Below are 140,775 nucleotides of genomic sequence, written 5' to 3' on the forward strand. Positions count from 1 at the left end.
AGGGAAGCGGTAGTTCATGTAAATCTAATTAGCATATTTTAAAAATATTATTTAATAAGACCCATGTATCATGGCATTTTATTTTAAATGCTATCATAAAGATGGTGCGGACTAAAAGATAGAACGTTAAATAGAAAAGCATAATTATAATTAAGTTAAGTATTACAAAATATATCTATATACTTATTAAAAAACAACAATTAGGGCTACCTCCTATGGATAGCTCGTAGGCCAAGAAAGTATGCCTGGTTGCTAGCTAGTCTTCAGGTGGCCTCTAGAATTTAGGGCTACCTCAAAGGCAGTGCTTAGAGGTTTTCCACCACTTTAATTCGAATGACGGGGAGTTTAGGTCATGTGTATCTTCGCTAATCAGTCCCTCGGGCCAGTCATACCTTTTTAAGAGGGTCTTACTGATGGGCACTTTAATGGAAAATAAATGATTACCCACTAAGCGAAGCTGAGCATAGTGCGCCAGTGATAAAAACATAATAAACACCACAGCGCTTACCGTTTTATATTTTATTTTTGCAATTATCAGCAGTAGAGTGATTTTTAATCTTAGGTTTAAAGAAGAAAAACTTAGAAGTTCAAGACGGATATTATTAGTATTACCTGGGTTAAACCTGTGGTTAAAAGGGATTTACATTAGTACTGCAATATTTAATACATTAGTTGAGCGTTTAGTTAAACATTATGTAGTCTTCAAGCTCTTATTTTCAGCTAATGATTTCTAGACGCGAACTTAAAAAGAAATATCCATTAAGATTTGTTTAAATATTTTAAATGGAAGGTTTTTTTTCATTAAAACGCCAGCTGCGATAGCTGAAACGGTATTTTAAATATCATATCAAGTGATTCCTTGTCAGAGGGTTTGCGTATTATAATTATGTCAGTTTATTCTGGCAACAATATTTATAAATACTCCAAACAGCTGTAGGCTCGGTGTAGGGAATGCACATAGCAATAAAGGAAGTTAAACCTCCTTTATTATACCATTGTATGTGCAGTAATTTCCTAAAACTAATCTCTGGAAATGGCAAATGTCATAAATGAGCTTTTTTAATTGGTCGGTTTAATATATTTAAATTAACGAAAAACTTTAGTTTTACATTGTTTACTTCTTCGTTTACAATCTCGATATTAATGTAATGAAATCTGACGTATTGAATTGGATTACATAAGTAACTAATTGTGTTTTCTTACTATTCTCAGATCTTAGGGCTTTGTTCCCTTACAAGTTGTATATATACACCGCTTTGTAGTTAACTGAGGACATAACGGAAAATGTTCTTCGCCACACCACTACCAGCACCCTGAGGTTTTCTAGGACAAGTATTTGAGTGTATGAAATAATGGTTTAATTGGTAATAAAAGTTATTTTCTGTTTTACAAAGTTAATTTCTCTTAGCCCTGCTTAATGTAAAGAAATTTAAAAATTATTCTAAGCGGTTCAAGGAACGCAAACGTAAATTATCTTTTCAATGGATCTAACCTTGATTAAATGAAATTGCATAATATATATGTATTACATCAATTTATACTAGATATAATTTTAAATGTAGATACATAAAGATTGTTATATTAAGGGTGGGGAGCCGAGGCTGACTGGCAGTAATACAAGGCCCAGTGTTTATAGGAGGCTTTCAGTCTAGTACTTAAAGCCGCCTCTCCTGGTGGTGTTTTATAGAGATTTTCCACTACTCCGAGTAGAACGGCGAGTGACCGGGCTCAGAATGCCCCAACTACCCCTTAGTCCGTACATAAATATACACCCTCCGCAACTTGCGCTCGAACCAAACAGTTTGCTCTTGACTTATTGAACGTCCCGCAATAGTCAATAATAAGATGGCTAAATGCCACCGGTGGCTGCTTTTATTTGCATCTTGTTAGAAATGCCGTTGGAGTTAATAGCTTTGCTCCGCCTAAGTGCAGGGTAAATATCAGCTTTTTCGTCAATTGGGTTCAATTTTATAAGCATCGCCAAGAGTAGATGGGTATTGCCTTTGTCCCCAAAAACAGCAACCGAAGTTGGAGGCACGCACTGAGCAGCTAAACGGTTGCAAGCGCCGCCATACCTTCATCGCTTTTTGCCACAAACACGCCCCATTATCATGGCGGAGATGCAATAGTTTTATATTCGTTTGACAGTGTGGACTTTGCATTCATTTATCTAGCATATCAGTTAATATACGTAGAGATAGCAAGTCCCCGCAGGTGCAATTCTATTTTTCCTGCTCTTTGTTTTAAGTAGAACGTCTTGCGGTATAACGGGGAAGCCTAATTACTGTATCATATAAATATCTAATAAATTTTTAAATATTGAAATCTACCTTGGTATATGCTTTCTGCAGCCACCCTCAGTGACAAAAACCATCCTTCGTCGACTGCTGCAAACACGCCCCGCAGTTTGGCCTCTCCGAGGCTAGCAAAAAGAAGACAACTCTTTTCTAATGCGTCTGCGAAGACGGTTTAGCCTCATCACTCCATTAAATTTTATAAACTTTATAAACTGTATAAATTAAAATTGTGCAAAAATAAAACAACTGCGTTAACTGATAAGTTATGTGCTGTTTGGAGATCAATTCGTTGTTAAGAAACTTGCTCAGACAATATAGAGACCTTTGAATTTACTTCTCATATAAAGCAAGAGCAAGGTAGGTGCACGCGGATATGTATAGAACTGTTCGTCTACCAACATCATCTGCCTTCCCATTGTTTCTCTCCTTAACAGTGTTCCTTTAAAGAGAAGTAAAAAATTGCTAATGTAACTTTATGGATCTGCTACGGCTTTTGATAGTTTTTTTTTATGGTTTTATTATTGGAAAATAAGCCTTAGTTTTCTTAGCGACAAGACGCACAATTTTTTAAAACACTTTAACCCTATGAAAAAAATTTTACTTTTACTTATGAAATCTACTTTTAACAGAATATTTTCAATATATCTCGTAGAAAAACCAAAATACATTTAATTTAAACACATCTTCATACTAAATATTTTTGGCACGGCTACACAACATTTACAAAAGACTGTTTTGGCTTAGGGCCAATCCCTTTTACCATAAAAATTGTTACACCCAATTGATATTAATTCTGAAAAACAGTATTATCTTCGTACTTTCTTTTCTCAGGTAAAGTAGATAGCTTATATAGACTCATTGTGAACTAGTGTACTGCTAGGTAATTGTTGAGGCTGAACAAAAAAGGTAAAAATCAGGTTATTTTTTCCCATAAAAATGCAAAATGCTGCACAGCAAGTACGGCATTCATGCGTTTACCAACTAATGTGTATGTGGTGGGTGGCTTAGGTGAGTAAGGGTGGAGGCGTAGGAGGTAAGAAGAATTCGACTCAGTTTTAGTTTAACAGAGTTACAATTACTATACTTTAACCCACAATCGACACACTTTCTTCAAAAGCTTTAAATGAGTTTTGTACAGTACCACAAGTTCGTTAGGGAAGATGATATTGCCATTCTCTTCATGGTTTATATTTAGTCTTTGGTTTTTTTGGGGAGTCAATAATGCCCGTTTTTCTTTTTTTTTTAGGGCATGAAGAGGATGTATCCAATTAAAGTTTCCACAGACGGAGTAACTCACGCTAGTAAGGGGAATTTTTATCATAATAATATAATAGGGAAACCATATGGAACGCGGGTTGGTCTTTACTTTTTTTGTAAATTTCTAATAATAACTTTTGTTCAGAACTACTTAAAAAACTTTTTTGACTGCTTGATATTTCATAGAATCTAGGTCATAGTTCCTTTTATTTATTTTACCGTTAACCTTGGTTAAAGTATTGTAGTTGTTTTTTTTAGTATTAGTGTTTATCCTTCCTTTAAGCCTAACTAAACTGGTTAAGCAGGTTATATATAAGATTAATTCTTATAAGATAAAAGGTAAAGTTAGAAGGGCTGTAATAAACTTGAAAGTAAGAATGTTTATATTTTATTTACCGCTTTTCAGTTTTTTTATAAAGCTTCATAACCATAATACCATTTATGTGTGCTAGTAGGATAAACTGTACGTACCAAAAAAATTATTTTTTTAAAGTATATAAATATTTTAATTCTATAGATCGAGACAGGAAAGGGATCAAGTGCGATTGTTCTTTATCCCACGCCCGAGCTGTGGACCTTATGGTTACTTTATACATTTTTCTTACTACGATACCTTATTTGGGATTTCGTGTGCTTTTCGTAGTCTTCCTCACCGAACGCAAATTATATACACGACTGACACAAGCATGATATGTATGTACTTGGATCTACAACCAGGTAGAGCTTCATTTATATTTATTCTAAAGTTTTTAGTTTAAAGCATTCTGAGAATTTTTTCATGGCGTCTTGCTATATAATCTACAAAGGAAATGTTGTGATAGAAGCGGGGACCGGCAGCGGTTCCATTTCTCACGCCTTTGCGAGAGTTATAATGCCCCATGGTTATTATATGAAACCAGATCTGCCTTATTGCTCGTTTTTACAGTATTTCTTTCTTGTAAGGGCACTTGTACACTTTCGATTTCCATCAACCACGTGTTGACTTGGCCCGTGAAGAGTTTTTTGCTCACGGACTTGCCGAACTTGTGTCCTGTCAGCATAGGGACGTGGTAATATGTCGCGGCTATTCTCGCCTTCTCCCGCAGATTTTACTCTTATAACCTACGAGGTTGCAGAGGGTTTCGGCCAAGATTTGCTAGAGAAGGCCGATGCCGTTTTTCTGGACCTCCCGACCCCCTGGTTGGCCATCGAGCACGTGATAGGGGTGTTTAGGAAATCTGGTCGGGTGAACAGTATTATTACTGGAGCACATGACTAATTAATTAATTAGTGGTCTTTCTTAAGGAGGCCGTTTCTGCGGATTTTCGCCTTGTGTGGAGCAAGTCCAGAAGACTTGTGAGGCTTTGAAGAAGTTTGGATTTACCGGTACTGCGCCTTATAATTCGCCTTACGAAATTATTAAAAAAAATTTAAGATTTGTACACTTGTGAAACTCTCGAGCGAAAGTTTCGAGTTGCCCAGCATGAAATCCGAGTGTTTGAGTTTGACTCATGCGAGAATGAAAATATGGAAGAGATGTCTTTTTCATTAAGTCATTTTTATCAGCATTTTAATATTATCAGAATACGTATTATTTTTATTTTAGTTGATAACTCTGAAAAGCAGTTCTTTTTTAATAGAAAAACTAAACCTAAAAGGTTTATGATTTTCTAAATTTGACTGCTTTTTATTTTGAATTATCATTTATGAATCTTTAGAAACACTAGAACTGTGCCAGTTATTACTGCGCGGCCCTTAGAAGAAATGAAAGGCAAACTACCATGCCTAATAATAGTGCGCTTTTTAGCTTGCTAAAGTTATTTTAGGCCACACGGGATTTCTAACTTTTGCTCAGTTTTGGCCCGAAAAATTACCCTCATCTTAAACTTCAATTCTTTTGTATTTCGGGTGTAAAGGTATTTTTGACTTTTTTGGTGTAGTATAAAGAGCTAAAATCTCCGCGAATTTCTGTACGGCTTTGTAATGTACTTTAGCAGACTTGCGAGCTGCCTTCATTTAATAAAGATCTGGAGTTTTCTTGGCTCATGATGGTTTTTATATTATAAAGCTTAAGAATTTACTTATATTAAAGGTAGGTCTATCTTTAATAGCCATTATAAAAACTAAAACACGAGGGACTTGTATTGCTGCATACTTTTGCTTAAAAGACCATAAATGGCATAAATTAATGATTACTGCAGTGCCGGCTGATGTATATGTAAATAAATACTTTTCCCTTTTCGTGCTCCCTTGTTTATACCTGTTTGTACGTCTAAGGTTAAAATTAAAACTATTTAAAACAAAAGAAACTAAATCAATATAAGAAAACTGTACCTAAAAGGTTTCTTCGAAACACTTGGAAGTATAAACTTGTCATAAGGCAGCGGTAAAGAGCACTGGCGCATAAACTCAAGTTTTTGGGTTCACTATTGGAGATTTAAGAGTTGATTAGGATATATTATAAAAAAAGAAATATGTAAACGTATGAAAGCAATATAATTTGACACTTGAATATTCACACGGCTAATTTTAAAGTCCTTTACGTTAACTTAGGTTGTAATTACTTAATTATTAAGCTGTTTATAGAAAAAAGAGCAGGACTAATATATTAAAAAAGCAAGAAGCGATAAGTAAATATAATTTGTACTTCCGTTTACTTGAAGCTCCGCTCTAAGGAAACGTATATACCGGTTGCTACTTACAAGGCAACATGTTATCGCTTTTTTAATTAAAAACCCCAGCCGATGCTTTAAGTTCTTCGTGATTGTCCGTTATAGACTACATGCTGCCCAGCTTATTAAAGATGAAAAATTTCATGGATTCATAATTGTTCTAGAATATGACTTGATCCTATTCCTCAATAGCCCTCTATATCTCTTGGCTTTTGAACTATGTGAGAGGGAACCCTAGCCATATAGGTAAAGGTTCCATTCTGTCATTTTTTTATTAACACTAAAATATTACAACCTCTTAATGTAAGAATAGTAAATAAGCATTATATTATTGTAAAAAAAGAGTTGTTGATCTTATATGCTAAGCAGCCTCTTGCCAAGTTGTGAGTGGACCAGAAAGTACGGTTGCTTAATCTTAATGACAGTCTGTTCAGAAATACAAACATGTATTAAACTTAAATATATATTAAGTTGCAAGTTTCGTCTCACAGGTTTATCTAATCCTTTTATTGAAAGTTTAGTTACTCTAAAAAGTTTATTTCTCGAACATGGCACCAGTTCCCTAGAACTTATCGAGAAGAGCATTAGGACCCAGAGAGTATGGGCTATGCACGTGTATATTAAGTCCCTGTTTATAATAATTTCAATGAGTTAGACTTAATTTACATTTATTTGACAAAAGGCCCCTATACTTTGGGTAATTAAGCATGGGGGTTATATATGTCATGGGGTGTATCGTTAGTCTCGAAAGTTAAACCGAATGAAACCTAACGTACAACAGTTTTAACTCCGGCCCTTTAAAAAATTTAAAACATGTGGATTAGGATTTTCAATCCATAGATACTTTAACCATTCCAGCTGGAACGTAGATGGCCTCCAAATATTTTAGTAAAAAGTTGCTTCATGAAGGAAATAAACAGTAAATTATTTCTCTAGCTAAACTTTTATATACGCAACCGCGGTTATCAGGGAGCAGAATCATTTATTGAAGTGTCGTGTTTTCTTTCCATAGACTAACTGCTCCTCATTTTAAAAGAACATACTATTAAAATTAATATAAACATGCAGCAAATTTTTAATAAAATGTAAAAGTTACTTAAACATGTTATGTAAAAGCCAAGCCATTGTTCATAGACAAGTTAATAATATGTGTACTCTTATGAAGCGCGAATATACCTTGAAACAAGGACTCGAGCGAGGAGTGTAGTGCGAATAAATTAGAGAATTTTGGTTTTAATCTTTTCTTTTACATTTTATTTAGGCTCTATAATTTAATCGTATGTATTAAGCAAATTGGGGATCTAGGACTGGGTCCAAGTATTTTATATTCTACCTCCGAAGTTTAATGGTTTTCTTAAGCGCTTTTATTACTTGTCCCTCTTAAAATTTTATAATAGTTGACAAAGGCGAGTGTCTACTTTCTCTCCCTGATCTGTAATGCATGGCTTTTCGTGTAAATTTCCAAAAAAAGCTGTTTGTTAAATATGATATATACTAAATTGGTTCTAGTTTCTACGATTCTAAACAACCGATGCCCCTTTGTTGGCGTCTAGCGCGGTCCAGTTTGAGAAGTTTAACTAACTAAAAAAAGGAGACTAATATCTATAAATTGGTAAGAAATTTAATTTTGTAAAAGCCTAGTATTGCATAAATGATTAATATCTAAGAAGGGCTACAGGTCGAAAAGGATATTATGATTTTACTCTAGTTGTCTTTTTCTTATATACAAAATATTTAAGGTTAAACGGTATAAATAACTTAAAATTCTTAAAATAATAGTTACTTACAAAGTAATTTTACCAAGTTAATAGCGCTGGTATATAAATAATAAGATCCTGCTTTTTAAAAATTAACCAAAAATAAGTAAAATCATCTTTTGGTGTTATTCTACATTTTGCCCGTCTGGTCAATTCTCTAAGTCATAGCTCCCTTAGTCTCAAAATCTGTTTTTCTGTTATTCTACAACTTGTTTCTGAGATAACCCTACAATCCTACTGACTTTTAGTTGGCTTACTCCACGGTCTGGTTTTATTCTATTCTCTACTATTTGACTAGGAATGTTTTTTGTCTAAACATTTTATTAACACGACTATCGCTGTTAAGCGATTCTTAGCTCATAGAATATTATAGCTAACTAGTAAAAACATTTGCTGGCTCAATGCTAAATAATAAGGAATATTCTCTGTTAAGCTAAGCCATTTTTTTTAGCAACTAATGCTACCAGGATAAGTCCGCTAAATAAAAAGTTGTTTCGCCCAAATCAATTTTTTCTCATTTTTACAGCCGAACTATGTATTATGTCTAATTAGCTATTCTTTTTTTGGTGGATGGAGCTTTTGCCTTAATTTAAAATAATAGTGAATAGCACTAATTTAAGTTAAAGTACGTTCCAAAATGCAAATAATCTTTATTATATTAGTTTATAACCATAGAAGCTCTATTCACTTGCTATCGTGTGAGATCCGTCAGCAAGTCAGGGTTTATTTTCACGTAGAGAGATATTGTGTTCCTAATTACTTTAATTAATTACATAAAAAGAAATTAAACATAGCACTAACCATAAGTGCAGAGGTAACGCATTACGGCTGGTGTAAGAGAGCTCAGTTAGTATCTTTATAAAAAATATAAAATTAAATCAAAGTGGTGGACAAAAGAATGAGCCACCATTAAAGGTTAATTACAAACGTACTATAAGCACACTTGTAGAGTCCCTTAAAAAACCGTCGAAACAGTTATACTTAACTTATGTATTTTACTATTACTTTCTGCTGAAGAAGGGCACTAATTGTTACTTACGAAATTAAGCTCGACGATATTTTTATTGTATTGGAACTTTTCGAAGTCGAAACGTAAGAAAACAAAGAAGTCTCAGAAGACGAAAAGACTAAAGTCTGCCTCTAATCGTTTATCAAAGGTGTCCTAAAAAAAATACGCTCAGCATAGAAGAAAAGCAATGAGACGTGGAACTACAAGCTCAGGACTTGCGAAATTTATAAGTAAAGCAGCAAAAAAAAGATTTTATTACATAAATAATATGAGAAGTCATCTTATAAAAGAAAATAATATAAACGAAGATTTATTTAGCAACTGGCATTATTCTAATTCAAGCTTAAGTCAGTCTGTAAGTAAAGTTTGATATGAAACCCCTTTTTTACCTATTAAGTAGCTCACAAACTTAAAATCCATCAATTTTCTCAATCACATATTTTATGTTAATTTTTCCTCTTATTTAACAACTTTTTTCAAGTGTAATACCCGCTTTCGTTATATAAGAAAAAAAATGCAAAACTTGTTATTTTCTCCAGCTATAGGTAAAAGCTTAACTATAACCAAACAAAAGGAAAAAGTTAGAAATCCCGCACAGAAGTACTTAAAAGTAAGATCAAAAGGGAAAGCATGTACAGTGAAAAGTTTAAAATCAAAACCGCAAAAGTTTTACATTTTGTTAGGGGGAGAATATAAAATTAATATAATTAATATTTTCTCAAACCCGTGCTACATAATAAAAAGCTTAACAATTGTTAAAATCCAGTATTTGTAAACAAGTTTAAAGCAGGGAGAATGTATAGTCGACTTTAGAAGTTGAGTTTATAACAAAATCTCGTACGCATGCATAATTATGTTTTAAACTTATATAAGTTGCAAGTAATGTCAAAGTAAAAGTAAGAAGAAAATAAAAACCTCCGGATGCGGTGCATTTGGATTAAAATGGGTAACGTCACAAGAATTCTCTAAGCCGACTTTAGGAGTAGGGGTCGATATGGCAAAAACTATTTTAGCAAAATAGAGTTAAAAAAGAAGACATGACTAAACCTTAAGCTAAGCTAAGTTAGAAAAAAAGCTAAGAACTTAATAAAACTTGAAAAATAGAGAAACTCGGAGCACAATGCTGACTTTCCACTTCAAACTGCCGCTGCAAGCAGAGAAGTTCTTCTTCGAGATTAATTATTTCATTAGATAATTCCTTAAAATAAACACAATGTAAAAGTTCATAAATTATTAAAGCAAGCAACAAATATAGTAAATTATATATATTACTAAATACTTTTATTCTTTCTTTACAGTCTCTAAGCTCACTCATTTTTCAAAGGAGTACCTTTACAATTTCCGGGAATTGCTGAAAACGCAACCCTCTCCTTCTTGACAGTTCATTTATTTATAAATGACAAAACCTCGCGCTCGATCGGGTTAAATTTTTGAATACTCGAGCTCTAAATCAGTAATAATCGCAGACGTATTACAATTATGGCTTTCAGTCAAAATTGCACGGAAATATTTATTTGTACTGCTAATTTATTAGCACCAGATTACTACATGCGTGATTAATAATCAGTTTTTTCCCTCATTACTTGAGGATGTAGAAACACCGCAACTTCTCTAACGGTTCTTTGCGTCATTAACGGGGGGAAGGGGTGCATTTTATTAGTAAAGCTGGATACAATAAAGACGTAATAGCAAAGCAATAACAATATCACAAGTAATGAAATAGTTAACTTTAATACCTTTTTTTTTTTTAAAAAAAATAAATCAAAAAATTAGTTAAATAAAACACACGAAAGACAGGAATTCTTGATTCCTTGTTAAAGTTTGGGCAACTGTCTTGGTTTTTTTAAGGAGTTTCCGGTGATTTTTTAAAAAATTGTTTTTCCTTTAATTCGGGGTGGGGAAGTGGGGAGGGGGAAGGGTTTGTCTTACCTTAAACTACTAATAAAACCCTTTTGTTGCTAAAAGTAAAGAAAGTCAAACTAAAGCTTAAATTCTAATTATTTTTATAACATTAAAAAGTCATAAGGCAAGGAAGCTGTAGATGCCAAATCTTGGAGTTTATATATTAAGCAAAAAATCGTGCCTAATGCAAATGGGACTGTTTAACACAATTCTTTTTTCTTTCTGCTGGTGACTAATGTATTATTTAATCTGAGGTTATGAAAACGTAACGTAAATAACTTAAAATTTACCATTTGGTATTCCTAATTTTTCCTTGTCCCTTAAGTTATCAATAATTAATTAATTAATAATTTTTATTTAAGTTTACTTCAAAGTTCTTTTTGCTTACAAGGGATCAATTTGTTTTCATTACTTTTATAATAAAAAAGAAGCTTTTTTAATAAAAGATATTTTAATAAAAAAAACTCGTTAGACTGTACAATTGGTGGAGAATAAGAAAAAGGTGGATTTGTTCGAATTTAATAGAATGGTTGGAAGCGTTGAGTCAACAAGTCTGTTTGTGCCTAAACTAATGGAATAGAGAAAGCAACGAACTTAACGCTCTTAGATTTGATTTGTTCAGGTATATCCATCGGCTCTCATGAAAACGCGGTGTCGAATTTAAAAATTGGAAGCACAGAGGCGGCTATATATAGTACTAGTAGATAGCACTCTTTACCAAAATAGAAAACACGACATTTTAAAATAATAAGTTTATTAATAATAAATGCGCAATTGCCAATCTCTTCTGCATATAAAGACCGGCTTTTAAGAAACTGGCAGGAACTGGTCTGTTTTATATATACTGTGGAGCTCAGCCACGTCCGTTCTGCTTACAAATTCCCATCCGTCCTCCTTCACGTGGTAGACTGCCAGGAAAAAAACAAGTCAACTACTGCGACCGGCAAAGGGGCGCTACTACGAGGGGAACCTGAAACGAAGCCGCCCGACATGGCGTCCCTGTGAGCCGCGTGGTAGATAGCTCTGCGCCCGAGCTCTCTGGCGGCCTCGTCATGCAGCTCGTTGTCGTACTCAGCTACCGTGGAAGAGCGTAAGCGCGACAAGGACAAAAGCAGAGAAGCAAATACCGTCGAGCACTCCGTAGGCATAAGTGGAGCCAGAACCAACACTGAACAACTTTCCTTTTAGCCGAGTCCCGTCGTTGTCCACATAGTAAAGGCCGGGACCCTGAGAAATGGGGGTAAAAAAAAAATTATTTAGTAACAACTGAACTAATTACGGCATAAAATTAAAATAAGTGTATGCCGAGTCTGGGTCACTTGAAAAAGAAATTGCTAAATGACTTATACAAAAAAGGAGACCCTCTTGTCCCAGCCAGCGAGCATCGTTCCCATGGAAAGACCCATTCCTTTATAGCTGTAAACCATATTGGCAAGAACTTTAGAGGCGGCTGCCACCGAAATTCTATCTTTATTCCGCAATTCGTGTAGTCTAAAAACAAAAGAGTATTATTTTGCTAAGCTTACTTTTTAATTAAAAGTATTATACAGATAACATTTAGTCCTCCAGGCAGCAAAGAAAAGATACTACAGAGGGCCTTGTGCCAGGCATTTTACATTGTAATTACTTTTTTTTTTAAGTATATACGCAAGTTATTGTAACTGGCTCAAAAGTGCGAAAAACTTGATAAAATAGTTTGAAGCTTGTTCAATATAAAAGTAAGAAGCTTAAAAGATAACTTTACTAATAATACTTAAACCTATACATCATAGCTTGTATTTATCTAGAAAATATGAGGAAATTACCATAAGTTTTCATAAAATAGATGCAAATTTTTCAGGCTTCTACCAATTTAAGAGGGAAAAAAGTGATAAATTAAAACTTTGATAATAACTTCTTCAAGATAAACTATAAATGCCAACAAGAAAACGTAATTTTTTTAAATACTATTGTATAATAGGCTTTATATAGTTCTATTTTTATAAGTAAATAGTTAAAAAGGCATAAAATTCCTTTACTCTAGTCGAGAACTATTGTTAATACTTGTGTAAATAGGCATTGTATTTGTGAAAAATAATATACTTGTACATCAATTTTTTTTAAACTCTTTTCTATACTTTTAATATAAAAGTTTACATATTTAAAACAAAGAATATTTTTCAAGCTTAAGAATATTAAAATTTACACGTTTAATTATTAATATGGAATTATCAGGAATGATATTGCTAGTGTTGAATAAAGGCTTAAAAAGAAGTGAAAACCTGCACTGCAGAGCCAACTGCCGCTCCCAGAATGAACAATCTGCTGCTCCTCCAGCCATTGTACCAAGGAGATAAGGATTTATCTCAATAACTTTCTTGACAGTTTGAGAAGCTGATAAATAAACAAAAAGGTAATATACATTAACCAATTTTTAACTTAAAAAAAAATTATCTAAAGAAGTATAACCGATGTAAGAGCCAGCAGTTGCACGAGAATCAACTGCTACTATTACACCACCCTGATAAATAAAACCGAGAGTGGTCGTGCCGTGGTTAAATTTTATTTTTAAATTTTCATGACAAGAGTTGTTCCACTTCTTGACAAAACTCGTAGCTTCCTTTACAGGAGCTACCTCAAAATTATGTCGAGCGAGGTTGTTATTTGCTGTAGGTAAAAGGTCGGAAAAAAGTGAGTCTACAGGGTCCGCATTTAGTATAGAGTCAAGTGTACGAGTCTTTTCAGAAAAGAGCATTATGGTATAGCTGTGAATAAATAGCGAGCAAGCAAAAATAAAGTGGTTGCTAGTATAGAAATGGTAGATACGGTAGGAAATTTAAGAAGACTTCGGCAGTGAGGAAATAAGGAGAGTCGATGATAGGGTGGATAGGGGGGGTGGGAAGGAGGGGGGTACCTTCTAGAAAGTTATCAAGAGGATCAAAAGATTTCAGCAGCTTCCGACTAAGGCTAGACTTATTGTTGGCTATCTCGAATGCCCCGCGAATGCAACCTTCCCTCACAACTACCGATGAAGCACTTCTTGAGCTAAACTCGGTAAATCACTCGAAGGACCGTGTAGATAATTTAAGATGGGAAAAATATAATAAAGTGAGTGACGTTGATCCCCAACTCCTTAACGGCCTTTAGCATCTTTTATTATGCTACCTAAAACATCTTTCAAGGTATAGTTGATCTCAGGCGTCAGTACTGTTTAACTAAATTTCGAACAGTTTTCCCAGGAGTTAGCCGAACATTTATGAGCCTCGCGTCAAACCAGTTTAATAATTTCTAAAAGACCTTTATTTCAACAAATTATATTTATTAAACTTGTTATAAGGAAATAAATTTCTATTTGTCGTTGTTAGTAGTTATTCTCCTATCAATTAAGCTATACACTACACAATAATATATATTATTATAGATAATTATATACAAGCATAGAAACTGTGTAGATCAAGTTATTATCAACGCCGCCTTGTTTAAAAAAATGTTAAGCAAACTTAAATACTTTTTGGATTTTAAAGGTCTTCGTTTCATAAACAGATTGGTATTCTCCGTATGATTTAACTGTTTTTTCAAATAGAATTTAAGTAATAACTCTAAAGAACACCAAAATCGTTTCGGTTTATCTTAAAAAAAACAGAGGATTATATAGGAACGATGGCAACTAGAATACTCTCAACGATAAATTACTAAAAAAAAATGCAGTCTGTTTGTAGTCTAAAGGTAGCAATATTTTATAAATTTATAATGGAAATAAACGCCGGGCAGCCGCTCCGCATTTAAATACTTACAATAAGGGTTTCATTTCTCTTCTTCTTACTCTTGCTTCTGCTCTAAGTGCAAAACACCGAACAGAAGCATATTAAATTTACCCTGAATATAAAAAAGGAAAAATAAAAATAAACTTACTTCCGACTTTGATTAAAATCAAATATATGCAGTCGCCGTAATTCATTCAGAAAAGTTGTGTGAACAAATAATTTATTACACGTGAAGATCCGCCCAGGACAGAGCAATTCTGAAGACAGCATTACACCGAAGCTGTTAACTCTTTGTACAAAAATATTCTTTTCAAAACTTGTGTATGCGTTTGTAAGTGTTAGATAATTATAAATTAAAGAGTCTTTGAAAAAATAAAGAATTCTTTCTATTTGTAAATTTTATAGTTATTTATGTTAAAGCGATGTCTAACATACTTCTAGAGGATATTTTCAATGTTAAAGAAATAAATCCGGATGGCGATTACTTTGAAATAGGTGTTTATATAATTTGTAGGCAGTAAACGAATATTTATTTTTTTATCTATTAAAAATTAATAAAGATAATTTATCAGCTATAAAAAGGTTATTTAAGCCTTTTCCCCTCTATTACCCTCTTACTACGTTTTAAAGTATTTCAATTGTAAAGTTTATATTTGTAAAGTTTCCAGGATAGTTGCGACTTCTGAAAGTTATGAAATGGAAATGTATTTAGATATAAATACTCAGCTATACCCTGTTGAAGAAAATAGCAAATTTACTATTGTTTTGGCTTCTTCCTTGTTTAATGAAGTTGATAGGGATCCCGAAGAATATATAAGGCAAGATTTTTCTGCTCCTGGTTCGCTAGCGGATAAATTTGAATATGTTATGTTTGGAAGAATCTTTAAATGCGAGGTACTTAAGTTATTACTTTTTAAAAAAATTTTGTATTACTCTTTTTATCTGTTAGACTTAATTATACTATTAATATCTTAATTTGTCGCTTCACATTTTTCTTAATTTTTTTTTTTATATCTTTTTGTTTCCTTTTTAACTTTTGCTCTACTTCAACAGTCAAAAGAACTTCTTTACTTAGATTTACTTAATGATTTTTAATATATACAAAAGAATTTTGTGGGTATCTACTTTTATTAATTGCTGGTTTTCTTTCAGGAGGAGGAAAGGGACAAACTTACTCTTTACGTTTCTTTTGGTGGACTTCTGATGCGTTTAAAAGGAGAAGCTCGAAACTTAGAGGTTTTTTTTATTTATCCTTTGTTTTTTTTTATTTACTTACCAAACTTTTTAGGGGATTGAAATAGATAATAGAATTTACTTATTAATGAGACGTTCGGGTGTTTTGGACCTTTAAGCGTTTAGTTGTTTTTTTTTTTCGTTGATTGAATAATAATTAAGGACACTTTTTTACTGATGAATTGTTTTTGTACATCACTATAAAATTTTACTTCCTTGAATTTAGGTCTTTTTTTAACAAGCTGGTTTATATTTATTTTTAGAATTACTATAAAAAAGTGACTATTTCACTTAACGTTGTAGTTGCTCTCGTTTTTACTGATCAAAAAGTATTTTTTTTATTACAAAAAAGTCTTTGCGTATTTTGCTTTTACGTATAACTTGGAAACCTTTTGGCTTGAATTCTAATAATAATCACAAGTAAAAATATTCTAGTTTAATATTTTATTATTGGAAATAAAATGATAGTTAAAGTTATTGTTTATTTGCTAATATTTGTGTTTCATAGCTTCTAAGAGAATTACCAGAAGTTCTAGCGTCTTATTTCTTAAAAAAAAAAATTTTTTAGATATGGACAGTAAACCGTTCACTAAGCGAGTTATGATAAGAGGGATATTTACTATCAACTTTTATTTAACTGCGAAGTATTTTGGTTAAACTACAGTACTTCTCCGCTTTGCTATTATCGCAGGAGAGCGGTATGCGCAGTATTAGGAGAGTTAGTGGCACGCTGTTACATTTTATATGGATTCACAAGTTTCTTAGAATAGAAAATTATATGTAATAAAAAGTTAATTTATACTTTAGGATAAGATATTACTTTTACGCAGACGTTAGCTTTTGAATTTTGTGTACTGAGATAGCTTGCTCGAGTTACACTTAAACAGATTTTATATAGACCAGGGTGGTATATAGCATATTTATTAAAGGAAACTCTTTTTTAACACTTGACAAAAAATTTACGAGTAGGCTTACGAAAGTTTTTTTAACCAGAAAAAATAAACTATAATTTAAGCTTCATGTTAATAAAACTTATTAATTTTTGTAAACTCTCTTACTAAATTTTTATTAAAAGTATATCTATATATACTTTAGAAAATAGATAAGAAAATTTCTTTAAATCCCTTAGTAAAGCTAAATTATTTGCCCAAGGGCTGTAGTATGACAACGATGCATTGCGAGGCCCCGCAGTTCTTAATATACGGGCGAAGTTCTTAAATAGTTTGCTTTAAACGAGAAAAAATAGAGAACTTATTGTGTGCGGCCGGTTTCATCGAGCCTCTGCATTTTACCGAAAAAAAGAAAATTGCATATGCATATTCGTTGTGTACAGATGTAAGACGTGAATCCACTTGGAAGTAAGTAATGGCTCACCATTTTTTACTATTTTCGAAATACTCAATTGGAGGAGTAGGCGAAAAGTCTCCCCTGACGGGCACGCCTCGCTCCGACAGGAGAACAAAGTATAGTATGGAAAAAGTTGCAACCGTTAAGGTGGTTTACCAAATGTTATATACCCGTAGACTATAAACAAATTCACTAGTAACGAACCTACCTACGGTGCGAAAGTATCTTCAATATTGCTTTCTTATTTAAACAACCGTATATTAGGCATAGCATTGTCGTACATAAATGTTTTCATGTCCTACATTTATAAAAAAGTGGAGGTTAAAGTATGGTTTTTTGCACTATATAGTAGCATCGTTAAGAGTTTCTTAACTTCAGTTAGTGTGAAATTTTACCACGACCTCACCATAATACAAAAAAATTTTACGACAGTGTTTAAGTGAATTGCTCCAAAAATTTTACTTACGGCATAATTTAGTTCGATTAAGTAATTTAGTTTTTAATGTATTTTCATCATCCTACAGAATTAACAAATGATTTGTTCTTACAAATAGCATATTAATCAGAACAAGCAATTTCATTTAGTATCCTTCTTAATCAAAAGCAGTACTGTGTGTACTTGCCATTAAAGGTCTGCGTTTAATGGTTTGCTAAGTACAATACTGTGTTTGTGTTAAAAAAAAATAATTATTGTCTTGCTTTGGGAGCACAATTTCCCCAGTTGCTCGCAAGCATATTGTAAAGTCGTATCCTCCCTAAAATTTCTATAGTAAAGAAATTGTTTGATTACTATTTAAATTAATAGTATATCTAATGTAAACGGAGTGGTTAATAAAAAGTTAGATCTTTTTGTAAGTTGCAATTATAGGTTATAAAAAATAAGAAAAAAAAATATATAAATAGGCTAATGCCTGACTGTGGTTTCGGTTAACTGTGGTGGGGGACCTACCGAATTATTTTTACTCTTCAATTAGCATTTAAATAGTTGCATGTCGTTTAATAAAAATTTAAAAGAGAAACTAAACGTTTTTTCGTTATTAGTTCAAGTGTAAGCTGCTTTTGACGTGATGATGTATACCGCATCAGTACTCCAATAAAGAATTGTACTAAATAAATGATAATGATAGATTACCAAAAGTTATACGGGTTATTTACTATAAATTGTGGTTTCAGATCTATTTAACTAGACGGATTAAAAAATTATGGCGCAGACCCCGGCCTTTATCGTCTTCTATTTGATTATAATTTATTCGTTAAAAAATTTAACCCTAACTTAATCAAACTACTAATATAAATTTTTTAAGTAATATATCTTCAATAAAGTTAATAAAGAACTAGGTACCTTTTTATTTTGCGCGAATACAGCTTTTTAATCTTAGTGAACTACAGTTCAAAGGTATTAATATCTTATCTATGCAACGGCTCGTAATTTACTTTTAAACGCAAACAAGAGCTGGGCATTTCTCGAGTTAATGCAAAGTCTTTCAAATAGTACATAATTATATCGGGAGATAGCAATGTAATAAACTTTAACTGACAACTCTTAACATAATACTTTGATATCATTATGGGCTTAGGTTTTTTAACTAACGGTTTATATAACTAAGCTAAAAAAGGAAAAATGTTTATTATATACACCAACAAGAGAAATTCGTTTACGTTAAAAAATTATATTTTTAGGAGATTACCATATGGGAAAACTGACTGTAACATATTAGTACTGTGAACTTAGCTAGAACTTTATTAAATATGTAAGAAGAAAATCAAGTTTGCACCTTTGCATGGCCTACGGCAGCATACACTTAATACTGTTTAATATCAGCTTTTATAGACACTATTAACTTCAACAAGCCTAGCAATCTATAACTATAATATAGGAAGTTATATTATCTAAAAATACAAAAAACTCCAAATTTATAAAATCTTTAAATGATTTATAAAAACATATTAACAACTTTGCTTCGTAATAAAGAGAGATATGCACTTTTAGGTGTATTGTAATTCATTGTTGACTTCCCTCTGTATACTGCAACTTCTTAAAGCGACTTAAAGCGTATAATTCTCTTCGCCGTCGGTTTTTTTCAATCCTTTTACTGGGCGTCATAAATTTTAAACCACAAGCATTACAGAGCATTACTGTCCCCCTTCGTCCCCTGCGCCATTGAGGCGTACTGGTCGTTCCACAATCATAACACCGACGTGAAGTCTTAGTAACCGTATTTTTTTTGGTTTTTAAAGTTGCTCGCAGATTATTTGGGCCAAAATATTCACCTTTTATAGTTTCACTTTTCCTTAGTAATAGGTCTCTGTTTGATTCGCAGTCATTGTTCCTTGTAATATGCGTAGCCGTTAATAGTTGAGGTTCTTTTTTCAAACCGCTTTGTTGAAAAGAAATTGAATTCAGAGGAGTAAAACTATAGTCTCCACATTTTTGTTGATAAAATTCATTAGTTCGGAAGCAATTACATCGTAAGGCTAAATTGTCAGCGCAGTCTGAATGCTCATTTTCTAATTTGAATACTTTGCTATCGTAATTATTAGTTTTAATTGGATAGCATGTAGCATAAGTGAAGGAATTCAGTATTTCAGGTCCTTCATTAACCTCATTACCTGATATGTAAGTGGAGCATTTATTAATATGACAGTAACAAGTTGAGTTGCATATGGCCCTTTGGGGACATTCTGAAACAGTTTTTCTTAAAGTATAATTATTTTTTTCCATATCATAAATATTGTTTTTAATTTGTACTGTCTGGTACTGTCTTGGTAACGGTAACATTAGTTCAGGTAGAGGTAAAGATATAGAACGCTTGGCTGTATTCCTATCTGAACAAAGTTCTACAGAATTCACTTTCAACCCATGTCCTGCTCCGCAATATAAACGCGACTTACTGCTAGCAGGGTTTGACGTTAAGTTATAAGAATTGTAAATACTTGTAGAACAACAAGTTGTCGAAGTGTGCAGGTTATTTTTCTTTTCATATTCTACACTACTACTGAAAACTTTTACCACATTACTCAATAATTCACATGCTTCAATATGACCCCTTTTGAGCGCCAATTCCAAAGCGGTTCTTCCATCTCGGGTTTGTATGTCAGCCTTAGCATTAGTTTTAAGTAACAACATAATAATATTGCAATTTCCTAGGGCGGCCGCCCAGTGGAGGGGTGTCCAACCATCTTCATCTGGGCGATTGATTGGTAATCCTTCGTTCTTACTCTGACAAAGTGGACTGCTTTTTGAATTCTTCACCCCTAAATACTTAAGTAACAATTGTTTGACTAACTCCACGTCGTTGGACTTTATGGCATCCAGTAACATTTTATGTGAATTTTTACCTCCCTAAGCAGTTGTCATAGATAAGTTTAAATAGCTACTCAGAATTTTTTTTAGGAGTTACATTTTCTTTCTCGGGCTGTTCACAACTAAGTAAGCAAGTAAAAGATCGATTTAAGTCATTCGTAGTCTCATATTCATAGGACTTTTCTTTCGGATTAGGGCTAAAACAAGAAAAAGGTGGTCTCATATCTTAAATATAAAGCAAAGGCTTTATTAATTTACAAGATATAAGTAATTTAAAAAAATTATGGCTAGAGAATGCTTACCCCTTTAGTATACCTCTTATAAGAATGACTAAAGAGCTTACACTTAAAAGCTTACACGTTGAAATGTAATAACCTGTGGTACCTTTTTTTCGGGAGGAAGAGTCAGTAGAGAACACGTTTTTAACGCAAGTCGTCATAAGTTTATAAACCCGATAAATTGTGGTGGCTAAAGTAATTGCCTTTAACTCTTTAATAGGAAGTATGCTTACCGGCAGCATTTTTTCAAGATTCATTTAAGATTTCTCAGGAATGAATGGAGGTCTTCATAAGTGATAGTATATTGTCCAGGTATCAGGCTTATATAGTATTTGAAATTATATATAATAGCACAATTAAAACAAATAATTCTTTGTGATAATAAGCGTGCTAAACAGTATTCTATCTAAAAATAAGTTTATTAAACTTTATTTTAGTTATTTTAACGCTTACTACCAACTATATAAGTTGAGCTGGGGCGAGAGATAAGAAAATGAATAATTACATAGTGATTTTAAAAATAACCCAATTAACATTTTGAATAGTTATTAACCTTTTTTCACCATCTTCTTCAAACATTTTACTTGCCAAAAAACAAAAGGCAGTTGTTTTACAAAGTGGTTAGTAGTTACTACGGTAAAGTTTATAATATACCAGTAAATTTGAGCATAATTATTGTAAATCAAAAACTTTCACTTCAAAACTTATTTAATTTCTATTAAAAATTTATTTTTTGAAGAAACTAGTTAGCTTTTGTTAGCTCCAGTAAATATTTTAAAATTTTACTGTATTAAATAATAAATATGCTTTTAGCTATAACGCTAGTAGAAAATGCCTTAAGAGAAAACAACCAATCTAAAAATAAAATTAAAACGAAAATAGCAAAATTCACCAATTAAATTATGCTTCTAATCATGGCCTTCACTTTTTTTTGCATTAAAAACGTAAAACACTAAAGGTATCACAGCCCTAAACGGGTGATAGTTGCTCAACTATTAACTTCTAATTGTATTTAAACTTCTTAAATAGAGGTAATTTTAAATATTTCATTTTGTGAAAAACAAGTTGTTTACTGCTATAGCTATATGAATTAATGCGTTGCTTTTTGATTACCTAGTTCTTAGAAATAAATATCTTTATCTTATCTAAACTCGATTTGAATAGTTTATGATAAGCATTTGTCTTTTAAAAATTTTTAGGACTTTTTTTCCTGGCCAAAAAAGTGCACATTTTTTCTGGTTTATATTTTATTATATAAAAGTAACTTGAGTAAACTGTAAAAGTCATTTCTATTTTACACGTAACGCTTGATTATTATCACTCCAAGTCAAATTTTTTGCACATGACATTTTCTCGCTAATAGGCCTTTAAAAACGCTTTTGTTCATAAACTATCGCCCTCTAATTTTTGTTGTAGGGTAAGCAGTGTTTAACATAATAACACATGTAAGTTAATATTTTTTTAACCAACTTTATAGTTAAAAAACCGTTTAAAGTCTAATAGACAGTGTTAATAAAAGTTAAGCTTAAACATATAGTAGCTGTGCAGCGTAACAATTTAGAGGTTTCTTCCTAAAGGTTTTACGCCTCTCTAAGTACATTGAAATTAAAAATATATTATTCGTTCCCTAAAAGGTTTTTTTTTTACACATCTCCAATTTAAATACTACATTAAAATTTATAATATTTAATTCATAACTATTAAGAACGGTAATGATAGACACCTACCAAGTTTTTTCATGTAGAGAACTAAATGAGAGAATGAAAAAGGCATTGCTTTAAAAGTAGTCAGGATAGGATAACTTTTATAATGCTAACTCAAGGAAAGTTCTCAATGGTTATTTTAAACATATAACTTGGAAAATATTGGTGTTAAGTTTTTCGATAATAAGGCAAACCACCTGTTCTTTTTTTACCACATGGCTTTATTATTTGTACTTACTGTTCCTGTCATTGGTGACCTCTTACTCCTAGCATAACTGCATTGCCTAATCTTATGACTAAGCAAGCCTTCAAGGTGATGTAACTTTAACTTGATATTACGCTTGTAATTATAGTGTTTTATAAACAATATCTATACTTTTTTATAGCTGTAAAAGTACATTCTTCGTTATTTGATAAATAATAGATGTTTTCGAGTAAAAGTACAAGCAGTATTTCTTATATTAGCACTCGTGAAAGGCAACAAATGATTATATGTATAATAATCACTACACACCTTAAGCTACCTTAAAAAAAGTTACAGTTAAGTTTTTTAGACATTTATTTAAAACCTAATTATTTATTTGCTGTTTATAGGTCATTATTACAATTAGACATTAAATAACAAGAATATTCCGTTGAAAGTAAAAACAATACAACTAGGTTTTTTTTTCAATTATTTTTATAGTAATTTAACTATATTATAATAAAATTATATTTTCTTTGACTGTCATCGTAAAACTAATAACTTACGCTTGAACCATCAGCTCTTCCAGTTTAGCGGCCAGCACTTAATGCAACTCCCGTTTTTGTTTTAGTTTTCCTTTCACGTACAATATCTTTCCGGTGACTTAGTAAACTACTTTGACAAAATTACGGCTTCATATAGTTACAGTTACATCTTATAACAAAGTTTTACTAGTAAAATTCGGAGACCAAAGGTGCTTCACCTATCTTTATCGTCTTCGTTTCCGAAAGCTTTTATTGCATATACTCATCTAAGTCTAATCATCCAAGAGAAATTCTCTGTAATTTAAACCAATTATATAGGTTTTAATACACCATTATAAACTCTAGATTAGGGCCCAAGAGCGAGGGAGTTCGGCCTTGGTCTATCCTGAAACTTTACTACTTATATAACGAAAATAGAGGTAAAAAAAATAATACAAAATTGGGCTGTGAACAGAATATAGTCGCAGATAAGATAAAAAAATTAAATAGGATTTCCCCTATTTACCTTTTTTTTAATATTAAATCTATTTACCCAATTTTTTTTTAAAAAAGGACCTAGTACACAATTAATCATTATTTTATCAGGTTAGTGAGTTACTGATAACTGCTAGGTAGATTTATATTCCTTTTGTTTTTGAACTAATTTTTTGTGCTATACTTACTATTAGTGGACTAAATCTTTTAGGCAGAATGGAATTGTGTGACTGAGTCAAGCTGTATTTTTTAATGCATTCATTGGTTGACTGTAATTACTCAGGGCGTTAATTAACAGATAGCAGATCAGCTTCGTGAAGTAATATAGTAAAAACAGAACAGTTTAAAAATATACTGTCTAACGCTAATGAGCTTAAGTTATGCTTAAAAAATATTTACTTGTCTGAAAGACAACTGAGCACATATAATAAAAATGAATATATTGTTACAATATAATATTATGTTGACAAACTAAGTGCCAACAAACTATACTGAATGAAAGGGGGCTCAATTAAATCTATAATTATAATAAGAGGCTAGGTGGAAAAACATGAAGAAAATAATAAAATACTAAAATCTCATTATTAAGAAACAATTAAAACCTGAGCTCTGCCAGGATGCCATGATGAAAATGTAGACCGCCCGGGTCTCAACATAGACTGGGAGGACTACCAGCATGGTTAAGTTTAATAGTATATTCCATCTTAGTTTTATTAATTATAAAGTTCTCAGCTCGAAACTTAAATTTTCGTCGATTGAAAAGAGTTAATAATATTTGCCATTTCATATTTAATCTTATACAGTCATCTACAAGGTGTTCTTACCACAGTCATGTAAAAGCTCATTCTAGTTTACTGCCTCGATGGTTGCCATTAAGAAACACCCATAAGAGATAAGAATACTTTACTAAGTTGATTTGTTTTTAATATCATTATGTTTTTGTGAAGGTACTTCCCTCCTACAGGGCACCGAACACGAGGATCTAGGTAATTAAGCGAGTTGCTGTTTTGTTTGTTTTTACAATTTCTGGCTTTATTCATCATTGGACTATATAATTATAAGAACTAACGTGAAATACATTGTTCGTCTTCATCAAGAGCCTTGATTTTTGTCTTTTAATTTTTTTTAGAGGGTTGACAAGGTTAATAGAACGATTATGCATTATATAGTCTGAACTTTAATGGAGAGGGTTAGCTGAAAGTTTATAAGGGTCTTGATGACTGAAACAATCTAGCCATGGCTAAGAGTAGGAATCTCCGTCAAAAACGAATGCGAACCTCTAAAGTAGGTATGATGAATTGTTTTAGTATATCTCTAACAATTGACGGATAGAATCTATAGTATAATAAGGGGATCTGCAGTTAATAAATTGGCATTATCATAGGTAATTTTGGTTAGAGCAGGCGATTTTTACGGGGAGTAAATTACCATCTCTTCGATGTATTAGGTAATCCGCGTGAGGGTGTTTTAACTAGCTATGGTACATCGCATATATAAAGTGCAAAGAGCAAAGGTTATGGAGGAGATTTTTTTTAATATCGCTGCTGTTAATAGCTTTGGGAACAAATGTGCATCGTTCACACGTGTTTAATTGATGTGGTCCTAAGAGTAAGTTTTAAGCGCTTAGAAAAGAATAGAAGAATGGCACCGACGTGGATATTTGTAAAGCAAGTTTTGTGTTAAACTTGGTCAAACACTTTTACGACATCAGGAAAGATGGCGCCTGTGGCCTCTTTGAAATCTAATGCACAGGTCACCCTTTATGTCAAACGAAGCTGTTATATCGTTGAACGTCTAGCCGAAATTCAAACGAACTCTCCGAGTGGAAATAGCTTTCACTACTAGCCCTTTAAAGGAGTGCAGTATGGAGGTTTCATTTATTTTGCTAACTGCCGGGTCTGGTAGACCAATATTTTCTGGGGCGTAGAGACTAAATAGTGGTCTCTTTAGGAGCGTTACAACAGTATCCCTCTTCCTAAGCGGCGGAGAGGAATCCAGGGTCACCGTCGAGATGATTCGCAGCACCGTCGGTCTTTTTTTCAGCATCACTTTAATTAATGTTGTCAGGGCGGGCGTCGTCACCACCCCTCGAAACGTGGCACAAGGAATTTCTGTAGTGGGTTGCGACTCAGAGGTTACTAGGATAAGAGTCTTCAGTTCATTAAGCAGACGATTAAGGAGGTATTCAACTTTACCTCTCGTGGTGCTAATGTGGTACTTCGTGATCATAGCGCCTTCGTATTCTGCAACAGCATTGTTAAGGCGGCTGTCGTCGATGACGCCAGTTATGACAGGAAGGTCACAACGAGGTACTCGACAGATCGGGCCCAGACCCCAGAAACTTTTTTTTTAATCTCCTAGCTTTAAGCAGAACTAGCATATGGCCTGATAAAGTGCGTAAAGAACCTCTGCTGCCGTTGGAGGAAAATTTTTTTTTAATAATAACGTCGATATCCATCTAATATGCACATACCACACTTACTATATCGTACTTAACTAATAGCTAGCGTCTGAACTCCTTTTGTAATAACAATAGCCAGTTTTAAATAAAAAATAGATTAAACTATAGCATTTTTTGGGCGCTAACATAATGCAATATATATGTAAAAAACTTTATTACGCAATCTGTTTGAAAAAAATACCTTTTTCAAAATTTATTTTCTTAAAAAGTTCTTAGTTAACATCAATATTCTCTGTCGAAATGTGATCTTTTAAGTTGCTTTTACGAAAGCTTTATGCAGAATAGTTTTTAATGACAACTTTGTGTTAAACTTAACACATATTAACTTTATTAATAAAATATGACTTCTTAGAGGTTTTTAAAAGTTGTATAAATTTGCAAAGTATCTCGCTAAAATCATTTTCCACGGCCTAAGTTTCCCTACATGTCAGTTATTTAACAAAGAAACCTCAAAGCACGTGATTATAGTTGTTTAAATTGAATAATAGTAAACAGCCATTTACTCGCAACTTAAGTAGACTTTTATTTAATTTATGATAAATTATACTATTTTTTTTATTTATTAAAGTTATGATGTCTTATTGTGGTACTTGTAAAAATATTACAGTACTTGGAGCAGGTTTTTCTTTATTTTTCTGTTAAGGTTAATCTACATCCACAAACATTTAGGCGCTTTTGGGACCGCAATGGCTGTAGTGGCTGCTAGAAATAATCATAAAGTTATTTTACTTTGCCGTTATCAAGATCAGGTTAATTTATTACGATAAATGTTTTTGTTATATTAAATATTACTTTGGATTATTACTTTCGTGCGAAAAAAGGCGGATTATATTAATAACCATAACGTCAATCCTATAGTTTTTCAGGAATACACACTTTCACCTTTAATAAAGGCTACGTCCTCTGTAAACGAGGTTTTATATGTAGTACAATTTTTATATTTTTAATTTTAATAATAAAGTTTTATTAATTTTTTTAAAAAAAGTTATTATGTCTTCAGTACAAATGTTTTAAATACTTACGCTATGTAGACAAAAGTTTATCCTTTTTTTTTACTTTATAAGAAATATTAATTATGAAAAAGATGGTTAATTTCTGACTTATATATTTCTTTATATATTTATTAGCAGTGTACTATAATGTTTAGTTTTTTTTTGTACTAACTTAATAGATCATGTTTACTATTATTAATTGATGTTTTATACAAAACATAATATACTTTATCATATTATCATGTTAAGTTTAAGTTATGTATAACTAAATAAACACTTTAATTAAGTTAATCTTGAATATTTATAATTTTTTAATTCTTTAATTTATTATAAAGCTTTGCTTCGTTTATTTAATTTCTAAAGTTTTATTACTAGAAATATTATGAAAATTTATATATTACTTTTTTAAAAAGTATTTAAGTAACTTTTAACTGGTTGGATCAATTATTTATCGTTGAAAAAAGTTTATTTTACCCCGAAAGATTAGTTTAATTCTAAGTAATTAACAATTTAAGTTGATTAATTTTTTTAAAGGCTCTAGCCCATCCTGATCTTGTGATTCACGCTATACCCGTACAGCAATCTTTTTCTTTTTTAAAAGAAATTTCTAATCTACTTCCAAAAAGTGCGCCTGGTAAGATTTTGCTGAAAGTAAATTTAAGTTAACTCTTCTACTTATTAAACTTATTATAATATATTTATTAATTATTTTTTGTATATAAATTTACTTTAATTTTTTAATTCAGTTGCTTTTATATTATATATTTTATATTGTCTAATTTAATTTTTTTCATTCCAATTTTTAATTTGTTTTGAGTAAGTAAAATAATAATAGATCTTTTGCAGTACAATTTTTTTAAACTAATCTATAATTAATAGTTTAATTTAAAACTTTTGCTAATTTTAATATATCTATAACTTATATTTTTATTATTACTTAGTTCTTTTTTATTTAATACTTGGACAAGTTTGTATTATTAGAATATTATGTTGATAAATAAAAGTTAATTTTTATAATTTTTAATTATTATTTTTATCATCTAAATTTTTGAATTTATTTCAATTCAATTTCACTTATTAGTTAACTCTAATTATATACCACTTTTTTCACTTTTTTTAATTATGAATTTACTTTTTTATTATAAACCATCTTATTTTTTAGATAAATCTTTTACTTATTATATAATTTATATATTTTGCTTTACTTAATATGTATTTTTTAAACTTTGAATTTATTAGTTTCATTATTTTATTAACTGAATAAAGATTTTTTTAATTTATTTTAGTAATTAATTTATAATTAATATCTATAAGTTTTGTTAATTAATATATTTATTTTTTTGGTTTATTATTATTATTATAATTTGAAATTATTTTGAACTAATTTTTATTTTTTATATATAAAAAAATAAATATTATTTTTCTTTTAGTATTTTTATAATTTTTTGTTTTTGGTTTTTTTGTTGCTATTTATAGTGTACAATTTTTTTAGTGTTATCGACTAGTAAAGGGATTCATGTTGAAACTGAATTGTTGATGTGCGGGGTAACTTATATATAAACTTTAAATTTTGTTTATAAACTTTTTTGCTATTAAATTTTATTATTTATTTTTTTCAAGTTGAAGATAAATAATATGAATTTGTTTTTTTTTTTTATACTTTGTGTAAATATTTTATTTATTAATATATATTTTAAATATATTTTAAACTTTAAATAGTTTTTACACCGAAATCTGTTGATCGTTTTTAATTCCTTTTTGTTAAGCTTTATATTATTAACTTTAAATAATTTTGATAGCTAATTTAGAATATCATTTTTTTAATTATTTTTTTTTTAAAAACTTCCTATTAAACTTTTTATAATTTATACAATTTTAATTCTGATTATATTGTAAACTTTTTATATTATAAACTTGTCATAATTTTTTATTAATTCTTATTATTTTTTATAACTTACACTTTTTACTATTATTATGTTTAATTGTAATTATTATTGTGTAACTTTTTTTAATCAATTGACCGTTTTTTTATTTTTTATAAAATTTTTGATTATAATTATATTTATAACTGATTCTCATTAACTTTTTATATAAACCATAAACTTTAAATATATATTTTTTAAGATTTTGGACGAGGTACTGGATGAAAACCATCCGACTGCTTTTCTTTCAGGGCCGTCTTTTGCTAAAGAAGTGATTGCGGGATCCCCAACAACAGTAGTGATTGGTTCAAAGTAACTGATTTACTTATTTAATTTTTTTGATATATTATATAATAATAATGTCAATTAATTTTATGATTTCGGTTATTATCTTGATATTTTATTACGATTTTGGTTATAAATTTTTTTTAAGCTTCTGTTTTTTTAATTTTAGTAGTAAATTATATAAAGATTCTTTTTATTAAAGTTATATTATGTTATTATTTTTTGGATTTTTGTTTTAAAAATTTAAAAGTTTATTATTATTATAGTTTGAAATTTGATTTATATATTTTTTGACTCTGATTTAAATATATTAGAGCTTTTAATTTTATTATATATTTTTTATTTTTTTTTCTTTTGATTTTTGGTTATAATCCTTTTTTTTTTTTTTTATTAATATTAAAACTTGAATATATTATTAATATTTTTTTTAGTTATAAATTATATTAAACTTTTGATTATTATTTTATAAATATTTTAATATGTAATTATTATTTATTAATTTTTATAGCTTTTGTTTATGTCATTAAATTTTTAACTTTAAATTATAGACAATCTCAGACGGCTGTATTTATAAGTGAACTTTTATCCAATCAATATTTTCGAGCTTATGTCACTGACGACGTGATTGGGTGAATTTTTTATAATAAATTTATTAAATCCTTTTTTATTGCGCTTACTGTGCTTTGGGTTATATCCATGTCCTCACTATATTTCTAGCAAAATCTTTTAGTTGTAAATTTTTGGTCAATATTTGCTTAGTCATTTGTTTTGGTGGGGTAGCGAATATATAAAGTTATAATTGCTAATGGAACTTTATTTTATTGCTATTTTTATGATTAGTCTTGAGATTGGTGGCGCCTTAAAGAATCCGCTCGCTATTGGTGCAGGGATTATTGAAGGTTTTTGATTGGATTCTGAGTTGTTTAGTAAAAACAGTTTTTATAATAACAATGACAACAACTACACTATAAGAATAATAATATTATGATAATGATAATAATAATGATTATGAAGGGCTTGGTCACGGCGCTAATTCGCTTGTTGCTTTTATTATCAGAGGATGCTTTGAAATGAAAAAGTTGGGGGTCGTGTAGTATTACTATTATTATTATTATTATTATTATAATTGTTACTTTAAGAGGCAATCCTGATACACTTTCAGGCCTATCTGGGATTGGTGATTTAATTCTTACGACTTTTGGTGGCCTGTCGAGGCGATTATTATTATTATTATTATTATTATTATTATTATTATTATTATTATTATTATTATTATTATTATTATTATTATTATTATTATTATTATATACTAAACTCTTGATTTTCTTACGTTTGTTAGGAATAAAGCGGTGGGACTTCGGCTAGGGAAAGGCGAAAAACTCCAGGATATTCTTGATAGGTTTCGATAATTAAAGAGATAATAGTAATATTAATAATTATTATAGTAGTAATAACAACAACAATAATAATAATAGGAATAAATTTACTATTATATATATAGGGCATGATTTCCTTCCACTTTTTGTTTTTTGGTGACTACGTTTACTTGTATTTTTTTAAAATAATGATTTTTTGTATGAAACTTTCCATCGCTTTTACCACGTGCGCTTTAAATTTATTGTTGCTGTTTTCATTATTTAAATTGCAATTGACATTTCTTGTCTCCCCTTCCCCAAAGGTTGGGTGCGAGTATTATAATATACAAAGAAAATTTTAATAAAATGTGTGCAAAGTTTTTGCTTTGACTATTCACTATTTGAGGAATTCATTATATTTCATTCGGTTTACATGTGATAAAGTTTGGCTCAAGTGGCTGAAGGGGTCCCAACAGCCGCGGTGGTGGTCAAGCTAGCTGACAAATACGGAGTAATCAATATTTTTTAAGTTTATAAATATTGAAGAGTTTACTAATAATATATATAAAAGCAGTAATAATTAAAAATAATAATAAACACTGTAAAATAAAATTATTACCAATAATAAAGTTAATGAATATAGGATTTACTAATAATATATAGAGTTATAGTAAAATAATACTAATGATAATTGTAATAGAACAACCTGTAATAATTTATAATGTTAGTAATAATTGAACATAACAACGATAATAGTAATAATAATATACCGTCTGTTTTATAAAATTTTTCTTAATAACGTTTTAGTGAAAAGGTTTAATTTTAATGAATGTACAGCTTGAGCTTCCGATATTCCGGACAGTCCATGCTTTTCTTAAGGGAGAAGTGACTGCTGAGGAAAGTTTGGTGAATATTATGAATAAACCGCCTAAAGGAGAGTTTGATTGAAGAAACCACAAAATACTTTTTTCGTCGTAATTGGTTGTTTAACATCATTTTTGATTGGTCAACTTTACAAGTCTCTAACGGATATGGCACTAAACTTTATATTAATTGTTGGACTTGAAAATATTTTTTGATCCTTTATATTTTGGATATTTATTACCAATAATAAGCTAAACTTTTTGTTTATTATCATTAAATAAGAATAATAAAATAAACTAAATAATCATATTTTATTTTATTTTTAGAGAAGTAGAGACAGCAAAGCTTCAGAGGCATCGGCTACTTTTTTAACGTTGCTTTCTGTATATGGCCGGATATACCCAATCAGCTCTTAAATAGTTATACAAAAAATAAAGTTTTTAGTAAATATGGTTGATAAAAGTTTAAATGTTATATAACAATATTTAGTTAACTTTTTGTAAATGTGCGTTTTATTTAAAAGCTCAATGGATTACATTGTAATAAAACTCTGGTGGAACGAATTTTAGTGGTTAAAAAAAACTTATAGGAGCGAGAAATCGGACTACAGACTCGTAACCGTTTAAATTGTTTATAAAAGAGCACGTGTCATGGTTTATGGATATTTTTCCCCCGGTGAACGCCTGTGTGGCTTCCAATAATTGGCGTTGGTGGCAAGGCTTATTACCTCACTCATGATTGGAGGAAATTTTATTAAAATCATTAACAGATTATTTCATTATTCGTTGGTTGCATATATAATGAAAATAGTGACCGGCATAATATTTATAATATTACTGGCCTGTGCTTATATCAATAAAACAAGTTTTTGTTTAATCCAACAAAAATCTTTTTGTGCGTTAAATGGGGTTTAAAAAAATAAGAAAGGGCGAATAGCAGGAAGTTATTATATGTTACACTTAAAAAATTATACATAATTATAATATTTGAGTCCTTTCGAAGGGCGTACGTTTTGGTAAAGTTTTTTTACTCTGCAATGAATAGGTTTGCTTCCTATCAAATGCGGTGGAAGTGCAGTAAAAAAAAATTCAACTAAACAGGACTGGATGCAATTTTGGGGTAGGCACGTGCATATTGAAATGTATGGATCTCATTGGACATTAATTATAAATCAACAAAAAAAACCTTGAAAAAAAAATTATTTTAAAAACATTAAAAAACGATCCAGTGGAAGATGTATTACGATCGGGCACTTTAAAAGGGCGAGACTACGTATAACTGCCAATCAAGTATGGCAGTTATACGTAGTCTCGCGAAGCTTATTTTTGTTAAAATGATAGGAATGAGTGATGAATATCTTTAAAAATAATAAGATATCCATAAAAAAATTACAAAAATATTTTTAAAAATTATAATAAATTTGTTTCTCGTCGGCTTTATAAGTATTATAAGATTTCAGCAGAACACTTCATTTCATTTGTGAATAATTATTTTGTTGAAATTATTTATTAATCAAACTTTATTTTTATTATGTTCATATATATTTATAATTTGCGAAAGTTTATTTTATCTTAATTTAATTATTACTTTTTCTTATTTTATATGGAAAGTTGGTTTACTTGGTGTTACTAATTTTTTATTTATTATTTATTAAACTTTATCAAAATTATTATAAATACTTCATTTTAAATTATAAATTGAAAAAGCTTATTTTTCTTTTGTGTACTTAAATATACTTTTTTATATATTTTGAAAATTTTTATTTATATATTTTTTTAATACAATATTTATTATTTGCTTCTTTAATATTTATATTATAAATATATGTTTATGCACCACAAATTAAAAATATTTCGGTATTTATAAAAATTTTAGTAAAACTTATTTCTTTTATAAAAGTTATAACTTTTTATTATTAATTTCTAACTTTATAGAATCGCATTAAAATTGTTATAATAAAAAAAAAGATTCTATAAAGCGGTTATAGTAGAGCTTCCTTAGTACTAAAGTTTATTAAAACATTTATTATAATAATTATTTACTTTTCTAACTTTGTTAATAGATATTATTATTTTGAATAAAAGTTTATATGCCGGTCACTTTTTTTATAAAATATAAAAAAAAATTAATTTATTTATTGAAACGTTAATAATAATTATTTTTTTTTACTGTTTAATAAAAATAAAAGTTTACTAATAAATATTTATTATATTGAATAAAAGTTTATATGCCGGTCACATTTTTAATATAAAAAGCAGTTAAAAATAAAAAATCAACATAAAAAAGAATAGAAAATACTGGTGTAATGAATTTAAGTAATAATTAAGAATTTTTTTATCAGATTTCTAAAACATTCTCATAAGTTTGTGTAAAGTATAAATTTTTTATAACAAAAGTATAGATATATAGTAAACTTATACAAAATTTTTATATAAATAATTATTTACACTATTTTCTTAAAGTTTATATTAGTTTTCTTTTTTTTTATATATTTTCAAGAATTATTTATATTAAAATAAAAACAATTTCATATAATGATATTAATAATAATTAAAAAAAGTTTTATAGCATTTTTAAATCATACACAAAATTTTAAAAAATTATAAATTTTATAAAAAAAGTATATACAAATATAAAACTTCTGCAACTTTTTTTTTTATATCAATTTACTTATTAAATTTTTTTTTAGTTTTAATAAGTTTTTCTTTTTTGTTTACTTCAAGTATTATTTATATATAAATTTATAATAAAAATTTAAGATTATTATATAATAAATATAAATTTAATTTGTTTTTTTAAAAATTTATATAAAAATTCTTTTCTTCTATAACTTTAAAAATAAAATAACAAAATTTTATTTATTAAAAAATATTCAGACAATATTCATATAAAAAAGTAATGAAAGATTTTTTAGTAATTATTTACAAAAAGCAACGAGCAAATGGTGTAAATTTATTGGCTCTTTAAAAATAACTAAAGCTTTTTTATAAATTAATATTTTAATTTAAAAATTATCTTCATAAATTTTTGAAACTTTTTAAATAATTAAAAAAAAAAATAGTTTTCAAAAAATATAATGGGCGTCTACCAGCAGCGTCTAAAGTTTTTATGACACTTTTATTATGAAATACAAGAATTCCTAAGGCTATGCAACTTCGATAAAACGATTCGCTGGAAAGATTTTCTACTTTCACTAGTTCTAGAGTTGAAAAAAAATTAAAATATAAAAAAAATATAAAAGAAAACTAATTGTACTGCTATTAAAAATGTGTTGCATTATTATATTTTATTATTGAAATTACTTAACATTGTAAAATTTTTAACCATAATGATGATAATAAATAACAATAATAATGAAAAATTTAAAATAACTAAAAAACTAGCCTAGCAAAATTTGAAAGCACATTGGCGGAAGTTGCGGAGAAGTAGTGTTCCATTCTTTCATTAATATGGTATAGTTTAGCAAAACGGTGCCTTAAAAAAGATCATCAAGAGTTTTCTCGCAAGAAATATAATGAAAGTCATATAAGAAGTTTATAACATTAATATTTTGATAGGAAAAAATTTTGTAAAAATACGCAAATTATCTGCTTTTCGTAATAAATAAATCGTTAAGCTGTAAATAGATATTTTTGGCAAAAAAAATAATGAACATGTGTCTCCATATTTTTTTTAAAGATACTCTATATTTTTTTAAAACCAATAAGAGCAGGCGTTGAAGTAAAACTGAGGTATAAATATAAAACAAATTTTGTAGAGATTAGAAATAGTCTCACGTGGTGGATAACCTCATGCATACGAGCGACTCATTAAAAAAACGCTCTTACTTGACGACCAATGAATAATAAAACATTTAATAAAATATGATTCAAGAAAAAAAAAGTAAGAATCGTTTGCGATATTCATAAACATATACGTGTCATTAGAGTTATTGTAAACGAAATATATAAAATAATGGCCCTTTTTATTGAAAAGACTTCTATTTAGAAAAAAATGCATTAAATTTTGAGAAAAAAAATTAAGCTGTTTCTCTACTGGCACGCGAAAGTAAAGGGGAAAAAAATAATGAATACTTAAGGAAAGCAAAGTGGCGTCATCCTTTGAATGAATGAGCGAAAGGAGCTGCAAAAACTTTAATGAGTTTTCAGCGCAAATCTTTCGCAGTTCTTCATGCTTGAAGCAGTTTGCAAGAAAGCTAGTAAATGCATTATTTTTAATGATGAAGGAAATAATAATAAAAATCCTACCGAAGAGCTAAAACCAGACAGCGTTCGTCCGACTCGGAAAGTACCGGTAAACTACTATTAATAAAATATTTATAATAAAAAAGATCCCCGATCATAATTATTACTGTAAATGTAGTGAACTTAATTATAATTAATTATAATTCCGTTGTGATGCTAAAATTTTGAAATTATAGCAAGTCTAACCCAACACACAAAAATTCAGGAATTTAAACGGAAAATAATTTGATTTTTAACTTAATCAAGAGAAAAAAAAGGCAATATTTAAAACGCACTCCCCTCACAGAGCACGTGCCATGCGATATATTGGAATAATAAGAAATACTCAATGATATGCGGAAGCAAGTCTGTTGTTGCGAGGGTTCTACTGCCCTCAGCTGACAACGCCGTGCAGCGAAGCAAGTCAATAACTGGAAAACGATATTTGCAAGGCCACTTCATTAGCGTGGATAGCACGTCTAACATAAAAAATTGAGAAATAATAATAAAATTTAGGTGAGAAGTTGATAATGTATCATGATAATGATTATAATAAAAAATAATTATAAATATAAAATAAAGTTAATACTATGAATAACATTAAAAAATAATAATTATAATTATAACAAGATAAATTGGCGGGAAAAAGGAAAATGTAGTCTATAAAACCATATTGAACCACTTGACGACTGGTAAGGTCCTCGCAGCAAGTGTCTAAACTTGCCAATTGATGCTTCGAAAGTTTTAACATGTCGCTTACAAGAGTATTAAATTCAGCAATTTTTTTAATGATAGCGGGAAGCTGAGCTTTTTGAAAGTAAAGATAATCTTTCAAAAAAAATAGTGAATGAAATGGGGTTTCCTCATGAAACGAGACGCCTGATTGGTCTTTATAAAGTAAATTATAAGAAATAAGTTTTCATGTTATTATTGTGATTAATAATAATAACAACCGCCGTATAACTTTTAATGAAAATATTTTTTAGACGTAACTTTTTAATGAATTGGAATAACCGCTGTTTTTTTTAATAAAGTTCACAATTTGCTCAGTGTAAGCTAAACTCAAGTTGTGCTCAGCAACAAACTTTTTTGCCGAATCCCATGGATCGTCTACAGAAAAAAAAATAATGAAAATAAATCACAAATTTTTGGAAAAGACAACTACCTGACAAATTATACGGCAGTTTACACAGCGGCATGCCTTTCCCAACATCAATGTCAAATACAAAGTCGTATTCTCTGCCTTGAAAACTTTGTTTAGGGACCCCGACAACTTCCCCAACATATTGCCACGTCTTTGTACAAGAAAAAAATATAAAAATTGGGCAGTAACATATATAAAAAGTTCTATTTTTATGTACTTCATTGAATCCTTTACTATATAATTTGGAGGAAAAAACGCCCCAACATTTAAAGTTAATTATTAGTATATACAAAATTTTTTTTCCCTAGATTATTTAATTACAACTAACTAACGTTCTCATTAAAAATAATGATTCGTTACAAAATAATTACAATGAAAGTTGGCTAGGAAGTATTAAAAAAAATGAGTTTTAAAATAACTATTATATTATGAAGTAATAAACTTTTCTACAACCTCATCAACAAATTTTCTAACGCGTGTGAAAACTTTTTATGAAAATTTAATAAACTATAATAACTAATTACTAATTATATATAATGTTACACCATATAACGGTCTTCTATTGGTCAATGCAAAATTAGAGTAAAAAGAGGCCCCGCCAAAAAAACCGCCATAATTTTAAAAAATTTATCAAACTTTCTTTTATTAGTCTTTTAAAGTGGAGCAGCAGACATGCAAAGATTTTATAAGTCTTAAAATACTTTATAAAAGTAAAAATAGTGCAAAACTTCCGCCAATCATAGTCAAGGGTATACTAATATTTTTGATCAAATTATTGGTTCACAGATTTATAAAGCCTTATTGGTCGACTTATATAATCAAACATTTCATTAAAATCGCCAGAAGTATATTTTTAATGAAACTGAAATTATAACATTTTTATTAACAATTTAATTATGCATAACCATTAACCGATCAATTAAAAATTTTATATACGATAATTGCAGGCATTCATTAAATTTTATGAGACTTTTTAATAGACAGTAAAGCTACTTTAACACTGTTTGCAGTTGTAAATTTAATAAATCTTACAATTTCGTAGCCGATTTAAGTTTGAGAGTGTACCATTGGTACAAATTATAAAACAGCTAATAAAATAAGTTATACAACTCTGACCAATAATATTATTTAGAACTCGTGCTAAACCCAATGAAATACTTAATATAAAACTATTTTTCATTATAAATTGATAAACAATTCCAAAAAAGCACCGAATGAGAAGAAAACCACGTGTACAATTCAATCTTTCCGGTTGGTCGGCGAATCAATTTTTGTTGTCCATCGCAAATGCCATTGGTGTTTAGTTCTTCAGGAGCTGAAAGATGCTCTTTTTTTAAGGAAGAGTCAATAAGCCTTTCGTCAACAGTCAATTTTGAAACCTTAAAATTATTACTTTAGAAATTATGAAATACTTAATATACGAATAAAAGAAATTTTATTTACATTTTCATATAAATAAAAGAAAATATAAATATAAATAAAAAGAAGCTTAATATGAAAATAATACGTTTAATATTACTAACTGAAAAAAAAATAACGTTTAATACAAAACATAGAAAAATAAATATAAATATATAATATACAAATAAAAGAAAATAAGAATATAAAAATGACATTTAGTAATCTTTAAATAAAAATAAAGAAACATAACAATACGAATAAAAAAAACCTAAAAAATAATAAATTAAATATTATTTATAAAAAAATTAAAATGGAAAAATTATTATTATCAATATAAAACCTCCTCTTCAAATTTTTCTAAGAGTTCTGGAGATGCATAACGCGAAGGAACTGCACTAAAAATGCGGACAATTCCATCACTACAACCAACCACAATGTCTCCTGTTCTCAATGCTGTAAAATTTCTTATATAAATATATAAAAATACTAAGAAACTAAAGTTTAATAGTAGCAAACTCTAAAGCAAATATAATAATGAAAGTATAAACTAAATTATGTTAAAAACGTTATAAGAAATTTTTTTTTAAAGTTCATGTGTATTCGTAGCTTGGCGATTATAATAAAGTTCATTTATTGGTGCCCTATACTTGCACACGTGCCCATAATATAAATCGTAATTGCCTTGGCATCCCTTTGGTTAATTTAAGGTATTCGAAGCAATAATATGAAAGGAGCGTACAATTTGGCTCTGCCTCAATTTGTAACACAAAAGAACAGAAAACATTTATTCACTAAAAAACAAACACTACTTATTTTCATTAAAAAATTATTTTGTATATTTAATTTAATGTTCATTATAATTTTTGTTCTTTAAATGAATTATTATTACTATGACGTAAACTTACTGATGCTGAGCTTCATTTTCTTCGAAGTTTATACACACAACACTCCACATGGACTCTACAGGAACAGTAATAGTTTGCACGCACTCAAAATTCCGAAAATTTCAAAGTTTTATCCTCTCCGCACGTGACAAAACCGCTGCCGGCGTCTGTAAAGTTAAAGAAAGATTTAAACTAATCGCATTAAATAAAGATATGAAATGACTCGCATTACGCAATTAAAAAAAAACTTTGATAAAGTACACCAGTCAGAAGCAAATAATCTAATCAATTGTTAACGCTAAAATTTTGAGAATTATAATATTAATAAGTATAGTGATATAACAATAATTATAAATTAAATAATAATAAAGAATTCTAGTGATACTAATGAGTCTGGATATTTTTTATTTTAAGAGTTAATCACTAAAAAAAATTGAATTGTTATGAATATTTTTTACAATCTAATGCTAAAAATAATTTAATGCAACAACTTCGCCAATCATAAGAAGAATAACTCAAAAAAAAAGAGCCTGATATTTTTATTAATAGTTGTAATCATCAATAAAAGCTCGAATATAAAATAATAACTTAAAACTACACAATAATAATAATGATTATTATAAAAAAATTTGTATAACTTTAATAAAGCTAAGTTTTTCATTTATAATGAATACAAATATAATAATGAATAATAATAATAATAAAGTTTTCTTACTTAAACGGCAAATACTGTATATATAATTATTATGGCCTCTCAGAACTTTCAAGCACTCATAAGTCTGAGTAGACCAGATCATTATAGAGGCATCATTGCTGCAGGAAGCTACGTGTCTTGTAGAAGTCGCCGGTAAAAACACGAGGCCGCGGACCTAAAAGTTGTAATGATAATTTAGTACAGAAAATAATTAATATAAAAAATAACTTTTTTTACGTATAAAGTAAATGTAAAAGCTCTAGTAACAAATTATTTTACGTAAAATACTTTAAAATAATAAGAAAAAATAAAACGGTGTCTAAACTTTTGATAATTTAAAAAATTTTGTAAAAAATATGAACTCTTTAGTGCCTTAAAAAATTGTTAATAACAAATAAAACAACAGTAGAAAGAACATAAAAAAAACTTTTTAAATTATATAATTTTAAAAAGAAAAACTTATAAGTATAATAACCATAGAAAAATTTTGTAACTGGTATATATAAAAAAGGACGTAAAGTTACCGCATCGGTGTGCCCCTCCAAAGTTGCTACTAACTTCTGCGAATTACGTGTCAAAGCCCAAACTTTTATAGTTTTATCTGCAGAACCGCTCCAAAGGCAGGTAGAATCTGGAAAAAGATATACAGTGACAAAGTTTTTTTATATATTACTATATTTGTTTTAATTTTACTAAACTTTTTTTCTGTTAAAATTGCACGTTTATGTGAAACAATAAAAAATATTAAACTTCATTTAAACATATTTTTTTATATATTTGCTTAATAATTAATGTTTTACAACTATTAACTTTAATAAATATTCCCTACGAATTTATTATTTACTATTTTTCTTCGCTAAAATAAACCTCTATAAATTATATAGAGTGGCATAAAAGAAACTACAATTATTGCTTCTAATTAACAAATTGGAAGGTTATAAGTGTATTTTTAAATTATAGGGTTTCAAATATATAATAAGTAGCCAGATTAAAAGTAATTAGTATAATGATATTTCCTTGTACTGAATTGTTCATTTTATGCGTTACGTGCAACCAATTTATGTTTGTGCAACAAGAAAATAATCGGATGCAAAGAAACATTTACCTACAAAACAACAACACCACACTGCTGCAGTATGCGAGGACAGAGTGGCCCTGCACAAACCGTTTTCCCAGACTTTTATAGTGGTATCCCAACTGGCCGTTGCAATGAAAAGTTTCTTTGCTATCAGTCAATAAAAAATTATAAATCAGTTAATTATCCAATTAAATTAGATATAATTTTTTTAAAAATAAAGACTAATTCAAAAAGAAATAGTTTGCGTTATAGGCAGTCCGATGTAATATATTTTTATGTTTTTTTTTACTAATACCATAATTCCCACAAGCAATGCAGCAAATAGCGTCAGTATGACCGCAGAGCGTATAGAGGGGCTCCACTTTGCCAAGCTCGAATACATATACTACTTTATCATTACTTCCTGCTCGAAAAAGATTAAAAGTAATAGTTAAATAATTTAAAGTAAATGAAAATTTTTATTTTTAATTAATAAACAAAAAACTATTTAATTCTTACGTTAATACCACTTTATTATTAATAAAAAGGTTCTAATTGTCATATAATCAATAATAAATACACTTTATCCGGTATTTTTTTAAATTTTTAAGCAAAGTTTATTAAATAAAAGTTTTACCCAGATGTATAATTATTGCCCACATTTGAAACAATAAGTTAAAAATTGATAACTAACACATTTAATTTTAAAAATATTTGAAATATAGGAACTAATTTATAATAATAATAATAATAATAAAGAGGGTGCTAAAAGAGAATTTATAATAAAATTTTAATTGTATAATAATAAACAGTTGTTGACTACTAAGTACCTGAGATAATTAGCCCTTTCTGGTAAGTATCATTAGGAGGACAGAAATAACAAGTAGAAACGTAGTGTTGATGAGCATTGTAAGTCATAAAACGTTTGTAATAAGGAAATTCCCTTGAGCCTTCCCTTAAAGTGTCAATAGTAAAAATATTTTTAAGTTAAATTCTAAGTGGTGCTTAAAAAAATAGTTGGTGATTTAAGGTATACATAACGTTAATCTCTTTGCTTGAAGCAAGTCTTACAAAACTAAGTTTGTTTATAATCAAGAGAGTTTTTAGAACCATTGAACGAGAGTTGAGTCTCTCGAAGCAGTAAAGATGGTTCCTTGAGGCGTGCAAGCTACAGCCCGTACTGGTTTTTCATGAGCAACCCAAAATGAACTCAACTTGTAAGTCATTGAAAAACGTCAGCTGTGCGGCTATCAGCACACTTCACTTTTGTCGTAAGTTCCGAGGCTTTAGAATAGAGCGATGATTGGTTATTGTTTGAAGTTTTTGTATGTTTGTATATAAAAATAACTACAAGAGCTTAATTAGATTTTTTGTTTTATACCTCACAAGGAGCGGCGGCCATTAGGTAAGAAGAAATATAAAGGTTTTCTCGCGTTAAGTCATCTTTAAACCAATTTACTTAATATTTCTCTTCCGCTGGACAATAGTAATATGTTTTTTTAAATGAAACATTAGTTCTTAAAAGTAAGCAAAAAAAATATATAGGTTATTTTAAAGTAAATTCCAGTACCTTTACATCATACAACAACAATCTTGTGTTTTCTTGTTTATCTCATTTGTATATATAAAAATTACAGTTAGAGTAGTAGGCAAAGTGAGCTAACCCCCATCCCGGCGGGGTTCATCGTGGTCGCAAGCTAGCCTCGTGCTCGTGGTCAAGTTATAGTTGTGCTTTTCAGTGGTTATTAAAATAGGTAACCAGAAGATTCGAGAATATTGAAGGTATATAGAACCTGCATGACTAAAGGGGTACAATGAAGTGACCCGTTTTGAGTTTATAAAAGCTCGTGTAATGCAGGTAAGTTTTTCTAGGAGTGTTTAAGTAAAACGGGCAAGCAAATTAAACAAGTTATTTGTTAACTTCGTTATTCTTTTACTAACGCCTTAGTCTTTGCAACGCAAAGGGGCTTTTAAAAAATATCCTAAGGCTTTAAAAATTAAAAAATTAAGAATTTTTTATTAATTAAGGTACATCCGAAATGATGATAAAAACAAATTTAACTTAAATAAACAATCATTCTCGTTATTTTCTTCCTCTTAGTTTCCTAGCTGGCATGTGTCTTCTACTTTTTAATTACACTGGGTCAAATACAGAAATGTAAGCTGCAATTTTATTTTTTGAAGTTATTGAGTGTTCTATTTTCCTTTACTAGGAAAACTAAGAAGCTAACAAAACCGAAGCGAACATAAAAAACGAGTAGGGTTTGCTAATTTTAATAGTGTTGCTCACCTGATATATACAAATGAGCACGACAACACCTACTATACACTCTAACTCCCACATATGTACAAGCATACACACAAAATGCTTGTTGAATCTTCGCAGAATTAATCGAGGGTTTTTGTTACAAAATATCTGACATTTTAGTATCTTTTGTGAGTGTACACTTTGACAACAACCGCTGTACTCTTTCGGAAGAATAATACCGCTCTTCTAGTTATTAAGAACCCCTCTAATCCTGTAAATTTCCTTTAAAAAGCTCAGAGTTTAGGCTAGAAATCAGTCGACCCAATGCTTGCCAGTGTTAATAGACCTGTCATGCCTAGAGGGATTTTCCACCACGCCTAGAAAGAGGGTACTAAAACCTTATTAATTCTTGGTGTTTTTTTTTTTATTTACTTATACTTGTTATAGAAGTTTTTACAGTTTTATTACGTAATAAACACAATGGAAGCTTTTAGGAGACAATTTAATTTTTCCAGATTTAATTAGTTCATAACATTAAGAGCGCAACTCCAATATTTGATTATCAAGGTAATAATTGTTTTCTAAGGGCTTTTAAAAATCGATATAATTAAGGAACATAAGTTTAGCATTTTAACAAAAGGAAATAAAGCATCAAATTTCCCAATATAAAAAATTGGAAATAAAAACGTTACCTAATGTGGCACTTCCAAATACATGGCAAGCACATAACTCTCATGTGCTTATTACTAACTATAGTAAAATATGAAATTGTAAAACATAAAATTGCATACAATTAATATTTTTTGGGTTGTGGGAAGTACCATAAACTATCTTTTTAAATTGGTAAACTTTCATTAATAACTTTTTTTAAATTTAAAATATAAATTTGAACTGGTTTTTACTTATATGCTTTTTATGTAAATAATTAAGTATAGCTGAATGCAGTTTGGATTCTTTTCATAGTTTGGAATGGACATCAAAAACGAGCTCCTATGAAAAGCTTAAAAAAAAGGAGAAAAGGCATATTATATATAACAGTTCTTTGTATACATCCAAAATGTTTATAATGTATAATATTTTATTTCAATACTAATAAACCAGTTGAAAGTTTATAACAAAGGCTGATAGCTATAAATACTTTTTTAACAAATTCATCTTTGTTTTTGCAGTGTTCACTTACTAAATCGTATCTGTCTTTTCCATTTCATGTATGTAGTCGTAAAGTTAACTTAACCTGCTGCAGTTACGTCTAGTATGAATGTTATTATGAGTATATCAACTTATTTTCAGATCATCTTGACGCGACTTATCACCTTAACAGAGATTTTAATTAAAAGAAGAAAGCTTTTTACGCATTAAATTTTCATTGGAAGAGGAGTATTTTAATGTTTAAAGATGGGCTAATCTGATAAATTATTATACCTATTGTGTTAAAAAAAATTTCAAGGTCTGCGCTCGAACTTAAAGTAAAAAAACTTTTTAAAGCTGTCTAAAAAAGAATAATCATAATATATAAACTTTAACTTCAGTTTATTATGAGATTACTTTACCGCAACCAGCTACAAAGAAAAAAGGTCACAGCTGCAAAAGAAACCTTCCAAAGTTGGTGAGTGGTGTAATATATATATAAACCCGCTCACTGCACAAGTTGAGTTACAAACCTCGTGGCGTGGGGCGCTCGGTGAAAGGCCCCTTTTTGGCTTTTTTTATTATTATACGAGAGAACTTTTTTTTAAATTACTCCATTGTACTTACGTTGTATATCGATGGCCATGGCAACGACATTATCACAAATTCTGGAAGCAACTATTTCTCCAGGTTGAAAAAAAAAATCTTAGATTAAAAAAATTTAATTTAACACAACTTTAGATCAAAATATTAGCGGGAAAGCATTACAATATCTTCAGGATGCCTTAAAAAGCGACTTGGTTTTCTCTTTTATATTTTCTCTTTATTTCTATTTTATTTTATTTTTCTTTTTTTTTATAGCCTGGTTTTCTCAATGTCTTAACCATTGAAATTGCTAATGAAAGTAATACACCGACGGTAAGAATGGCCGCGAGTTTATTTGTTAAAAATCAATTGGCAATGCGAGACGAAGCCTCCCGTAAGGAATTACACAACCGCTGGCTTCAAGTTAATGCTCAAAGTAGAAAACAGATTAAGAACAATGTTATTAAAATATCTGAAAAAACTTTTTTAATTAAATATTAACAAAAATTGTTTTAGCTTCTTAAAACTTTAGCCACTCCACACACCATCGTTGGACGTTCTGTAGCTCAAGCCGTATCTTCTATTGCTCAAGCTGAGCTTCCTAATAATCAGTGGCCTGAACTTATCCAATTATTATTATACAATGCTACTCATAGCAATAATAACTTCTACTTGCAGCAAGCTACTATTGAAGCTTTGGGTTTTATTTGTGAAGAGATAGTAATTTTTTACTAATTTTTTCTTGGTAAATCTTTTTTTTTAAGAGTTGTTTTTCAGGATCCCAATGTTTTAAAAATTTATGCTAATCAAATTCTTACTGCTCTGGTTAACGGAGTAGTGCAAAATAATGCTCCTTCTGGTTAACTTTTTATAATTTTTAGAAATTCAATTTTTTATTATTTATAATAATAATGCTGGATAATTTTTATATTAAACATAGATTAATTTGTTTTATAAATAATATTTAATATTTAATACTCTTAAAAATCTTAATTTTATATATATTCAGATGTTCGCATTGCAGCTATTAAAGCGCTTACAAATTCATTGACTTTTATTGAACAGAATTTTATGAATGAGGTTTTTTTTATTTTAATATTATTTTTCTTTATTTAAAATATTTTTTAATAATATTTATTTCTAATTTATATTTTACTTTTAATTTACTGAATGTAAATTATACAATTTGTTATTAAATTTTTAGTAAAATAAATTTTACTTTTGTCTTCATTGCCTTCATCTAATTTTTGTAAAACTTTTTGTATGAAATAGTAATGGCCTACTTCTATAATTCATATTTATTAAAAATTTATCGGACGTATAATTAATTTTTAAGTGGGAATTTATGAATAGTATAATTTAGTTATTTTAAAATTTATATCACTTTTGAATTTTTGTTATAATTTAATTTTTTGTTAATTTTAAATTTGAGGATATAATTTTTTGTGAATTAATTTAAATTGTTTCCAATTGTTTAAATTAAAGGTTTGAATTTGGATTAAATTCGAAACTTGTTTTTTATTTAAGTGCATAAAGTCAGTTTACTGAGGAGAATTTATATAGTGATTCTTTCTAAAATTTTAAAATTTTTTAGTATTTGTACGAATTTATTTATACTTTTAACTTATAAATTTTGATGATTTTTTTTAAGTTATTTAAAACGTATAATTTTTTTTAAATTAATAAGTTTGATCTTTTGAAATTTTTTTTATAGCGTTGTTAATAAATTATATATTGAATTGAAATTTAGTTTTTTTTTTACTTATTTTTACTTAAAACCAATTTTATTTTTTATTATAAATTTATAAACGAATCAAAGGTTTTATTATTTTTAATCTTTTTCGCATTTTTAAATTTTTGATTACATATGAACTTAATTATACTTCTTACTTATAATCTCTGTTGCTTTTTTTATTTTGTTAATATTTGTATAAATTTGAGTAAAATATCAATTATAATTTTTTAATTATTTTTGAAATTTATTCTTAGTTGTTATAAATTTATTTGAAAGAATGAAATTTAGTTTATTGTTTTTCCTCAAAACCCCTTTACTTTAGTTAAAAGTTTTTACTCTATTTAAATTTTTGATTTTTTGTACGAATTTATATTTCATTTTTTAATTTTTTACTTACAAATTTAAAATTTTTCAAATTTAACTAAATCTATATACTTTTTTAAAAAACCAATAATTCCGTTTTTGAAATTTTTTTATGTTATAAATTTATATAAAAGAATGAAATTTAATTTTTTATTGTGTTCGGTTAAAACCATTTTTTACTTTTTATTACAAATCTTTTGAATAAAAATATTTTTAATTCTGTTTTTGAGAATTTTAATACAGCATTGTAAAATAATTATAAAAAAAATTAAAAAAATTTCCTATAAACGGATAGAAGGCTTTATTAAATTGATGATTTCGATTATTTTCTGCTAAAATTTTTTAATCGGTATTTATTTTCTTACCTTTTTTTTTTAAATTTAATTATTTGTAGGAATTTTTTTATATTACTTTTATAAATTCTACTAGATTTTAATTTTTATAATTGTTTAAAAGATTTGTGTTCTAAAACTTTTTAATTATTTTTCAATAATATTATATAATAAATGAATCATGAATATTTTTTGTTTGGCGGTGTTGTGTTTTTTTATTATTGAGTTTTTCTATTTTTTTTTTTAATTTTAAAAACTGCGAAAGTCATATTTTATAACCTTCTTAAAATATTTTTATTATATTAATATACTATTATATATATTTTTTAAAAATAAATAAAGTAAATATAAATTTTATAATTAATAGTAACAAACTTAAAAATACTTATATTATAATATTTTCTATTACTATTTTATTTATACTTATTACAATTAATAAAGTAAATATAAATATATGTACAATAACAACAATAAATTTTAATAGTAAAATAAAAAAGTAATTTAAGAAATTAAAATTATAATTTTTATTTATGATTTCTATTTTTTGTGTTACTTTTAAATAAAGTTTATATGAAAATTTTTAAATGTAAATAATAAGCATAATAAATAAAATATTTAAATTTAAGAATTTAAAAAATTATAATTACGTCTTTATAAAGAAATTTTATTTTTTTAATAGTAATATAAATAAAAAAATTAGTTAATATATAAATTTAATAATATAAAAATTATATTACTTTTATTTATTGATAATAACAATTCTAGAAATTTTATTATTTTTTTTATTAAATAAATTAAGTAACTATAAATAAATTTATAATAATAATAATAAATACTAAATATAATAACATTGAAAAAAAATAAGTTTAAAAATTTTTATTTTTTTAGTAAAATATTTTTATTTATAATAAGGAAATATACTTTTAGAATAATAATTATTTTTTTTAATTTTTTCAAAGTATTTTATAATTATTTTTGTATTTAACGTTAAATAATTAAAATTTATAAGTATATTTAAATAATAATAATAAACATCATAAATAATGAAAATATAATATCTTTTTATATTTATGGTAAAAGATTACTTTTATAATCTCCAGTAAATAAAGGAACTATAAATATTATTAAAGTAATAACGAAATAGTGGTAACAATATTAACTTTTATTTTTTAAGACATTTTTTTCTATATAAAGAAAGTAAATATCAAATATATTAATAATAATCCTCTATATGATAAATTAATAAAAAAATATATTAAAAGTTATATTTTTATTTATTTATTTTTTTATAATAAATAGATTTATTTATTACTATTTATTATTATTATAATATAATAATGCAAAGTTAATGGATTGTACTTAATAAATATTTAACTTTTAATAATAAATAATATTTATAGAATTATTGGTTTTCTTAAATAATAGAAATAAATAAAACTTTTTTTTAAAACTTCTTGTTAGGAATAACTCCTTTTTGTTTAAGTATAATACATATAATTATTTTTAGTATTGTTATGCTTTAATGTACATTTTTTATTTTAAGTTATTTATTAATAGTTTTTGTTTTATTATTAATTTCATTATAAATGGGAAATCACATGTATTTTTTCTTAGTTTTTTACTGTTCTTAGTATAAATATGATATTTTTTATGTATTTTATTTTTATTTTTATTATTCCTTTATTTTATTACATGCATATTAATAGTTTCGATAATAGTATATATTGTTAGATTATTATTTTTAATATTATTAAGGTTTTATATATATTATTTATCTTTTTTTTATTATTTTATTCTTACTTTGTGTTCTATTATTATATTTAATATTATTATGACCTCATATATATTTTTATATTTATTGTTATTTTTTTTTCAGGCTGAAATTTTTATTTATAATTCTCTCTTATTTTATTTATTATCTTCTATATTATAAATATATCATTAATAATATAACATAATAATCATTAGTAATAAATATTAAAAATTTAGTTACGTTAAGTTTATTTATTTGGAAAATATACCTTTATTTATTTATATATTTTTGCTTTATTAATTTTTATTGAACTTTATTTTATTTTTTAGTGAACATTATTTTTCATTTATTTTTTTCTATAATATCTCTTTTTGTTATTGTTTATTATTATTAATAATAATGAATAGTAAAGCATAACATTTACTTGAAATATTTTTTTTAAAACTCAATAAATATTTTATTATAAACCAGTTGTTTTATTAGACTCCACTTTACGATTTGATTGGTTATCTCTTTTCATAATTTTATATCATCATCAGAAGTAGTAATAAAGAGCCTATTACCTTAACCTAAATTTTAACTTTCTATTTTATTGGTTACGATGTTTTATAAGCATTCGGTACAGCTGTTTTTACTAATATTACCTTTTTCATTATTATGGACAACCCAATAATTTTTTCCCCCAGACTGAGCGGGATTATATAATGCAAACTGTTTGCGAGGCCACGCAAGTTAAAGATGATGATAATTTAGTGGAAGCGGCTCTTCAGTGCATTGTTGCCATCATCGACTTGTACTATCCTTATATGGAGAAGTATATAAAAAGTTTATTCGTTGTACGTTTCTATATTTATTTAATTAAAAAAAAATTTTTTTATTTTTGTGGGGTAAAAAATTTCATTAATTTTTTTTGGACTTTAGCCCCTTTTTAATTGGCTAAATTTATTTATGGAAGGTTACATTAAATTTTATGAATGCCAGTAACGAACGAATAGCGCTTCAGGCGATTGAATTTTGGTGTACTATATGCGATCAGGAGTACGACCTTCGCTTAGAGGCTGAAGAAGCCCGCCAAGACGGCACATCTCCTCAACATGTCAGTAAATTTTATGCGCTTGGCGCTCTCCCATATTTGCTTGGCGTGCTTCTTGTTCTTCTAACTTATCAAGTAAGTTTTTTTTTGTTATTTATTTGGTACTTTTTTACTAATTTTTTAATACGTAATTTATAATTTTTATTTGTGGACCTTTTTATTGCTCTATTTTCATTTTTTAAATTAAATTTTTCAATTCAATATATTTTGTGAACTTATCGTAATTCTTAATTTTTTATAACTTTTTTTGCTCGTTTTTTTATTTATATTTTTTTATACTAAATTTTTAATTCAATACATTTAGTGAACTTTTTTAATTCTTAATTTTTTTAACTTTGTTTTGTTTTTTATTTTCTTTTTTATACTATAATTTAGATTCAATATATTTTGTGAATTTTTTTTTTGCTTAATTTTTTTACAATTTTTTTTTGTTTTTTTTATTTATATCTTTTTACTTTTTATACTAAATTTCTAGCGAACTTTAATTTTCTTATTTATTTCTACTAATTTCTAATTCAATATATTTAGTGAACTTTTTAATACTCACTATACTTATAACTTTTTTGCTTGGTTTTCTATTTATTATACCCAATTTTTAGTGAACTTTCCTATAATATTTTTATACTTTATTTTTTAATTCAATTAATTTTGTGAATTTTATTTCTTATCAAATAAATTTAATTTTTTTATTTCATTTTATAATTTTTCTTCAAACTTTTATTTTATTATTATTATTATTATACTTTTCATTAATTTTTTTTATTATATACTTTTTTGTGAATCTTTTTTAGTCTTTATTGTTTTTATATATTTTATATATATTTTTTCATTTTCATTATTTATTACTAATTATATATACTAAATCTCTACACAAAATTTTTAGTGAGGTTCTTCACTTATAATATTTCTATATCTATTTTTGTCTATTATTTATATTTCTTAAATTTATAACCTCATTAATTTTAATGAGCAAAGTTTTATTTTATATTTTTTTTATTAATAATATTATATTTTTGTTTTTATAACTTTTATATAAATTTTTTCCTCTATTATTATACTTTTTCAATATTTTTAAACGAGAAAATGATATAATAAATTTTTTATTTTATAAAAATGCAGGTTTTAATATTTTTATTTGTTAGGAAAGTTATCAATTAGTAATAAAATATAAAAAGTATTATGTATAATAAACTTTTTAAAGTTTTTTTTGTTTTTGTTTTTAAGTAAGTCTTTTTGTTTATAAGAATATTGAAAAGTTTATAAAAATAAACAAAATAAATGTTTTTGTATGGAATAATAAACTTTTATAAAGTAATATTATGTTTGTGCGTTTTTACATATGAAAATACTGTATAAAAAAGTGTTGCTTATTATTATTTCTCTAATAAATAATCTATGAAGAATTAATAAATATTGTTTTAAATTAAATTTATCATTATTATTATTGAAAGTTTTTATAGTGAAGCAACACTTTTTTTATATATATATATATATATTTAAATATTATACAACTACAAGAATTATATTTAAATTTTCTCTATAATATTATAAAAGTTTTTAAATTTTTCGTAAAACTTTTTGTATATATTTTTTATATATAATAAAAGTAAATAAGAATATTAATCTTTTTATAATTTTTAGAAAATATTTTCTATGTTTAGGTGAAGAATGTTATTTAATTTCTTTATAATTAATGAAAGTTTTTTAGAAAAGGAAAAAGTTTTTTAAGGGTTTTTTTAAAGATGTGAAGGATAATAGAACCAAATAAATAAAAATATTGCCAAATTTTTATTTTAAATCCAATAAAACTTGTGAATCTTTATTTTTTTATACCCAATAAGTAACAATTTTAAGTTTAATGAATACGATTAAACTATAAACTTTTATAAAAAAATAAAATATTAAACCGGATAAGTAATATTAAAGTTTTAGCAAATAATAAGATTTAGAAAAATACAATAAAACTTAAAAACTTTTATATTATTCTTTTGAAAAAACGGAATAAATTATTTTATTGTTAATGTATAATAATAAATAATAAAAATTAATAGAAACAGTAAAACGTAAATCTTTATTATTATTAATGAAAGAAGCAAAAATAAGAGGAATATAATTTTATTTGCTTTTTTTAATAGTAATAAAAGTTTAAGAATATAGTAAAATTAAAAACTTTTTATATTACATTTGAAGTAAAAAAAGGAGTAAATAATATTATGGTTAAAGTTTCATAATAATAAAAGTTTAAAGAATACAGGACCTTAAAACTTTGGTTTTTTTAAAAAATTAAAATGTTATTAAAGTTTTTTTTATTAATAAAAAAATTTTTAATGTTATTTTTTTTATAACATTTAAAAACTTTTATATATTATTTTATTATTTAAAATTGAATTATCGAAAAGTTATAAACGGTGAAGTTTTTTAATAGAAGTTATACTTTTATATAAATGTAGTATAATTTACAATAATAAATAGTAAAAGTTTTTTTTTAGTAGTAAAACTTTTTTTGTATATGTTTAACTTTATATATATATTTATTAACTTTATTATTACTTATATATATTTCTTACCTTTTTATATTATTCATTATTAATAATTAAAAGAACGAAGATCCTAACGAGTACACTCGGGCAAAAGGGGCCGTCTGTTGCCTTTGTTTATTGGCTAAAACGGTGGAAGACGCCATTTTGGAGCCCGTTTTCCCGTTTATTAAAGAGCATATCAACAGTGATAATTGGCGGTACCGCGAGGCAGCCATCGTGGCGTTCGGCTCGATTCTTACTGGCCCCAGCCTTCAAAAGTTGCTCGGTGCTTTACTATTATTTATTATCATTATAATTAATTAAATGGATAGAATTTATAGTAAAAATAAAAATAACGAAATACAATAATATAAATTAATAAAATATAAAGAAAATGAAGAAGAGAAACTATAATTTAGTATAAATTTGGTATAATTTTAAACCAGAAGAGTAAAGTTTACTTGAAAAAAAATTATTTTTATTGTCATTATTTGAAAAAATGTATAGAAACTACAAGAAAAGGATAATAATAAATATAAAAATATAAAATAATGAATATAATAAAAAAGAATCAGGTTTATAAGAAAGAGAAATAATTCTAATTCTTTATAAAATCTGAAAAGGAATTACAGGAAAATATAATAACAAAAATTATATGAAATTAGGAAACTTTTAATAAATATTATATATTAATTATAATAAGAAGAATATTATTATTTATATTTTTATTAGTTATTATTATCATTATTTTCACTGGACCAGGCATATGCGAACAAGGTTTGCCTCTGCTTATGCAACACTTGCAAGATAAGCACGCGATGGTTAAAGATTCAGCCGCGTGGGCGGTCGGGCGAGTTTGCGAAGTGGCCGCTGGTTGGTGGACTTTCTTCTTCTTATTCTCTATTTTATTATTATTATGCAGATGTTGTGCTCAAGTCCGACTATCTTCATTTTTATATGGACAATTTTTTCAAGTCGTTGGAGCAGGAGCCCAACGTGGCTGCTCATATTTGTTGGGGCTTAAAGTCATTGGTCGCCCGTGCTTATGAAAATGCCCAATCGGATAAAGATTCTGCCGTCAAAACATATGCATTGAGTTCTTATTATAGAGTATTTATTATCATGTATTATTATTATTGTTATTATATTTACTTTTTTATAGGTATTTGTAGAAAAACTTTTAAGTATCACTGCAAGTCATGACCCTTCAGTAAAAAACTTGCGGTGCTCGGCTTACGACGCGCTGATGGCATTTTGCTCCAAAACTCCCGCTGATTGCTACGAAGTGCTGCGAATTACTACGCAAGAAATTATTAATCGGTCTTTTTAAGCCTTAATAGATTCGTTATTTTTATGGCCTTTCTTATTTTTTTTCATCAATAGGCTGAATTCTTCTCTCAATTGGCAACGAGAAGCGCACGATGTTCAGACCAAACTGCACGTGTCGCAGACCCAATCTTTGATCTGTGCAACTCTCTCGGATATCATATTGGCCCTCCACCACAGGGACGCTCTTCTACTCTCGACGAGCACTGTGGACCTCGTGGGCCTGCTTTTAACCGTGTATGACGTTTCCCGCGCCACCAACCAATCAGATGTTCAGGAAGACGCATTGCAAGCCATCACTTCCCTTATCCAGAGTATATATCTGTTATTATTACTGTTTACATAATTTTTATTGTCTTTATTCATTATTATTTAGATCTGGAAGACGATTTCGCTCCGTTTCTACCAAAACTGATTCCTTATATTTTCCAGGCTTTGGAAAACCACTCAGAAGATCCGGCCGTCTGCACCCAGTTTTGTTCCATCATAAGCGACCTTTCCAGCGTTGCTTCCGCCGCTTTTGCCCAGTTTTACCAGCCTATCATGAAGGCTCTGTTAACTATAACCGAGCAGAGTCCTCATTCTACGCTTGTCCCCGCTTTGCTGACTTGTTTTGCAGGCAGTTTCATTATTCATTATTCATTATTCATTATTCATTAGTGTTATTATTATTCTATAGATATTGCCACTGTGGCAGGAGTAGACTTTCATGCTTATGCTCCGTCCGTGTTGGGTTTTGTAGTTAGAGCAATGCATTATAAGAAAGAAATTGTAAAACATATTATAAGAATAATAGCCAATAAAAATGAAAAAAGATTTATTACTATTTTAGAGCAGCCTTGAAGAAATGGAATACACCAATAACCTTCGTGAGTCCTGCTTGGAAGCAATTGGTGCAATAATCCTAGCGCTTCGCGGAGAAAGCACAGCCGCCTGTCACGCGGCCACACGTGTTCTTGGGCCTTTTGTGGAGGCGATCGTGGCATACGTACATTCCGTGTCGCTTGACCGCTTTGGCAAAGATGTTCTTGAGCGCCACGCTGTGAGCATTATCGGGTATATTTTTAGTGGAATTAAGCAATCACTTTTGGTTATAAAAAATTTGGAGAAAAAATTTTTATAGAAAAAAAAGTTATTCAATTAGAAAACTTCATTTTGTATCGAATTTGTGATGCAAAGTTTTTATAATTAAGCGATTTGTTGAACTTATTTGGTTCTATTTTTATACTAAAAGTTGCCGTTTAAGTAAATTAGACCCTTTAGTTATTATGGCGAGTTTAGCGATTTGTGCACTTTTTTATATATTTATATGTTTGCTGCTTCTTTATTTTAATAGTAATTATTATTTTTTTGCATCTATTTTGTACGTATTTATAATTTTTATTATTTTCTCTATTATTTTTTTCTAACATTTTTTTTATTTAACTGTTTCGGCACTTTATCAAATATAAAAAATATTATTTAAATTATATAACTAATGATTAAAAGGTTTATTTTTTTTTAAAAATGTAAATAAAAAATTATTAATTAAAGAAATTTTATAACAAATACTTTCGTTTTATATGAACTTGTTTTTTTACATTTTCTTTTATTAATTATATAATTACTTTTAATTTTTAAATCTTGTTTGAACTTTTTATTTATATAATATTAATACTTCATAACTTTTCTAGTTATTATTACTTATTTACTTTTAGATTCATGTAAAACTTGTTTTCTTATTGTTTTTTTTCACAAACAAAATAATTTTTAGTACATTTCAATAATCTAAATTTTTATTTATATTTTTTTTCTTTCTCCACTTTTTTGTGTCATAATATAAACTTTTTTTTTGCTTTTTTTTAAATATTTAAACCTTTTATAATAATACCTCAGCACTTTGTTACTTATATTTTATTTACTTATAGTTAAACTAAACTTTTTTTTAATGCTTTACCTTTTTTATTATTTTTTATTTGCTTTGTTATTATAAACTTTTTTATCATTTTTTTTTAATATATATATTTTTTACATTAGAGATTTGTGTACCATATTTAAAGGCGATATGAAGCCCGTTCTTGAGCCTAATCGGCTTTGGATTCAGTCATTAATCCAGAAATGCCAGCGTTCTGAAAATGCGCAAACCAAAAAAGCGTCTTCGTTGGCGGCAAAGTCTATTCACAAATGGATTTCTATATAAGTTGGACTAAAATAATTCTGGTTTGGTTAAATTATTTTTATAAAGTTTTTTAATTGATTTTTTAATACATTTTTACTTCTAATGCGATTTTTATTATACTATTTTTACTATATTGTAGATTTATTTTTTTTCTTTAAAAATTTTAATTCGGGTGGAATTTTTTTTTAAAATTATTTCTTATAATCCTTTTTTTACCTTAAAGATAATCTCAACTTTTTTTATAATCTGATTTCAATTTTTTTTTTATTTCAATAAAAATTCTGTACTGGTAAGCCTTATTTTATATACTATCTTGATGATATGAGAATTATTTTAAAATTTTATTTCGAGCTGATTAGAATTATTTCTAAGATTTTTATTACAATCTGATTTTAATTTGTTTTGCTTTTTATAAGTGTCAATACTAGTCAGCTTTAATATTTATAAATTTTGTTATTTTTCTAAAACATATCTCAAACTGGTTAGTTTAAAGTTTTTAAATTTCTTTTTTATAATCTGATTCAATTTTTTCTACCTTTTACTGAACTGGTTAGAATTATTTTTAATTTTCTTTATAACCTGTTTAATTTTTATAAAAATTTGAGTACTAGTGAGCTTTAATTTTTTTTTTTGATACAATGCAACTTATTTTAAAGAAAAAAAAATTTAAGAATGGTTCCTATTATTTTAAAATTTCTTATTTTATAATCTGATTTAATTTCTAATTTATTTTATAATAAAGAATCCAGTACTCGTTAGAACTAATTCTTTATCATAATGCGTTTAGAGTGTTTATTGAGTGCTATTTAGAATTATTTTTAATTTTTTCCCCTAATATTTTATTAAATAAATTTTTTTATTGGGTTGAAATCATTTATTATAATTCTATTTAATTTATTTTCAGTTTTATTTAAAATTACTTTATAAAATTTCCTTATTAGAATTTGATATATTCTGATTTTTTTAAAAATAATTATAATTTGAATTCAATTTTTGTTCAGTGTTTATTAGGATTGTTATTAAGATTTTTTTTTCAACTCTATTTACTTTTTTTATTTGAAAATTTCAAACACTGGTTAGACTATTTTTTTAATATCTTTAATTATATTTCGACTTATTTTTTTCGGTTTTATTTAGTATTACATAAAATTATTATAATTTGATTTAACTTTTTTCAGTGCTATTTTGAATTATTTTTAATTATATATAAAATCTAATATTTAGTTTATTAAAAAAAATTATAAACTTGTCGGGCTTATTTTTAAATTTCTATTGTAATTCGATTTAATTTTGTAATCAGTGTAGAATTTTTTTTATGATATGTATGTTATATTCTGATTTTATTTTGGTTAAAATTATTATAAAAAATTATTATAATTATTTTTTTTTTTCACTTTTACCAAAATTTAGTACACGTTAATATAAATTTTTAAATTTTTTTTATAGGCCAGTTTACTTTTTTAATAGTTAGTTCCGGTTAGAATTTATATTTAATTTTTTTTATAAAGTGATTTAATTTTTTATATAATTTCATTTTTATATTCTTTAATTATGCAATTTTGTACCGACCGGTTCAAATTTTTATTTATTACAACCTGATTTTTTTTTTTTTTTTACAAAATTCAGTACTAGTTAGAATCTATTATAATTTTTTTATGTTACTCTGATTTACTTTTTTTTAATAATCCATTAAATTTTTTATTCAAAAAATCCAATTTTAATTAAATTTAACTTTTAACTTACAAATTAAAAAGTGGTTTGAATTTTTTTTAAATTTATATTAATCTATTTTGTATTTAACTATAAAAGAATTTTAAGACTGGTTGAAATTAAGTTTTTATAAGTTTCTTTAAAGTTATATTTATTTTTTTTTTACATTTGAAAATTTAAAAGCTTATTCAAATTATTTTTTAAATTATCAATTATAATCGGATTTTCTCTATTTAATTAGAAAACTAAAAACTGGTTTGTAATTAATTTTCAAATTATTTTTTCTGATTAGAAAATTTTAAAACTGGTTTAAATTTTTTTTTTAGTATTTATTATTATTTTATTTTTTCTAATAAAACATTTTTAAAGGTTGGAAGTTTTTGTGAGATGCGTGAATTCCTTTTCAAGAAGTTTGCTATCGCTCCTCTAACACTTTTTGAGTAGTTCCGTGAATAAATTGAGATCTTAATATTAATTGCTAATTTTAAATATTGAAATAAAGAATTTATGTTTTATTGTAATTTTTCTTAATTCCATTTATTTTTTTTTTCTCAATTATTAATTTTTAAGGAAAAGTTATAACTTTTTACTTACTATTTATAAAGTTGTTTTGCAGATTTTATAGTTTCCTACTATTTTTAAAACTTACCTTTCTGGTTAGAATAAAAGTTTTATTTTTTGTAATTAATAATAGTAAAGAATTAAATTTTATGCTTTTTATTAAAATCCAGTTGAAAGGAACATGTTATTATATAAACTTTTTATTACTATTTTGAAGGAGTTAATTAGTTTTTATAATTTAAATTAATCTTCAACCTTGTTTTTATGATTTTAATAGATTTATTTTTTATTTGCTATAAATAAAAAATTAATAGTTTTTAATTTAATAATTAACTTATTTTAAGAATTGCTTATAATTAATTTTTAATAGTTTATTGTGACTGTCTTTATTTTTATCATTTTTATTTATTTATTTTATAAAGAATATATATTTTATTTTGATATTTTGTTAAAATTTTTTTAAAAATAAATTTTTATAATCTATTTTTTATGTTTGTCTTAACCCAATATTTATTAAAAGAGAAAATAGTGATTCCTTTAGTATTTATAATAAGGTTTTCTATGTTTATAAGTTTAATTCTTTTTATTCTATTTTTTTATAAGCAACTTAAATATCACTAAAAATGTACGTAGGAAATCTATACCATCTTTAATCACAAAGCTCTTCTTTTTTAGTTTCGTAATATTTTGTGTAACAGCCCTCAAGTGGAGTTTGGGATTCAATATTTTTTTAATTTTTTTTATAAAACTGAAGTACTCTTTAGTGGCCTTTTATTCGCGGAGATCAATTATGTTCTTTAGATGTAAAATTCTTTATTTAAACAGTTGGATAAAAAGTATAAATAAATTTTATTTGTTTTTATTTTTTTCATAAATGTTTATGAATAAAAAGTAAATTGTTTAAAAAAACATAACCACCAATCTTCTTTTAGTTTATTTTAATAATTGGTCACACTAGTATATTTTAAGGCAGCGCATAACTTTTAAGTAAATTCTTTTATAAGCGTGATCTATTTAAGGGGAATCTATTTTTTTCAAGTAAAGTTGAAAATTCGTAATCCCCTGAGGTATAAGTTATTTTCTTATATAGATAAACAAATAATGAGTCTAGTAGTAAAAAGAATGTCTTAAAGAGGTATAAAGATGAACATTCAACGAAGACTCAAAAAACGAAGGACGGGGTAATAACGTTGTTCATGGGGATATCATGTTTTGAAGTTGGAATTGTTTTAGGACACCACTGCACTGAAAAGCAGAGTCCAATCTTTTTATACGATAGTAACTGAAAATTCTTAGGAAAATTAACACAAGAAACTGATTTCTCTCTCTGGCATAAAAATTCGTGTAACGAACAGTAGTAATTATGAAAATTTTTAATTTGGTTTAGTTGAAAAAAGTATTTGTCGTAACAACCTTTTCCTCTTCCAAGTCTCTTACCTTTTTCTCCAAAGCCCAGTCCGGGTACTAAAAATAAATCAATTTCATTGTAAAGTCTATAGAAGCCAAGAGGACACTTTTCATTAAGGCATCCCTGCCCCTTCAGTGCACTAAGTTCCATGTAATTAAATTCCTCGTTAAAACCTATCCCGATGCGCGATGCTTGTGTGAAAGTTGCGTTTTTACATTGAAGCAAATAGTTTTCCCAAAGTTTTTTGCTACAAACTATTTGAAAAGCAAAATTGGAAAAGTGAATTTGATCAGATGGAAGCTGTTTAAACTTCCATTGATTCTCACGTAAGTCTGCCAGTGTTTTAGTACACTTTAGCCTTACCATATTCATTTCATTCTTTATAAGATGCGGAATAAAAAATACTTTATTATTTTGAACTGCGTCGCAGATAATTAGGTCGGTAGCCACTTCGGTAGCCATATTTATATATACACCCACAGAACGGCTTTTCTGGTAGACCGAATGGTCGAACAATCTTTTAGAGATTTCTAAGGTTTCTTTTTTTTATCCTTTTCAAGAGCAGATAAACTGGCTAACTTCTGTTTTAAAGTGTGCCTAAACAAATTTTTTAAGTTTTCAATGCTTGTGACCATCCTTATGTTCCGCTATTAAAAAATAGCATAGGATAAGAAAAACTATCTCAATAAATCCTGCTGCAATAAAATTTGGTAAAAAGTTCAAGAAAGGTAAAAGTTTAGCTTGATTTTTTTGTATTACTTTTTATAGGCGTTTTTGGACGTTTCTATTAACACAGTCATAATCAAGGCGCTTCTCATATAAAAAGAAACGCTCTGCACTGCCAGACTCTGTCGACTTTCAAAGGCATGGAAATTCCTCATGCCCTCAGGTTATATATTCAAGTTACTGAAGTCTAAACTGTCGAGTGCCGAAGTTTTTTCTTAGTTGTTTAATAAACTGAGTCCCTCTCTGTTGGAAGCTTATTTATGAAGAACAAATGCTTATTTATTAGCTATAAATGAGGAGCTTTGTAAATAGCTAAAGGCTGTTAATTTGAAGTTACAGGATTACAAAAAAAGTCTCTTATTAAAAACGAGTTTAAACGATAGGATTTGATGGAAAATAATTGTATTCAATTAACTTAGCAAATCCTTCTTTGCTCTCCAAATATTAAACAAGCCTTAAAAAAAGAAGTTTTAGAGGAGAGTGAAGGAAATGCTTTTTTGAAAGAAGGCCCTAAAAAAATATTAACTCTAATAACAACTCTAATAATAGTAAAAAATAGTAAAAATAATAAATATATAGAAAAAAAATGGAAGTAGTAGTAGTTATAATCGTAGTTATGTTCATTTCGCAAATTGTATTAAAGACTGTAACAACATTAATTAGTTATTAGTAACACACCACTTTAAATCCTTGAATTAGAGAAGGGCAATACTTCTCCTTTACTCGAACTTCTCCAGCAGCTCCGATCCACCTGCGGCTGCATCTTCTCTTAGGCGAATTAGCAAGGTACCGTCTGTAGTTCTCTGCAAAAAACAGAAGTGTAACCATTTTGTAAAACTTCTGCTAGCCAATTGCTCCCACACACCTCAAAGAATTAAATTATTTTTAGCCACAGCAGACGAGTATCGAACCATCGCTAGGCTATGTGTGATAGAGTACTACCATCTTTTACCTCCCAACTACTAGAGGGCAAGTCTAAAGTTTGTTCTTCGGGTATCCATTGCGGACCTCCACGTTCAAATCCTCGAGGCAGAGTTGCGCACTCCAGGCATGTCGCCCACGTGACAAGGATGCATACGGACGATATTGTCGATAAGAAACGCACGAAGCGACCTTTATTAATGGTGTCATGCATTTACTGATGTGTGATAGACAAAGAGATTGGTATTAAAGATGGGTTATCACCATTTAGGTAGGGTAAAAAAGCTTCGGAAGAGTAATCGAGTCACACAGTGGCTCTACTGTCAGGTCTTTGGGCACAGGGCAAGTTTTTGCTCTGCAGCTCCCCATTGCGTTAAATGTGGCAAGGGCCACTCAACCGCGCGATGCACAAAGCATGAGAAAGTCCCACCAGTTGTGCTATTTGCGGTGGAGCGCACACTGCCAACTATCGCGACTCCGAATATTAACCGCGAAGACCTACGCGATCCACATAAACAGCTCTATCAACTCTTCAAAAACAGACCATTTCTAAAGTAACTACTATAATTTTTTATGTCGCTCGTTTGACCGCATAGACAACTCTTCAGAAAACTCTTTAACCACAGCAACCAACCCTACGACAACTGCTTTCAATATTGACAAAATCTGTAAACGAAATTAGAGACGGTTTACGGGTTTATACTTCGTTGGTAATGGTTTTTAGACCCCAAGTGCTTCGTCATATCCGTCTTCCTTCTGGAACGCAGATGCCTTCTACATAGGAAACAAGTGTTGCAGGAATTGATGAAACGCGAAAGAATTGATGCCTTATTAGTGAGGCTCATCTTTTTACACCCAGTATTATATTTAATATCTGCAACTTTTCCACGTACCTCCAGTACAGCCTTCATCAGACGAAACATTCAGCACGCTGTGATATCCTTGACTGCCCTGCCAAGCATTGAGCCCGTTGGACGTGTTGATTTGTCATACTTTAATGGTAATTCTTCATTCTCAAGAACATCGTCGGGGCCATCTGCCAGTTATTCTTCAAGCTGTACAACTGAAAGGAATTACCGACTACCACGTTTTGTCGATAACACCGTTTTCGCTTCAACTGCGATAAAACCGTACCACGTTGGAGAACGCTACAGAGAACAGCTTAAGCTTTTTAAAAAAAACTGCTGCGTACATTTAATAATCCTTGCTTTCTGTTTTATTTTTAAAATAATACTATCTAAATAAGAAAGCTATAGAGAATTTTTTAGACTAAATATTAAAAAAGAACTGCTTGGTACGGTTGTTTAATAAGTGGTGTAAAGCGTAATTTTTTTAATCTTTGCTTCTTTAGTATTTCTTGGGCTAATACTTTCGTATATAGAGGAAAGCTACAGGATTGTTTAAACAAAAATTAAAAAAAAACCCTGAATACAATATTTGTAAAGCTTATTTTTTTTTTATATCTTTGCTAATTATAATTTTTTAGTATTCATTTTACGGAGTTTATTAAAATAACAGTTTTAATTGCATATCGCCGTTTATAAGTCATTTGGCTCAGCCTTAGTAAGTATCAAAAAAGATGGGTTAAACATAGCATAACTAACATAATAATTAAACTGTAAAATAGCTATAAGTTAATAATTGGCAAAGTAAATGTTATTATAGTTAAGGTGCCTTAATCTTTACCTTCAAAGATTTTAAAGCAACCTAAACTTTTAAAACACAATATTTCAGATATTCAATGCTTTTCTATTATAATTTTTAAGGTTTATATAATGAAAGCAAGATACAAAGAACAGTATTTTATTCTTATAAAGTTAGCGCTTTGCAGATTTTTTTTTTAAATAGACGGCAGAATGAAGCTAATAAAATTTTATGTACCCTTTTATCAAGACAATGACTTAAATTATTCTCCGTTATATTTTTATAAAATATCAAAACTGTTAAGTTGAGGATTGTTTAATCATGATCCATACAAACCAAGTAGATACCCAAGCAGATTCATGTTAAATATACTTATAATGGTTTAACTGTAGCTAAACTTGTCTTATATTATTCACAACGGAAACTCTTCAATATTATCACTTTCGGTAACCTACGTTAGCAGGAGATAGAGAAACTAATGGGGAAATGATAAACTGAACTGCAAAGAATGTAATTCTTCAAGTTTATATTTTTACGAATATATGAAAGTTTAAAGGGTAAGCCTAATCTAGTTAAGCTAGTACAAAAGGGCAAAGTTCACTAGCTATTAGATAAAAAATTTATAGCAGCAAAATATATAGTAACCCTTACTGAATTAATGTTTTAAGTAGATTATAATATTTAAAATTTAGTTAATTTAGTCATGCTATAAAAATAAGCATGCATGCAATTACTATTATAAGTAAATGAGTATTGTTACCTTGAGTCTTATTTTATACAAACGTTATAAATATATAAAGGAAAACTGTTAAACAAAAGACTTCCAGTTAAGTAGAAGGAACTAAATTTTTATTTTTGTTACAAAAAATTTTTGCGTTTATTATTACTTGTGGAAGCCTAAACTCTAATTAGTAAAAAATGATAAGTCGTACTGGTTTTTAATCTATAAACTTTATTTGCTACTAAAGAAGAGTAACTTTTCTTAACTATACAACATTTAAATGAGTCTTTGTTTAAGATTGTTATTTTTAAAAGATATAAAATCTATTAAAAAGACTGTAACATTGAATAAAATATAAAATTGGCTAAATTGATAGGTGAGTGATTATAAGACTTTGAAATTTAAACTGAATTCAATTTATAGAGCTGTAATCTCTTTTTAATCCTAAGCTTTTTTTTAATGTGATAGTAAAGAAGCTAATTTTATTAAATTTTATACTAAAATAGTTAATAAGTTAGACTTTAACTTTTACATTTCTACTATTAATTTTATAAAAGAAGGCTTTCGTTGTTGTAAGCAAAAGCAAAGATTGTGCTGCCGCTGGTTGAAGCTTTAACCTAAATTTTAAAACTGAGGGAATTTACTATGATTAAAACTTCTTAAATCTTAATTCCAAATATTTATTAAATAAAATTATAGCAGCTGAGTTTAGTAAATCTTTTTCTAACTACTTGTCTTTTTTAAGAGATTCTTTTAAATTTAAGAGCGTGTAACTTTAATAAAAAAGGGTCGACTTTGAAGCTCAGAGCTGGCAGAGTTTTAGAAATAGATAACAGTATTTTTAAAAAAAAATATTACTTTTTAGTAAAGAATCGTTGTGGAAACTTGAAACTATTTTATAAATGATTTGTAAATTCATAATAACTGCAACCAAATTATTAGGTTTTTAAATATTTCTTTAGTGTCTTTTTACAATTGTTTTAATCTTAAAAAAAATTATCTTTTATAGAATACCGAAAAAACAAATTTACTATAAAATATTACATTTAGGAGAGTTTTTGTTAAATTAATTTAAAATAACTAAATCTCGAGATGGAAAGTGACGGGTACTTTACTTCTTATACACTTGATATAAAATTATAATTTATAATCAAGGAAAAAGCTTTTTAAATTTTTTGCAGAAAAATTTAAGTAAAAAATTTAAATTCTTGTTAACTTTGAAAAAATCACAAGCAGACAAGAATTCAGAAATATATATTTATAATTTGACAAATAAATTTTAAAGAAATTTAATTTTTATATAGAATTTTTAAGCAATTAAATTTAATTTTTTTTAAAAAATTTATCTTGAAAAGCAAATTTTTAACAAAAAATCTCGTTATTTTTAAATTTTATAGGTAATAAATTTTTACTTTTTAAAAGAATTTAAACAAAAGAAAATAATTTCTCAAGCAAATAATAATCTAAGAAATTTATAACAATTATCATAACGATTTAATAATTATTGTTAGAAAATTTTTTGTTTTTAATTTGAAAACAAACTTTTCTAATTTCCGATAAAAAATTTTAGCATAAAAATCTAATGCTTAACTTTTAAAGGACAAAGCAAACTAAATTATTTCAACAGTATTATTACTTTTAGAAAACTATAATTTTTTTTATTTTATAGAAATTTATTTCTGTTTAAAGATTTGTTAATCAACTACTAAGCAATTAAATTTTCTAAAATTTTTTTATATAAAAATTTATTGAAATTACTTAATAAAGAAATTTGATCTTATTTGAAATTAAATATTCATATTAATTGAAAATAAAGAGAAAATTTGGCAAAAAATTCGTATTCTTTTAAACTTCTGCTAAACCACAACAGAATTTCTAAAATTATATTTTTATTTTACTGAAATATATAAGGTTTAAAAAAATTTATTTCTTTTTGAAGATTTTCCCCCCAGAATCTTCAACTTTTTAATTCTTGCAACCGAGCTAACAAGTCTGCTTCGGAATCAGCAGCTTCAGAAGCAGGAAGTGACGAAGATGGAGCCTTCAACCCCGAGGAAATGTCAATTCCAATCTCATCTAAAATTGCATTCACAACATTTTCTTCTTCTTCTTCATTATCTTCAGTTAAACTATTCATCGTGTCTTCAACTAATATGAAAGATTATTTTTTAGATTAAATAAAATAAGTTTTTAAAGAAATTAATTTTGTTTAAATTTTATAAAATTTTTTCATACGAATAAATATTAAATAAAACCTTATTAAAATTTTTATTATGTAGCTTAAGTAAATTCTGATTTACTTTAAAAAATTAAAAGGTAAATTCAACAACTTATAGAATATAATTTATCATAAATTAAACCTTAAAAAAAAAGAAAAAAAACTTATAATTATAAATAAGGTTTTGTAAATTAATAAAATTGTGAATCTAAATTATTTTTTATTTGAAGTTATAAAAATTGTAAATCTAGATTACTTTTTATAAGTTGTAACTTCTGTAATTAAAAAAGTATAAATATAATATTTTTAAGGAAAACTAAAAAAGTATTAAAACTAATTTATAATATAAAACTAAAAATAAATTTTAATAGTCGATCTGTTGTATTGATAAAAAAAAAATAATAATAAATCTATTATTTTAATATTTTTTTTATTATTGATTATTATTATAAGTAATTATAATTTATTTATTATTTTATTATTATTTATTATTATGTATTATTATTATTAATATGATATTATTTTTATTTTATTTATATTATTATAGTTATAATTATTTACTATTTATTAAAAATATAGTATTATTTATTTATAATTACTTTTTTATTATTATTATAAAGAATACTTATATAATAACTTATAAATATTGGTATTTTATGATTAAATGTAAAAATAATATTAAAAAATTAAATAAACTAATAAAAAGTTATTAATAATAATAAAAAATATTAAATAGTTTATAAAAATGAGTATAAATAAAAGAATATAATAAATAATGAATATAAAAAGAAAAGCATAAATAATAATTATTTTGTAATATTTATTATTATTTTTTTTTATTTTATGTATAATTATCATTATTATTTTTTTTATAAAGAAATTACTTTATTTATTACTTATTTATAGTATAACTTCTATTGCTATTTCTAATTAAAGAAGGCGCAATTGTTATTATTTATCTATTAATGTTATATATATATATTTTTATTTATATATTATTCATTTTTTACTTCTTTATTATTATTTCTATTAAGAAAAGTCCATCAATATTACTATTTATTAATTACTTTATTAATAAATATTATTTTATTTAACTCTAAACGATTGCTTTAACATTGTTATATATTTTATTATTTATAAATTATTAATATTATAATTCTTTATTAGTATTCTTATAAATAATAACTCATTCATATTATTATTATTCTCATTTAGTAATAATATATTATTGTTATTTTAATATTTATTTATTTATAAACTGTGGTCATATAATTAAATATTTATTATAATAAAAAAATGTACTTAGCCACAAATTTTTTTTAATATAATTTTTTTAAAAAAATATTAAATATAATAAATATAAATATAAAAGTTTATAATAAATTAATAATATAAAATAAATCCAAGGAAAAAAAAATAATCACGACTGCAATTTTTTGTTCGTAAATGCGTTCATCTTTTAGATTTTTTTAATTATAACAAAATTATAAAGAAATATATTTTTTATAATAAATTTTATTAAAAAAATAAAAATTAAAAAAAATTCATTTTTTTATTAGTATATGAGAAAAATTTTTATATATAAATTGTTTTTATATTTACTATAAAATATTTATAAAGCTTTTGTTTATAATGAAAAATTTATTATTTACTATAAGATTATAAAAAAAAAAAGAAACAATTCATTATTATATTAGAAAATGCGTTTATTAAAAAATTTGTAGTACAAAAATTTTTATATATTTTCCTTTTTTCATATTATTAATGAAAAATAAAAAATATTACAAAAATTTATTAGTAATGCATTTAACCTTAAAACTTACTTTAATTTCTTATAATAATAATAATTTATTAATATATTAATAATTTTAACATTTATAATATATTTTTTTATTAGTAAGTGCGCTAAATTCTAAAACTTTTTATATTTATAAAATCTTTATTTTTCATTTTTATGATTTTTAAGTTAAAGATATCAGAATTCGTTAATTTATTAGTAAATGCAAATAATCTTAAACTTTTTCTTGATTAAATTTTTATATTTTTCATAAAAATTAAAAAAAAAATCTTTATTTTTATAATATTTATAATAAAAAATAACAAAAAATAGAAAAAACAAGTCAATTTTGTATTAGAAAATGTGTTTGATTTTAAACTTTTAAGGTAAAACTTTTTATATTCATAATAAAAATAAAAAGTGCCTACAATTTTTTCGATGACTTTATTATGAAAATATTCAATCGTTGAACTACTCTAATACTTTATATGTATTTTTAACATCCATAACAATTATTGAAGCTGCTTTCAATATTTTAATGAAATTTTAATGATTTTATTAAGTTTTCAAAGTAATTTAATTACTTTTTTTTTTTCAAAACTATTAAAAAGAAATTTTTTTTTTATTAGTAAACGTGTTCAATTACAAAACTTTTTATATTCATAACAAAATAAAAATTATTTCACTATATTTAATAAAATTTTAACTACTGCATTAAATTGTTAAAAGTACCCAAATTACTATTTTTTTGATATTTTTTAGTTAAATGCGTTCAATATTAAAACTTTTTATATTCATAAATAAAAACGATTCATTTTTTTTATGAACTTTTATTACTATTTACCTTTTTCATGTAGATACTTCTATAAAATAATAAAACTATTAAAAAAAATTAAATTTTTAATGAATCGCGTTCCATATAAAACTTTTTATATTTATACCAATAAGAAATAATACTTTTTAAATTTTTTAATACAACTTTAACCAGTAAAAAAAAAATTCATAGATAATTATAATTTTTATAATAATTATATTTTAAAATAATTTTTTTTATTAATAAATGCGTTCAACTTTAATACTATTCTTAAAAATATTTATAATAATTAATATTAAAAAACATTTAAAAATACGCAATTTTTTTTTTACTTCGAATGTAAAATTTTTATATTTTTTCTTAGGAAAACTACTAAACTTGTAATTTTTTTCTCTCGTAAAGTTTTTTACTTCTAAAACTTTTTTATAGAAAAATTGGAGTTTACAAGTTTGTATATAAAAACTTCAAAATTTTTTTTTTATTTTTTTTATTAAAAACAATATTAATTATAAAAGTTTATAGATTTTCAAGTAAAATGTTTATTAATTTGTAATAAGTAGACATTATTTATAATAAGTTATAAACAAATTTTGTACTTAAAAAAAATATGAACTGTTTACATTGGAAATAAGAAAGTTTTCTGATTTATAAATTTAAAAATGACAGTTTTACATTATAGTAATAAACTTTTTAAATATAAGAATAAAAAATTTTAAACATAAATTCAATACATTTTAGAAATAAAAAAAGTTTATTTACAAAACATAAACTTTTTTATTATATAAAAAAAATTTATCAATATTAAATAAAGAAATTATTAGTTAAAAAAAATTTGACCAAGCATTATTATTAAAAGATATAAAAATTAATATTTATAATAATAATACAAATTTAGATAATGAAAAAATAAAAATAAAAATTCGTATTTATAATTATAAAGATAATTCAACATTTATGTAATAATAATTTAAAAAGGCGCTTAAAAAAAAATAAATACAAAACTATTATATAATAATAAAAATTTCTATATAATAAAAATTGAAGAATTAATATTAATAATAATACGACTTTTATATGATAAAAATTAAAAAATTTATAAAAATAATAATTATACAACTTTTATATAATGAAAATTAAAAATTCATATTAAGATTAATAGTTTTACATTTTTTTATAATAAAAAATAATAAAACTCATATTAAAAATTATAATAATACAACTATTATTTAAAAAATTGGTAAATTTACATATTAAAAATTATAATAACTTTTATATAATAAAAGATGAAGAGGTTATGTTAAAAATAATTATACAACTTTTATTTATAAAATAAAAAATTTATATTAACAGTAATAATAGAACTTTTACTTAATAAAAATAAAATTTAAAATTGCATATTAAATAAATAATGCAACTTTTATATTATGAAAAATGATATTAATATATATATTAAAGATAAAATAATACGACTTTTATAAAATAAGAAAATAAAAAATTTATATTAAAAATAATAATTATAACTTTTATATAATAAAAATAAAAAAATTCATATCAAAAATTATAATAAAACTATTATATAATAAAAATGACAAAACTTAATACAACTTTTTTTTAGTAAAAAATATAAAATTAATATAAACAGTTATTAATACAACTTTTCTTTATAAAATAAAAAATTTATTTTGTAAATAATAATAATATACAACTCTTTTTTATAAAAAAATAATTAAAAAGTTCTTAGTATTAATGATTTACTTAATTCGTTACGAATTCCAGCGAGTTCGCTCTCTTTTTGGTAGTTGGCCATCGTCTTCTGCACGTGATGGATATTCATAGATTTATTAGCTCCTGCCATTACTTTGGAGGCCGCTGGAATTATAAATATTTTATAAATAATTAATAAAAATTCTTTGGTTAACGGATTATAACTACCAATTAATTTACTAGTAAAAAGATTTATTGATAACATTTCTTAAATAAATTATTTCGATTGGCTAATAAAATGGTTAAAATACTTGATATTAATTTTATTTTTTATATTATTGTTTAATATTTATTTGTATTATTTTTTACTTTATACTTAAAAATTATTTTTTTTCTTGATATTTAATATTAAAATAAAACGGAATATATAAATATTAGTTATATAATAAAATATATATTATTAAAAATAAAATAAGAAATAGTAAAAACTTTCATTAATATTATTACTAAAAGTTGATTGGCTAAACTGATTTTTAAATTTTATTAATAAATTACTTACTAATAACAAAAAGTAAATTAGTAAAAAGTTTTAATAAATAAATAAAAAATTTATAAAATTTTGATTGGCTAAAAATATAGTTAAAAAACTTGTTCATTATTATATAGATATATTTATATTTTTTCACATCTTTATTATTAATTCCTTTTTTCTTAAGTTCTAATAATAAAAGAAAAATAAATAAATAAAATATATTTTATAACTAAAAATATAAAAAGCAATGCAACTTTAGTTTTGTATATAAATATGAAGTAACTGAAAAAAAAATACAAAAATCAAATGAATATATAAATAAGTAAAAAAAAATAAATAAACATATAAAAAAGTATTATAATCATTAACAATATTAAAAAAATTAAATAAGCGTATTAATAAATATAAATATTTTATAATAAGCTAAAAAAAAAGATGGAGAAACAAAATAAAGTATAGGATAATAATAATAAATAAATAAGAAATTCTATCTAATGTTACTGTATTATTATTATTAAATTTATTAGTCTATTATATAAATAAAGTTTATATAAAATTATGTTAAATAATAAAGTTATAATATATAGTAAATAAATATTAAATATATAATAAATTATATATATGTACATATCTAAATATAATAATAATATAATATTAGAATAACAATTTTTTAAAATTAATATAAATATATAATAGATAAATAGAAAAATATATAATAAAATATTATTAAAAACTGTAATCATAAAAGAAATTTTTAATAAGTAATATAGATATATAATATATTAATATGAAATATATATAAAAGAATATACTATTGAATATATATATCGAGTATATTATAAATATATAAAAGTATATTAAAGAAAGTTGAATTATTTTTTATAATAAATAAATAAAAATTATAATATTTTATATGGAAATATATAATTAAAAAGGGGAAGTACGAAAATATTAATAAAATAAAGTGTTAATATATATTATATAAAAAGTATTATTAATAAATAAATAAAGATTAAATAAAAAAATTATATAAGGAATATTATTAATTTATTATAAAATAATATAAATAAATAAGGGAAGGCGTAAAATAAATAAACTTTAGATTGTATTAAATAAATATGAGACATATACTTTCTAGGAAATATATAAATATATTATAAATAATATATATTAAATATTCAAAATTCTTGCCTTGAACTGAATTAGCAACTTTACTATTGATATTCATTTCTGAAATATTCCCTCTGAGCTCGTTAAACTTTTTATAGAGATGTTGTTATATACTAGGAATTTTTAAAAGTAATATTTATTATGAATATTGTTACCGTTATTAATTTTTCAGCTTAAATACTTTATATTATTATTTATAAAATCGTCAAATTTTTTGTTGAATATTTATTATTATCGTTATTATAATTATCATTATTAATTTTTATAATGAAATATATATTATTATTATTATTAATTGTTATAAATTTGTTAAAATATTTTATATCATTACTTAAATATATTTATTTATAACTATTATTATTTTTTGTTAACATACTAAATAATATTATTATTAAATTTTTTAGATAAAATATATTATTATTACCTAAAAATTATTATTTTTTCAAATTCATTTTTAAGAATATTGAATATTATTATTAAAAAAAATTATTACTACTTGTTATTATTTTTTGTTAAAAAATTTATTATTATTATTATCTCTTTTAATGAATTTATTTGTAAAAACATTTAATCATAACATCTATTATTATAATTTATTGTAATAAATTTTTAATGAATTTATTAATAGTACTTTATAATTTTTGTCAACTTTATAATAATTACTATTAATTAATATAAATTTATTTGATAAAAAATTGTGTATTACCTAAAAATATTTAATATTGAGAAATATTTTGTTATAAATTTCTTTATAAATATTGTATATCTCTTATACTAATTTATAATTAATGTTATATTTGTTATATAGTTTTTTGTTATAATATAGTATATATTATTTTACACATAATTATAATATTTTGTTAAAAACTTCCTATAAAAAACATTTTATTATTATTATAATTTGTTATAAATTTTTTTAATAAAATATTGAATATATATTATTATTACTTATAAATATATAAAATTATTATATTTTGTTATTAATTTATTTTTAATATGATATCGTATACATTATTATTACTTATAAATAATTATAATAAATAATATATTTTCCTATAATTTTCTAATAGAGAATATTTTATTTCTTATAAATATTAATGATCCGTTATATTTTGTTATAAATTTTTTTAAAAATATTTTATAAACTTTTTTGTTACTTATTCTGGTTAATTATCGTTTAATGTTATTATTACAAATTTTTTGTTAGAATATTGTAAATTATTATCATTAATAGATAATGTTTAGAAGAAATTAAAAATAGTGTAAGATTATTTTTTTTAAAAAATATTTTAAAATTTTTGTAATATTTATTACTATTTTCATGTAAGTTATAGTAAATATAAAAGTATTACTTATTATTATAGTTAGTAAAAAATGCAAAAATTTTTATTACTATATAAGATAAAATAAATATTCATAATAGTATTACTAATAAGTATAACATCATTATTAATAATAAGTATAACTTTAAATATTTTTAAGATTAAAGTAATTAGTAATTATAAAATTTAATTCTAATTAAAAAGAAAAATAAAAAGTAGTAATTATTAAAAAAACTTAAAAACTTTATTATTTTAATAATATTAAAAAAATAACTTTTAACAAAGAGTAGAAAAATAGTATATTCTTATATATAAAAAAATTTATCATAACTTTCGATTCAGTAAATCTTTTATACAGCACAAAATCTAACTACATAATTGAAATAATTGCTAAGGATAGCTATAATAACAAGTAAAATTGAGGAATAGTTATTAGTAGAAAAGATTGTTAGCAAATCTAAAAATATTAGTAAAGAAATTTAAAATTAAAATTTTAAATTCCTATAAATTTATACTAAAAGAAATAAGTTAAGTAGCTACAAGCATAATTATTATTTATAATAAAAAAATAATGAAAAATAATTTTTTTTTTCGAATAGCAATTTGTATAAGTAATTAAAAAATTTATAAAATTATAAAAAAATTATCGCTTAGCAAAAATATATAAAAAGTAATTATTATTTGTAAATGATAAATTGATATTAATAATAATAACGCCGTTAAAAAAAAAGTAGAGTTTAACAGATTAATTTATAACTTGCAAAAAATAATTATTTTATTTTTCATAATCCCGTTTAATAAAAAAATTAATACAACCTTCTCACTTGTTTAAAAGTAAAAACAGTTTAAGAAATTTAAAAAAAGTTACCAAAAAAATATTTGCAAACGATAATTATATTTTTATGAAAAAGAAGCCTTAAAATTTAACTTAATTTTTTTAAATTTTTTTTTTAAATTTAGTGCAAAAAAATTTACTTTGTCCTTTTAAAATTAGTAAAACTTCGTACTCTCTTTAAGAGTAGATAATAAGGTTTAATAAATTTATAAAAAAAAAAAATTAATGATAATTTTATCATAATAATAACGCCTAAAAAAAAAAGTAAATTTTTAAACTAATTTAAATAAAAAATTAAAAAAAAATTAAAATTTTACAAAAAATAAATACTTTGTCTCCTTAAAATAATTAAAATTAGTAAAACCTTCGCAGTTGCCTTAAAAGATTTCTCGCGTTGCTGTCTAACGCCGACAATTTGCTTTGCCAGCGCCTTTACTTCTTCTTTGCTGCCTCGTTGCGCAGCTTTTTTAATTTGCAATTGCTTATAGATTTGTTAGTTCAGTTTTATAAAAAGATTCATAATTATAGTAAAAAGTTAAAGTAATTTTTTTTAAAAAAAATTATTTATTATACAAAACTGCATTTGCTTAAAAATCTGTTAATCTAGATTATAATTAAAATTTAAAGTAAGTTTTTATATTTATATGAAAATTATGTTGAAAAAAAATTTTAATTTTGAAAAACTGCAGTTGATTACAAATTTGTTAGTTCTTTTTTTTTTAAAAAAAATTTATTGTAAACGAAATTAAAGAAAAATACAATTTTTATTAAAATTTACGTTATATAGATAAATCTAAATTAGAAAATTGCAATAACTTATTGATAGTCCAGTTTTTATAAAAAGATTATTATAACAAAAATATAAAATAAATTTATTTTTCAAATATGATAATTATGTTATTAAGAAATTTTAATTTTAGAAAACTGCAGTTGAATATAAAATTGTTAGTCTAGTTTTTATTTAAAGATTCTAAGTATAAAAAAATTAAAGGAAATTTTTTCTTTTATGTGAAAATTACGTTAAAAAGAAAATTTATTATAAAAAATTGCAGTTGTTTATAACTTTGTAAGCCCATTTTTTTAAAAAAGGTTATTATTAAAAATAAGCGTTAAAGTAAATATATTTTTTTTATATATGAAAATTACGTTATAAGGAAAATTTATAATAAAAAACTGTAATTGCTTATAAGTTGTTAGTCCAATATTTAAAAAAAGGTTGTCATAAACTAAAATTTATAAAAATAATACATTTCTTAAGTTGCAATTACTTAGACGTTAGATATTGCATTTTTTTTTTTTTAAAAAAAATTATTTTAACAAAATTTACAATACTTATATTTTTTATGTATGAAAAGTACATTTTTTTTAAAAAAACTTTATATCTAAAATTGCAATTACTTATAAATCTGTTCGTCCACTTTTTTAAAAAAGAATATACATATAAATAATTTTGTAAGTGAATACTATTTTATACACATAAAAATTACGTTACAAAGAAAAATTAATAATAAAAAACTTCAAATTTAAAAAGAATTATAATTATAGAGAAATTAAAGTAGATAAAATTTTAATAAGAGATTATATAAGTAATTTTAAATAGTAATAGTAAACTACAATTTTTTTTTCTTCATTATTAAGTTTAGCTCTTTCTCTTTCGAGTGTGCGATTAGCTCTTCTAACCGCTCTCAATTCCTCTCGAGCCTTTTCTTTTATAGGCGTAATCATACAAACCGTTAAAGTTTTTCATTTGTTATTTAAGATGATGTAAATGTACCTTCTGGTGTTTTTTTTCTTCCAAACATTTAATAAATAAAGTGTCTCGAAATTATATGGGCTATGAAAATTATTAAAAGTAGGCGTACGCTTCAATAAAAAGTTAGTTTTACTGTTATTTAAATTCAATGATGTTTGAACATTATTACCTAAAAAAGTTTTATTTTTAAAATATTTTGCTCCACGTATTAGTTTTTACACTCAAGCTTCGTCTTTAAAATATTGACGACGGTATAAAAAGTTATTTTATAGAATTTGTATAGCAAAAGTTTATATAAATATTTATAATATGTTTGAGAGCTAATTAAAAAAAATCTTTAAAATATAAATTCCTAGTTTTTTGAAAAGGCTGGTGCTATATACTATTTGGAAAGAATAAATTAATATAGTTCTTATATTTTCAAAACTTGTATAAAAGAAAGTAGCGCAGACTCACTTTAATCACGTTTTGCTTTTTTCTAATGTTTACACATAATGATTATTAAAATATAGATTTATAATAAAATAAAATATAAATAACTTCAATCAATACTAAACTTTGACATACCTTTATACAAAAATATATTTATAAAAAATATCGTTAGCTCATACATCTATTTTTTTTTATTAAACAGTAAAGAGAATATTCTTCGTTAGATAAGTAAAACCTTTAAGTTTTTAAGATACAAAAAATATTATAAAAAAAATTTCTACGTAAAAGTTTAACTATTTAGGTGGATACAATTCGCCTTCTTTCTTATAATTTATATTTACTTATGAACCACACTATCAAGTTGTGCCTTTTTTTCATAATTAATAAATGAAGCAATTGAGCAGTTTTTGATAGAGAAACCTTGGCTTTATAAAATTGTATAACTTTTTTTTTTGTTAAAAGGAAATGGCAACAGCATCTTCTTTGAAATAATTACACATAATAAACTAAAAAGTTTGGCCTTTAGAAAAATAATTTTTTTCCATAAGTTCCTCTGAAAAGGCACTGCGATCTTTCTTTAAGCTTTGTTTGTAAAATTATATCGATGTACTGAAAAATAAAAATTCGTAAATTATCTGTCATTATCTTTTAATGTAAAGTTATCTAAAGTCTTTTTACCACCAGGCTCCATTAGTATAATATATTTTTATTTATATTTCAGCTGAGCTTCAAAAAAACCTATAATAAACTTTGTAGTAACAACTAATATATTACTTAAATCAGTTATATAGTAAAATTTTAGAGCGTTGGTTTATTTTTAGCTTCCATCTTTAATTTTATTACTTTAAGCTTGGCCATGACTCTTGTTAGAAATAAATTAAATATGGGATTTTAAAATATATAGAACGGCTGCAAAAGGTATTTATTCTAAAATATTACCAGCAAGACCCCTCTTTTGTTTATAAATTCTTGGAGATGAACTACTTTTAAATTAGTTGCTAGGTAATATAATTATCTTTAGCTTTGAGATCTAATGATAAAATTATAAATAATAAAATGCGTTATCTACGTGTCTTTCTTGAGTGCAAATAGATTGCAGTAAAAAAAATTGATAATATTTGTCTACCACGAGAATCTTAAAAGGGTGAATTGTAAATTAATAAAAAACGGTTTAAATAAGGAAGAGAGGCAAGTTAAATAGTAAAAGTAAACATACCGAAATTTAGAAGCTTTTTTAAAAAATTTATAAAAAAGGATGCTAACATTTTAAGGATAAGAGCCTTAATAACGCGTTAAGTCAGTTTCATAAAGAAATTTTTTTTCAAGATTTTTTACAAAATGTTAAGAGTTTATAATTTCTTTTCAAAGTGATGTTAAGGCCTATTGATTATAGTAGATAGTGGGAAACTAAACTTATATATTTTTAAAATATAAAGCCATTTCAGCTTCTTCGCTCCCTATAAGTATATAAACTTATTGTTAACAAGTTATTAAATTCGTAGTAAAACTATAATTATTAAGCATAATTATTGGTATATTTAAAAACTATTTATAATGTTCTTCAGTAAGGTGGATTTATAAATAACAGTCGTGCAGCCTCCCAAAGTTTCCGTAGGATCGCGTTAATTAAAAAAAAATTCTTTAAGTTGTTTACTAAATAATCTGTTTAAAATTTTGTATTTTCTTTGTTTTAAAAAAGCATGCCGTCTTAACTAAGGTGAGTGATTGCAATAACTAAAGAAATTAAAAAACTGTTAAAAAACTTAATCCAGCCATCTAGCTCAAAAAAAAAAGGTGCCAAATAGTATAATAGTCATTGGCTTAAGAGACATTCGCTAACTTCAAGCTATAGTTCTGCTAATTTTAAATAAACTTATTTTGAGCTAATTATCGAGTATATTAAAAAAAATAACAGTAGCTTAACATCTAAACGAATGCACTATGTAACTTTTAGGATGTACAGAAATAATAGTCTTTAAAAATGTTATTTTTGAAATATTCGAAGAAAAAGCTATTTGGCTTAATTATGGCTGCTTTGCTTGAATCATAATTTTTAATTAATATATAAAACAAAAATGACTGGTACTTAAATATCCTTAAACGACTAAGTTTTATAATAAAGAGATAATTATTATAATAATATGTTCAAAGTGAAAGTTATTGAGCTAAACTATAAGCCGCTTCTCCCTGTGGAAGTTTTTTAAAAAACACATCTCGGTAAATAATAAATTTTATTTAAATATATATCGAAAGAACCATATTTTAATAGTAATAAAGATAAAATATCAATTATTTTATAACATATTTTATGTTGAGGACCTCGAAAGAAGATTTCAGTAGAAATTAATTACAGCTGAAAAATCTTCGTTGAAGGATTTATTAATATATACAATATTCTTCAAAAAAATTAATTAATACTGAACTTTTACTTTAATATATACTTTGTGTAGAAATATAGGCTTACTAATACTATATATAAGAAAAGCGATGTCTTAATATTTTAAAAAATACAAAGGAAACTGCTTGCCTTCCCTAAAGGAGTTTTAAATAATAATCCTCATGACAATAAGTGGAGGTGGTTACCATTACTATGTGCTTAAAGCAATTCTGTGTTTGATCTAAATAGTAGTCAGAAGCTACTACTACTTTAATAAATAATATTATAGTAAGTAATGTAACATAATTTGCTAATATAAATGTTTTATTATTACTAATTTACGGGATTTCTAAGTTTTAAAGGTTAATAATTTTAAAAAGAAAAGGAATATATTTATAATTTTAAAAATTCAAGAAAATGAGTGTTAAGTTTTGGAGACCGGGAACTGTTGCTCCCGGAAGCGCTTTAGAGCGAGAAGAAGAAGGAAATACAATCAACGTTCGTAATAATAAATTATATTTATTACTAATTAACATTTCCCGTATATATAAATTAATTAAAGAGTAGTGGCTTTATATAATTGTATTTGCTTTTCTACTAGGTTTTTAAAGAATTTATATTATTTAAAAAATTTTATGAAATCAAGCGATTTTTAAAAAGTCGTTAATATTTTTTTTTTAAAATCGTTTTAGGTACAACCTTTCGTGAATCAATTTGATGGCTTAGAATTAGAAGAGCAACGCAAGCGCCTTCCTATTTATAAATATCGGAGAGAACTTCTTTATTTAGTGGAGAATTATAGAACTACCGTTATAGTTGGAGAGGTTTAATAATTAGTTATATCCATTTTTTAAACTGAAGGAAAGAGAATTAAAAGAAATTTATTAGATAATCTTTTATTATATAATTTTAGCTAGTAAAGTTTTTATTGGGGCTGAAATGAGTAAATAAATTTTATTTTCTAATAAATTTTTGTTTTTATTAAATTAGCATAAGAAAACTTTATTTTTTATAGTCCCTTCTGTCAAATGAAATTTTTTTAAAAAAAAATTTAATTTTAGATTTCGTACAATACTTTTAAATATTATCAATTATAATAAAATTATATTATTAATATTTTTAGTATTAAATAATTTTTTTAATAATAAAAAATTAAATAAATAAATTTATTTTTTTTATTAAATTCGATTTTCTATATTATTTTACTTTATTCTATTTAAAATTTTTAGAAAGTATAATAAATTTTTATATATATTATTACAAATTTATTATTTATAATTTAATATGAGATATTTCAAATGTTTTAAAATTAGTTTTTTTAATTTTTGAATTTTTTTTTAACAATCCTTTTTTTACCTTTTTTTTGTTTTTTATTTTTTACAACTAAAAGTTTTTAAATTAGTTGTTTGTTATAAAAAAATTTAAAACTAATAGATTTATACTTTGTGATGACACTTTAAAAAATATTTGCATAGGCTAAGTATTATTTTTTGAGAATTTTTTTATTAATTTATAATTGATTTTTATAAATTATTTTTTTTGGTTAATATAAATTCCCTTTTCATTACTTATGTTCAAAATTTCTTAACAGCTAAAAGTTAAAAATAATTTATTTGGTAAAAAAACTGATAAATATACTTCTTTTTATAAGAAAACTTAATAGATTATTTGCAGAGGCTACCCAAATTTTTATAGAAAACCCTTTTATGAATTATCAATTTTAAATTTTTTAATTTTTTTTAACAAATTTAATTATTATAATGGAATTTAATATTATTAATATTTTTAAGCAAAATTTAAATTCCAAATATTTTTTATTATTGATTAATTATATATTTATAATTTTTTATTGTATTAAAAAAATATATATTACGAAATTCAAGTTATTTATTAATTATAAATCATTCTATCTTTTAATTTATTTTAAATTTCTTTTAAGTATAATACAATTTATTTTTTTACAGCAAATTAAACTAAGTTTTACTAATTTTTTATTTTAATATCTTAATAAAATTTCTAATGAATAAAAATTTATTGTATTATATATTTTATATAAAAGTTATATACAATTATATGCGAAGTAATTCTTTTATTTGTTATAAATTTTTAATTTTTATTATTGCTTATGTTAATTTTTTTAATAATTTCATATTTTTTTAACTGCTAAAAAATAAATTTATAATAAACAAAATTGTAAAATAAATTTTTTATAAACTCTAAATAAAATAAAACTAATTACTGCTACTTAATATTTTTTAATAAAATATAATAATTTTTATTTTTTTATTTTTTTTTCACTTTTCTTTTTCAAATTCAGACGGGATGCGGAAAAACTACGCAAATACCACAATATTTACATGAAAGTGGTTGGACAGAAGGTGGGCGTTGCGTGGTAGTTTTTTTGTTATAAAAATTTATGCCAATTTTTTAATTATATTTTTCAAAATTTTTATTAGTAAAAAGTAAAGTTTGTAAGAAGAATATATTTTTAACTAAATTTTTTTTTTTTCAGAATAATAATTTTTTAATTTTTTGTTTTTTTATTATAAAAATTAAAGCTAATTTTTTAATATATTTTTTTTTGAAAATTTTATTAGTAAATAGAAAATTTTTATATAAAAAATTTTCTTATTTATACTTTAATAAGAACTAAATATTTATTAAAGATATTTTTAATTTTTTTCTAATAATTAATAATTTGGTTTTTTTATTATAAAAATTTAAGCTCATTTTTTATGATTATTTTTTTTGAAAAAAATATTTTAATATATAAAATTTTATTATTTTATTAAAACTTTATTATATATTTTCTGTATTTTTTTCCATTTCAGTGATTAAAATTTTATTTTTCTTATTTATAAAAATTTTACCTAATTGTTGTGATTATATTTTTAATTTTTTATTGGTAAAAAGTAATTTTTAGTTATATAGAATTTATTAATTTTTTAATAAGGAGTAAATATTTATAAATTTTTTTTTTAATTTTATTTTATTTAATAATAATAATAAATTTTAATTTTTTATTTTTTTTATTAATAAAGTAAAAAGTAATTTTAATTTTAATTTCTATTTTTTTTAAGTGAATATTTATCAAATACTTGTCTTTATTTTTTTTATTTAATAACAATTACAATTATTGTTTTTGGGTTTTTATTAATAAAAATTTTGCAGATTTTCTTTTGATTTTGAAATTTTAAGAAAAAATTAATTTTTATTTATATAAAATTTTACATTATTATTAATAAGAGGTATTATTAATAATTTTCTCTATATATATTTTTTATTATTTATTGAAACTCAAATTACAAAATTAACCGGAAATTTAACTTTTTTTTAAAAGTAATTATTTTTTAGGAAAAATAACGATTTATGCTGATTTTATTTACTTTTGAGAATTTACTTAAAGCAACTTTATAAAAAGTTTGCGCGTTACGAGTTCTACAGACTACCAATAAAACTGATCTTTAACATGTGAATTATTAATTTTAAAAATCTTAAATCTGCGAATGAGAAGGACTATTTCTCCTTAAAAACTTTATAAGCGAAGTATATAATAATTATGTTTAAGTATACTACTTGTTGGAGGAGAAGAGAAAAGAAGAAACAAAGTTTTATAAGTAAATTATAATTAGTTGATTGCATTAAGCTGAATTTATATACATAAGTGGTCTTCTTGTGAAGATTTTAGAAGAAAATATAATTTTATTATATTATAATCAACAATACAATTTTTTTTCTGGGTAGCAAAAAAAATTTTTTTTAAAAAAGTACTGAACATATGGATATGCATATTTAGTAAAACTTTTTTATAAAAAGTCTTTTACTTGTGGAGAAGCTAAAGAGAAATCTGATTTTATTTTAGTAAAATTTTACAAAAAAATATTTTTTTCGAAGCAATATATATAAATAAGTACTGAAAATTTTTTTATGCATATTTAGTAAAACTCTTCTTTTTAACATAATCTGATTTTTTTTTATTAAAATTTTTTAAAAAAAAAAATATTGAAAATTTTTATATGCATATTGAGTAAACTTTACATAAAAAAAAATCAGCGAAAGATTTTTAATATAATCTAATTTTTTTATTAAAATTTAATAAAGAAAATATTTTTTTTTCGGAGTAGCTAATATTTTTATTACAAAAGTTCTGGAAATATTTACATGTACTTCATATTTTTTATATTTTCTTTATACAAAAAGTGGATTTGCTAGTGGAGATTAGGAAAAAAAATAATTAATTTTTTTTAAGTTTGTTTTGCTCCTATTCAAAGAGAAACCCGACTTTAGGGTTTTTTTTATAATAAAAGCTTAAAATTTACTTTAATATTTTGAATACAGAATTTTATAAAAAATTAAAACTTTTTTTTTAGAACCTTCAAAAAATATTTAAAAGGAAAAAGGCTGTAACTAATTATTTTAAATGCATATTAATATATAAAAACGAAATCTATATATAAAAAAATTATGAAAGCATTTTATGTAAAATAAAATCTTTTATTCTATTTTTGTTGTTATTTTGTATATTTATTTTAAGTTCTATAATATTTTTTACTTTTATATATTTTTTCGTAGTAATTTTGTATATTTAGTTTAATTTTTTATATATTTTTTCCTTTTAATATAATTTTGCTGTTATTTTGAATATGATAACTTTTCATAATATTATTTACTTTTTAATATATTTTTGCTATAATTTTATATACTTTTATAACTTAATAGTATATTGTAATCTTCTATATATTTTTGCTGTTGTATTTTATATTAATTTAACTTTTTTTTACTATTTTGTTTAATATTTTTTGCTATTATTTTATATATTAATAAAAATTTCATAATATTATTTACTTTTATATATATTTTTGTTATTATTTTATATTTTACTAAATTACTTGTATATAGAAATTTTAAAAAAAGTTTATAATAAAATTTTATATAATAATAGAAAAATAAAGTTAATATAAAAATAGTAGTAGATTTAAATAATAATTATATTTTAGAAATAATAATAATATTAATATCTATATGCGTATTAAATATTAAGAAAATATTAAAAGGTTATATATAAATAATAAAAAAAGGATATAAATATATAAAAAGTAAATAAACCTTTTTATTATGGGAATATGAAGTAAATAAAAAATGTTTTTATATAAATAATATATATAAAGGATATATTTATATAAATAAACTTTTCATATATAAAAATATAAAATGAAAAAAAGTTTATATATAGAATAATAAAGAAAGGATTTGTATATATATAAAGTGAACAAAGCTTATTATATGTAAAAATTTATATATAAAAAAAGTTTATAATTTAAGGATTAAAAAATTTGCATATATATAAAAGTAAAACAAAGTTTATATATTTAAAAATACAAAGAAAATAAAAAAAGGTTCTAATAAATAATAAATAAAGGGATTACATAAACATAAAAGGTAAACAAACTTTCTATATATAAAAAAATTTAGAAAATAAAAAAAATATATATGTAATGTAGAATTAGCATATATGATAAGTAATATACTTTTTATATGTAAATATATATATATATACATAAAGAATTTACATATATATAATTAAAAAAAAATTTAATATTTTTTTCTATATATCTTTATTTATTATATTTCCGTGCATTTTTTTTACGGTTTTTTTGGTTACTATTCGACTCGATTCGTAAATGGAAGAACTTTTTTATATAAAAGTATACATAAATAAGATTTATTCCTTTTTTTATATATTTTAATGTTATGCAATAATTTTTTAATTTCTTTTCAATATTATAATTTAACCTAAAGAAATATTTTATTAATAATTTTACTAGTAATAATAAGTAATGATGAACTTTTTTTTATTTAGGATAGTACTAAAACTTTATAAATATCATTAATAATAATTATTATAAACTTTTTTGATAAAAGTTTGACTTTTTTATATTCATTTTTAAATCTTTTAAAAGAGATTTTATAAAAAATATTGTATTTAAAAATTTTTTGTTATTTTTTTATTCTTATTTTTTAAATATAACTTTTCTATAAATGTTGTGAATTAAAATATTGGTGATTTTTTTTAACATTATTTTTATGAAGGTTACTTTTCTATAAATATAGTGAGTTACTAAAATTTATTTATTGCAGGTTTGCACGCAACCCAGAAGGTTAGCAGCAAAAATAGTAGCAAAACGCGTTGCAGAAGAAATGAAGGCCACGTTGGGCTCCGAAGTTTGCTTTATTATCATTAATATATATATATATATATATATATATATATTGATAATATTCACTATAATATATTTATTTTTTTCATTATAATTTATTTATTTATTACTGTAAAATATTTGTACGAATATCTTATTTATATATTTTTAATACTTTATTATTATAATTATATAATTTATTACTAATTAGATAATACTTTTCTGTATAACATAATAAGTAAATTATGAATTATTGTTAATTATTTTTAATAATTATTATTTATATATAATTTTTTATATAAATTTTCAGTTTTTATAATGTTTTTAACACCAATAATAACTATTGCTTTCTTTTTTAAAGTTTTATAATAAATAATATTAATTATAATTTTCTATTAAAATTTTTTTTTTAAAAATAAATATAATAATATTATAATAATGAAATATTAATTATATGAAAGTCATAATAAATAATATCATTTTTATATTTATTTTTTAATATATTATAACTTTTTTAAAAATAATAATATTCCATGTTTAACTTTTTTTAACTTTTTATAATTATTATGGATATATAATTTTTATATATTGATAATTATAATTATAATAAGTAATTATAATAATATGAAGAGTGTTTGTCTCTTTTTTATTATATATTGTAATCCTTAACAAAATTTTTAGTTTAAATATAAATATTATAATAAATTAATAATAATAAAATATTAATTATATGAAAAGCATAATCGATAATATTATTTTATTTAGTAATATATATTATTACTTTTCCTGTAATATTATAATATATTTAACTTTTTTTTAGCGTTTTTTTATTATTTATATAATTTTTAATAAAATTTAGTCCAAAAATAAAATAGTAACAATTTTTATTATAAATAATAATATTATTATTTTAATATTAAATATTTATTAACTTTTATGATAATAATATTATATATTAAACTTATTCCTTTTTATTTTAAATTTTCATACTATTTTTTAGATTTTATAATAAAAATATAAATTTAATAAAAGTAAATAAAATATTTATACTATAACTTTTTTAATATAATAGAAAGTAAAAACGTTTATTACTACTATTTATTTTTATTTATAACAAAATGTTTTGACAAATTTTTATTTATTATTATTTTGAACCCAAAAATAAAATATAATAATTTATAATAATATGATATTAATTAAATGAAAAGCATTATATATAAAAATATTTTATTTATTAATATATTTTACATCTTTTCGGATAATAATAATATTTTTTATATATTAATCTTTTTTTTAACTTTTTATAATAATTGTTACTAATATATAATTTTTATATAAATTTTTAGTTTAATAATAATAATAATAATAATAACATAATAATAATAAAATAATAATAAGGTTGGCTATGGCGTTCGCTTCGATAACTTTTTCAAGCCAAACTTTACACGTATAAAGTTTGTTACTGATGGCGTTCTTATAAGAGAAATGATGCTCGATCCCCTGCTTTCTGGCTATTCTGTTATTATGGTTTTCTTATTTTTTATTTTATTATTATTTATATTCTTTACATATTATTAATATTCTCTATTTTATTATTACTTTTTGTTTACTTTTATATATATTTTTTATAGATTCTTATATTTTTTATTAATATTTGTATTATATTATTACATATTCTATTATTAGTATGTTTATTTATTTACTTTTAGTATACTATTATTTTTTATATTTTCTTTTTTTTTTATTTTTTTTATTAATTTTTTGTATAAAATTCTGATATATTGTAAATAATATTATTGTTTTATTTATTAATACTTTTTTTTAGTATATTATTATGTATCAAATAAAAATTTTATATATTTTTTTGTATTTACTATTATATTTTATTTTATTATTACTTGTAGTGTACTTTTATTCCATTCTATTTTATATATAAATTTTTTATTTTCATATTTTATAATTTGTTTTTGTATATTATAATAATATTATATAAAAAATTAATTATTTTATATTATTTCTTATTCAATACTATTTTCTTTTATTTATAAATTTTTTATTGTACTTTTATTATTAATTTTTATATTCCTTAAAGTTTTCTATTTTTATAATTTTTTCGTTTGCGCACTTTTTTCTATAAAAATGCAAAGTTATCAATAATTTGACACAGACAAGTAATTGGCGGAGAAATATTATAAAAGGCTGCAGAAAATGTTATTGGTTCCTAATATAGCTTAATTTGTTGCAGTTTCTCTTAAATTTCTTTAAATAACAATTTTTTTTAATTATTGTTGTATATATGTATTTTTAGAATAAAATTGAAGTAAAATTGGCTGTATAATATTTGATAAACGGCAACAATATACGTTACTAGCGCTACATATTGCTTAATATGCTGCAGTTTATTATAATTATAACTATTATAACTATGACGATTATTATTATTATTATTATTATTATTATTATTATTATTATTACTATTGTAAACTTTTATATATTATTTACGTTAATTTATTTTATTATACTTTTTCATATTATTATTACAATTATTATTATTGTTATTTTTAGGTTGACGAGGTCCACGAAAGGGGCGTTTATACAGACTTACTTTTGGGTCTCGTCAAACAAATAATGAAGCAAAGATCCGAACTTCGCTTATTGGTGGCTTCCGGTCACTATTTTTCGTGTGTTTGTTAATTGAACCAGAGCTTTGACCAGTCAAAACCTATTTTATATTAAAATGCTTTGAGCAGCTGAGTGTGCATGTGTGATTGGCCATTAAAAATATTTGATTTTGTATTCGGGAATTTTATGAACAATAATAATAAATAATAGTAATAAAATAGTTGTAATAATAACTTCACTGTTTGTTATATATATTTATTATTTAATTTACTAATTATTATTATTACTTTTTCCCTTGCATATAATAGTAATAGTAATAATAAAGATAGTATTAATAATAATATCAATAGTCATAGTAGTAAATTCACTGTTTGTTATATTTATTTATTATTATTAACAATATTATGTTTTTTTTTCTTTTATATAATAATAGTTATAATGTTTATAGAAACTTTTTTGATTTATTATTTCATATTTACTACTAACTTATATTATTTGTTATACTTTTTTTATATCTTATTATTGTTATTATTATCATAATTTTCATTATTATTCAAGCAACTCTCGACGCTGAAGAGATTGCAGAATTTTTTAATACAAGTAAAAGTAATGAACCTCCTTCAAGCGCTATACTTTCAGTGGAAGGAAGGTTTTGCCTTCCAGCTTTTTTTTTTATGACAATAATAATTATAATAACTTTTCTATAAAAACTCTCTTTTAGATAACCGAAAATATAATAAGTGTAACAGTTATAAAAAGTATAATAATAATAAATTCTCTATAAAACTTTTTCTAAATTTTAATAATATGAAAGCATATTAGTTATATTAAATATAATAAAAATAATAACTTATATAAAATCCTTTTAATATATAATACTATAAATATAAAAGCAAATCAGTTATAATAATAATAATAACAACAATAAAGGCTTATCAAATATAATAATAATTATTATTTATTATAAAATTATTATTATTATTATAATAGTATTAAGGGGAAAAATGCTTTAAAGTAATAATATAGTATTAAAGAAGATAATAATTTTAATAATAGTAAAGTTTTTAATAAATATTAAAAAAATAACTATTTTGTTTATTTTACTTATTCTTATAATTATTATTCTTATTATTGTTATTACTAATTCTAAAAAGGATGCATCCTGTTGACGTTTTTTATCTGCAAAGCCCCGTTCCAGACTACGTTATCGGTGTAGTCGATGCGATTTCTAAAATACATCAATCAGAACCTAGTGGTGATATTTTGGCTTTTTTGACTGGTCAGGATGAGGTTGACAGGGTCGTGGATATAATAAAAGGTTTCATATTTATTGTTATTATTAATATTATTGTTCTCTTTGCTATGAAGAAATCAACTTTGTATTATTTATTTTTCTTATTATTTTTATTTATTTAATAAAGCAAGAAGAATATTAATGTAAATACCGTAAATTTGTGTACTAGTATTTTTTTATACGAGTAATGATTATAATACTACTACTACTAATAATAATACCTTTAGAAAAAGCGACTTCTGGGGAGCTTACATCGAAATATTTATTAAAAGTTTTTCCATTGTATTCAGCTTTACCCTACGAACTTCAAGCCAACGTCTTTCAACCAGTCCGCTCGCACGTGAGAAAAGTAGGAATAATGAAATAATAAATATAATAATAATTTCTTTAAAAAATTTTGTAATAAAAAATATATTATATACAAACTCTAATAATAATTAATTTTTTTCATGACCCTTTTTCGGTGAAACTACTTAACGGCTCTTCTGCTTATTATTAGGTTATTGTAGCCACTAACGTTGCGGAAACTTCAGTGACAATCCCTAACATTGTTTACGTGGTGGATTGCGGATTCGCAAAATTTAAAGCTTATGATCCTTTAAATGGTTTATAGTTATTATATATAATAAATAATTTAAGAAAAAATAAATAATTATTGAAGTGAACTACATAATAACAATAAATTATAATAATTTAGAAAAAGCTTAAAATATTAAAAATTAGAAAAACTGCATAATAATATTATTTTTATAATTGTAATAATAAATTTTGTAATAAAATACATTTTTAATAATAAACATAATTATATTAATTATTAATAATCTTTTTATAGTAATTTAATAAAATAAAAATATATAAAAATATAATTCTTATACAAAAAATAAAAATATTCATAATAGTAATAAAAAAATATATAATAAATAAAAACAACAGTAACTTTTAAAAATTATAATAATATTGTAATGGAAATTTAAAACAAAATTTTAATAAATAAAAAAAATTTATATTATTGTTATAATATAATAATTATAATATTTATATTTAATATATATAAATAAAATTACAATAACTTAAAATCCTATTATAATAGGAATTAAAAAAAAAAAGGTAAAGTTATAATAATAAAAAAATATTATAATAAATATAAAAAATAAACAAATATTAAGTTTAATATTGATGATAATTATACTTGTTAATATAAAAAATTATGTAATAATATTATTTTATATACATAATACTAAAAAATTAATTAATAATAATATAATATAGTATTAATATATTAAATAAAAAAGGGTAAACAAAAGTATTATAAGACTAATAATTAATAATAAATATAAAAATACTATAATTTAAAAATTACCGAATAACTATATTAAATAACTAAATATCAATATGATTAATACGAATAATTAACTGAAATTATATTAATAATAATGAAAATAAAATTTTACTTACTAATATTAATAATAGTATAACGTAAAAATCACAGTAATAGTTATAAAATAATATTAAAATTTTTTTTATAAGATTGATAATAATGATTAATATAATTACATTATAATAATATTAATAAATATCGAAATAAATAATAGAACTTATAATGAAACAATGTAGACTTAAAAACTTTTATATTTATTATAATAATAAATAAAAAAAATCCTCGACTTTTTGCTATAAAAGTTTTATAAAAATTTACATTTTTTTATTATTATCGCTTTTTCTGTTAAAGAATAGAAAATATTGAAAAAAAAAGTTATTAAAATTATTATTGGTTCATCGTTTCGCTAAATCTCTTGTAGGCGTAGAAACTCTTGTAGTGGCTCCAATATCGCGAGCTTCAGCCATTCAACGCGCTGGTCGTGCTGGTAGAACTATTTTTCTTGATGATTCACTTATTGTTATTATAGACCAATAATTTTATTTTAAGCATTTTTAAAAAATGTGAGGGACCAATCAATTTTCATATTTAATTAGAATTTCTAATTTTTTTCCAATTCTGGGCGTTTTCTTCATTTTTTTAAAAAGTCTACTTATTGGCTTAATTTTAATTTTCATGTTAACGAGGTGTTTTTATTGGATGATAATTAATGAAATAAATAATTATAGACTTTAACACGTGTTTATATGTGATGGAATTATAAAAACGATAGTGATTCGTTTAAATTATTATCTTCTGGTACTTTATTGGTTATTATCAGTTATTAATAACTATTATTTAAATGACCCAACATGAGGGGGCAGTACAACTTTTTAGTCTAAATTTCTCGATGATTGATGAACAAGAAATATGGATTCACTAAAATTCTTTTTTTTTCTCTTTTCATTAAATTACCGGCGTTTTATTTTTCTTCAAATATTTATTTAAAATTTTATTTTTGAGTCGTTTTTATATATATTTCTTTGATTTTTATTTAAATTCAAGGACGTGTAAAGGCGGGAAAAGTCTTTCGACTTTACACTGAAAATTCTTATCGAAGCGAACTGCCAGCGAGGACGCCACCCGCCATGCAGAGGACGGACTTGGCTCAAATATGTCTTCAGCTGAAGGCGTTGGGGTTACATATATAATTATTTTTAGTAAACTATTTAAACTCCTATTTATTATTTATATTATTTTTCTTATTATTATAAAATAAATTTTTTATATTTTGTTACTTTTTAGTCCAATTTTATAACTTTTATTATTATTTATTAAAATTATAAAACTTTTTTATTACGATTATTTATTTTTAGATTTACTTTACTTTATTTTCTAGTGCTTTAATAAAACTTTAATTATTACTTATTACAATTTTATAACTTTTCTTTATTATAATTATTTATTTTAATAAAATTTTATTTTCTATTATATTTTATTACAATTTTATATTATTAATTGAATATAATTATTTTTTTTCATAGAAATTTTTGTATTTTATTTTTTAGTACATTTTTACAACTTTTATTATTACTAATTTTTTTAATTTATTATTATAATATTTATTTATTTTTAACATTTCAATTTTTATTATTTTTGTTATATATTTTTATATTATTTTCTATAACATAACTTTTGATTCTTCAAATTATTTTAAAATTTTTCTTATATATTATTTTATTTTTTAGTACTTTTTTCTATAATTTTTTTTATTATAATAACATTTAATATGATTATTTATTAAAAAATTAATTTCAAATTTCTATTATTATTTTTTTGTACATTTTATAATTGTTAGTATCTATTAGAATTATTATAATAACTTTTATTTATTGCAATTTTTTGTATTCTTAAAAAATTCAAATATTTTCATTCTTTTTTATTATATTTCTATGTACTTTTATTTTGTAGTGCATTATTTTACTTTTATTATTAATTTATATTTATTTTAATATCATTTATTTATTATAAGTATATACTTTATATATTTTTCTAAGATTTTTATTTTATTAATTTTTAATATACTCTGATAACTTTTTTATTATTTATCCTAAATTTTCTCTTTTATCAATTTTTTTTAATATTGTTATATCTTTTCTATATTACTTTTTATATTTGATTATTACTTTGTAAAGAAAATTTTTTCCTTATAAAAAAATATTTAATAATAAGCGAAATTTATTTATTATTACTTATTATAATTATTATATTACTAAATATTAATATATCAAAAAAAAATAACTTCTTTATTGTTTTGCTTTTATTTATTAGTATTTTTAACTTTTAGCTTTTAAAAAAACTTTATTTATTCATAGTCTATTTTACTTATAAATAATATTTATATTTTTACATTTAATAAGTTTTGCTAATACTATTTTTTATATATATATTCTATTATTTTTATTATTAATTATTATTATATTTATATACAATATTAATATAAAACATTTTTATATCACCCTAATACTGTTAACATTTTAATTTGGTTAATTTTTATTATTTTTTTTATAATTATAAAAATTATTATACTTATTTATATTCTACTATTAAACTTTTTTTATTTTTATAAGTTTTACTATTATTAATAACTTATACTATTTTTTATTATTTTATTATTTTTAATTTAAAAATAATACATTATTGTTTATACTTTTTTATTTTACTTTTGAATATTAATATCTTATTTCTTCAAGTTTTTCTATTATTTTTATTATTATTTTAATATAACACTTTTTTATGATGTTTATTTATTAAAAAAAATCATTAAACTTTTATTTTGCTTATTAATATTTTTATGAATAATAAAACAATTAACCAGAAAATAATAAAAAATTAAATATATTCATAAACTTTAATACTTTTGCTTCTTTTATGTACTTCTATTATTATTTTTGTTTTTTATTAATAATATTTTCCTTAAAATATGAAAGCATTTTCATTATTATTATTGATGTTGTTATTATTTTTTAAGAGTTGATAATATTGCGCGGTTCGATTTTTTATCGCCACCCACACCGGACGCGCTGATTCGCTCGCTCGATCTCTTATATTCTCTAGGCGCTATCGATGATACTTGCCAATTGACGTCTCCTTTGGGTTTATACTCAATTCTATTGGCCAGGTTAATTTATTAAAAATTTCATTGGCTTTTAGGCGAGCAAATGGTTGAACTTCCAATTGATCCCAAACTTTCAAAGATTCTTATTGTTTCTGGCGAGTTTGGCTGCAGCGAAGAGATTTTGATTGTTTCTTCGATGTTGCAAGTTTGATTAAACTTTTTTTATTATAATTTTATATTTTTATAAAACTTATTATAAGTTTGATATAATTTTACTATACTTTTTATAAAAATTACTTCGTGATATTAATTTAATTATTAAAATTGTTATAAAAAGTATTAGTTATTTTAATATTAAGTTATTTAAAATTTATTATAAGTTTGATAAACTTATAATTATTATTGTTATAAAATATTATTATTATTCTTGTTTAATAATTTTTTCACTATCACCTTTTATTATTATCATAATTAGTATTATTTTTTAATTTTTTTTACAAGTAACTTTTATTATTATAGTTGTTTTATTATTTTTTGCAGCGATTATTATTTATTAATAATATTATTATGATAGCTTTCCTCTAATATAATTTTCAAAGATCTTAGTATTATTTACTTACTCTAATTATTATTTTTATTAATTATTTTTTATATATTAATATATTGTTATTTTAACTTAAAATTATAAGATTTTATAATTATTTTTATTGTTATATTTACTTTTAATATTGATTTTTACTAATATTTTTAGGATGAATATTATATATTATTACTATTATTAATAATAAAATAGATTGAAAACGTGTTTTTTTCACCTCCCAATTCTCGAAAAGAAGCCCTTCGCAAAAAAATGCAGTTTGCTTCTCAAGAAGGCGATCATTTATCACTTATAAACTTATTTAAAGTATATTTTTATTTAAAAAAAATAATATTATTAACATTATAATAATTATACCGATAATAGTAATCATTATAATAAATATATAAAGCTTTAAAGATTTACTTACAATGAATATTATATATTAAAATTATTTTTCTTTATTAATGAGTATATAAAAGTTTTTATTAAAAGCTCTAAAAAGTTAAAAAAAAGTTTATTTATTTATTTTTAATTATTATATTTATAGTAACTCTTAATAGTTTTTATAGGAATAATAATTATTATTATCATTATACTAATTATATATTAAAGTTTATTATGAGTATATAAAAGTTTCTGTTAATAATTAAAAAAAGTTCAAAATTTTCATTTATTAATTGTAAAAAATATTATTTTTATAGTGACTTTTAGTATTAACAATAATGATAATAATAGTTAAAATGTTAAAAGAGTTAATAAAAATTGAAAAATAAATAATTTGATATGAATGACAGTAAATACAGGATTGGTATATTAATAAAATAAATCTGTTCCAGTTTACTAAAAAGTAACCCACTAATATTTATTACGTATTTATAATAGTCGGCAGCAGTGAAATTATATTATAGTTATTATTATTATTACAACTGACATACTTATTTACTTTTTAAAGGCTTTTGAAAAATATGGAAGCCCGAATTGGTGTTCTCGAAACTTTATAAACCGCCCTGCAATGCTGAGAGCTTCAGAAATAAGAAAGAAGTTATTAAAGCTTTTAAGTCGGTAATAGTAATAATAATAATAATAATAATAATAATAATAATAATAATAATAATAATAATAATAATAATAATAATAATAATAATAATAATAATAATAACAGGAATAACTATAGTAATAGTAATATAAATAATAATAAAGGAATAGTAGTATTAAATATAATAATGAAAACATTTTTCATAGGAACTTTTAAAATATAACTTGTTTATAATAATTTTTTATTTATTGTTTAAGAACTTTTATTATTATAATTATTATTTTAACGTTTTAAACGAAAACTTTAAAATTTTTTTTAAATTTCATATAAACTTTTTTTTATTTCCAATTCTTTTATGTAAAAACTTTTATTTTTATTTATTTATAGTAATAATAATGATAACAGTAATAACTTTTATAAAGTAAAACTTATATTATTATTATTTCATTTAAAATTTTTATTGTTTTTAATTTATTTGTGTGAAAACTTTTAGTTTTAAATTTTGTAATAATAATAATAACAGTATAAATCTCGTTATAAAAATTATTTTATACATTAAAAAATATTTTTTATTATTTAAATAATAAAACTTTCATTTTTTTTTTACTTTAATTTCATAAAAAACTTTATATATTAATAATTATAAAATATTAAATTACTTTATAATTTTATCTAAATTCTTCAAAGTTATTATTAAAAGTAAACTTTTGTCCCTTTTTTTATAATATTATATTTATCTTTTTATAATGAATTAATTATTATTTTTTTTTTTTGAAGTTGCTCATAAATAAAAAGTAATGAACAAAATATTTTCTATAAAAAATAATTGATAGTAAAAATATATGAATTATACTAGCAAAAATAATAATATTAATAAAACTTACTAAAAGTATACAGAAGTTTATATTATTTATATAAAATACTAATAAAAAATATTATATAAATTCATAATAAATTTTCATAAGTAGAATAAAAAGTTTTTTTTAAAAAAAAAGTTTTAAGATTCCCCTTGTCGCCTGCAAAAATAACCACGTGGTTATTTTGAGAAATATTCTTACTGGCTACTTTCCAAATGCTGCAAGACTTAATGCTGACGGGGTTATTATTATCATTATAATTATATATTTAAAATTATTTCCATTATTATTATTATTCTTATTTTTATTCTTATTACAATTATTATTACCACTATTATTACTTTATCATTATTTTCATTACTCATATTATAATTATTATTAGACTTACGAAACTGTAAGAGGAAAACAAACTTTACATATTCATCCTTCTTCGGTTTTGTTTGATGAGAAGCCACCCCTCTGGATTATGTTTCATGAAGTTTTTTATATATTTTTATATAATAATAACTACAAACAATAGTTCTTAATCATATCAATTATATTTTCTTTTATTATATATTTATTAATTGTTAATATTTTTTAAATAATTTTTTAATATTTCTATAAAATCTTTATTATTATAATTTTTTTTATTTTTATTTTTTATTATAAATTACTATAAATAATGATTTTTTTATTTATAATTTTCATTATTTTGATTTCTATAAATATAATTTCTTGAGAATTTATATAATTATTAATTATTTTTTAAATATATTTTTTTTACTTATTTTTATATATTTTTTCTTTATTTTTAATTTTTATGAATAATAAATTTTTACTTAAAAAAATTTATAAGCATTATCATTTTTTTGTAAATTTTTAGTATAATTACATTTATTACGAACTTTTACAACTTTAATACACATTTTTTTAATATATAATAATTTTTTTTTACTTAAAAATATATATTATTAATCTCTTTTATTTTTATTTACTAAACTTACTATTAGTTATTTTATTTTTTTCTAACCAAATTTTTTGTTTGTAGTAAATTTTTTTTTAGGTTTTTTTTAATTATTACGAACATTTACAATACTTTAATACAAACTTTTAAAATACTATTTTCTATAATAAATTTCTATAATTTTTTTTTTTAATATTTCTGTTATAGTAAATTAATTATTATAAATTTTTTATATTTTAAGTATATTTTTTTTACTTTAATTTTTTAAAATAATAGTTTTTACTTGGAAATTTAATCATTATTATTTAATTATACTATCTTTTATATAAATTTCACTATATAAAAATTTTTTAATTATATTTTCTACTATTTTTATATATTTATAAATAAAATTTCTTTCACAGTAAAATTTTTATTTTTTTTAGTATTTTCTCTCATTTTAGATTTTTAAAAAATATTTTATTTTGAAAATTCATATAATTACTAATTTTTTTTTAAATTTAATTCAGTATATTAAAAAATTTTTAATATTAATTTTTTGATTTTATATTATTTTTATATTTTTATAAATATTTTTTTTACTGTACAACTTTTATAATAATTAATTTGTTTTAATTTTTTTTATATATTTTATTATTTTATATTTATAAATATAATTTTTTTTACTTGAAAATTTTTAGGATTATAGTTATTTTTTAAATACATTTTTTATTATTAAAATTTTTATAACTAATAATTTTTTTACAGAAAATTTTTAGGATTATTTTCTTTTATGTTCCTAAATTTATTTCTTACTAATTATTAAATTCTAGATTGTCTTAATTTTTAATTTAAAAATTTACAAGTATTTATTCTTTTTTAAATTTATATATTGCAAAATAATTTTTTTTAATTAATTTATTTTATAGAAATTTTAGTAAAATACTTTTTTTTAGTTATAAAAGATTCTTTAATTTTATTTTGTTTTAGAAATTTTTACTTTTTAATTTTGTAATTAATTTTTTTATTTTTATAGTAAATTTGATACTATAATTTTCTTTTAATTTATATATTTTATATTTTGTTATTTTATAAAAAATTTAATATTATAAATTTTTTCTAAAAATTTTTAATTTATTTCTGTTTTTAAACTTTTTAAGATTTTAAATTTATAAATGTTTTAATTAATTTTTTTGGTATTATATTTTTTTATATAATTTGAGTTTATTATTAATTTTGTTATTTATAAAAAATTTGATATTGTAAAATTTTTTTAACGTCTGAAAATCTTTTATTTATTTTAGTTTCTAGAAATTTTTAATTATAAGTTTTTTTTTTAATATTTTATATTTTTATATAAATATTATTTGTTCTAAGTTTTTGAAATTTTTTTTTTAATTATAATTTTTATATTATAAAATTTTATATATTTTATTGATTATAATTGTCAAAATCTTAAATTTATTTTTATGGTTAGAAATTCTTTTTTTATTTATAAAAATTTGAATATTATTAATTTTTTTTTAATTTTTTATTTTGTGAAAGTTTAAAAAAAAATTATTTTATTATATTAAAAATTCTTTAATTTATTTTTAAAATTATTAAAAATCTTATTTTTATTTCTTTTTATCTTATTAAATTTATAAAATGCTAACTTTTTTTTAGTATTATAATTTTATAATTTAGATTTTTCTAAATTATAAGTTATAGAAATTTTTAATATATTTTTTTGGATAAATACAAAATTCTTTACTTTTAGTTTATAAAAATTTTATGTTTATTTATTTTAATTATATTATTAAATTTATAAATATTAACTATATTTTTATTTAGTAATAAATTTTTATTAATTATATATTTTCTAACTTTTAAAATTTTCATTTATTTTTTTAAATTATAAATTCCAGGTTGTTTTAACTTTATTTATATTTATTACAAATTAATCATCGATTTAATTGATATATTTATAAAAATATTTTTTATAGTAACAATTTTATATAAATTTCAGATTTTCAAAACTTTATTTATAGAAATTTTAATTTAATTTTGAATTAAATTATTTAATTTATAAAATTCTTAATTTTATTTTCATTATAAATATATTAAGATTGTCTTAACTGATCGTTCCTACGCGAGAGACGTGAGCTGCATAGAATATGAATGGCTACCTGAATTAGCTCCACATTTTTATGAATATAACAAATTCATAAAAGTTGATAATAAAGATTTGAAGATTTAATTTTTTTTTAAAATTATTGTGAATTTTATATATATTAAATCTTTAGAACTTAATATTTTATATTAGAAATTTTTTTTTTAGTCAGACATCATTAAATTTATTATTAGTTTTGAAATTACTGAAACCTTATTAACTAACTCAGAACAGTTATTATAAATTTTGAAGTTCTTTTAAACTTTTTTAGACTAATTTAGTAAAGTTTTTTAATTGATTAGAAATTTTATAAGGTTTCATTATTTAAATTAGAAATATTTTTTCATATAAAACTTTTTAAATCTATAAAATAGTCAAAATTAAGTTTTATATAAACTTTTTTTTAAATTTATTTAGATTGAGTGAAAATTCCATAAAGAATTAAAATTATTAAATTTTTATAAATATTAAGATTAATTTTTTATGTATAAAAAAGTTTTTTTAAATCGGGCATCTTTAAAAATTAAATTTAAATTTTAAAAGTTATTAAAAACTTATTATTTTAAAACTTTTAGTAGAATTTTAAATTCTTTCAAACCTTCAATAACTAATTTAAGGAAAGATTGATTAAATTAAAACAACCTTTTCTTATAAAAATCTGTTGTTTTTTAGAAACTCTTTCTAATGGACTTCATCAAAAATGGTCTCCAATGCCAAAACTTTGTAAAATTAATACTACAACTAATTTTAATGATTTTTACATTTACTTAAAGTTAAATAAAGATTTGAGGTTTTAAACTCTGTATAAGTCTTATAATAACTATTTTTTTATACAAAAAATAGTTTTCAGAAAATTGGGCAACTTTACAAATACCAATTGTAAAAGTTTTTAAAATTTATCAATAATTAATTTAAAACAATTAATAGAAGCTTTGAAGTTCTTTCAATCCTTCATAAACTAAATTAATAAAGTTTTTAATGTTAATTAGATAACTCTATAAAGATACACATTAAATAAACTTCTCTTATGTAAATATGTTGCTTTAAAATTTCTTTTCTTCGGCCCTCTATAGAAAGACCTCCACTTCTAAAAAATAATTAAAATTATTACGAAGTTCTTATGGTTATTCAAAAACTAATTTTAAAAAGTTTTTTAAATTAATAAAAAATCCATCAAGATTTAAGTTCAAATTTTTTATAAATATTAAAAAATACATAAATCTGTGGTTAAAATTTTTATATAAAAATGGTTTTTTTTTAAAGACATCTTTAAAAACTGCCTTATTAAAATAATTTAATTTAAACTCAATATTAATTAGTTCGTAATAATTGTTAGAAAATTTTAAAATTATATCCATTCTTCATTATCAAAATTATTATGAAAACTTTCTGTATTAGAAATTTCTAAAAAATATATAATTATTACGACTTTTGTAATATTGTCTTTCTTTTTATAAATTTAATAAATTATAAAACAATTAGATCGAAAAATTAATATAAATTTTTAATGGTCTTTTTGAATAAAATTGAAATTTTAAAAGATATAAAAATTTGTTCTTTTTTTAAATTTGTTTTTTTTTTCTTTTCTTTTTAACCTTCAGCTTGTGCGTGACAAGGCAAAAATTTCAAAAATTCTTTAACTCAGATAATTCTTTTTTAATAAAAAGAGGTTCATTTGCAAAGAAATTAACAAATCTGCTTTAACGGCGGGACAGTTATGAAAGGCAATCTTTCTCATTTCGAAAATTTATTTAAACACAAACCTTAAAATCATCTTTCTGTAGGTTGTTATTTTGTAAATAGATAATTCTTTGTTAAAAAAAATATTCTTTGCTTAGCTATTTCCCATAAAATTAATAAGAAGGAAATATAGCAAAAAGATGAATAAATTAAAAATTCGTAATAACTTTTTCTTGGCTAGAATGATCAATGACGTTGCTAAATTGCAGTAGAAATTAACATTTTTAATAAATATGATAAGAGACAAAAAGCAAATAATAGAAACTCTTTAATTGTTGCCACTAAGATAAGTCAAATATTTAAAGTTAATTTTTGTTCTATAGGATTTAAATTACTTAGTTAAAATAATAAATCGAAATTTAATACAAAATGTATTCATTTTTTGTTCAAGTATTTTATAAATAAATTGCCTATAAACTGTAAACTTTAAAAATAAACTTAATTAATTTTTTTTTTATCCTGTGTTTTAGTAATATCATAAAGTAGTACAATAAAATACTTTACTCTTGCTTATAGCAAAACTTGCTGTTAAATAGTATTATTACTAATTTACGTTAATAATTTGTCAAGGTTTAAAATTATACCACACAAATATCTTATTACGTACTTGAAGAATCCTTGTTAAAAATGGTACACAATAAAATAATAATTGCTATAATAATTATATTAAGTTAACCATATAAAAACTAAAAGTATGAAATGCAGATAAATTTTTTTTTATAATAACAATATATACAAAGCCAACGCGTATTACGTTAACTTTTTACGATGTAATAAACTTTTTTTATAATAATAAATATATATAATATTAGACGTCAAAGGACTTAAAAAAAACTCAAAAAACAAAAATGAATAGCGAAAAATAACTTTTTCTATATGTTTAAATTTTTTATTAATAATTATTTAATTTTTTCAAGAAGATATATTTATTAAGTTTTACCACATACGCACCCTCCCAATTTCTCTAAAACAAAGACTACTTTTTTAAAACCCTTCTTTTGCTTAGTTTTGCTAATAACTAATGTTATTTTGCGTATTTCATGTTCAGTTTCTTCTAAAATTTTCATTTATATGCATATTTAATATAAACTTTTTTAAAAGAAAACATCCTTTTTCTATAATAAGAATAACTATTGAATAACCATAGAAAAGCAGCAATAATTATTGGTACCGAATTGTGGGTATTCAGGTAGCAATACCAACGTGCTTGCTGTGGAATCAAGTAAATTGTGCAATTAATTTTTAGTAAGAAAAACGTGGATTTTAACTTTTTTAAGAAAAATTTTCATATAAATTAATTTTTTTCCCTTTCCAACGCCGTTTTCTATTTTCTTTTATTTCGTCCTCACTTTGCTTACTCTTATAAAATAATCGCGCTCCCAATTTTTTTTATCTAAGTTTATTTATTACTTCTAAGAATTTGCTTTTAGTGAAGAGTCTTAGAAGTACCATTATTTAATTTAAAAAAGAATTTTTATTTCGTATTACCTTGCTTCCATTTTCTTATAGCTAAATACTTACATTTCCTTTAATATATAAATATATTTTACAAGCTTTCTACATTATTTTTTTAAAAGTATAAGTTTGCGTTGTATGTTTGCGTTATGATTTAAAGTAAGTAACACCTTTTTATTATTTTAAAATGAGGAACCTTATTAGCTCTAACTGAAAATAGTTGTTGACTTTTTTTTCTGATTTATTATTTATAAACGAGTCCATTTTTAATTGATGACTTTTACTTTTTTTATTAGTTTAATTATTAATTATAGCAGCACATACCCAACTGACACGAATTGATTCGTCTCGATTCAGGCTCACAAAGTTAGTTTTTATATTAAATTAATTTTTAAGATTTATAATTCTTGTAATGATGTTTTGAATTTCTTCATCTGACTTTTTCTGTAGAAAAAAAATCGAGCTTTTTAATACTGAATTTTTTATTATTATTATTCATTAGTTTAATAGTATTTATAATAAATTTAAAGTAATTCTTTTTTAGATTGCTGATATAAAGTTTATAGCGAAAAATAAATTTTGGTAAGTAATTTTTTTTGTATTTAAGTATGATGAGAATTATTGAAGACGTTATTTCTTACGGATGATTTCTTTCATTTAAGTCTCTGAATTTTTAATCAATTTGAAGTTAATTTTAATTTATAAATTTAATTGAACTAACTTAATATCTATTTAAAGAGGTCAATCAATATTTTTTATTAAAAATTAAATTATGAACGTACTAAGCAATTATCGTAAAATAGCGCACGAAGAGATCGTGCCTATATATGAAATTCGCCTCTACCGTCGCTCCTATTCCTTGCGGCTACATGCGGGCAAGTATTATTACTTTAGTTATAGCCCAAAACTTGCTAACTTCATTTTTAAACTTAGTGCTTACAAACGTACTCATCTTGGTTCCTTTTGTCTATAGTCTCACCTCTCGGGTTAATAATAAATTTACTTTATTTTTTTTAATTATTTCGCTATTATTTATCTTAAATAGTTTGCATTCGTATTAAGAATATTACAGGGATATTAAGCAAAAAAAAATGAATATACAAGTATATATTAACAATTAAATTAAGAAAATTTAAAATATTAAATAAAAAAGACAATAAAGCCGTTGTTTAGCGCATTCGCGTAGCGCGTAAGTTTAAAACTTGTATGAAGCTAAAAATAAACCTTAAATGTTTAAAAAATTTTTAAAGAATAAATTTTGAATTATTTTTAGTAGACTGCATCGGCGTAGCGTAATAAAAGAAAGTAAAAAAAAATTATACTTTAAAATATATAAAAAAACGATAAATTGATATAAAGTAAAAAAGTAAAAAGTATTAAGTAATACGCATTTATAAATAAAAATTTAAATATAATATAGAAGTTAAAATCAAAAAAAAAGTACAACACAAGACTGAGCGAGCCGCTTTGGCAGAGCGCTGTAAAGAAAGTAAAAAATATTATAGCCACAAGATAATAAGGATTGTAAAAAATGTAATTTTAAATAAATAATTATTAAATATAAGAAAACTAAGAGTGAACCTCATTAGCTTAGCGTATTCAATAGAGTAAACTTATACACAAACTAATTTAAAAAGATAAATCTTTAAATAATAAGATATTTATATAACAAGTTATGAAGCGGCCTTTAAATTATTTATTGCGACGCAGGAGCGTAGCTTTTTTAATAGAGTGTAGTTAGAGCAAATGATAAATAAAAAATATAACAATAAATTTAAAATTTTAAATGTTATAACAATTAAAATTATACGCACAATAGTTAAAATATATGTTATCAAAAAAAGTTTAAGAAAAGCTAAAAATAAATTAAAGCGGTCAATAATAATTGCCACGCAATAGCGTAGCGTATTATATAAAATAAAGTTGAAAGCATATAATAAAGATTATAAAATACTTATAATACATATATTTATTAATAAAAAAGAGTAAATTTTTACTCCAAAAAATGATAAACGATTTGTATAATAAAGTTTAAGATTTGAATTATCTGAGGAAGCGGTCATTAATATTAACTATTGCGTCGCAAATATGATATAAAAGTTAAAGTTAAACGCAAATAACTAAAGTTTTATGAAAATCTCAAATATTCTCTTAATAACAATTGAAGTTTGAAACGCCTTAGCATAACGTTCCACTACGTAAGAAATAAATTTCAGCATGAATACACGTAATGAGCGCATCAAAGCTGATATTTACTAATCAAAACACGAAAAGTTACTAAATAATATCCAGACTGAGCATAAATTTATAATAAAAAAGGGTTACCTTGGTAATAATAAGATATATTATTAATGTTAAAAATATTTTTCCAATATTACTTTTTTTAGAAAATGGTGAATCTTTAATGGTTGTTTTGTTTAATTTGTTTTTAAAGTTCATGTTTTGGATTAGAAGATTTTGCCAACTTAGATAACAATTGCATTAAGTATTTCTCAATATAATAAATTAGGCAAAAACTTTATAAAAAAGGTACTCGTAAGGAGGAATAACGAAATTTTTTACGATGAAAAGTATTTTTTTCAATAATTAAAAAAACATTAATAGCTTTAATAATTTTAGTTATTTTTAAAATATATGTTGTAATATAAATAGTACAAAACTTTGAAAATCTACTTAACGAAAAGGAAATCAAATTAAAATTTTAAAATGTGCGAAAATTTTTTAAGGTAGATGTACAGAATAACAACAAGAATATAATAATATAAAAGTAAATTTTTCCAATAATAAATTAAACAGATAACAGAATCTGTTTGATAGCATTAGTTTTGGTTAGTTTAAAATTTATGTTTTTAATAACAATAGCAATTAATTTAAGTACTCACGTTTTTTTTAATTCTAATTTATTTACTACAAATTTTAATCCGTCAATATATAAATATATATATATATATAGAATAGTATTTAAAGCTATGGAATTAGCTACTCTCTGAATATTATATTTTTTAATAGTACTATTACCTAGTATTTCATATGTTCACTGCTTAACCTATATCTATAAATACTTTTATTTTTATACATATAAATATACATGGTTGAATATCTATAAAAACTAAGTGCTCTTCAGTAATTTATTTTATGGTTATCCTTAACTTAGGTCAACATATAAAATATTTATAGCAGGATTGCCCTAAAGTTCACTCTTCCTATTCTAACATATAATTGTATTTATGACATACCGGTCTTTCCTAAAACGTTTTGGCCGAAGACGTCACTGACGATCCAAAATTCCGTAGTTTAAAAAGCTTAAGTTCTAGTTTTAAAACTTTTACAATACCATCTTTAATTAATTATAGTTTGTCCTGAATAACTTTAACGGGAATTCCTGTAAAGATTCTCTTTACTTACACTTCCAGAAAAATTAAATCGGTCAGCAAAGCGCTATAGCTAGAGCCTTTGCTTAACAATGCTATTAAGCACTATTGTACGGAAATACTACTCGGCTGTTACTTAAATCATATAGAATTTTACTCCAACATATTTCCCTGAATATTATTATTATGCAACAGACAACTACAACAAAAGTGCAGAATTAAATCCTTGAAAACTACATTTCAAGTTTAGCCTAAAAGTAACTTAATTATTTAAATATATAATTTTAACTCATGCATTTCCTTATGTTCTCAGCTTTTTACTAAATATCATAGATTAAGAACTTTTTACTTTAAGGTAATAAAAAATTTGGTAGTAAGCATAGTATCTACAGTAATAAAAGTGTTAATAGATAGAGAGCAATATTAACCAAAATAGTATGGTAAAAAATTCTGTATTTATGAAGTAGCTTACATATTTTAGTTGTGTTAGGGCTTTCCTGTAGTATTTAATGTTTAAAAAAAAATTAAAATAAAGTATAAAATAAAGGAGTTACGGCTGAAGCCTAACAGGGAACTAATAAAATTGTTTAAATATATGAAAGTAAAGTCGGGTAAATACATAATAAAAGAACATAAAAACAGACAAGTCATGTGACAAGGAATAACAGGGTAGAACTTGAGGGGTCGATTTCTGTGGTATTTTTACAGGAACCTATCAAAATTAGTTGCACAACTAATCGAATTCTTTTTTTTTAAAAATTTTAATTACCTTTTATATTAATTTTTCTTGTAATCATCAACATTATATGTTTTCGTAAATTGTAGACTTTTTATGCGTAGCATCTGTTTCTTTCGAGCACAGGCATTTAACTATTGTGCTTAAGAAAGCTCACTTTTCTGTTATCTTTTTTGATGATGTATAAATTAAGAAAAGAATACAAACAAAAATCTAATAATATAAATTTATTATATAATGCAATAGTCTGAATAAATAAAAGAAAGCTTTTGTCTATGCGTCTTGATTTTTCTTAGGAGTACTTCCTTTTTGTGCTTATACTGATGCTATATAGTGAAACAAACTTTGAACGATAGTTTCCTTTCTACTTAGTATAAAATATGAGTTACTAAAAGCATACTTCCTAAGAAGATCTTTATTATTATAACATTTTATAAAATTTTTTATAGTTTTATAAATTATATTAGTTTTTTAAAAGTTAATTTTAGATTTATAAATTTTATAAAACTTATAAGTTTTGGTATATCGGAGATATAAGAAAGTGGTTCCCAGACAAAATAATCTACCTTAAAGAAGACTAAGATTCTACTTTCGAGGAGTTCATATGAATTTTGGTATACCTTGTAAAATTAGCAAGTTATTTCCGGGCGCTCGAAGATGGCAAGAGATAAATTTAGTTTTAAACTATTACAAGAATACTAAATAGTAGTGGACTTTTTTTTTTAATTAAATACTCAGATCTTTTTGTTCAAGGTTTAGTATTACGAACTAATTCTTTATTTTACGGGTTAAAAAATAGAATTTTTAAAAAATTTTTAAAAATGAGTAGTTCAAAAAAAAAATTCGGACATTTAGCAATACATTTACAATGATTTATAATCAAATTATCATCTAATGCCATAGATTATTTATCACAAATTAAACTAGTAAAGCTTCAACTGTTTATATATAAACCTTAAGAAAGCAGGGTAAATAAAACATAAATTATGAAATTTATAAATAAATTTTTTTATTAAATATTATAAGATACACAAAAATATAATATTTCAAATGTTAAGGCTTCCGAGGTCAAAGAAAACTTTATAATATGTTTTTTATAGTATTAATTATTTAACAAAAGTAAAAATTTTAGAAATTTGTAGTAGATCATCTGTAGTTACTTTCTTTTTAAAAATAAAAAATTTTGATTATTTTTTATTATTAATAGCAATTAACTCTTTTAAAAGGTTACACAAGGTCGACACTAATTAATGTATAAATTTTACTGCAGACTTAAGTTAAGTAAAATTTTATTATTAAATTAATCTATTTACATATATAATATAGCTTCATAAAAGCTTGAGTACAAATCTAATATTTACGCTCGTTTGGTGACATGCCCTAGTTTAATAAAAAGCTTAAAAACTATCAAAGAGACTGCTAAACAGGCGCGATACGAAGAAGACATCAAAAAAATAAATTAAATGAGCGGTTTAAAATTATTTAAGTAGAGTATAATTACGAGGAAAAATCTTTTAAATTTAAATAAGAAATTTTTTAAAAGTGAATACAAAAATTTGCGCTTCAGCTGTAGAAAGGCTCTACTAAAAATTTTATTAAATGTCGTATAACTTAAAAGGTATAAGTGAAGCAGAGAGATATAAAATAAATGACGGTTTCCGAAATATCAAGATGAGGAACTGATTTAAAATAGTGTGAAGTTGGTGGACTTTTGAAAAGTGGCGACTAAAATTTTTGAGATGCTAACTAATAATACTTTAGCCACACATAACGTATACTTGAGAGTAAAATATATACGTAAAGTATTAATGATTTAGACAAGGACTCACGAGACTTACATAGTATTTTAAGTTAGTTTTAGTTAAAAGGATGAAAAAAACTGCTTTATTTATTTAAAAGCTTTTACATTGTAAGTAGTTTAATTGAAGATATTAACATATAAACTGAGTGCAGCTAATAAAGATAAGAGCACAGTAAAAAAACGTAAAATATGCTTCAGGAAAAGTAAGTGCACAAATTTAATTCTTTGCCATAATAAAAAAGTCCTAAAATTATTCTTTTTTCTTTTAACCTTAATGCAACAAAGCCAACAACAAAGAATGCTGAAAACTAAAGGCAAACAAACCATATATATACCTTAACAAAATGGTGCTTAGATTTTATTAGTAAATATAAAAATATTTTGTTTTTTTTAACTTTTGACAAATATGAGTTTCTTTATAAAAAAAAGTTAATTAAGTTCTTAATTGGTTTATCTTCAAATAAATTTCTTGTAGAGGTTGTTTAATTATCAATAACTGTATTTTTCGTTAAATTGTGCTTAGTGTATAATTCTCAATATAGTACTGATACTCAAGGATTGCTACGTTTACAAAAGTAAGTTCTCATTTTGGTTCAACAAATAAAAAACGTGCTTAACCACGTGGAAGAATGCCATGTGTTTTACCAGCGTTTTTCTTTCTATTTCTTTCTAAAGGTAAAAGCTTCTACCGTCATTCGGTTTCGCCTCGCAAGTATTTTATAATTCCTGAGAATTAATATTTTGCATAAGTAGTTCTTACACTGCGAAATAGGCTTAGTTATTTTAAAAGCTTTATACTTATTCGGTTGACTTTCTATTAATTTTTAAAGCAAATAATACATATTACTTTTAAATATAAAAAAAAAATTACTAAAGAAAACTCTTATTATTTCTGTTAAGTATTTTTTAAACGAGTGAGCTTACAATATTTGGCTATCGCAATTCTGTAATTATTCTGCATAAATATTTATTGGTTTATGGAAAACTTTAAAATAAAATTAAACAATTATGAAAGAGAATAACAAGGGCACTAAAAATTAAAAGTACTAATAAGAGTAGTTTAACTTTGCCCATTGCTAAATTTAGTTTTAAAAATAAAATTTGCACCAGTAAAGTTTGGCTATACTTAGTACGATTGTAACCAAAAAAGGGTTAATACTTTTAAACAAAGTAATACTTAAAATATTAATTAGGTAAGCGTTTTACGAGATAGCAGGGGCGAGGAGGTACTCTCTGAGCTAATAAATTAAGAAAACGCAATAGAAATTTAAACCTGGTTTACTATAGATTTTCATATTGGGAATTATTTATATTATATATCCACACATTGGCTGTACTTGTAAGGCTCCATTTCCTCCTATTATTTTTCATCAGTAGTCAAAGAACAGATAATTAAAATAAGTAACTATAAAAAATTAATGAGAATGTAAATTTTAGCGCAACAAATTCACTATGTTATCTTTTAAACTTGTATAAGCTAATTATAAATGTATACTCATTAAACACCCCATTAGGCATTTCTGACATTTTTCTTATATTTCAAAACTTTGTTTAAATGTCTTGCAAGCAAGAATTTTAAGGTGAAACAGCAATTTTCTCAAGCAACTTACAATAAACGCTATTTTATATTTAAGCAAATATTTTTAATAAAATTACAATTTGTTAGATTTTCCAAATAAGTTGTGCATATTATGGTTGTAAAGTCCATATTAACAGCTGGCTAATAAGGCAACGTGCAATAAAAATCTTTTATTTTTCTAACCTTAAAACAGCTAAAGCCAATCATTGCTTATGACAGAAACCTCCGGCATTCACGTTCATATCTGTAAAACGAAAAAAAAAAACTAATTTTTATTTCGAAAAAATGTTCCTAACAGCGGAAGAACACTTAAACATCAGGGTTACCAGTAAAGCGTTCTAATAAGTAAAGACGGAGGATATTAAACATAAAATAATGAAGGTGTAAAAAACATATAAATGATTTTTAAAAGCGATAAAATAATTACTCCATCTAAATTAAAGATTTTGATGCCACTGTTATTATTATCCGTTTATTTCCAGAAGCTTTTGGCTATCGAGGATACAATGAATACGACAATAACCAGCAACCTAACTGACACAACTAATAAGACATTCCTACAAGCAAATAAATACAAGGTCAGAGAACATGAACAAGATGTTTCTAGCATTTGCCATTATGACAATTCTAATAGTCTATTAGCTAATTTTTTATCTTATAGTGATGTATATAAGTTATACCCTCTGCCTCTCGGAGAGTCGCTTTTTGAAAATTGTGCAAAGGATATTGAGTTTTTTTGTTTTTCAGATGGTGTCAACTATCATTATCTTAGTGCGAAAAACAAGAACATATTAAGATCTTCTAGTTTAGATATGATTTCTATAGGCCTTAATGAAGAAAAGTTAACTGAACTTCCAAACTTAACTGGAACTCCTTTAACACCTCCGTTTACCGGTTATTCTTTATTCGCTCACTCATGCTTCCAGTTTAACATGGAGCGTGTGTGCGATAATTGTTATTCGTTGTATAAGGAGTACAAAGGTATGCATCAAGAAGTTTTTTATCAGGGAAATATAGAAGAAGATAAGCATTTAACGATTGTAAACTCTGATGGAGATAAAAATATTGATGATGGTTCAAACGATGAGGATTCAGGTTTAGGTTTTCGATTTAAGTTTATTCCTTATGACATTGTTTACAACCTCTGTAAAGATGACTTTGAAAAGTTTTGCTATAATGATTATATAAATATAAAGTGGTTGGACGCCAATTTCGTTTTTAAAAGTCCCTGTTTTCAGAGAAGTGTAGATAAATTTAATTCCAAATGCATTACACTTTTCAATGATTATATGTTTCACTTCGAAAAAAGAGAAACCTTTGGAGAGTTTTGCAAACGCAATCCTATTGCTGCTTCAATACTTCTTTCTTTTATTACTTTGGGTACGATAGTAATATTTTTAGTTTGGTTAAAAGGTTGTATTAATATAATATATTCCAACGAGGATGATGGGACGACAGGGTTAAGTTTTTCAACGTTAACTCACGATCTTTATTTGGCAACACAGCGGGATAGAAACTTTGCCTTAGAACTTCAACCAGACGGGAATACCGAGCTTAGAAGTTATGAAGCTCAACTTCCTCCAACAGAGCTCCCACCTTATGAAAAAGTTATTGAGCAAATAAACGAAGGTCTTCCACTTCAAGAAAGGATCACAAGCGAGAATAGTAGAGACGAGGGTACGGAGTATGAAGCTTTTAAGCATTCAGAAATGTCTCCTTTAACTGGAGATAATTTGGAAGGCTCTAGAGCAAGTGCTTGCGATGAAGATGTTTCCGGTGAGAGCAGTGCGATTGCCTCTATTCACATGGACATAAATCAGGATGGCTCTCTCAATTTACACCGATTTAGACGTTTCTTACAAATTTTTCGTAGCGGCCAAGTTCATATTGGAAATTATAACGAGATTGAAAGCACTCAGGAAGAAAATTTTATTAATTGTCCCAGGGAGGGAGGCTAACTATTCCATTATTAGAAAATAATAAATTGTACAGTGGGTCTCTAATTCTAATACCTTTCGTAACAATAACCATCATTTATTTTATATAAAATTCCTGTATCAAGTAATAACTAATTGACTGTCACTGAAACTTTTAAAATTATAGGTATTTGCTGAGTGAAAGCATTTTTTAAACCTCTTCACCTATATTGTTTAATCAATTTGTTAGAGTACTCATCACCAATGTTATTATTGAGTAACCAGATGGATTTGTTAGTGAGTGACTTTACCATGTAACATGGTAGTCCAATGTATGCACTTGCTTAAAAGCTCAGAAAACAGTCTAACTTCCATTGCAAAGGATGCAAAATTTTGTATATGGGCGTAAATTTTTACTATAAAATTCCCCTAATTTCTCGAGAACTTAAAAACTCGTGCTAAGTTTGTTTAAAAGTTTTCAAAATAGTAAAATTTTGTAAAAATAAAAATATTCTTGCTTTTTTGAAGTAAGCATTCTATGAAGGTATATATATAATATATTTTTTTCCTAAAGCTTTCATAAAATTTCTAAAAAAGATTAGTGAATCGCCTGTAATATACATTATCAGCACATAATGCTTCTAAAAACTTTCATATAACCTAAGTTAGCAAATTCTAGTACACCTAAAGACTGCTTTTTATAGTCTGTAAACCAAATTTTTTTTACTATTTAGAGTTTGCCTAGTTTATAATACAAAAGATTAACGTTGGAAATAATTATGTATGAATTTTATTAGAGGAATACAGATTTTATTATAAAATATTTATAACATATTTAACAGCTGACAAGATCCCACGTCTCATACCACTTCATTGCGTTTACATCTTTTTTAGTAAGTGGCCAAGCGTAGCAAAGTCCGGCAAAGTAGTAAAAATGGTAGGCATACAATAGAACTAAAGTGCCTATATTATAATAATAATAATAACAACAACAACAACAACAAACAACAACAACAACAACAACAACAACAACAATAATAATAATAATAATAATAATAATAATAATAATAATAATAATATAATAATAATAATAATAATATAAGTTCACCAAATATTACTGTTTGAAGTTTTCTAGTGAAAAAAGTGTAAAATAGGTGATTAATAACGCATGCGCTTCTATCAAAACGAACCAATGAAATCATAAATAATCGGTACTGCGCCAATCAAAAATTTTAACACTCACGCTATAATAGCAAAAAAGTGTGCAGGAAGATAATGATGTAAGAAAAGAGCTCTGTCCATTAAGAAGAAAGGAAAGTAATGCAAGCCATATACCAGCCAAACAATACCAGTAGCATGAAAAATCGTTTGGCTATCAAGATAATAATTTTAGTAGATACAATAATAATAATAATAAAAATAATTACCTTCTTCTGGTTAAATCAAATATTTTTCGCTTAGTACGAAGTTGATAATATAAAAATAGTATAATGTATGTTATTCCAGAAATTACAACTGTTGAAAATACTGAAGGGTTCCCAATAAGGTATATCTTTTCATAATAATACTAATAAATTGTCTGTAAAAAATTTTTCATTGAAAACCTGTCTGCATTCATTATATCGTGACCAATAGACAACGCCACTTTTCAAAACAGGCCAATCGGCTTTGGAGTTTATTGAGTTTTTGTTAATTATAAAATTTTTTTAAAAGTACCAGCATAAGACCGAAACTGATGAAAACCGTTTACAGTGTGGTGGGATTTATACATTACTATTTGAATATCGATTATATCTGTTTATTATTATAAAAATTCTTATTAGTTTAAGAAATTTTAATTGTGTTTCTAAAATAATATTTGTATTCGCTTGGACCAAAGAATGTCATATAGTTAGTTCTTAGTAAATATTATGTTTCTTTAAAAAGTCATTATTTTGATAATAAGTATCTAAACATCGAATATCTTTGCAACTTTTATGATGGCCTCACAAAAAAATATTAAGCCTTTCAATATATTTCAGAAAAGAATTTTATTTTGTTAATTAAAAATACCACTTTTATTTTTTACTTTAATAGATTTAAAAAACGTAAGTGCGCTTTAAAGAAATATATAAACAGCCTATATATACACACTAGAAGACTTATATGTGCTTGTAGGTACCTCTTAAGTTAGTAAAGTTTTAAGAATTAGTATATTTTAAACAAAAAACTTGACAAATCTATATTTTTTTTAAAAATAAAGCATCTCTTAATCTTTGTGAGCTACATTTGAATTAAAAGTTTTTTAATATTTTTTTGCGTTTTAGAACTTTTATGCTTGATTTTATTAAAAAATTAGTTTTTGTCAAATTTATTAGTAACTTTAAAAACATCTTCCACCAGACAAAAGCCTTTGTTAGTTACATAACAGAACTACGAATTCCTACTTACCTAAATTTTTTTAGAATAACAATAATTTCTAGTGGCTTTTATATCTAACTGTGCTAAATAAATTTAATAAACAATAATAATCATAGCTTTTTTATCATTTTAGATATTTGCTAATTAATATTTTTAAAAAAAAGAATACTCCCGGTGGCTTTAATAGTTATAATGGATTTTTACTTTTATATTATTATAAAGAAGAATGATTCTCGTTATCCTAAAATTTTTAATGGTTGCTTTAAAAAATAATTTTAAAACTAATTAGTTTGCTTTATAATTAATTTTTTAATAGCTTTCGCACTCTTATTTTGGCTATAAAATTCTTTTTAAGTGAAATATTATGCTTCTTACTTTTTTATAAAAATTATAATAATAAATTACTTTCTTGATAGTAATCACACTTTTTTTATCGCTATAATAATCCCTTTTGAGTTACTATTGCTACTATAAATAGTTTTTTCTTAAATTGATTTCTTGATAGCAGTCGCGCTATTCAATTTATTAATATATTATATATAAGTATAAATTTATAAAAACTATAATAAGTTGCTTTTATAATTTACTTTTGTTAATAGCTATCTCACTCTTTTTTTGCTGTAGTTATTTATTATAAGTAAATATTTTAACATGTAATAATTTGCATTGGAAATCTCTTAATAACAATTTTACTATTTCTGTTGGTATAATAATTCTGTATAAATTATTTTGCTTCTCATATATAATAAAAAAAAATTTTACTTTCTTTATAAATTACTTTCCTTCTGGCAATTGAACTCTTTTTTTTTGCTTTAATAAGTCTGCTCAAGTAAATATTAATTTCGTTGAAATATGCTTTATAGATTTTTTTCTTGCTAAATTTTAGCTATTACAATTCTGTATAAGTAAAAAATCTTACACTGAACGTCTTTAATCGCCTTTAATTAGTTCTTTAATATATTATGTAATCTTAAAAAAATTATACTTTTTTAAAATTATGAAAATACAACTTTGGTTTATAATTTCCAATATAAATATTGTTTATACTTTTTACTATAATAACTATGAAAACAAGTAATTGAAACTGAGTATAAACCGATGGAATTTAGAAATATTAAATTTTGGTTTAATGAAAAAGAGCGCGTAACCTCCTAAATAAATCTGACCAATCACAAGTAATATATATACTTGTATAAGTGAAGAGCCAGTAAGTATTTACGAGGTAAATTTGGGTTTTATTAAGTTATAAGTCACCCAATGGTCTTTCGTGCAGTATAAAATGTCAAATAATACAAGAAAAGAAAAATCATGTTCAGTAAATAGTAGTAATAATAATAAAAATTTATGAACAGCATGATTGCACCTTTAATCCGCGTGAGAAACCCACTTCTGTTAAGTATTGAAGGGATGTAGTGGTCACGTGGTAAGGGCTGTGCACGCAATTTCAAATTGGTAAACTTATAAATAAAGTACTTAATTATATCAAACTGATACCAAACTTCACTAACTGCAACCCTAAAAAAACCCGGCTAAATAGTAAAAACCCCAAAAAAAGTTTGTATTCCTTAAAATAGTATTGCCGTTTCAAAGCGCTTCCAGACTGCCCGCCAATAGAGCGCCTATATCACCAGGCAAGCCAAACGAAAGTGCATGACCTAAAGGCCACGTGCACATTATCCAAAGCTTTGTGACTAGTGGTGGAACCTAACATGCGCGCGTGTGATGGGATGTACATGAAAAACGCGGTGTTATTTTGTTAATGTAGCATATATAAAAATAATGTTTATAAAAAAAGCAATGTTTTCATTAGAGTAAATACCCTTTTATAAGTTATTTCTTTTATAGTAAAAAGAGATCTTTCAAGCTGTTATTTATCATTAAAAAAATTGATGAGTAACCCAACAAAAGCAAAAGCTAAAACTCTTACGGAAGGATAAAAGTTGCAGACAACCTCGCCTTGTTTAAGCCCCCAATCAGGTAAGGTTTTATCGGTGAGCTCAATAAAACAGCCTATCACATTATAGTTAGTTAAATGTTTTATTTTCAATTTTATTAATTAGAAAAAAAACCCAATAGAATTACTCAAAATTGATAACAGCTATTTTTTTTAGATCTTTATAATAATAATAATCACCCAATGAAACGTGTCGGAATCGAACTTTACTATGAGGTATAATTTTTTGTGTGCCGTTGGTTAAAATCTTATAGTATCCGTCAATTATAATCTGTTGCAGGAAAGTATAAATAGTGCCAAAAAATATAAGACCTCCCATTTGTGACCCGAACCGGGCAGGGCGTGGAGCTCATACATAAGGCCTTTTTGAGAGCTAGCTGCATAGAAATTACCGGAAGCCTTAAAAGCAATAATAAAAGTAATAAGTACTAATAGCAATTATAATAAAAGTAATAATAATACTGATAACCACTTCACTAGGGCGACGGCCTGCTTTCTTACTAACAGGAGGGTTATAATTACCACAGGCAAGCCCCTTTAATAATTAATAATAATAATAATAATAATAATAATAATAATAATAATAATAATAATAATAATAATAATAATAATAATAATAATAATAATAATAATAATATAATAATAAAATTAATAATAATAATAATAATAATTGTGACAAATAATAATAAAAGTTAAATTTCTTAATTATTAAAAATTATATACTTAGTAAAGTTTCTGTAATATAAATAAAAAAACCAGTTGAGTTATACATTAATATTTGTAATAGAAAAAATTTGTCATATTAATGTTAGAAAAATACTAAAAAATAAACCCGTAATAGTAGATATTATAAACAATAATATAATAAACATAAAAAAAAAAGAATTAAAAGAAAAGCAGTATTTTATTATTATAGTTATATAATAATAGTAAATATAAAAAATAATAGTAGTAAAATAATATTATTTGGTAGCGATCCCTTTGGAGGTTTGCGGAGAAAAGGGAGGTTAAAACCATGTGGATAAATAAAGACCACATCTTTTGCACGTGAGGAAACGCATTAATAAAAAAACCATTGCTAAATTAATGAAAACTAATGAATAAACATATGCCAATCAGTTGTTAAATATTCATATCTAAAAATTTATGAAAAAAGTTTTATAATTTTTTTTTGAAGTATAAAAAAAGGTTTTTTTTTATAATAAAATTATAATAAAAATAATATAAAAAAGGAGGAAGTTTGCATAAAAATATGCTTCATTATTATTTTCAAATATTATTTGAAAATTGAGGCTGAAAGAAAAAATATATATAAATAAAAAAATAAAGACTTTAATATAAAAAAAATGGTAATAATTTAAAGAATAAGGTTTTTATAAAATATTCCTCATTATTTTTTTAGTTACATAATTTTCACAAGAAAAGCTAACAAAAAGTGCCAATCAGGTTTTAAATTTTTATAGCTAAAAGTTTATTATAATAAAGTTTCTCATTATTTTAGTAAAAAAATATTTTTTATAAAAAAAAATAAAGAAAAGTTTTTATTGTAGAAAACTGAAAATAATAATATAACGAATAACAAGGTTTCGTTAAAAAATACTTCATTACAAATTTTTTAATGTATTTTTTTTTAAAGTAAAAATAATAATGATACAAACCTTATTAGTAAAAAGATGGCGAAGATACACGTGTTGGCCAGAAGTTATCTTTTTATGCACATGATAAGTAAATATAATCATTATAAGTATATAAATTTTAATAATAATATTAAAGTAAAATAATAATAAATAATTAATTAAAGAAAGTTATAACAAATATTATAAAAAGTTATGATTAAATATACAAAAAGGATACTAAAAATATTTATAATAGGAAATTAACAATAAATAATAATAAACATATAATATAGTAATAATTAAAACATATAAATAAATTAATTAAATAAAATAATAATAGCAAATAAATGTTTATCATTATAATATTGAATAATAATTATAATACCTAAATAAATAATATAATAAATAATAATTAATAATGATTATAATTGAATGAACATAATTAATAATAACAGATAATTATAACAATTATTGTTATTTAATAAATTAATATAATAACTAATTGACAAAAATTATTATTATATAAAGAAAATTAAATAAAAATTATAACAAATAATAATGAGTATAATAGAAAATATCATTAGTAATTTAGTAATTATACAGTAATAAATATAATTAATTAGTAGTAATTAAAGAAGATAATTATAAAATATAATAATAATAAATAAGTATATAAGAGAAAATATTTAATAATTATACAATAATAATATATAAATAAATAAGATAATAATTATGAAGATATTGTAAAATTAATAAAATATTGATAACTAATAATAATAAATATACAGATAAAAGAATAAGAAACTAATAAACAAATAATCAAAACTAAACAAATAATAAAAATAAAAATAAATAAAGTGATAATTATTCAGTTAATAATAATGAATAATAAATGATTAATATTAAAAAATTAATAAAATTTAATTAAAAATGATAATCATAATTAAATAAATAAAATAATAATATAATTATAATAAAAAGTTAATAAAATATAAATAATAATAATAATGAATAATGAACAATGAATAATAAATCAAGGAATAAAAAAATTCAAGTTAGTATCATAACAATTAAATAAAATAGCAATAATAATAATATAATTATAATAAGAAGTAAATAAATAATTAAAATAAATAAAAATATTTTAATAGTAACAAATAAATAAAATATAATATAAAACTTTTTACCGGCTGAAAATTATTATTATGCGGATAGACGAAATTAACAACAAATAAATTGTTATGATCCATCCAAGAGTAGCTTGTGACTTGCTGCTGCAAACTTGAATTTTCACCAACAAAAAAAAGATGATGCGAATGTAAAAAGCGTTTAAAATATTCGTTTTTCAGAGTCAACTTTATATTAATAATAATTAATAATGATAATATTGATAAATAAACAAATAATAAATTATAATAATAATAATATATATAAGAATATCAAATAAATAAATAAAAAAAATTGATAAATAATAATTAAAATATAATAACATTAATAGTAATAATTATAAATAAAAAAGAATAATAAAGCAATAATAATAATAATGAATAATAAATTATAAATAATAATAAAAATTACAAGAATAATAATAGTAATAATAATATAGTAAATGTAATATAAAAATATTCAAAATAATAGTTAATGATAAATAGTAAATAGTAAATAATAATAAATAATAATAATAATAAACTAGTGAAGAGTCACGTAAAATATTATTGCTTTTCGCTTTCATCAATCCATTTCTGAAGTTGCTATTATTATTATAATTGATAGTATTAATAAAATGCATAATAATAAATTTTAGTATAATAATATATATAGAAAAAAGTATAGAAAAAGTTATATACTACAAAATAATGGCAAATTTATAATGATAATAATAATAAAAAGGGATGTGCTTATTAAGAAATATAAGTAAAAGAATATATAAGTACATAAAATAAAAAAAGAAAAAAAATTTAAATATAAAAAAAAGGAAATTTTTTAATAATTTTTCTTAAATAAAATAATAAAAAACAAAATTTTATTATTAAAAAAAAATAATAAACGTATAATTACTATATAAATAAATATAAATAATAATAAGAAGAAAACTAGTAATTATTAAAATAAGTATTATAAATATTATAATAATAATAAAATTTTATTAAAAAAATAATAAACGTATATATATAATTAAATAATAATTATAATAATATTATATAGATAAGTAATATTGAACAGGAAAATCGGACTAATAATTAATTAACAAAAATAATAGTAATAATAAAGTTGACATACATATCTAATAATAACGAATAAAATATATTTAATAATAAAAAAAATAGAGATAATTATTATTTATAAACATAATGATATAATAAAAAACATATTAATAATAAATAACTATAAACGGGAAAATAATATCATAAGAAACAATAATAGGAAAGAAAAATATAATAAGGTTATAGTATGAACGTTTTCTTTAAATAAAAAGTAATATTATAAATAAAAATAAAAGTTAAATAATAAAAAAGTTAACATAATAAATATAGTTATCAAGTTTTATTAAATGGAAACAAAAATATTTTTTATGTTATAAACATAATAAGAAAAATAATAATAATAGCTTTTATAAATAATAAATAATATGAAATATGGAAAACAGTCATAGTAATATTAAAGAAGATAATAATAATGATAAATAATAATAAGCATTGATTAAAAATAAATTAAGTAAAAATTAATTTATAAAGAAGAAGAAAAAATAAAAAATAAAAAATAAAAAAAATACGAAAATTTTATTAATATTATTCAACATAAACAACAATAATAATTAAGAAAATAATAATAATAAATAATAAATAATAAAACAGTAATAAAAAATAAACATAAACATAATAAATAAAAAAATAATAATTAATTCTGTAATTATGCAGAAGTTAATATTTTTTATTAGAAATAAAATAAGAAAAAAAATAAAAAATAATAATAAAATGTAACAAAGTTAACAATACGAAAGTTTTTATAAAAACAAAAATAGTAATAATTTAATTTGTAACTACTGAAAAGTAAATATTATTTATTAGCAATGAGATTAAAGCATTAAAAATAATTAAAATAAATTTAATAAAGTTAATAATACAAAAAGTTTATAGAAGTAATAAATAATATTTAACATAAAAAACAGTAATAAAAAATTATAATAATAAATAAACATAAATAAAATAAGTAAAATTACATAAATTTTAAATTTTATTTGAATATTAAACAAAAATAAATATTAATATTTTTTAGTAACAATAATAATAAATATTACATTTTCCTAATAATAATGATAATAATATTCTTTAGTAAAAATTTGTTTTTATATAATAATAAATAAACTTTTATAAAAAGTATTATGTTAATAATGATTAATATTTTATTGAAATAATTATAACTTTTGAACAATTTTTAAAATAAAATATTCTGTTTATTATTTTTCATTCTTGTTTATTTGTTCTTGATACTTTTTTTAAAAAATATTTTGTTTATTATTTTTTATTCTTGTTTATTTAATTTTAATACTTTGTTAAAAAATAAAATATTTTTTTTTATTAATTTTCATTCTTGTTTATTTATATTTTATTCCCGTTTAGTTCATTTTTTATACTTTTTTTTTATAAAATATTTTTATTATTTTTCTTTGTCGTTTAGTTTATTACTTAATTTCAAATTTCCTTTAGTTTTTTCTTAAATTTTCCTAAGAAAAATATTTTGTTTAGTTATTTTTTATGCCCATTTAGTTTATTACTATAATTTATATACATATATATTGTTTAGTTTTTTAATGCTATTTACTTTATGTCTATACCCTTTTTATATTAATATTATGATCCTTTAATAAATTTTTTTTATTATATATTAATATATACGTTTCTTTAAAATAATTATTAAATGTATATAAGTTTATAAAACGAACGTTTTCATAAAATAATCTCCCGATCCGCTATAAGGAAGCAGTGAAAAATGAATATAAAATACAGCAAAGTAGACTCCCAGAGGAACAATGACTAAAAATAATAAGTTCCAGTAGATAAGTGCAAAAATAGTTGAAAGCGGTTCGCGAAGGGTCTTCCAAAGTTCATATACAGCCTGAAGACTTTGCGTATTAAAAAAAAATTTATATTTTTTTAATTTATAAATATATAAAAAAATCTATATAAAGTATAGGATAAATTAATGGTGTTTTAAAAAATGAATTAAAAAGTTAATAGTAATAAAATTAAAGTTTATTAAAATATAAAATAATACTTTTATAAAAAGTCTATAAAACATAATAAATAGTAAAAAATAGATTACCCAATGAAAGCTGTAATAAATAAAGCAATCCACTTCGTGCTAATGCAGCAACCAAGAAAAAGGCCTTTTAAAAGTAACCAATAAAACCTGTTGAAAAAAAATTGCGATAATGAAAAAATTTTAACTAGTAAAAACAAATTAACGAATTATAAAAGGCTTCCAATTTTTTTTACAGTATAAAATTTAGTGAAAAATATAAATTCAAAATTTTAAACGTAACAAATATTATTTATAAAAAAATTATTCCCAGATTGTAATGAACAAATTAAATAATTTGAAACTGCACCAAATTTAGTTTAAATTTAAACAATAATTATAAAAATGTTATTTGTTCATTAAGGATACAAAATTTTGTTATTAGAAAAAGATTATACTAAAAAATTTTAAAATAACATAAATAAAAAATGTATGAAACCGATAAGTTACAATTAAAAAGTTATATATATATATATATATAAAGTAGTAATTTAATAATAATAAAAAATTTGAGGATAATTTCTTTTCTTAACACTTAAGATATCTTTAAGAAATAATTTAATAATAAAAATGTATAAAAATATTATTAAAGTTTATAAAAAATAAAATTAAATACAAAACAGTCAAAATGCTAATTAACCTCGCCATTTTCATGCTATCAATATTAGACAATTTAGTTAAATGGTATCTATTTATCTAAATGTAACCAATTTCTCCTAAACGGCCGATCTTTGTAGTTATTGTGCTTAATTTGGGCGTAAAACGTTAAAGCCATAAACAAAGCAAGAAATCCGTCCTACAAAATACGATTATAACTTTAGCCATATAAAAAAAAAAGAAAATAAATGACGTCATTTATAGCTAAAAATTAAATTTTAGCATGTATATTAAAAAATACTAATAATATTAAAGCTGTAATTTAGCATACGTATCAAAAAAGTAGCCTGCTTTTGTTGTTAGTTTAAGTATTAGCAACGTTCTGGTATCGAGCAAAGCAGAGCTACTTATTATAACGAGAAAGTGGGCTACTAAGATCCCTTTGCATTTTAAATAATAAGGGTGTGTTTTTTAGGCGAGATTAATTTGCATTTTGAATATTTGCAATAATTTATTTAAACTTTGAAAATAGTTTAAAATAATTAGCGAAAAATTTATATAATGTTTTTTTATGTGGTACTCTGCTAAGAATTAGTATATAACTTTTTTTTTGCAAGCTTTACTACACGTCGAGTAGTAATTTTATATATTTAAGGCCGGGATTTTTTTCCTCATGAATCCATAAAAGCTCTTAATAACACTATTCTCGATATTAATTTTAAAATTTCAAAATTTTTCTAAAAAAATTCATGAAATATAGGACATGAAACTCTCCCTCAGAGTTTTTTCTTTTCCAGTAATATGTTTATACCCAATCAACTTTTTTTGCAAGAAATGCACTTCTATGCCTTTTTTAAAAGTTCCTCTCCGAATTTTGAATACTTTTTTATAGAATTTGTAAATTTATTTATCCACTCTAAAAAATATTTATTCTTTGTAAAAGTTATTTTTGTTGAGAAATTACCAGTACTAATACATAAACAAGTTTTCATAACAAAGATATTCTCCTCCAGAAGAGATTGTAAGTAGTTTGTTCTCTTGAAAACCAACACTAACATTAAAGGAATTTTTTATATGATTATTAATAAACTTATAATTTTTTTTTTTACTTTTTCTTTTCCTTTTTATTATAAAAAAAATTAAACTTTGTAATCTTACATCCTTCCTCTTGAAATAGATAAGCTTTAAGATAGAATAGTTTTTTTTTGTCCTACTAGGCAAGAAGTGCGGGCAAGCCTAAGCGTGCATCATTATTTGCTTATAATCTGAACTTGCCTAACATAATCTATTTCGTCTAAAATTAACCTACAAATCAATAACTTTTTATATAGATTCCAGAAATTAAAAAAGGTTATTAAGTAGTTATTAAAAAAAACTTGTACGCAAATAAATAATACCAAAAATATAAAGCGGAATTGAGTTACAAAAGAATTCTCACATAAAACCATAAAAGCAGCCAAAAAGGCCGCCTGAAAAGAGCAACCAAGTTCAATTGCTATTAAAAATGAAAGTGAGACTAAAGCAGCGCCGCACGAGGAGGACATGACTCGAAGGGAGGTGTATAGGAGATTCTAAAAAAAATTTGAAGTTTAGCTATACGCTAGCCAGTTTTACCGTTATGGCGTTCATATTTAGTTATAAATAGTAATTTAATAATAATATGTTATTAAAAATTATAAGAATAAATTGATGGTAATAGAAATATAATAATAATGTAGATTAATAATCAATTCGTAAATTATTAGTAACATTAATATATTAGTAATAATACTAGTAATAATTATAATTTTTTTAATATATATAACCGCTCCTTCATAAGACTGCCCTATTCCAGTAAAAGAAAAAGAGCCGTCGTAGCCTAATAGATAAGCTACGAAAGCGAAAAGCAGTTTTGCTAAAGGAGGATGAAGATCAAAAAAATAAGTTCCTCGAAAGTAGTCAGAGATAAATCCACCAAAATGTGTCTAAAGTATATAATAGCAGTAACAATGGAAAATAATAACATTAGTAATTACAAAATAACTATTTTAAGTGTTATTGAAAGTTTTAAACACAGTTAAGTTTGCTTTATGACTCCTTTATGAGGTTTCAAAGCTCACAAGGCGACTTTTAAAAATTATTAGAATTTACAATAACAAAGTTTATTAAGGGGGGGTATTGCTTGCAACATTTTTATTCAAGGTGATTTTTTTTTTCATATGTTAATTTTAACAAAATTATAAGTAACAATGTTTTCAACATCCATAATTTTTGTAAATATCATTTATACGGTAGATTTAATACCATAGATTAAAAGCTTTAAGTGAAAAGGCGTAAAATATCTGAACAACCAATTCGAAAGGACTTTTGTTGGTAATGAAGATTTTATAAAAGTTGTATTTCCTTTTCCCCTTGAGCGAGTTACCCGAAATTATAATAGACATACATTACTTAAAAATACCTGTGCTTAAAACCATATTATTATCGTCGGACGTAAAAAAAGTATCTAACTATAGAAATGTTAACCATAACATTTTATTACAGATACTTTAACACAGTAAATTCTAATAAAAGCAAAAAGGAATCTAATTAAGTTTTTTTGGTAACAATACGACTTTTATATTTACAATTACCACTTGTTATTTTTCTGATAAAGTATTAGAAATTATATGATAAAATTAGCTAACGTATTGTACACTCTTTCAAACTTTGAATCATTACTTGGTATAATATAGCTAATACTCACATATCAAAGCATAATAACATCTTATATATACATGAAAAGGACAAGATGTAGTTTTACCTTAATCTAAAACGTAAATGTACGTATGGAAAGGTGAAGCAACGCGGTACAAAACAAAATTTATCAGAAAATTTTAAAAATTAAATCTTACAAAAACTAAAGTAATTGTATTTAAAGTAGTTAAATAATATATATATATATTTTTTGAAATAATTGAAAACATAAATATTAGCGTTATTGATATTGCTATTTAATAAATGTAATTTTAGATTATTGCCTTCCGAAACTAAGAACTTTTATCAACTGAAAATCCTATTTTTTTTAAAAAAACTTTATTTTTAACTTCAACAAAGCTTAAAAAAATTGATTTGGGAACTCTCGATAACTTTATACATAAAAAACAAACTGCTTCAACAGAAAAGTTTCTTTTTCAACAAAGAAAACGATTAAAAACATTAAAAAATATATAATTTCTTTCATATAATAAGTGAATATATACATATATATATATAACCTCGTCAAAAACTACTTCTGAAGGTTCGGAAATGTTATGAAATCTTGAGATTAATGCTAGCAGCGTTAATACAATAAATGTAATAGATTTGGACTTGTGACGAATGAGCTCCAATATATAAGGTATATAAGTTGATGGAAAGCCCTTCTGTTTATTCAAAAAAATTATTATTTAAACATTAACAAGAAATTTTTTAATTTATTAAACTAAGTAAATTTTACTTTAGGTATTAAATAAAAGATTTAAGGAGAAATATAGATCCTTAAGTTCCTAACAAATACATAAAAAATCTAAAAAAATATAAATTTTTAGAATTAATTTATATATTACAAATGATAAGGTAAAAAAGTTAAAACATTTTGAAAATTTAAATAAGTTATAATCTGTTAAATACAAAAGTTATAACTAAAAATTATTTATAATAATTTTAAAAAAATTAAAGATAGTTTATTTAACTTTGGCATAAAAAAATAATTAAGAAATATAATAAGGTTATAATGATTCGTTAATTAAAAAATTTAAAAATATAATAAAATTATAAAAATTATAAAAAAAAAAAAAAAGTGAAGTTATAATATGTTATAAAATAAAAAAATATACTTAAAAAAATAAAAAAAAATGAAATAAAATTTATAATAATGATTATAATAAATCAAATAAAAAAAATTTTAAATTATTAGGAAATAGTGTTTCTGTTTATTCTGGTATTTTACCATTGCAATAGAGAAAATTTGAATTAGGGTAAACTGAATTCTTCTTCCAAAAGGAGATTACCTAACTATTTACTTTTCACCAATTAGTAGCAACTAAGCAACCCTATATAAATTTTAACTAAGAAGTAAACAAAATGCATATAAGATTCCACAAATGTGTAATAGAAATTACATACTACAACACAAAAGTATTGCTTTACCAGATATTTTAAAACAAAAATTAGTATAGTTACGTGATATTTTATTTATTAAATATGTATATTTAAATATAGCTACTTTTATATATTTTTTTTATTAAATCCAATAATTATTGCTCTTTCATTTGCATTATAAGGAATACAGTAAAAGTAAGGCATCAATTTGAGTTATTTTATAGATACAATCTCTATAAAAAGATAATATTTTTTCTCTTTCCCCCTTTTTTAAGGTTAAGATTGGTTTTATAGAGATTAATGAAGAACCTCTTTAACAGCTTATCTTTGGACTCTTGATATTCAATCTATTCAGTATAATTTTATTTATAAGTAGTTTTAAAAATTTTTATTGTAGAGTATGAATATTTTTACATAATATAAATACAAGTTTTAAAAGCATTTATAATTAAAAGCTAAATAACTTGAATTTTTAAATTTTTATAATTTAGAAATACTTCAAAAAAAAAAAGCCGATCTGGACATATCGAGTACCTTCTATAGAAGTCTTCTAATAAAAAAAAAAAATTTAACTCAACCTAAATTATTTCGGAAAAGAAGCTTATATTAAAAATTTATAAACGGAAGACATCAAGATGAAGACCAACTTTATAGCAATTCCAACTTCTCATCAGCATAAAATAAATATAAATTTATCTACATTTGTACAGCTCCTAAATGTAAGCTGGAATTGAAGGGAACACGCCTATATTAAACGTCAATGGAGTAGTCCTCTTAGTTTTACTTTATCAAAGTTGTATTTATTTTGGGAATACGCTAATGTTTATCTATTTTCATCTTGATTATCACGACAAATTTACTTGTAATCACTTAATATCTATCTAATATAAGAAAAACTTATACTGCGTACAGGCATAAAACATAAAAAAACAAAATTATCTAAACGACACATTTATGTTTTACAGAAAATAAACACTCTCATTGACTTTCACTAAAAGCATAAAGTAATTCGTGATTTAGTAACCGTAAAATGACCCGCCGGTGACCAATTTGCTCATAAGGTTTATTAGTCGGGAAACCGATTTTTAATTCGCTAAATAAAGAGTTTAAGAAAAGAAAGGGTGTGGAGGGGAAAAGAGGACGGATTACTTTCCAATAGGTTTCGATAACTAACTTATTTGGTTTATTGATCCAAGAAAACCTCAACATTTAATTTTTATAGGGGACAAGGTCAAATAATAAAGAAAAAAATAAAAATTTATAATAGTATGTAAGTAATATGACCCTATTTCATTTAGAAACTGGATAAGCAAAATAAATTTTTGGAAGGCTAACCTGCTAAAATTACATTTACTGGAAAGTAAGGAAATGTCTTAAAACCTTTTGCAAATGTATAAATATAGGCGATGAGTAATAAAACATGTTAAATTTATTTTATTTAAAAAACTGTTTCCCTAGAAGAGTGAAATAACTTTTCCTTTCTTTATAACGTGCTATAAGGCGTGCGGGGGAGACAATTTCACAGAAAGTAAAGTCCCTTTTTTAACCTCCCTCTTCGTATTTATTAATATCTTCCTCCGCAAACTTAAATAAGCTGCACGCTTTATGATAAACTTTTAGCAACTCGCACCCCTAATTTTAGTTGTTATACAGGAAATCATGAAGACCCACTTTACTTTAAAATCTTGGCTTCTTTTTTTTAAAAATTGTTGTCAATAAAACAATTACATTTTTACCCAAAACTATTTACATCTTTTTTCTTTTAATAAGTAAGCGGAACCTTTTTGAGCTGACTCAAATAGTTCTCTTCGGCTATTGAGTCCAAATTAAAATTTTTTTCCATAAATGTAAATATCGTAACCACGCCACTCTTCTTCCTAGGTATTAATTGTTTTTACTAGAGCTTCGTTCCCTATTTATAAAAAAACGGGAAAAACGGTTTTAACTGATCTTTTAACTAACATAGTTTCCATATAAAATAATACTGTCTTTAATCGTTCTTTTTTAAATCACCAAATAAGTATAAGTTAATTTTTCTCACATGTCTGCATGAAAAGAAAAACTTCCTTTGATAGTTTATAGTAGTGAGTTATAAATAAACCTAAATGGCCTAAGGAAACGTTTTTCTTATATGAGCACACACCATCCAAATCTCAGTTTAAATATGTAGATATTTCGGTCACTACTCTCTTATATTGGGAAACATAATTTACTTTTAGGGGTTACTTTTTTTATTAAAAAAAGTTAAGACCGCATTAAATTAGTAGCAATTGCTTAAAAAAAATTATATTGATAAGAAAGGATAAGAGGTAAGGAGATAAAGAGAAATATTAATAAACTGTTAAGAGATTTATTAAAAGAAATATACGATTTAGGAAGATAAAAAGCTGCTAAAGTCCAAAGGAAGTGGCGTTACTACGACGATAAATTAATCGGGTACAATATACGTTTAGAACCTAAGACGAGAGACGGAAATACAGAAGCTATAAAAAGTTGAATATAGAAAATTATATATGATAAAATTATTATTAGCAGAGCAGGTGAACCTTTGCTTCAATTTAAATATCCTACGACTGATAAAGGTTTATGAGGGAACCTCATAGAAGGTGTTTTAAGAAAATCCCATATTATAAAAAACTGTTAAAAGGATTTAAAAAGTCACCAAAAAAACTTTGATCTTATAGAAGTAGGCGTGAAGCATAAACTCCGTTTATCCAAAAGTTTTGATAATATCGAAAGTTGGAGGAAACTGATTTACAGCCGAACCAAAAGAAAAGTTCATCAATTTATGTTATTAAAGTACTAATAATTCTTTACTCTAAGTATTTAACTGGTTTCATCAAATGGAATTTCCTAGACTACCTTAAGGTTCTTGCCTTTCCACTCCCTTATGGTGATAGAGTTTAATAACGTTCAACTGCTAAAATAAGTAAATAACTAGCCCAAGTACTTGTTTAAATATGAATCTTTTGAACTTATTAAGATTTATTGGATAATTCTTTTTTTAGAATACACATCCATCTATGTTGAGAATAATTTACTTCTAAAAATTTTAGGTAACCCCTTTATTAATTATGTGTTTGTTAATATACTTTATGTATGTACAAATAAAATATTTAGCAACAAATAAACAAGTAACCATACAGCTGGACACCGAAATGAAGAGAAACCAGATATTTTTTAAAGTTGAGGTCTTGTTGTATCAGGACAAAGTAAATTGCAGTTTACAAATCCGATGTTTATAATGGGTATTTTCGAAACTCCTCTGGTGACGTATACTTTAAAATTAAAGTAAATCACAAACTACAGAGAGAGCACTGAAGAGGTTGGAAAAACCCTCCTTTTGATGATGCTTTAAGGACTAAAGTTAAGATAACTGAAAAAAATTAACTAAAACCAAAACTTATTAACAGTATTACCTTAAATTAAGCAAAAAGCTTAATAAACAAAAGTAACAAGTGTATACACAGGATTTTTTTTTAATTTAAAGTTTTTGCTTTTATCAAGTAGCGAGCAAGCGGTCTAATTAGCATTCCGTTATCGGATATATACTATGCAAACTCTCGGCCAAGGAATTTTTTTTTTTTCCTGAACTTATATTAAACTATCTGATTAGGAAGAGAAGGCCCACATGGGTGTTTAGTTGTAAGCATGTCTTATATCAAAAAGTTAGCATGCGCGGTGAAATGTAAAAAGGTTTGGAATTACTAAAGTTTATAGGGAGAAAATTTAATCTTCCAAACGATAATTGCGGTTTTCTTATGCTGGGGTAATTTGATAAATATATATGAAAATTCAAGCTAAGAATAAATCATTCTCAAGTTAGAGTGGAAAAATGTTGCATAGACAGTATTTAAAGTTGTATGTATTAGGAGGTATATGTATAAAAGAGATAATTTAAAATAAAGAATTAATATTTATAACGTAGAGTTATGGTGTACAACAAATAATGTACAAATATATAATAAATTTATGATAAGGAAAGAGTATATGTAAATAAGAAGGAATGGTTTTTGATCTGTATATTATGATGAAATATATACAAAAACCAACATATACACAAATAGTATAGACATACACACAATTAACCTACAAATTGCAAAAAAAAAACTAATATTTTTGAAAAACGTAACTTTAAACATTTTGGAAGGAGATAATATACCCAAAAACCTTCATAAACAAATATAGCATTTACTGGCTTTAGCATTTTTTTTTTCATGGAACCAAAATAATGTTTATTCAGTTTGCCTGATTTTAACTTATGCCTCTGCACCATGGGCCTACTGTTACATGGCAATGGTGCCCGCACTCCAAGAACGACAGAACAAGTTGCTCTGGGGTTTTACGAAAATGAAGATCTTCATTGCGATCTCTAGTTCTAGACCCACTGAAAGCCGTCTTGTGACCCGGCGCCATTGCCCTTTATGACCGGGCTAGCCAGGCACACTAATCGCCCACTAGTTATTGAGCTCATATACGAGCCAGGGGAAGGGCGCGTTATCGGCGCCCTGTGCAGTTTTTTGTTTATTTGTTTCGCAGATGTTAATTTCGGAGTAATAGTTTTTTAAACTAGTATATTATAGATAAATACAAATATATAATATAAAAAGTCGAGGGACTAAAAAAAGATGTGGTAATTTATTTGACAATTTTTAACTTTTCGGAGAGCTTTGCCACTTTAAACCAAAAGCTAGTTAATACAATATAATATAAAAAAAAATCTGGTCAACGGGTAGCTACTCGCTTATAATTTGCAGTGATATCCTTTCGGGCAAATAACCTTCACCCTTACATCTGAAAAATATAAAGAAATCATCTACCTATGACTGATATGCACTTAAGCTGTAATTTATCCTGATTGAAAGCTCATATATTTGAATTTTTAGACTTGAGAGAAACAGGAGAGTTATTTTTAAATTAATAGATTAAATAAAAGTTACTCCAGTTCTTTTTGTTTTCGGTTTCTCTGTTGGTGTTTATTATAACCACTTTCGTAAGAGTAATATTTTTTTTCATATATATATATCGAAACTGTCCCTACAAATTTACATAATTATTTGTAGTTTCATTAACTTGTATCCACTTACTGTAGATGTTAAATTATTTTCTTATTTAGTTTTTTAGCAATCAAAATTCTTTAAACAATGGCCAGTCTACTTCCAGATTATTTTTTGATTAAAATATTTTTTATTTTGTTTTATTGTGTTATGTTATTATGTTGTTGTTTTTTGTTAGTGTTATTGTGTTAATACGTCACTATGTTTGTTATTGATTTGTTTATTGGGTTGTATTGTGATAGAAGCTTTTGAAATTGGTGCTTTTGCGCTAAACTATGACGGCGTGCAGTTCTTATAGTCTTGGAGAAAAGTTAGTTTGTGAAGGAAAAAAATTACTACTAGCGCAAAAACTTAATTAAATTTTTTTCATTTTACACTATTTCTATTATCGTTGATCAGGTTTAGTAGGCCTATTATTAAGTTTATAGTTTTATTTTTATTTTTGGCTCTTTTGCTGTGTATCGTTGTTATGCAGAAGCCTTGTTGATGCCAGGCCTTTTATGACGTTACGTTGATAAAAAATTTGTATAGTTTCTATAACCGTAAGATAAAAAACAAAAAAAATTTAATATTTCCAAGTATACCACTTAATTTTCGAAAATACTAACCATTTATTTAAAAAAAATTATATAAAGACTCGTATTAATAGCACGCTTTACAAAGTATGGTAACTAACTTTAAATCTTCTCTAACTTTAGAATATTCCTTTTTTATAGATATTATTATGAGAAGGAAGTTTTATAAATAACTATTTTATAAGATGTATTCTACAAGCTGTTATTGTTCTACTTAATATTTTTCTGCGTGGGTGCTCTTGTCATCTTTTCCAAGGATTATATAAAAAAATTTTAATTCTTAACCTATTACATTAAATAACTCTAGTTTTAAATCTCAAATATTACTTTTTTCTTTCTTTAGTTAAAAGCTAATAATAATTTTTTATCACTATTTTTAGGCTGCAGATGTTTTTAAAATTAATTTTATCGTATAGTAATCAGTAAGACTCACTTTAAAACAGTTTTATTTAAAAATATCCTATATATACAGAGTTTAAAACTTTCTAAAGTATAAATAAAAAACTTTGAAAACCCTAAGTTGGCTTCAAAGTATTTATTATAGTTGTAAACAAGTACTAAAGAATGCAATCCAATAAAAAGTTGGTATTCAAGGATTTGTGTTGTAGATATACAAAGCGATGATATAAGATAATAAACTATTTATATGTACTTATAATACTGTAAATAAAAACTAAAAAGAATGAGAAAGAAAAACGAAGGGCAGAGAAGAGAAATAAGTATAACCAGTCAGTGTAGCTCTATTTGTAATCACGGCCAAAAAAATTTGAATTTTGCTTTTTTTTTTTTTTGCATATAATAGAAAAAATGTTCGTTGGTGGCGATGTAAATTTATTGATTAAAGTAAAGTTTTTTAAAGGGATAAAAATTTTTAATTCCTAAAAAAGGATTTTTTTTTATTTAAATGGAATTTACAATTAGTACTTAAGTTTGCAAATCCTTGAATAACTTTGAAATTATTAAGTTTTTATTTTGTATTCGTGTCTTAAAACAATTTTTTTAACAGATTATTGTGAATTTGAATCCTGAAGAGTGCAATAAAAATAATAATAAAAAATAAATTGTTATATATAACAAACTACCCAAAATTATACAAATAAATACGAATAGTAAAAATGTAAATCGTAAATAATAACTTAGTAATAAAACACAAATGTCAAAAGGAAGTGCACATAAATTAAATATTTAATAATGTACTTTTCAAAAGCGCTTTAGATTCTCCCTCTTTTTATAAATTTTTTATTATACAACTGAAGTAGAATTTATTAAACTTTTCACAATTAAGAAGAGTGCTTCTCATAAATTTTTGTATTTTTCAAAAAATTTAAAAAATAAATAAATAACGAATACGTATCCTGCACTTAATTAAAAAAAGTTTTAAAAAATAATTTATAAATAAAATTTATATATTACATAAAATATAAATTACTCTATTTTACGACTATCAAGGTTCTTTTGATTATCAAACTTAAAAATAAAGGTATTTGCCTTGTAATAGTACTATTTGTAATTATACTTACCCTAACAAATATATTTTACTAATTTACTAATTTATAGCTTTCACATATAAAATAAAATATGCAATTAACTGGGAATCAATTTAAAAAAATTTATAATTAAAGTTTATCAATAATCTCTACCATACGTCTATCAAGGTTCGTTGTAGTAAGAAGAAAAAGAAATTGACAATTTATTAGTAATAAATAACGACATCTATTAACACTAATTATAAATATACTTTCCCTAACATTTTTTTTAGTATTTACTAATTTACTCCTGATTACAGCTTTAAAAAAAGTTTTAAAAAATAATTTATAAATAAAATTTATCTATTACATAAAATATAAATTACTCTATTTTACGACTATCAAGGTTCTTTTGATTATCAAACTTAAAAATAAAGGTATTTGCCTTGTAATAGTACTATTTGTAATTATACTTACCCTAACAAATATATTTTACTAATTTACTAATTTATAGCTTTCACATATAAAATAAAATATGCAATTAACTGGGAATCAATTTAAAAAAATTTATAATTAAAGTTTATCAATAATCTCTACCATACGTCTATCAAGGTTCGTTGTAGTAAGAAGAAAAAGAAATTGACAATTTATTAGTAATAAATAACGACATCTATTAACACTAATTATAAATATACTTTCCCTAACATTTTTTTTAGTATTTACTAATTTACTCCTGATTACAGCTTTAAAAAAAGTTTTAAAAAATAATTTATAAATAAAATTTATCTATTACATAAAATATAAATTACTCTATTTTACGACTATCAAGGTTCTTTTGATTATCAAACTTAAAAATAAAGGTATTTGCCTTGTAATAGTACTATTTGTAATTATACTTACCCTAACAAATATATTTTACTAATTTACTAATTTATAGCTTTCACATATAAAATAAAATATGCAATTAACTGGGAATCAATTTAAAAAAATTTATAATTAAAGTTTATCAATAATCTCTACATACGTCTATCAAGGTTCGTTGTAGTAAGAAGAAAAAGAAATTGACAATTTATTAGTAATAAATAACGACATCTATTAACACTAATTATAAATATACTTTCCCTAACATTTTAGTATTTACTAATTTACTCCTGATTACAGCTTTCACTGTCAGAATTAAATAAATTCCATAAGTCAAAGCAAGGTTGATAAATTTTCCTACTAATCGCAGTATAAAGATTCATTGCATCTTCAATTCCACTAACGCGTTAGAGACTTTTTTGAAAAATCGAGTTGCCCTAACATTTTAAATTTTACTAATTTACTGGTTACAGCTTTCACTAATTAGAATTAAATTTATTCCATAAATCAATACAACGTTGATAAATTCTTCTACTGATTGCTGTGTAAAGATTCATTGATTCTTCAACATCCACTAAACGAGTTATAAACTTTTTTGAGAAATCAAGTTGTCTTAAAGAAATTTCATAAAGATGTTTTATTAATTCTATATATAATAAAATAGTATTATTGTTAAAAATATTAAAAGCTGTTTAACGAGTAAAAAAGTGTATAAAATTAAAAAAATGTATACAACATTAATTATTACTAAATTTTAAAATAATTTTTTTTAAAAAAACAGTAAATCTTTATTAGTTTATATTGCACTACTTAAATCTGTAACGATGATAATTTAAATTTATTGCAGTAAATATTTTTCTTCTATTTTATTAAACTTTGAATTCATAGAAAATATATATATATAATATTAATCAAAGTATAATTTACAAAAAATACTATTATATAGATTAGTACTTTGTCTTTTTTCTTCATCTTCAATAAATTGCTTAATATATTTAAATTTATTTAAACAAGCAACTTTGCAATGCTCTAGTTCTGTCAAAAGGTTTTCACGATTCCAATAAGAATCTTTTACTAACTCTTCATCCGCTAAAAACAGCAAAAGATTCATAATTATAATTGGGGTAGTAAAGTTAAATAACATAAACTATTAGATAATTTACTTTCCACTACAACCACTTTTAAACCGAGAGTTATCATTTGCTCATTTTTTAATTCAAAGGCATTTTCGCTCTGAAGGGTAAATAGATTTGTTTTAACATATGAAAACAGTTGAATATATATATGTATATAAAGTGTAAGTAAGGAGTAATATATAAATTTTAGAAATAGTTAAGTAAAAAGATAAAAATAAAATTTTAGCTACGTGAATTCAAGTGATCAAACAACAACGTAATAAGTACAGGATTTGATAAATTAGAACAATAACATTTATTGTAAAGTAAATAAATGTTTTTTATAAGTGATCTGTTTTATAAAAAGTTGCACTTCAAAAATAAAAAAGTTGTCAATTGTTATAAAAAAAACCCGTAAAAACGTTATTTTTTTATATAAATAAAGTAAAAAGTTATTAAAAAAAAAACAAGTAAATAATAGATGATATAAAAACTACTTTTGCTCTGTAAATGCCAATTCCTCTACAAACGGATTTTCCATTAAAACCAATATTCCTCCAAAAACCAATGCAGAATTCTTCTATATTATTTCCAAAGTCCATGTTGTCTTTTTGGTTAACAGTCTTTCCAGCAAAGTCGTTTTGTTGGTCGATAAGAGTAATAAGATTTGATAATTTTTCTTGTAAAACGTCTCTATACATAAAGTTGTTAATAATAAATTGCAGACTACTAAGTTCCAAAAACTTTTTATCACCAAAATAGTTGTTAAAATGTAAATTTGAACTCAAAGCCGGGTAAATTGGTCCAATTAAAGTAGGAAACAAAAACGTAATCTTTCTATCTACATCCCCATTCATCATTGTAAGATAATCCTCAAGTAAGTGCACGTAGTGTGAGTGACCTTTAATATAAGTGAGGAAATAAGAGTTCCAATAAAAGTTTGTTGCTAAATTTAGGTAATAAGTGCGAACTTTACAATTGTGCTTTGAAGTAGGAATCGGGTGGTAAGTGTAAGTCACGTGCATTTCTACTTATTACAAATCTAATTGGGTATACAAAATTCAAAGGCACACCAAAGCTTGTTAAGTATGATTCGTTATCTTTACAATTTACTTTCGGCTTCATAAAATAAGCATAATTCAGTTTCTAAGTTCAAAGTTTTCAAGAACTATTACTCTACCCTTAGTTATATGCAGGTATTAATTTACTATGATTTAAATGTCAATTTAAAAAAAAAAACTTGATAAAATGCTAGTAATATCTATTCTGTTCGAAATTGTTAAATTATAAATTCTTATACTCTGTATACTTCAATTAATATATAAAGCTACAGAGTCTACGCCAATGATGTAAAGTAGTACTTTCTCGGTAATTCTATTTGGCTAAAGGAGTAGTGCTCATAATTATAAAAACAACTTAAGCATAGTATTGAAGAGGAAATTACTCACTCTCCTATTTTATTAAATGAGTTTCACCTCAAGTACAACACTATTTGTAGGAATTAAAGCATTTTTGTACCTAGGATAGCTATACAGTTGTTACGGTTCGAAAGGACTGCCATTAAAAATGGTAAAAATTCTGCTTAAAGTTAGTATTCACCAAACTGCAACGTTTCATTTTCGCTTAAGCTTAGGAGGGGGAAGACAAGAGTCTTTTTAAAAAAAATTAGAGAAATTTTTTGCTAATTTAAATATTTTAAAACCCTAATGCTATATTTAAAAAACGTTTGGAGAAAAGTCATTATGTGAAAGGTTAAAAAAGGAGATCTTTAGAGACGTTAGAGAAAGATACAAGTAAGATTTTTATTTTAAACCGATTTACGTTTACACCCGAATAACATAAGTGATGTGGAAGGCACGTTTTACAAACAAATTCATACTAATCTTAGAATGCATCAAAATGCATGGTTTAATTTTTTAAGTAATCGTAATTGCTATCATTACAACAAGAGTTGTGCGTATTTTCAATCTTATTCACATGAAATAAATAAAATTATATAACTTTTTAAGGAACATTATCTTTAATCTGTTATCTTTTTAAAACCTTATTGCTCATTTACAGATACAGTACGCTTTCGGAGAGGAATACCTAATATTTGCTCTTTGTTTATTTCATTAAACTTTTTTGGTGCAAGGAACAAAATTATTACTTCTAATAACATTCACTACTAAATTATTGTAATAATATAGTTTTAGGAATAAATCTCTGGTCATTTTATAATATTTTTGTGATGAAGAAACTAAGTAATTACTCTATAAAGTATTTTCTACTTAATGCTTGTGCTAAGGCCTTTTTAAAAATAACTTCTCTACAAATGAACGCCTACTTAAAGAGAGATGGATATGGTGATTTGCCCCATTTCTACCTTTCTAACTAATTGACTATTTGGCTTGTTTCTTATCACAATAAAGTTAGCAAATATAACTGATTCTTTTTAAACTAAAGCTATCTTAAAGTTTGCATTAAAAGTATTATATTTTTGTAAAAACCATTTTGAATAATATTTAAAATAAACAACAGGAGTTGCTGACGAAACTATTATAAAAATGTTCACTTTAAAAGCATCAATTAAACAGGTTTCATATTTTTACTAATAATTTTCAAGGTATTTATGCTTCCAACAACGTGTTTACTGCATAAGAAACTAAATATTAAGAGAGTAGTCTATAACCCAAAAAACGATATTTCTTTATCCTCTTCAAGTATAAGGGCTTGATGCATTATAAGAACGTATTGACTTGTTAGTAAGCTATCTATTACCTTCAAACATCCATTTGTTCTTTGAACAAACTTTTAAACTAATGAGGGGAGCTAAAGGACAACACAGACTATACGATGTGATGTGTTTGTGTTTTCAAGTGTTCAACTAACAGTAACTGAAAAAAAAATTACTCGAAACCTGCTTCGAATCACTTACAAAACAAAATATTTGAGGAGAATTAGCTACATAAATAACCTTTCGCTCAAAATCAGATCTGCTTTTTAACCGTTTGCACTAATTATACTTATACTAAAAATATAATTTTATGGAATATAATTTTATTCACGGCTCTAACTCGTGCGTTGTTTCCTATCTTCTTACAGATAATGGTAATCTGTTTTTTCAAATAGTCGTAGTGACCTTTAAAAGTTTGTTTTTAACTCTCGGCAAAAATCTTCGAGTTGTCAATTTTTTTTTACGCATCTTTTGTAATAAGCGGTTGTGAAAGATAGCAGGCACAAATCATTTATGGTAGAAGCTTTTTTTTGCCGCCCTCTCTGCGGTGGTGCCCGGTACATTGGATGGCCACGCAAGAAAGGCGTGGGCCAGGATGTGCCTTACGCACGTCGTATAGAAGCTCAACTTTTTGCGCAAGTTTTCGCTCATTGCTCTTTTTAGGAAATAAAGGGCTTAGGTCCCCACTTTGACCTTCGGCTCGATAACTCGTCGATGATGCTTTCCAAGAATCTCTCTAAAATACTGTTTAATATAAAAATTAGGCATATAGAATGATCATTTAATTATCACTCCTCTTTGAAGTCCTTTTTTTTTAGATAACTAATATTTTTCATTAAGTCGTTGGACTTCAGTTTACCAAGTTTATTAATACACGGTTATAGAAAATTTAACTTAATTTAACCCATTGATTAGGAGTTAGAGCTGGTTACAATTGCATCTTTTAAAGTCTATTTGGACATTCATTACTTTGCAGCTTGTCCACTTGCGTTTTTTTTCTCTTACAGAGCACGCGCCCATTTTTGCCCACCGCAGTTCGTATTATACACACCACAAAGCTTTGGATCCAATTTGGCGCCCGGTAGTTACTTTTTGTTTGGTTAACAACTTAATAGTAGTTGCTTAAAGTGCTATTTTTTATTTAAAAAAAAAAAAGCAAATTTTATGCAATCCTGCAATCACCACTATTACTCTAAAATCCTAATTCTCTTAAGACAGCAAGCGCACACTTATATACAATAAAAGCTAAGGATACTCTTTCAATAAGAAGTGCTTACAAAGAGGATGGAATTAAAACACAAGTCGAAGATGCAAAGATAGATTGAAACAATTAGAAAATAGAAAAAACTTGAAACAGTAAAAGAAAAAAAGGAACTTAGAATTAGAAGTAAGAAGTTGGCCCTTCTAAAAGAAATATAACGGTTTCAGGCCCTTATTCTCAGCTTAAATATCTGTTTGAGCGCTAAGAGCATCAATATTTTAAAGGGGCAACTTAAGTTACTCCGATTAAAAAAGTTATAGTTAGGAAACTCATAGCATTGAAAATAAGCTTTAATCTGTTGTTAAAAATATTGTTTGTTAACGATAATTACTAAAAACTAACTTTTAGACAACTAATAGGTGATCACCTTATATAAAAAAGGTTTATAATAATTTATATCTGTATCTTTTAAGTTAGGACCCAACAAGGACTATCAGCTACAACACGGACCGTTGTAGACTTTTAGGTGGGGATTCTCGGCTGAACAAAACAGCAAAAGGGCCGATGATCTGCAGAGAGCGAAAAACTCCAAATTATCATTTTTATTTATATTTTAATAGCACTGGCACTCTAAGGTCGATCTTCAAAAAGGTCTTAATCTGAGTTCCCCCTCAAGAAGGGTAGACACTAGTTCTCGCCAGTATACGCTCAGCGGAAAATATTAGACCTGGCCCCCCACCATTTAGCTGGTGTGGTGAAAGACAAAATATTATATAAAACTGGCGTATAAATATATTTATATAATGAAACATTTTAGACATTTAGAATAATATCAAACAGACTATGTGTGCCCAATTAATAAATTATTGTTATAAGATCGTCGCGTTGCCTAAAAGACGCTAAATTTATTAAAAACAGAGTTAACCCTTTAACCGCATGCTGTGGATGAATCATATATTGGTTTCATTTTTTGGGTATACATCTCTATTTCATGTGTCATATTTGGACGAATCTGTTACTTCTGGTGCCCTTTTTCTTTAATTTTATTACCTTTTTGTTTACTCCAGCTTTCGTTTTTTTGTCGTAGTTCTTTGAATCTTCTCTTTTTACTTTCTACATATCTCTTAAACTACAAGAAAGTCCTTAGGTAATAGATAAAACTTAAGGATCCCTTCTTATTCACTTTTTCTGAAAACTACAAATTACTCTTTATTTAACTATTTAAATAGCTTTTGCTATCATTCTTTTAG

The 140,775-nt window shown here is 23.8% G+C and overlaps 11 protein-coding genes, 3 long non-coding RNA genes and 1 other non-coding gene across 18 annotated transcripts; 10 read left to right on the top strand and 5 right to left on the bottom strand.

Annotated features, from left to right (window-relative positions):
* The first annotated feature begins 3,315 nt into the window (after nt 1-3,315).
* Nucleotides 3,316-5,348, top strand: LOC135121229 (tRNA (adenine(58)-N(1))-methyltransferase catalytic subunit TRMT61A-like). Its single transcript, XM_064045541.1, has 11 exons — nt 3,316-3,480; nt 3,544-3,651; nt 4,072-4,136; nt 4,198-4,271; nt 4,361-4,435; nt 4,497-4,603; nt 4,663-4,774; nt 4,839-4,919; nt 4,969-5,085; nt 5,140-5,191; nt 5,252-5,348. Exons 1-11 carry the CDS (start codon nt 3,421-3,423, stop codon nt 5,346-5,348), a joined length of 948 nt encoding a protein of 315 aa, XP_063901611.1. The 5' UTR covers nt 3,316-3,420.
* Nucleotides 5,349-8,592: 3,244 nt separating this feature from the next.
* On the bottom strand, nt 8,593-10,323 carry LOC135121215 (uncharacterized). Of its 2 annotated transcripts, none has more exons than XR_010278892.1 (5): nt 10,302-10,323; nt 10,082-10,169; nt 9,887-9,975; nt 8,764-8,816; nt 8,593-8,714 (listed from the first exon to the last, which is right to left on the bottom strand). XR_010278892.1 is itself a non-coding variant. In XM_064045524.1 (5 exons), exons 1-5 carry the CDS (start codon nt 10,284-10,286, stop codon nt 8,654-8,656), a joined length of 327 nt encoding a protein of 108 aa, XP_063901594.1. In that variant the 5' UTR covers nt 10,287-10,315; the 3' UTR covers nt 8,593-8,653. The 2 variants fall into 2 exon arrangements, 1 of the variants encoding a protein (XP_063901594.1); XM_064045524.1 differs by having other exon boundaries at nt 10,251-10,315.
* Nucleotides 10,324-11,659: 1,336 nt separating this feature from the next.
* Nucleotides 11,660-14,149, bottom strand: LOC135121221 (proteasome subunit beta type-5-like). Of its 2 annotated transcripts, XM_064045530.1 has the most exons (7): nt 14,081-14,149; nt 13,322-14,026; nt 13,135-13,246; nt 12,235-12,364; nt 12,001-12,100; nt 11,844-11,948; nt 11,660-11,781 (listed from the first exon to the last, which is right to left on the bottom strand). In XM_064045530.1, exons 2-7 carry the CDS (start codon nt 13,605-13,607, stop codon nt 11,681-11,683), a joined length of 834 nt encoding a protein of 277 aa, XP_063901600.1. In that variant the 5' UTR covers nt 13,608-14,026; nt 14,081-14,149; the 3' UTR covers nt 11,660-11,680. The 2 variants fall into 2 exon arrangements, with proteins under 2 accessions (XP_063901600.1, XP_063901599.1); XM_064045529.1 differs by having other exon boundaries at nt 13,322-14,135.
* Nucleotides 14,150-15,035: 886 nt separating this feature from the next.
* LOC135121217 (DNA-directed RNA polymerases I, II, and III subunit RPABC3-like) lies at nt 15,036-16,023 on the top strand. Its single transcript, XM_064045525.1, has 4 exons — nt 15,036-15,111; nt 15,278-15,510; nt 15,769-15,852; nt 15,905-16,023. The coding sequence occupies exons 1-4, from the start codon at nt 15,039-15,041 to the stop codon at nt 15,965-15,967; spliced, it is 453 nt and encodes a 150-aa protein (XP_063901595.1). The 5' UTR covers nt 15,036-15,038; the 3' UTR covers nt 15,968-16,023.
* Nucleotides 16,024-26,602: 10,579 nt separating this feature from the next.
* Nucleotides 26,603-30,438, top strand: LOC135121230 (glycerol-3-phosphate dehydrogenase [NAD(P)+]-like). The gene is made up of 10 exons (XM_064045542.1): nt 26,603-26,659; nt 26,714-26,764; nt 26,815-26,894; nt 26,967-27,059; nt 27,672-27,771; nt 28,630-28,682; nt 29,262-29,371; nt 29,893-29,973; nt 30,185-30,243; nt 30,359-30,438. The coding sequence occupies exons 2-10, from the start codon at nt 26,716-26,718 to the stop codon at nt 30,436-30,438; spliced, it is 705 nt and encodes a 234-aa protein (XP_063901612.1). The 5' UTR covers nt 26,603-26,659; nt 26,714-26,715.
* A 50-nt stretch (nt 30,439-30,488) lies between these two features.
* On the top strand, nt 30,489-31,974 carry LOC135121236 (uncharacterized). The gene is made up of 5 exons (XR_010278896.1): nt 30,489-30,558; nt 30,684-30,743; nt 31,144-31,210; nt 31,537-31,673; nt 31,890-31,974. It is a non-coding gene; the product is annotated as an uncharacterized LOC135121236 (long non-coding RNA).
* A 2,979-nt stretch (nt 31,975-34,953) lies between these two features.
* Nucleotides 34,954-42,161, bottom strand: LOC135121234 (phospholipase A-2-activating protein-like). Its single transcript, XM_064045546.1, has 16 exons — nt 42,077-42,161; nt 41,797-41,921; nt 41,283-41,390; nt 41,015-41,134; nt 40,434-40,540; nt 39,931-40,084; nt 39,237-39,382; nt 38,672-38,795; nt 38,142-38,309; nt 36,952-37,081; nt 36,780-36,896; nt 36,456-36,674; nt 36,133-36,265; nt 35,811-35,864; nt 35,637-35,758; nt 34,954-35,037 (listed from the first exon to the last, which is right to left on the bottom strand). Exons 2-7 carry the CDS (start codon nt 41,882-41,884, stop codon nt 39,321-39,323), a joined length of 639 nt encoding a protein of 212 aa, XP_063901616.1. The 5' UTR covers nt 41,885-41,921; nt 42,077-42,161; the 3' UTR covers nt 34,954-35,037; nt 35,637-35,758; nt 35,811-35,864; nt 36,133-36,265; nt 36,456-36,674; nt 36,780-36,896; nt 36,952-37,081; nt 38,142-38,309; nt 38,672-38,795; nt 39,237-39,320.
* A 2,768-nt stretch (nt 42,162-44,929) lies between these two features.
* LOC135121231 (importin subunit beta-1-like) lies at nt 44,930-45,662 on the top strand. Its single transcript, XM_064045543.1, has 4 exons — nt 44,930-45,032; nt 45,084-45,142; nt 45,204-45,386; nt 45,444-45,662. Exons 1-4 carry the CDS (start codon nt 44,981-44,983, stop codon nt 45,660-45,662), a joined length of 513 nt encoding a protein of 170 aa, XP_063901613.1. The 5' UTR covers nt 44,930-44,980.
* Nucleotides 45,663-45,714: 52 nt separating this feature from the next.
* On the top strand, nt 45,715-49,874 carry LOC135121216 (uncharacterized). Its single transcript, XR_010278893.1, has 3 exons — nt 45,715-45,786; nt 45,937-46,007; nt 49,797-49,874. It is a non-coding gene; the product is annotated as an uncharacterized LOC135121216 (long non-coding RNA).
* Nucleotides 49,875-49,917: 43 nt separating this feature from the next.
* LOC135121225 (importin subunit beta-1-like) lies at nt 49,918-58,367 on the top strand. The gene is made up of 12 exons (XM_064045535.1): nt 49,918-49,946; nt 50,066-50,278; nt 52,804-53,008; nt 53,485-53,595; nt 53,645-53,832; nt 53,885-54,042; nt 54,106-54,362; nt 54,425-54,667; nt 54,728-54,819; nt 54,881-55,104; nt 56,065-56,247; nt 58,286-58,367. The coding sequence occupies exons 2-11, from the start codon at nt 50,081-50,083 to the stop codon at nt 56,225-56,227; spliced, it is 1,839 nt and encodes a 612-aa protein (XP_063901605.1). The 5' UTR covers nt 49,918-49,946; nt 50,066-50,080; the 3' UTR covers nt 56,228-56,247; nt 58,286-58,367.
* A 7,487-nt stretch (nt 58,368-65,854) lies between these two features.
* LOC135121232 (uncharacterized) lies at nt 65,855-75,917 on the bottom strand. Its single transcript, XM_064045544.1, has 5 exons — nt 75,884-75,917; nt 74,634-74,750; nt 72,134-72,200; nt 70,462-70,575; nt 65,855-66,045 (listed from the first exon to the last, which is right to left on the bottom strand). Exons 3-5 carry the CDS (start codon nt 72,168-72,170, stop codon nt 65,855-65,857), a joined length of 342 nt encoding a protein of 113 aa, XP_063901614.1. The 5' UTR covers nt 72,171-72,200; nt 74,634-74,750; nt 75,884-75,917.
* Nucleotides 75,918-79,263: 3,346 nt separating this feature from the next.
* Nucleotides 79,264-99,056, top strand: LOC135121224 (probable ATP-dependent RNA helicase DHX35). Its single transcript, XM_064045534.1, has 19 exons — nt 79,264-79,329; nt 79,524-79,655; nt 81,149-81,223; nt 84,970-85,053; nt 86,427-86,555; nt 87,594-87,696; nt 88,209-88,299; nt 88,805-88,968; nt 89,172-89,293; nt 89,444-89,549; nt 90,744-90,809; nt 91,367-91,499; nt 93,333-93,457; nt 93,515-93,624; nt 94,213-94,323; nt 94,952-95,061; nt 96,031-96,133; nt 96,275-96,370; nt 98,925-99,056. Exons 4-19 carry the CDS (start codon nt 85,030-85,032, stop codon nt 99,054-99,056), a joined length of 1,725 nt encoding a protein of 574 aa, XP_063901604.1. The 5' UTR covers nt 79,264-79,329; nt 79,524-79,655; nt 81,149-81,223; nt 84,970-85,029.
* Nucleotides 99,057-102,336: 3,280 nt separating this feature from the next.
* Nucleotides 102,337-103,181, top strand: LOC135121237 (uncharacterized). Of its 2 annotated transcripts, none has more exons than XR_010278897.1 (4): nt 102,337-102,530; nt 102,709-102,746; nt 102,903-103,039; nt 103,098-103,181. It is a non-coding gene; the product is annotated as an uncharacterized LOC135121237 (long non-coding RNA). The 2 variants fall into 2 exon arrangements; XR_010278898.1 differs by having other exon boundaries at nt 102,968-103,039.
* Nucleotides 102,572-102,646, top strand: LOC135121242 (small nucleolar RNA SNORD36). The gene has a single exon (XR_010278902.1). It is a non-coding gene; the product is annotated as a small nucleolar RNA SNORD36 (small nucleolar RNA).
* A 12,370-nt stretch (nt 103,182-115,551) lies between the features above and the next one.
* LOC135121233 (protein O-mannosyl-transferase 2-like) lies at nt 115,552-119,296 on the bottom strand. The gene is made up of 9 exons (XM_064045545.1): nt 119,228-119,296; nt 118,725-118,892; nt 117,580-117,627; nt 116,391-116,456; nt 116,234-116,320; nt 116,102-116,168; nt 115,895-115,977; nt 115,787-115,831; nt 115,552-115,671 (listed from the first exon to the last, which is right to left on the bottom strand). Exons 1-9 carry the CDS (start codon nt 119,267-119,269, stop codon nt 115,552-115,554), a joined length of 726 nt encoding a protein of 241 aa, XP_063901615.1. The 5' UTR covers nt 119,270-119,296.
* Nucleotides 119,297-140,775: the final 21,479 nt, after the last annotated feature.

Source organism: Zophobas morio, unplaced genomic scaffold, assembly GCF_036711695.1.
Source record: "Zophobas morio isolate AGI-343-1 ecotype UQ-CSIRO unplaced genomic scaffold, CSIRO_AGI_Zmor_V1 ptg000532l, whole genome shotgun sequence".
Classification (NCBI taxonomy): domain Eukaryota; kingdom Metazoa; phylum Arthropoda; class Insecta; order Coleoptera; family Tenebrionidae; genus Zophobas; species Zophobas morio.

Bases quoted from the DNA above. Each gene is read 5' to 3' on its own strand.
- LOC135121224 (XM_064045534.1), top strand. From the start codon at position 85,030: ATGAAGGCCACGTTGGGCTCCGAA. The intron at 87,697-88,208 runs GTCACTATTTTT...TTATTATTCAAG, and splicing joins TCGCTTATTGGTGGCTTCCG to CAACTCTCGACGCTGAAGAG. The intron at 90,810-91,366 runs GTAGAACTATTT...TTTAAATTCAAG, and splicing joins TCAACGCGCTGGTCGTGCTG to GACGTGTAAAGGCGGGAAAA.
- LOC135121225 (XM_064045535.1), top strand. From the start codon at position 50,081: ATGAATGCCAGTAACGAACGAATAGCGCTTCAGGCGATTGAATTTTGG. The intron at 50,279-52,803 runs GTAAGTTTTTTT...AATAATTAAAAG, and splicing joins TTGTTCTTCTAACTTATCAA to AACGAAGATCCTAACGAGTA. The intron at 53,596-53,644 runs GTTGGTGGACTT...ATTATTATGCAG, and splicing joins AGTTTGCGAAGTGGCCGCTG to ATGTTGTGCTCAAGTCCGAC.
- LOC135121217 (XM_064045525.1), top strand. From the start codon at position 15,039: ATGTCTAACATACTTCTAGAGGATATTTTCAATGTTAAAGAAATAAAT. The intron at 15,112-15,277 runs GTGTTTATATAA...ATATTTGTAAAG, and splicing joins TGGCGATTACTTTGAAATAG to TTTCCAGGATAGTTGCGACT. The intron at 15,853-15,904 runs GTTTTTTTTATT...CAAACTTTTTAG, and splicing joins GAGAAGCTCGAAACTTAGAG to GGGATTGAAATAGATAATAG.
- LOC135121231 (XM_064045543.1), top strand. From the start codon at position 44,981: ATGGCCATGGCAACGACATTATCACAAATTCTGGAAGCAACTATTTCT. The intron at 45,033-45,083 runs GTTGAAAAAAAA...ACACAACTTTAG, and splicing joins GGAAGCAACTATTTCTCCAG to ATCAAAATATTAGCGGGAAA. The intron at 45,143-45,203 runs GTTTTCTCTTTT...TTTTTTTTATAG, and splicing joins ATGCCTTAAAAAGCGACTTG to CCTGGTTTTCTCAATGTCTT.
- LOC135121234 (XM_064045546.1), bottom strand. From the start codon at position 41,884: ATGACTTACAATGCTCATCAACACTACGTTTCTACTTGTTATTTCTGT. The intron at 40,541-41,014 runs GTAAATGTTTCT...ATCTTTTTCCAG, and splicing joins GTGGTGTTGTTGTTTTGTAG to ATTCTACCTGCCTTTGGAGC. The intron at 40,085-40,433 runs GTAACTTTACGT...TACAACTTTTAG, and splicing joins TGGAGGGGCACACCGATGCG to GTCCGCGGCCTCGTGTTTTT.
- LOC135121215 (XM_064045524.1), bottom strand. From the start codon at position 10,286: ATGAGTGAGCTTAGAGACTGTAAAGAAAGAATAAAA. The intron at 10,170-10,250 runs GTATTTAGTAAT...GTTTATTTTAAG, and splicing joins ACTGTAAAGAAAGAATAAAA to GAATTATCTAATGAAATAAT. The intron at 8,817-9,886 runs GTTTTTATTTTC...TTTTTTATAAAG, and splicing joins CAAATGCACCGCATCCGGAG to ATACTAACTGAGCTCTCTTA.
- LOC135121221 (XM_064045530.1), bottom strand. From the start codon at position 13,607: ATGCTCTTTTCTGAAAAGACTCGTACACTTGACTCTATACTAAATGCG. The intron at 12,101-12,234 runs GTCTCCTTTTTT...CCCATTTCTCAG, and splicing joins TCGCTGGCTGGGACAAGAGG to GGTCCCGGCCTTTACTATGT. The intron at 11,949-12,000 runs GTATTTGCTTCT...CTTCCACGGTAG, and splicing joins TGCCTACGGAGTGCTCGACG to CTGAGTACGACAACGAGCTG.
- LOC135121229 (XM_064045541.1), top strand. From the start codon at position 3,421: ATGAGTTTTGTACAGTACCACAAGTTCGTTAGGGAAGATGATATTGCC. The intron at 3,652-4,071 runs GTTGGTCTTTAC...TTAATTCTATAG, and splicing joins GGAAACCATATGGAACGCGG to ATCGAGACAGGAAAGGGATC. The intron at 4,920-4,968 runs GTACTGCGCCTT...AAAAAATTTAAG, and splicing joins GAAGAAGTTTGGATTTACCG to ATTTGTACACTTGTGAAACT.
- LOC135121233 (XM_064045545.1), bottom strand. From the start codon at position 119,269: ATGAAAGCGAAAAGCAATAATATTTTACGTGACTCTTCACTA. The intron at 115,832-115,894 runs GTAAGAGTTTTA...GATAAATAACAG, and splicing joins TCTGCAACTTTTATCCTTCC to CTTGAAAGATCTCTTTTTAC. The intron at 115,672-115,786 runs GTATTTACTCTA...CGCGCATGTTAG, and splicing joins AAGAAATAACTTATAAAAGG to GTTCCACCACTAGTCACAAA.
- LOC135121230 (XM_064045542.1), top strand. From the start codon at position 26,716: ATGATGTCTTATTGTGGTACTTGTAAAAATATTACAGTACTTGGAGCA. The intron at 27,772-28,629 runs GTAAGATTTTGC...CAATTTTTTTAG, and splicing joins ACTTCCAAAAAGTGCGCCTG to TGTTATCGACTAGTAAAGGG. The intron at 30,244-30,358 runs GTTTTTGATTGG...ATGATTATGAAG, and splicing joins TGGTGCAGGGATTATTGAAG to GGCTTGGTCACGGCGCTAAT.
- LOC135121232 (XM_064045544.1), bottom strand. From the start codon at position 72,170: ATGAATATCAATAGTAAAGTTGCTAATTCAGTTCAAG. The intron at 70,576-72,133 runs GCAAGAATTTTG...TTATAATTCCAG, and splicing joins AGTTGCTAATTCAGTTCAAG to CGGCCTCCAAAGTAATGGCA. The intron at 66,046-70,461 runs GTAAATCATTAA...CTTTCATATTAG, and splicing joins TGGAATTCGTAACGAATTAA to TTGAAGACACGATGAATAGT.